The sequence below is a fragment of the Neolamprologus brichardi genome, chromosome 19 (genome assembly GCF_056152115.1).
Source record: "Neolamprologus brichardi isolate AB-2024 chromosome 19, ASM5615211v1, whole genome shotgun sequence".
NCBI classification, from domain to species: Eukaryota; Metazoa; Chordata; class Actinopteri; order Cichliformes; family Cichlidae; genus Neolamprologus; species Neolamprologus brichardi.
Window position 1 is genome coordinate 15243545 of NC_142122.1, and position 126103 is coordinate 15369647.

At 42.0% G+C, this 126103-nt stretch overlaps 4 protein-coding genes across 6 annotated transcripts; all 4 read left to right on the forward strand.

The window, feature by feature from the left end:
- The first annotated feature begins 16241 nt into the window (after positions 1 to 16241).
- msrab (methionine sulfoxide reductase Ab) lies at positions 16242 to 59827 on the forward strand. Its single transcript, XM_006798497.3, has 6 exons — positions 16242 to 16439; positions 24115 to 24183; positions 24340 to 24459; positions 28828 to 28932; positions 47347 to 47453; positions 58888 to 59827. The coding sequence occupies exons 1-6, from the start codon at positions 16247 to 16249 to the stop codon at positions 59059 to 59061; spliced, it is 768 nt and encodes a 255-aa protein (XP_006798560.2). The 5' UTR covers positions 16242 to 16246; the 3' UTR covers positions 59062 to 59827.
- Positions 59828 to 80680: 20853 nt separating this feature from the next.
- On the forward strand, positions 80681 to 82358 carry id3 (inhibitor of DNA binding 3). Its single transcript, XM_006798498.3, has 3 exons — positions 80681 to 81085; positions 81419 to 81492; positions 81885 to 82358. Exons 1-2 carry the CDS (start codon positions 80786 to 80788, stop codon positions 81470 to 81472), a joined length of 354 nt encoding a protein of 117 aa, XP_006798561.1. The 5' UTR covers positions 80681 to 80785; the 3' UTR covers positions 81473 to 81492; positions 81885 to 82358.
- Positions 82359 to 88655: 6297 nt separating this feature from the next.
- Positions 88656 to 100364, forward strand: e2f2 (E2F transcription factor 2). 2 transcript variants are annotated; one of them, XM_006798499.3, is made up of 7 exons: positions 88656 to 89450; positions 94690 to 94789; positions 96192 to 96411; positions 97058 to 97219; positions 97494 to 97608; positions 97728 to 97926; positions 98522 to 100364. In XM_006798499.3, exons 1-7 carry the CDS (start codon positions 89175 to 89177, stop codon positions 98794 to 98796), a joined length of 1347 nt encoding a protein of 448 aa, XP_006798562.1. In that variant the 5' UTR covers positions 88656 to 89174; the 3' UTR covers positions 98797 to 100364. The 2 variants fall into 2 exon arrangements, with proteins under 2 accessions (XP_006798562.1, XP_006798563.1); XM_006798500.3 differs by having other exon boundaries at positions 97731 to 97926.
- Positions 100365 to 104288: 3924 nt separating this feature from the next.
- Positions 104289 to 125632, forward strand: asap3 (ArfGAP with SH3 domain, ankyrin repeat and PH domain 3). 2 transcript variants are annotated; one of them, XM_006798501.3, is made up of 26 exons: positions 104289 to 104695; positions 108219 to 108291; positions 110709 to 110854; positions 112183 to 112257; positions 113108 to 113157; positions 114190 to 114313; positions 115278 to 115363; positions 115617 to 115692; positions 116596 to 116682; positions 116931 to 117040; positions 117710 to 117779; positions 117902 to 117989; positions 118347 to 118395; positions 119165 to 119331; positions 119429 to 119562; positions 119668 to 119759; positions 119894 to 120074; positions 121017 to 121102; positions 121210 to 121325; positions 121407 to 121474; positions 122284 to 122391; positions 122578 to 122785; positions 122903 to 123194; positions 123277 to 123493; positions 123678 to 123809; positions 124116 to 125632. In XM_006798501.3, exons 1-26 carry the CDS (start codon positions 104570 to 104572, stop codon positions 124188 to 124190), a joined length of 3036 nt encoding a protein of 1011 aa, XP_006798564.1. In that variant the 5' UTR covers positions 104289 to 104569; the 3' UTR covers positions 124191 to 125632. The 2 variants fall into 2 exon arrangements, with proteins under 2 accessions (XP_006798564.1, XP_035766897.1); XM_035911004.2 differs by having other exon boundaries at positions 123678 to 123805.
- The last annotated feature ends 471 nt before the right edge of the window (positions 125633 to 126103 follow it).

Sequence of the window (126103 nt, forward strand, 5' to 3'; positions counted from 1 at the left end):
AGCCTGCCCATAGCTAAAAGTAAAAAATAGAAGCAGTCCTGAAAGAATAAGGCACTTAATATAACTAATATGTATATGGACTGATATTTTTCTAATAGAAAAGAATAATACATGCATACACTCTGTTCTTGGACCTCACTGGCTGCAATTTCAGTCACTTTATTATATTTTGCATCTAATTTTCAATGTGGATTTTTTTTAATCGGGAATTTTTCACTATACATACATACACACACACACACACACACATATACATATATATATATATATATATATATATATATATATATATATATATATATATATATATATATATATATATATATAAAGAACAGTCCATGACAATTCATGTTTTTTACCACATGATGGGGGGTTTACACTCGGTCACCTGCTCTCCATTGCCAGGGGTTCCACACCGTTAACATATTGAGTGGTACCCCCTCATTTTGCCCATAGTCTTCCAATCGTATTGAGAGTTTTACGAAAAATGCATAATGTGTAGACAGCCATAGGGGCCTGAAAACAGTTGATGACCTCTGTCTTAACATATGTGGCACACTTGCCCTGTGCACGCTCTAATTGTGTGCAGATGACAGTCAATAATGAATTGTTCTTCACCAGCATGTCAGCATAATGCATTTAGGCCTTCAACAGATGCAGATTATTCTCGGGAAAGAAAACAAAAAAAAGTCTTTTGTGTTTTTAATCTTCAAGTCTCTTCAAAATGTTGTCTTTTGGGGATGTTTTTATCCAGTTTTCCTAAACTGAACACACTGAATCAAATTTTGAATAGAAGCTTTAATAATCTAATAGTATAGATATATAAATAAGTAAAATTAAACAAAATCAATTTATAAAAATATATATATATATAATTTTTTTTGCCTGTTCTGCTTCCATCATCCGAGATGTAGGTCAGCTCACATCTTTATTGCCTACAGCGATGTACAGCTTGAATCATCTGACACATCTCTGTGATTATAGGAGTAAAACTGAAGCTCATCTTTTAAATTACTTTATTCGTTATGTCTTTTTATTTACTTCTTCTGAATTTTTCTTTTTTTTGATTTTTGCTTTGAAAAGAAATACTAGATACTACAAATAGAAATGTTGTCCATGAAACGATGTCTTTATTGAGACTTTTTGCAGAACAAAAACACAAAGGTGTGACACAGAAACTGACGAACAAAACAAGTATCGTTCTAAATGAGCAAAAGTCAAATAAAGTCAAGTGAAATCAAATTTTAAAAAGCCGTATTTTCAGACTATGAATAGCAACAGAAATCGGTTCAGTGGAAAAAGAATAAATCGGCATGCATGAGAATGGTGGAGGTGGTTGTTGCGTTTTATGATAGGCCTAAAAACAATAATTGTGTAGTAGCACATTATCCCCTTGTAGCATTTTCATCCTGTTTTTCATCTTTCTGTCAGATAGGGCAAGTGTACGCTCATGCGGAAATACACAGACCTTTGAAGTGGCTCTCTGTCACCACATGGCAAATCCCCCTAGTGTGATCCCTCTGTCCATTTGGCCAAAGGACCAACACTGGTAGGCTGCCTATGGCTCTGTCTGTCCTGACGTTATGGAAAACCAGTTTATTAGTATAGGCTTAGCCTGGCACCCAGTGATTGTGGTGTCCTTATTTCGCCTATTTTCCCTCAATGTCTAAAGAATATATGTTCTGTGGTTTGCATTAACTCATCTGCACACCTGTCTTAGGCCACTGTTCAGTAGCTCTGCCTAATGCCTACTTTCCTGATTCTCTTCCTAATCCCATAGGATGGTAGCAAACACCCATCTGTGCAGTTACCAGTGCCACTTTCCTGTGTTGGATGGGCTTTACACTGTTTTCTCAGGTGAGCGAAGACTGTGGCTTCTCTCTTGGCATTCACCGCGTGCCTTAATTGTATTGAAATTAAATCAAGGTCCACTGTGAACACAAAGAGCCCAAACCGAAACTTCCAAAATGTTCCCAGCTACTTCGATGCTTCTAATCGCTTCACTTACCATGCTTGCACTACAGCAATTTTTAACATGCGCATTCTTTGCTAAACGCTGTCACTTTCTCAGTCTTCAATGTGCGTTTTGTTTTGGATTTCGCCACTCCATCCCTGTTTGACTTTGTCATTCCTCTCTCCTCACCTGTGATTCCTTGTCCCTGAAGCCTCAGGGGCTGCTATGCGGTCCTTCTACACGACAAAGTACATTGCATGCTAATCCCACACTAACATGCACTCTCCCTTTGCGACGAAAACATATTTTCAATACAAACAATACAGGAAAAAAAAGCATACACAATACAAGCCAGTGACATTGTGATTCTTCTATTGGAACAGCTCACAGTATGTAAATGCATGCATGCGGCTCTAGCTGTGCAAAAGAGAGGGTTTCCAGCAGAAAAAAGATGAACAAAAAATACATTTTGTGATAATCAAAAGAGAATTCACACCATTAAGACATGTGTACACATTTGTATACACATACTACAGCATATCATAAGAAAAGCACCACAGAGAGAGGAAAGCACAGAGAAACAGGGAGGGAGATAGAGCAGGCGAGCAAAGCTACCTTTGTTGCACCATAAAGAGAGCAGCAGCCCAGCTACCTGATTGCTACCATTCCTGCAGACCATCTTCCCCTCAGAGCAAAACAAAGGACGACGACTAGATATTTATGAGAACACGTTACGATGCACAGCTACGCCTTATCCTCGCCATAGCACTGCCTCCACTGTTCCTGGTTAAGAGCTTGGTACGGTTTAACCAGATCAAGCAGTTCTTCATTACAGTTGGTAAAGCTGTGTCGTTATCTCCCCCTTACCCTCCCTCCCTCCCACTCTCCATCTCTTCTCTCTCTCCCTCTCTCTCTCTCTCTCTCTCTGTGCCGCTCTGCGCATGCAACTATAGCTATGTACAGACTGGAAAACAGGATCTAAATAACAACACTCTCCATCCTGTAATTAAAAACTATGTATGTATAAGTAACTAAACAAAAAAAGTGAATATTAATGTTCGGCCCAAAGCAAAAGCACAAGAGGAAATATTAAGCTTGTTTGCCATTACGCAAGGCTCTCCTGAAAAACTGATAGCGTTACAGCTAAAATCGCTCTTTTTACAACTCTTGATCACTGCCCTCAGGTCCTTTCTATTTTTAATACAGTTTTTGTTTTTTTGTTTTTCAGATCAAATATATCCTTCCTCACTAAAGACGTAGCAAAAATCAAAATAAAAATTGCAAAGAAGGTGCAGTGTATTTCCTCCTTCGGGTCCTTGGTCCTGATTCTGTGATTGTTGTCGCTGTAGTTGTAGCTGTGCCTGCGCAGCTCCATCCTGTGAAGGTCCTTGTGGGTTGGGAAGAGCAGGGGAGCAGTCACACAGGGGGATGGTGGGATGGCGGACAAGGGGCTGAAGGGACGGGAGGCAGGCAGGTGTCACGCATGCAGTCAGGGGAAAGAGGAGAGGGTAGCAGGAAAAACAAAAAAAACAAAACTAAATTCTACCCAGTCACCACAAAATAGAAAAATCCATTTGATCTGCTCAAGACAAAACCAAAAAGGAAGACAAAAAAGCCCAAGATGTAAAATATACATATATAAGCCAGGCAGGTATATATGTATAAGGATCCAAGGGAGAAGGAGGAGAAGGAGAGAGATAATGGATGGACGGACGAGGAGGAACAGGCAACTGGCTCACACACAGACACACTGCGCCGAGGCGAAGGCACGGGCTTCAATTTATGCTTTCTGGTCGACACCACCCCCCACCTAACACACACGCACGCAAACACACATGCAGACAGATACACGCGCACACACGCACATAGAGTGTCCCGCCCCTATCTCCCCCTGTCCCTGTCCTGTCCCGTACTGGATGCGTGGCCCAGCTGATCAGTGCAGAGGGATTAGCCAACAGGGCCAGCTGGCAGGGATTACACAGGCAAAGTGGGGGAGGTGTGTGTGTGTGTGTGCGTTAAGGGGGGGTGGGGGGTGATGGGAATGGGAGGGGGCATGAAGGGCGAGGAGGGTATGCCTACTGGGGGAGGGGGGGAGGGGGGATGGGAGGCCTTGTCTTGTCCTGGTAACACACAGGCGTACACACAACCACACACACACACAGATGTGCAGGGAGACACACAAACTTGACCAGATAGTCGGCGCATAGATGTTTCATGCAGATGCGCATCCACGGCATGCACCAGTGCCTGGACACAACATAAAAAGCTTGCAAATATGATTTGAAGGAATGCATGAGCTGCAGTAACTGCAGGGGTAACGCAGCCAGTAAGCCGTGCAGCGCAGCCTCTTTCCCGACAAAACAGGGCAACACACAGTGTTGATAAATGTATGTAAATGTGCAGGAGGCTCCCGGGAACGGATGGCAGAGGGGGGCAGAGAGAGGGAGGGAACCCCACGGGAGAGTGGGGCCAGACTGACAATGCAAGGCTTTGACCCTTGACCCTGCTCCGCTCCATCATCCGTAGCCATCAGCTGATCCAGAGAAACGGACAGCCACAGTAATACCCCCCCTCCCTCCGCTATCGCCCTCGCAAACACATGAACACATGCACACGGGGCGCTCGTCTGCTAACAACACTAAATCCACCCAGACCCATCTCACCTCTCTCTTTTTTTTATTACCACTCCTTTTCCATCTCTCGCTCCCTCCATCCCTCCCTCCATTTCTCTTTGCCGTCTCATGCCTCACTTCACCACTTAGCTCAATCCAATATCCCCGCTCCTAACCTTTCTGATTATTTTGAAATGTGTCGACATCTACAACTTTCACATCTCTGCAGAAAGAGATTCAGCCTGGATGAGAATATTTTTCTCATACGTTCATGTTTTGATTTGTCCCTCTGTGTTATACTTAAAAAAAAATCTTAATTCCACCATTTTTAGACTTATTTTCAGCTATGTCACAACACAGTGACACATACTGTAGTTAAATTAAATTTTATATTTGTAGGATGAAACAATTTTTGCTTTTATAAATCAATCTTTTTTGGAAAGTGTGGTAACTGTTTTACAGTAATAAACACTGAACAGCACGTAGTGTAAATACATGTGCGGCTCATAAGCAGCATCAGACTCTGATCTTTTACCTCCTGTATGTTCAGCTATCTGCAATGATGCAGTTTAAAATAATCCTGGAAGCATGAATCATATGGTTTGGCCACTGCTGTCAGTGTGATTTTTGTCAGGCATTACCAAAATCACGCAGGCTAAACTACCCGCACGTCTGCACAGTAGCAATTTGACACACATTTACTTCACACTCCTTTGATCTTCATTTCTGCAAAAGCGTCAAATATCTGCTTTAAATATCGCACAAAATTACATACCTCGATGGAGTGAAATGGTGTAGAATTTGATATATTATTTTTGCACAGAAAATATGATCTGTCTCGAGCCCGTCACTAAATCTGCCCAAACTGCCACATATACGGGGATAATTCGGGGACATGTTCAGTTAGCGTTAGCTGCGTCGAGTGTTATTTTGTGAAAAGCTAAAAGTCAAAAGTTATTCAGACTGTCAACAGCAGTTTGAGCTACAGTTTGTTAGACAGAGACACACATCAATCCAAACACACTCTTACACAGATGGGTACAAACACTACGCAGAGGTACACACTCACACACACAGTATGATTTATGAAAAATCAAAGAGACATTGTGTGAGGCCTTACAGGCAAAAAAGAAAAGAAAGAACTGTGCCACTGTTTTATAATAAATATATAGAATTAGACTTGGTTGACGTGTGACAGACATGACATTAGTTTACATTTGTTTACCGGGAATACACAATAACACCGCAGCAGAGCTCAATAGCTTGGCCACAAATGGAGGACAGCTTGGCCTTCTGTTTATGAGGCATGGGGAGATGGATTTTATGAGATAGCATAAGTTAAGGTTTACCTCAGAGGCATTAACAAAAAATGTGTTTTATGTTTTTGTGGAATACACTTTTGTCAAAGATATATATACATTTTGTCTGTGAATTGACGAAAGCTTGAAGTTAATATTTATGCTCATCAATTACATGCCATACATTTCATGCATATTGCATATTTTATTTGTTTGTATCAGGTGTGTTGAGGATTGTGCACTTTCGCATGGCATTGGAAAAAAAAAAAAGATTTGCAACTGCATTTTAATGTCCTCACAACCTCGTCCTCCATTTTAAAGGCTTGTACACGTGAGGATGAGAGCGGGCGAACAGGCATGCAACCTTACAAGCACACAGCTCGGAGGATCATAGAGAGGCTAGCAAAGACTTTTTTTTTGTCTTATCATACAGAAAAAATAAAAGGAGAAATAGACGAGCGATTATTCAAAGAGACAAGCTGTCAGAGACAGACAGGCAGGAAGACGGAGAGACAGGCAAATAGACAGTGCTCGTCCCTACTTTGGTAATCTGATGGAGAGATTAGCAAGCAGGCAGCATTTGGGTCGGATTATCGAGTCATTAGAAAAGACTGGTGCTCCAGAGCCTCTCTCATGTGTTAATGTGGCTTTACAGGTCCTCCCGGCAGTCTGTGCAGATTGTCTTGTATTGAGAGTATATACAGTAGATAGTCCTTCAATATGCAAATTCATAAATCTCACGCACCAGTTTCTGTATGTATGTATAATTTACATCCCACCGGGATTATAATAGTCTTTATGAGTGATGTTCTAATTATTCAGAATATTTTAATTATCTATTAAGAATAGTCAGAATTACACACGTTTTCTTTTTATTTGTATCTATTTTGTAAAGGTTGTAAAGGTAGCTCATGCAATGCTTTAAATGTGTTTTAAAGCATGGTTGTGTTGGTACAAGAAAACAATATAAATCAAATTTCAAAATGAGAAATCTTTAGTTTTTTTTATAATCTAATATTTTGAAATGTATCACCTGTAATTAGAATGTATTTATGTTAAAGTAGCACAACATAGTTTCTTTTCTTTTTTTTATTGAAAACGTTATTTTTTAACTACACTGAGGCGTTAGTAAAAAGTCACTGAGAAAATGCATCTTCACTGTCCTTAAGTGTACTGCTAGGTAAGCTGTAGCATTTAGCACCATGTAGGTCAGTGGGGAAAATGGTGCTATATGGCCTTCTTGCACTTGCAAATCATATAGATGTCACGTTCAGTGATGATGGGATTTAAACAGGCTCAGGAAGGAGCCAGAGAGCTTATGAGTGTGTGGGTGTCTTTGCAAGGGAATACATGTATTTACAGTAGGTTGTATGGATTTGGGGTATTTGCTCTCTAAATATCGGCGGTGACACACACAGCTCAGTTGTATGTGTATGTGTTTTGTTGTGTCAGAGGTCGGGGCAGCTGGGCTGTTCATTGACAGCTGATCAATGCTACTGACGCTCTCTGTGTCAGTTGCGCTGATATGGTCGAGTGACTACAATATCAGTTTCAGTTTCACTAGAGTAGGCAATACAGCTGCTGATGAGTGTGTGTGTTTGGGTAATATTAGCTAATCTTTTTAAAAAAAAGAAAAAAGGAAAATTCATCACTGTCCAGACTCCTCGTTTAGCTTGTGACCACTTCGCTACTTCACTTCCAGGTCGATCATACGCACGTTCAGCCACTATCAAACAAACACACACGCATGCACGTGCAAACTCACACTATCTGATCTGCGTGTTCCCAAAAACCTTCCCTTTTGCTGCTGCCTCTGCATACAGCATGCCCCAGTTCCCCACCCCCATCCCTTTTTGTCAAATAAATTGCTATGTGACCTACTTCCCATTTTGCACCATTTCTCTCATGTTGAGATATTATTGTTTGAATGCGAGTGATTTGCTTTGGGGCATACAGTTTCAAAGAAAACGCAGTGTACAGTATATGTTATGGGACAATCCATACTGTAAACTGTAATGAATATATATTTTAAAAAATATGAAAAAGTTAACATCACCATTGATTTTTTTTTTCATGAATTGCAGTTTGGTGTTGTTGCAGTGTTGCACATTCTTTTAATGTATAGGCAAGCTTCTTTTTTTTTTAAGGCTTTTGTTATTAAAATTGCTCTTGTATGATTTGTAATTAAAATACATGGTTCACATATTTCCCGATTAACACATGCAATAATACTCATAGCCCTCATAATAGCAGGATGTCTTTGTGATTGTCATAGACTAAAGAAATAAGGTAAATCAATTTTGCAGCCTAGTCAAGCAGAAAGCACAGTGGCAATTTTCAGTAATAACCATGGCTAATTCATTGGACCTCATTGCATTTATAAACCAGTTATGTCTGCACTAGTTGGCATCCAGTGTTTTCTTTGGAGTTGAGGTGGATTTATCAAATCACTTCACGATAAACGGGCTTTTGTAGCAAAGGGTTGAAAATCCAGAAAATTACAGATAGGCAGGTTAAACAGCATCTGAGCTTTACTGACTTATTGTGTTTCGTTATTTTGCTTTAATTAAATTTTAATATATAATACTTCAAAAATAGCCTTTCATAATTTGTTTCAATTAAATCTTCTTTATAAATTGTACTCATTAACTCATTTATTCATATATCTTATATTTCTTGTTCATCGTTTTGAGTCTTACATTTAAATAGCTGTCTTTGTGAGAGTGTGTGTGTCCATTTTTGTGACTTTCCATGTGTGTATATATGTATATGTGTGCCTTTTCCTTCGTCTCAGTGTATCAGATCAAGGCTCCCTTGTGCCTTTGCCCAGCCATGAAGAGATGGCACCGGAGACCACACTGACCCTGATTTATTGGGATCAGAATCCACATGACAGCAATTAATTTACATCCATTAACCACATCGCTCGCTCTTTCTTTCGTGCTCTCTGTGGACGTTTGGCACTCTTGCACAATCGGTTTGAACATTTTTTCGCTTCTTCCACTTGCTCTAAGACTTTCTCCCTTCTCAGCATGTTCTCTCCGCTTTAATCAGTCACTCTCACGCTACCGGTAGCTCCCACATTTCCCTCTTAGCGTACCGGGATTTCATATTCCTAATCCATTTCGCAGACCTTTAGCATCACTTTTGACCTAGGTCTCTACATAAACGATAATGCCATCAAGTTCATAGTATTTGTCTGTGAGTTTGTGCTAATATAGTGTGTATGAGTGAGATAGGGAGGGAGGGAGTGTGTTACTGCCTCCCGAAGAGCTGAGGAATCTCCTGTTTAATCGTATAAATAACACTGTAAATAATCATTATGTTACATATACTCACTCTTTTTAATAAATGAACACACATTGTGTAATCAGAAGGAATTAAACAGTGCTCAGTAAATTCTGATTATGATTAAACAAGGAATTTAACATTAACATTATAAGCTCAGCACCTTTGTTCATTTGAGTGCATCCTTCATGCTGTTTTATCGTTAAAGCATCCAAGTTATGCAGTTTATATGCTCAAGGGTGTTCCTCTCTTCCCCTTACATTAAGTCTCTTTATTACTGTCCTACATCTGTCGCTGCTACCCTACCTCTTACTCGTCTTTTCTACCAGTATCTGTCTTCCAAATGCTTTTTACTGGCCTTTCAACTCAAGACAGGAGACTTTGCTTGAGGGAGAATTTGCCATTTATTTTTGGAGACAAAAAAAAAAAGGAAAGGGGCTTTAGTGCTTTGTATCTTTTCCCCTTTTTGTCTTTTTCTACGCATCTTTGCTCTCAGCACCATTGTGGTGCCTCTTCATCCAGCTCAGGCCTCCATGCCTTCACTTTGTCCTTGGGGTGAGAGGAACAGAAGAGCGTGGCTGGCTAAATGTGTGCGTGATTGGGACAGTACAGGGGAAGATGAATTCTCTACTATTTTATATTTCCTTACCCTATATTGACAAGCACTCACGTGCAAACACATAGCAAGTCTTTTTAAAATAAGGCTGCTTTCTATGTATAGTCATGTATTACTGCATGCTCATATACACATACCCAAGCAAGCGTTTCGTTTTAGCATAGTGCGTGTGCAAAACTTGACACTTCTTGCCTAATTCAAAATTTATTCTGAAGGGAGAGACAATGAAAAAAAAAATCCTTTGCTTGCATCTCTTAACCAGCATAGCTCGGGGACAGGTTCTACCAGTATCTGTTTAAGGATTGGCTCACGATGTGGTGCGGGAGGAAAAGTTGCAGTTGGCAGCAGGCAGAAAGACACTGCAAAGGGAGCGGGGGTTCACAATAAAGGATTTTAAACCAAAGCCTCTTTGGTAAAGAGGAGGGAGGAAGGGAGGGAGGAAAGAATGGGGCTATGGGGGTGGTGGATAGAGACAGGATGACACCAGGTCCAGATTAACCCTAATCTCAGGCCTGGTGCTTTAGGTGAGGCTGAGCGACTGAAGGAAGCTATCCCATGCCAGGTGGTCATGAGGAGGTTAAAATTGGGAGAGGGTGGGGGGCACTGGGAGCATGAGGATGGGACTGGGTGTTGCTAGGGAAGACAGGGAGAAAAGAGAGTGAGGGGGAAGCGACTGAAATGTAGGTACTTTGATATCTGCTTATCCCGGGCTTTTCTTTTTCTTTTTCTTTTTTAACCGATAAAACTAAAACCAAAACTCCAAAACGACTGACCGTAAACAGAAACTGAGAAGATGTTATGGATTGAAGTGGGGGTTACAGAGCTAACAGAGCAGCAGGGACTGTGGTGGTGGCTGCAGGGTGATTGGGTGGTTGGTGCATGGTGACAGTGGCACATGCCCTAGTGCATGGGATTAGAGGGACAGCCAGTAATCTGCTGTTTAGGCTGTATGTAGGGCAAGAGTAGCTTAGCCCAGCCACTCTTAGCATGGGTGAAGCACCGGTGTGAGAGGGAGAGGAAGTGGGCTGGTGTTACATAGCTACACTCAAATCACCCCTGGCTTTCTCTGTGCTTATCTCCCCCCCATCCCACTTTATCCTTATATTTCTACACAGAGTTGGCTGATCAACTTTTTCATGACATCAATTTAAGGAGAAAATTTTTCTAATTTTTTTTTCAATTTTTTCAATTTTTTTTTTTTTTTTTGGGGGGGGGGGTCATTCACTCATTTGCTTAGACAAGTATGAGTACATCACAACACATTTCCATTTAACCCCTAATTATTAAAAACAAAACAAAGAAACAATGGAATAGTTAAATCTTATAAAATGTTACAATTTCTATTACAATATTGTAATGTTAAATTGTCTATTTGGGAGGAAAATTGCTCTATAAAAATGTTTCTAAAAAGATTCTGCAAAAAAAAGGGACTTAAGTATGAGTATATGTGAGCCCGTGTTGTAGCCCTTCTGCCCCCATCCACAACAGTGGAACAGCCCTTAATAAATACATTACATTTTACTGAGAGGAGAAAAAAAAATAAAGGTATAAATTATAGAAAAGTCTGATGGGTGCAGGTGGGTTTATAAGAAAAAATAAGTGCTCCCACTTACCATCACTTGAGAAGGATCTATTAAATATAAAATCTAGGCCTTAACAACCCCTTTAATACTCCATAACGTATTTAGTTGCAGCAGTGCTCCAGATTTACAACATAAGTATGTCTTAGACTACAAATGTTTTATAATGAAGTAAAAATCAGTGGGCAAAATAAATCTAATTATTTGAACCACTGACAAAACAAATGCAAAACTCTCAATAAAATGATATGCTAGATGACTCTAAAGAGAGAGTACAAATTGGCCGACTATCTCTGCAGAAGCACGGCCACATCCTGACCGAGTTTACAGTATAGTGACTGTCAAATGAGAGGGAGGGAAAAATGCAACAAAAAAACGAGTGCATACAGTTTGTAATCACTGTTGAACAGGGACAGTTTAGACAGAGATGCACTTTCTCCTTCACTGTGGAAAGTTCTCATTGTTCTCGTTGTTTTCTGAGCTGACAGAACACACTCCACAGAAATTCACTTTTATCTGTCAAGACTGAGAACATTTATGAATAAGAAAGCAATATTTTATTATTCATTGGCAATACTTCTTGGCTTCTGCATTTTCTGTTGCTCTGAAACACTGAAATTATTATAAAATCAAAATAAAAGCATTTTTGGTACTTGGATGTTGTGTGAGTGAGTATTTAAGCAAAATTCAGGTAATGGGTGGGGCTGAACTATTCAATCGTTCAAGCTTCAAAGACTATGAATATTTTTCTTTTCTGGTCTTCTGTACACAGAAGCAATCCGAGTATCTTGGAGCTTTTTGTTTGTTTTTGTGTTTTTTGCTTGCACAAAATCAGATACTTGACAGCATCACAGTGATGAACATTTGTCACTTTCTTAAGACATTTTAACAAAATTTGCAATAGTTTAAAAATTAATGAGGAATAAAATTAAGTGATGGTTGCAATTATTACCTGCACAGTCAACATTAATAACAGACTTTTTATAATCCATGCACTTTTTGATGAATGACGAAGCATTCTGCAAACACAACGTCCAGATAAACAGAAACAACTTTTTGAGCTATTTCTATAATTCAGGTTACTGCCTTTGCCCTTGTGTCAGTGAAATTCATTGAAATCAGAGAAAAGAAGAGAGCAATGAGTTTATACAGTCATGATGATCTTAAATAAGTAATCAATGTTGCCCATCAATCTGGGAACGTCATCTCCAAACAATTTAAAGTCCATCATTCCATGTTGAGAAAGATTATTCGCAAGTGGAAAACCTTCAAGACAGCTGCCAAACTTCCCAGCAAATTTAACCCAAGGTCACGCTGTGAAATGCCCAAAAAAAGGAGAACGCCTCCTCTCTCTTTTTCCAACACAGCATATCAGCACAAATGCCTCATCCCATCTGTCAAGCACAGTGGTGGAGGGGTTATCATTTGGGTTTATTTGGTACCCACAGGAGAAGATCACTTTGCAGTCAGTGAGTTTGACGAGTTCATGTGACTCTTGAATACATGAAAAACATGTGAGGCCATCTGTCGAACAGCTAAAGCTTGGCTGAAATCGGGTCATGGAACAAGGCAAGGATCCCAAGCACATGTATAGTCAACTCTACAATGTAATGGCTGAAAATAAGAGAATCAAGGTGTTTCGATAGTGCAGGGAAAGTCCAAACCTCAACTTGTCTCACGTGCTGTGGCAGAACTTAAGTTTCACTGAATTTATAATATTGTAAAGAAAATTATTATTAAGCTGGAAAATCATGGGTGTACTTTTCACATAGTTTCTGCATTTTGGCTTATTTCTGCTAAATAAATAGTGACACCGTGTAATATTTTGTAGTTTAATTGAGATTGTATTTGCCTTATTTTAAGGCCTGTTAAAGACTACATTATTATTAGTAGTAGTAGTAGTAGTATTATATCCTGATGCACAAAACCGTGCTTTCTTTTTACCAAGACTGTACTAATAAATCATATATAACATGAACAAATATTATATTATCATCCATAGTAGCTGTCCATTATAGTGTATATTTACTTTCCTGTTGAAACAACTGAAGAAAGGTGCTGCCATGCCTCAGCCTTTCATGTCATTCAGACAGGCCCCCATCTCTTCTCCCTATTTTCCAATGAGCCAAGTGGTTTATGTCAAGTGAAGTCAAGCATGGGCCAGCATATGAATCAAAATTTGTCAAGTTCGTTTTTTCCCACTCTGCTTTATGAATTGATACAGCCTTACTTTTTAATATGAATCCCCAGAGAGCGCCATGTTGCGTTTAACTGACTGTAGGTTCAGCAGAGCAATCAAACCCTTTGTTTTTTCACACCATCCCACAATCCCACCTGCTTCGACGAGACGATAGAGGGCCCTTTGAAAAGAACGAGGCGGCATGATTTATTATTCTAATTAGGTGAAGTGAGACTTTTGCAAAGCCACAATTACACTAAATCGCCAAAACAGTTTTCTGGTTGGCTGGCTCCTGTTCTGTTTAGATGTTAATCAGAGGCAGCTATTGAGTTGAGGTGCAAACTGCTTGTGAGTCACACTATTGCTTGGTAATATCTTCAACAAACACACAAACAATCAGATGTTTGGAGTCCTTTACTAAATTGCAAATAGGCTTTTTGTCTTATTAAATAAATTTGTGTAAACCAGGTATGCAAGCCTGCTTCCTAACTATGTCGCAATCTAACAGAAGGCTTAACATGCAATGATACCGAGTACTGCAGTGTTTAATTCCAGGTCATTTCATAATTTCTTTGATACTCACTCACATCTGCACATCTCTTTGCTCTCACTCACTGACAATCAAGCAGCTGCAAGCTGGCATGCTCACTAAATCCTCTGCTACTACACACGAGTCACACGCCAGACATATGCAGTCGCTTTCCGCATGCATATATGAGCACAACCTGCACTAGTGCCCATTACAGAGCACGCACACACTCATGCGCACAGGCCCTCATACATGTTTACATGGATGTAAGCACTCAGGCACAAGCAAATCCAAGTGCAGGCACAACTGAGTACTGCACTCATGGAAAAGAAACACTATGCATATTATTAGAAATTAATGTGTTGGCAGAATGAACATATATACTTTTACAGACTCAGACTGACACGCAGGAGGAAATTAACCCACAACACAGAGTCCTTTTAGATCCAGTCCATTCCTGTGGTTCTCATCTTCCACCCCTTCTCCCCTTTCCACTTCCTACATTCCCTACAACACCCTGAAAACACCCCAATCATCCTGCATCAACAGGCATGTGAACCTTGTGCTTGGTTCATCTCCTTCTATCGCTCTCTTTCTCCCTCACTCCCTCTCTCCGCTGCCTCCTCTATTTTCATCCGTGTGCTTCCACTCTCCTAGCTTTCGGGTAATTACCTGGCATTTGCATTGCAAAGTCCCCAATGCCGCCCTCAGCTCCTCCGCAGGTGATTGAGCTTCATTTCCCCGGCAGATAAGAGAGAGAAAGAGGAAGAGGGAGAGGAAAAGAGGATTGCGGCAGGGTGTGATGTTATTCTGGATTGCAGGATATAGGAACAATGCCCCAAATTCTTTGTTATTCTCATTGTCTGGTTCAGAGCGCACACAAAAATGTTTTTTAAGTTTCCGCACATAAATAATCACAGTCATTACTATCGCATCACCTGGTCTGGCTGTATTTGCAGTAAAACTCTGCTTTTTGACTGTTGCAGACTTGTAACTCTGAGTGACTTTTTTTAGACTAATAGTTTAAATAGTTTTGTGCCTTTGCCTTTTTCTGTGGGTTATAGTTGCAAATTACACATCATATTAGTGCCAGTTAAAGACAGTGAAGGACACAATGATTGTTGTCAACTCCTACTTTGGGTGAACTTTCTCCCAAAGTAGGAATTTTATCTGCCCAACAGTCCTAAACTAAAGATTTAGGACTTTTTGTTTAACAGACAAAACCAACAAATTCTAGAGTAGAAATTCTGGCACAATTAATTAGTTGTCCTTGGTTATCCATCAGCTGACCAATACTTTCAACTTTTCTTTACCTCTTAGTCTCTGTCTCTTTTGTCTGTTTCACAAAACTGAAATTATGTTCAGCTTTCAATCCAAGGCATCAGCTTTCATTGCTAATGAGATGTCAGATGATTGATAAGTATGCCTTTCTTGAAGACTTCAGACTGGAATTTGTGCCTTTTTAGTCATCGAATCATCACGAATGATGTCTCCAGACACAATAAACGTGCACTAGTTGGGATTTTACATTCCCTCATCCAAGCATTTGTAAGTACACATTCTTCATTCTACACATTCTTCCATGTGATTTTTCTAAAGAAAAATATAGGTGTCAGGTTTATAAGGCGGAAATAACCAAGAAGACCTGGTGTACGGTCTTAAAGACATTAAAGGGCATGACTTTTTCGATATTTTAGGATCGTTTATGTGGTCAGAGTTGTGTCCATGAAAACGTGGTCCATCTTCTTTTGCATTTCATTTATCCTGCAGGGCTTAGAGCCATTTTGTTAGATATTAACTGCGAGCTCTTAATGCTGTTTCTCATCAACGTTAACCACAAACAAGCATTACTTTATATAAAATACCACAAAGGGAAAATAACCTTCCATACATCTATATTCCAACACGCTCCACCAGTAGCACCTCCTACAGAATGAGCGCTGATTACTGGCGAGTGCTCATTTACATGCTGGACGCCGTGGATATTTATTTAAATTTAATTTCTTTCCCGCACACGGTGCTGTGCAGGCTTTTGTGCCAAAGTCATATTAACCCCTTGACTAGTTAATATGCAGTGCACGGCGTTGCCCACGCGCGATGAATATTCATATTGATGGCGTTTTCAACGACGTCTCTCCATCCCTTTCTCCCTCCCCTTTATCCCGCTATGTAACGGAACGACGTGGCGCTATGGAGGCATGCCGGAAGACTCGGGCAACCTCACAGTTACGCCCTCAAATACAAACACAGATCGTGTGGCTCCTCGTAGTTTACGTGTGCTTCGCTGTCGCTGAAACAATGAGCGATAAAACATTTGATAAAACTCAGATGCCGAGAAGAGAGGCCGCGCTGAAAGGAAGGGAGGAGAAAATGGTCGTGGCAGGTAAATAGCGCACGGTGGTGAGTTTGAACAGTTGGCACGGGGGTGACACCTGGTGCTCCACGTTACCTGTGGCACACGCACACGAGTGACATCAGAACAGATCGTGTGAAAAATAGTGACAGAAAACAGCGTCGTTGTTAAGAAATTTTAAGTTCAGAGCAAGCAAAGTAAGATGTGCAGTTGGTACTGCTTTATAAACTAATTATTAAGTGTATAGATAGTTGAAGTACACAAGTAAGTAGCTGAAGTATACAAGGATTAAGGTGACAGCTTCCAAACAGTCGAAGCCTCTGCTCCATCTGCAGAATACCTACCAGCTGAGAAACTTATTCTGCTGTTATTTTCCACTCTTGGTAGGAGGTGCTGATGCCCTGCATGACCACAGGTTTGAACTCGTTCCATTCTGCAGAAAAATAGGGGCAGCACAAATCAAAACAGTATTTTGCAGATTATAGTTATCAAGGAAAACCCAGTTTCCAAGTGGGTGTTAGGTTTCGTTATTTAATTTTTATTTCTTTTTTCACTTGTAAGTCCTTGACTTCATCTTGGCACAACGTAGGTGTTGGACGTTTTGTTCAGGGATCAATCCAGCCATATTAAAGGTTGAGACATATCACAACAGACACACTGGTTCGTGTTAACCGAAATTATATCCCTGCGCACTGCAGTGTGTGCAACTGATGGTAAGGACTTGTGACTGTTTATGCAGGACATTATGGCTGTCTTATGACAGAAATTGAAAATGTGATCAGATCCAGAATTACGTGAAAGTCTGTCTTGGTGGGTTTTCAACAAGTAAATCTTTCTCCACTTTTGTAACTGACCAGACATGTTGTGTTGTCAAAACTTTGCTGCACAGTGAAACATAGAAAGGCTTTCAAAAGTCAGGCAAAGGGATGGGTGGGTGTTTGGATTGCTCAAATTCATGGCTGTCACCCAGGAAACTAAGGTTCATGTTCTACATGAAACTCCAAGTTGTCGACTTGTTATTTTTCTATTTAACAAAGTAGTTTTAATGATTTTTATTATTATCATTATTATTACTTCGTCACAAACCACCCTACAGGTTCTTAATTAGCCATGTTATTCTTTTTGTCTTCATTATACCATTGTCTATAGAGAGATTCATAAACACCAAAGAAATGAATAATAAATACATATATATATATATATATATATATATATATATATATATATATATATATATATATATATATATACTCTTCTTCTTCTTTGCATGCAACTTATTAATTTTATGAAGCTATTAGTTACTGTTTGATGAACACTTATTTACAGAAATGAATGCCAACACATTCCAATAACCCCAAGGTGACACTGAACATAGTTTAGCAAACTGTGCTGGTAAACAACAATGGTTAATGTAACATACACGCAATGGTCATTTGCTTTAAGATAACCTACTATACACACACACACACACACACACATATATATATATATATATATATATATATATATATATATATATATATATATATATATAAGCTATATATAGATGTTGATAATGGTGGCAGTTTATATAGCAAGAGTTAGGCACCAGACATACATACACTACGATCATTATAGTAAGAGAAGATTATCAGATTTCGGGTTGATTGGTAGTCAAGAAAATTACTTAAGTTCAGGAAAAGCTCGGGGTTTGAATTAAACCACTTTCACAATGTTAACCACGTCTTAAAAAGCCTTTCAGAAACCCCTGAAAGCGTACTTCTCCTGAAACTATATTTTTAGCTCATCCTGCCTGTGAACTTATTCCATGGCGGGGCATTTACAGTTCGTCCGTCCATCTACAATTCCCCAAGAATCGCTACTTCTCCTACAGTATTGGTCAGAATTTAATCAAACTTGCACACGTTTATTACCTAATGGGTCCTCACCCAAATTGTGATCAAGGTGAAGGTCATACTTGTCGTTTTACGGGCAATAACATGAATTGCGATGGATTGTGAGCCGGATGAGTTACAGTGTTCAAGTCTTTTCTCCAGCTGAGCTGTAAAACTCAGCACAGCATCCTGAACAGTCAGTTTTTCAGTGACGGTTTTGGAGCAGCATTAATTACGGTGGAACAAGAACAACACCAACACATTGATTCATTCTCCATTTGAGTTTTTCCCAAGGGAGCTCTAGTATACTACAACCTTTCCATCCAGGCAGACTATGTACCGCCGTATATAGTTTTAGTTTTGTTTTCCAAGCATTGCACAGTAAGTGAAGAGGCCATTTAACGATGACTAGAATGGATGCAGTATTTGTTGCTTAATTTATGTTGAATTAAATGTGTTTGAGCTGCAGGTCAGAATTATTTACTCTCTAATTTACAGTTTTTATTGGGTGGAAATAAAAATGTTAGTATTTGCTGGACTTTTGACATCACACTATGGGTTGCTGATATGGATATGATGACCAAGTAAATTGTATCCACAGAACTCTTGCGTTAGCCTGACATTTTCACAACTGTGGAGATATAAATATGGAGGTTTGGAGCTTTTTTTACCTGCCCTGACATTAACTTTTCAAACCAAGTACCTCAGGATATATTTGCTGTGATGCTATTTAGTAGAGTTGGAAATAAAAGTTATTTAATGTCTTTTTTTTTTCTACAAAATGACAATAATCAAGCATGCCAACACCTGCCTTAAATGTGTCCTGAAGACGGAGCCAGTCTGCAATCAGTCTGCGATTGAATGGGGTTAAGTTAGCATAGGTCATAGAAAATCACATATCTGTTGCTGTCTACATGGACAGAAATTAATATTTAACTATTACATTTGTGCTCAGCAACTTTCCCTTTGTTTGAGCGGTTTGGTCGAGTAACATTATCTCAAGATGGTGGTGCATGAGATCAGCCCTCTCGTTTGTTGTATTTCCATTGATTTAATGAATAAAATGTCGATATTTGGTGTCACTGTACTGTATCTGTATTTTCCCCTCACCCCTCTGTTTAGCCTGTTGAGTGACTGTGTGTGATGTAGTCTGTGGACAGTAATAAAATCTTTCAGTCAACAACAAAATCTGTAGTGGCAGCAAAAGCCTGTTGGGATATGTGGTGGGATTGCGTACAAATAGTTGTTGATTAAGTCAGGATAACACAAATCTGTTTGGATCAAGTCCTCAGCTCTGTTATAGCCATCCTGGCACAGAAAATGTGACATTTAAACAACTGAATGAAATCATTTTACTACTTTTTGCTGAACTGTTCGGAATTTCATTCATTCTGCGAGTCAAACATCCCTGCCTCACCTCAGCTCGTCTTATCGTTTCATTCGCTTTTTTGTCTTATTAATTCGGGACCGCAAGGCCAGTATCAGTGTACCACCAAGGAGAATCGTGGTGTGATATGAACATAGATAGCTCGATCCACAAAGTGCATTGTGGGACCTGGGTGTGAGCGCATAGGATGAAACCGTGCCGCAGCGTCCAGAGGTCCATCTGGGCATTATGCGCATGAAGGCTCCGCCCCGTCGTAAGTTCCTTCTCCGTCTGTTGAAGCAGCTCGGAGACACCGCATGGCAGAAATCTGTTCCTCCCCTTTCACCATGGGGGAGCAGTTTAGATGGGGTTGTTCAAGTGTGTGTATGTGTGTGTTGGAATAGCATGCTTCTGTGTTGGACGGTGTGAGCCATTAAGCATGAGTAATTTAAGGATTGCAAGAACGGTCTCCACATATGCCCTGTGCTGTCCCAGCCTCGTGTGTGTCCGAGCGCACGCACTCGCGTCCTGTCCACAATGAAGATCGCTAATTTTGAAAGTTACTTCTAGCCTTCCATCCTCTTTAAAGAAGCACCCCGTTTCTTGTTCAGACGTCCTGTTGTCCTGTGTTCTCTCCCTTCCTCGCTCCAGTCTGTATAATGTACTCAGTGACCTTGGCGAGAATGATCCAGTGGCAGATTGCTACATGGTAGGGGCACAGTAGCTATTATTTTGAGTCAGTGCGGGATAGACTGCCAATATTTCTTCTAAACAGGATGGGGGAGGTCAGCTGACTAAAATCAATCTCTGCTACATGTTTCACTATAACTCTTAAAAGCAGCTTCATAGAGAAGATATATTTCTGTTGCTTCTCTTCCGTCTCTTGATGCCCTTGGGTTCCTAGTTTTGGAAAGAGCTTGGAGGGGGAGAAAGCATGCATGCGTTGAGTAAACATATAAATTAAGTATCCAAACAGGAGATAAATAAATGAGAGATTTGCTTATGGGCGGTCCTGCAGCTCACTGATTTTTACTAGAATGTCAGCGCAAGAACATAACCTGAAATCTGTCGTTTGATTCTTGTATGGTTTCCATACCACAGTCAGTCGGTGAATTGGAGACCTTCTTTGCACTCTTCATGCATCTTGGTCAGTGCACTCTGGAGTAAACCCCTCTGTGATACTAGCTGTATAGAAAACCATTGGATTTGCTCTCATATATGTGTAGGGGGAGAGTGTGCATTTTTCTTGGGCCACTTGGAGACTGTTGTGTTATTTTCCCATCACACCGGCTTGTGTTAGATTTACGAGCAGGCCCAAACAGGATGCTCCTCCATCTTTGAGGAAGGGGAATAGTGGAGCTGATGCAATAATCACAATCTTTTTCCAACCCGGAATAGTGACTGTGTGAAGTGTATGTATGCATCACAATAACAAGTTGGGTTAGTTGTTTACAGGCCACAGCAGCAAAGTTTTCATTACTTACCTTTTAATGGTATTTTTTTTATCCCCCCCTCCCCAATTTGTTCCACTCTTTCTCGCCCCTACCCACCCTCCCATACAGCAGAGGAGTAGTTGGCAGCGGTATAAAGCATCAGCCTGCTCCGACGACTCGTGCCTGAGTCCCTGCCAACCTGTGTGAAGCTAGGAAGGGGAATAGGAAAGAGGGAGGGAAGGGGACGATAGAGAGGAAAGAGATAGAATGGATTTTTTTTTTGGAAGGAAGTAAACAGAGCAGCCTGGAAATCAACCTTCCAATGCCAGTTTTGGCATCCAGGGATAGAACCTCTCCCGGGTCCCTGTGAGGAGACAGGAGCGCTTGGACTTCAGTTTTACGGGTGAGAAACACGGGATCACGGGTAGAAGCGGAGGTTAACAAAGACTAAATACCCACTAAAACAAGTCAAACTGGGCTTTATTGTCCGCTAAACAACAGACAGATTGTTGTCCCCTTGACTGGTGGTAACCTTGATTCAAGCAGAATGGCAGGGTGTCCGGGTTTGATTTTTCTGGTTCTGGTCCAGCCGCCTACAACCGACATCCTAAAAGCAACAAAAGGTGACCAACGTATTCCGCTTCCGTCCTGCTGCAGTGTATAGAAGGCGCAGTGCTTTTCAGATATCCGAGAAAACAAAGACACGCAAAAAAATTACGCCCATATCTCATCCAAGTTGGGAAAAAAGCCTTTTCATGAATCCGTCCCCCATATTCAGCCTGTTTTCTCCTTTTGTAAGCCCAGTCAGTCACCCTCCCTGCTTGTTTTTTTTTTTGTCGTCCTCTGTTCGTTCTTTTGCTGGCGTAGGGAGGGAGCGTAGTGAGGGTATTCAGTTCTTTCTCAGTGCCTGCGTGTGTTAGATGGGGTAATTCTGGCAGAGTGGGGTGTGGGCGCTGGTCTGGAGGGGGAGGGCGGGGGGTGCTGGACCAGGCACAGTGAAAGGAGCCAGCCTGGCACTGTCTGGACCTCTGCCAGATGCTCCCCGGGAGAAACACCCACTGCAGAGGTTGGTGTGCAGGTGATTGTGTGGCTGGTTGCGTGCATGCAGGCAGCCGCGCACATGTTTAGCAAGAAGGGAGTGAGGGATGATGGGAAGGTGGTGCGAGGAAGAGAGTGTGAAGTGAAGATGGAGAGCAGCTGACAGAGATGAGAGGGCGGGGAGATTTGGCTCTGAGTTTCCTTCTTTGGACAGTGCTGTGTCGGCATATTCTTGGCTAACTTTGTTTTTACCTCTCTCTCTCTCTTTTTTGTTTGTTTATTTGTTTGTGTGTTTGTTTTCTCTGTGTTCTCTTGGATGAAGCGCTTGGTCTTTTTATATAGCGCCCAAAGGCATGGTGGTCCGAAAGCCAAAAAGAATCCTTCACTGCCTCTCTGCTACCCTCATCTGTTGCTTCTCACTGGCTATTTACGCCTTTTATTGTTTTGGCAAGCTTGATCTCTCCTCCTCCCACTTCTCCTCCTTCTCTATCGCACACTCTTCTCCCTCTCACTCTCTCAGTTTCGCGCTCTCTTTCTCTCTCAGTCGTTTGGCAGCTACAGTACTTTTTATCGTCATGGCCAGAAACAAAGGACAAGAGGGTGAGAGTGAGCGGAGGATAGAAACAATGCAAATTCACAGGGGAAAAAAAGGAAGATGTCTAATGTTCTCACACCTCCTCAAGTCACCTCCATCGGATGAGAATATTTTGCCTGTACAGGCACTCATATACTTTGACTGGAGCTAACTGTGCTCGTGAACATGACCTAGCACTGCCAAACAACCTGCTGCTGAAAGACAGCACTGTCGCACAACAGGAGGGCAAGAAGAGACCGCCTTAGGGCACCCAGGCCCCCGTGACATTTTACTTCTTTGTGCTTGTGCAGTGTGCTACTCCACAGTAAAAAACAAACAGTTTTTTGTCAAGTAACAGAAGTGCCTTAGCACGCCAAGAAAGTATTATCAGCTCAAGTGTACTCTTTTATTGTGTAGTCTTCCAAACACTTAATCTTAAGGGCCCAAGCATTCAGAAACTGTTTCTTTTCTGTGCTCTGCTGTCTGGGTTCGGAACGATTTCTGGAAGCCTAAACTGAAGGTAGCTGCTGTTCTTTGGCCTTTTATCGCACAGGGAGATCATCCCATCTAGGAAATGAACTATTATGTCCGTATCAGATTAGAGATTGTTTTTATTCAGGTCAGTGTTGCACATAACATTTCTGAGCAGCCAGAAAGTAATCGCGCATTGAACTCAGCGCAAGCGTCCATTATTGGGATGTGCCTAAGCTCTTAGTGTACCCCGTGGCCTGTTTATCTGTAGACTAATATTAGTGGTTGCAGTACAAACCAGCCTTGCTTAGTGGAGATTTGCACGCTAAGTCACCTCAGTCTTCTTAAACCCTAATCCCCCTCACACATCTGCGAGCTACACACTCACACACACACTTCCTTTTTAGCACTCTAATTCCACTCAGCACAGTTGGCAGTAGAGTGCTACCTCTCAGCACTCCAGTTTGTTTTACTTATTGGGTATTTTTAACATGATGAAGATTAGGGTGGCATTGAGTCTACTTGCAGTGCTCTTCCCCACATGTGAGGTTATACAGGCTCACGCCCTTGAAGTGTAGTCATCTTTTTTGCTTTGTGGACGCCCAGTGGTGCCGAGCTGAACACTAAACGCGCTCTCATTCCACATAAAGTGAAGTAAGAGGGAGAGAGAGATCAGAGAAAACTGCTGCTTTGTGTTTAATTGTGTGTATTGAGGAGAGGACAGCAGGGATAGAATAGCAGTCAAAGCTGTGTAATCCCTTAAATGTCTTTCCTGCACAGAAGCCTCTGGCTTTGATTTGCTGGCCCGGGGCAGCCTGTAACCAAGTAAAGACTTGTGAGGCCAAATCGAGGCGCCTAATAGGCCTTTTTGCTCTCGTATTGTAATTTGTACTGTTGCAACACTGTGTTATGGTCTGAAGCCATATTTGCACACTGTTTCTCTTCACAGACAAGCATGCAGTCAATGGGAATCCAACTGTGGAGCCTTTCCCAGAAGGGATGGAGACCATCATGTTTGGTGAGACTGCACAATCACACTTTTGAAAAATCAGAAATAAACCAATATGGCATCCTCTTTTACCAGTTTGTGGTTAGTAACACATTTTGGCGAGAAGCTGGTTTTACTGTAGCGCTGAAGCAGGGGCGATTCATGCATTTGTTTGTGCGCATCCAGGAATGGGCTGTTTCTGGGGAGCCGAGAAACTTTTCTGGCGACTTCCGGGAGTCTTCTCCACACAAGTGGGCTATGCAAGTGGCTTCACACCAAACCCCACTTACGAAGAGGTCTGCTCAGGTACTGCGCTTTTACGCATTTGTGTAATTATACCTGTACTTTGATTTATAATAACCGATCATGCTACCTTCCCCTGAGCAGGACATTTTACAGTTATATCTATGGCCAAAATAAAACAGTAAACAGCTGGAAAGGTTGCTTTAAGTAAAGCTATCTCTGCCTCTTGCTCCTTCCCTTCATCTGCAGTCAACTACTCAGAATGCACCGCTCCAGATGGGCTGCACCCACCCGTCCCCACCCCCCCATGACCTACTTGTAAGGATTGGGCTCTGTACTGTGCTGTACTGCGGCGTTTTTGCCAACAGAGGTTACTGTGTATGAAGCGCCATAGATTGGGCTTCTTTCCCTGAGAGTATGATTTGGCGAACGTGCCGGAGATGAAGGCATAAATCCTGAGTATTTGCAGTCGGAGGCTTTGAAAATGTTTGGCTACCTGTCTGAATCCCTCTAAATTAGTCTCTCAGTGGTCCTCATCATGACAGTCGAAAAGATTTATGTAGGCAGTTGATGTATATATTCAAGAGAATATGTTAGATTTTACTCTCCTTTTCCCTCCCTTGTGTTTTAGGAGATATGAGTGTTAGTTTGAGGCTTCTCCATCACTCCATACTGGCATAATGTCTAGGTGAATGCACAGCATGGGGACGTGGAAAGGAAGGGAAAGATGCTCTGGGCTTAGTTGGCAGATTTTCTGAGCAGAGCCCTTCATATAATTTCTATGTTTCTATCTGTTCTCCTCCCAGTCCTGCTTTCTGTCAGTTTCCCAGCAACACGATGGTCAGCTATGGAGGAAGATGGAGATGGAGACAGATGACAGAAAAAGAGAGACTGAGTGACGAAGCAAGTGGGGAAATGGGTAAAATAAACTTTTGAGGAAAAAAAAGTGTGAGAAAGAATGGTTACCTGTCCATCGGCTGAGAGAGTGCAGGCGTCGCTCCATTGGCCATGACGGAGCAGAACACTGCGACGGCATGAGACCGAGGAGCTGTCAACACAGCCAAGGCAGGACAGACAGACAGACAGAAAGAAGGGGTTGATGGAACTGTCAGAAGAGCCAGGGAGGGATAGAAGGACAGGCTGGATGCTCTGACAGACAGAAATAGGAGAGGTTGAGGTGCAGTCAGATTCGACAGACAGAGACAGACAGCTGGGAGTGATGAGAAAATGATGTTATTATCAATGAGCATATTTGAACTAATTTGTAAAACAGTCCATTGCACGAGATGTTTGCGATACAGAATCAAAGGCTGATGCTGATACCTTTCAGTTCTACCGTGCTGCATGAAGATGAATCCAGTCCTCCAACCATAACAGTCAGACTGCTGATCATATCAATGGATTTTTAAAAATCACTCATTAGTTTGTTATTTTGTGCCAAACCTTAGTAAACTAACCAGTAGTAAAATTGGTTACAAAAAAAGGTTGGTGATTGTTATTAGAACAAAACGAACTAACTGACTCCAGCACCACTACACGACTTCCATGTTTTCCACTTTAGTTCAGTTTATATCTTACAGATAGAGTTAATGGAGGCCATGTGTAGATCTCTAAGGTATAGGCCGTAAATTCTATTTCAGCGCAGGATCTGAACTATTAATATCACAACCACTATAATAAATAGGAGTGGAAGAAAGGAGAAAGACTGTGACTGTTTATATAGTCTTTCATACACTTTTGATTTGGGTTGGAAGGTCAGTTTTGTCAGTGTTTTGTGATTGAATATAGAACTTTTCTATAAGGAACCACTGTGATTATGTCGTGTCATTCACTGTGACTTGGAGCAGTGAGCAGAAAGTTTGCAGTAAATACGGCTTTGCTATAGGGCCATTACTGCAATAGAGAGTGTGTGTTTTATTGCTTCATGCTGTTTTGGCTCTGGATGATTGCTACTGGCATAAGAAACTTGTAAGAGAAATGTCAGAAGGCAGAGGGTATTTCAGTAGCCCCAATGTGAAGTTATATTTTTCAAGAATGCATTCTTCAGCACAGGCGTAGCTTCTGAGTGCATTCATATAGCCTCTGTGGGTGAAATAACAATAATTATACTTAAGACTCTTGTTTGCTCACTGAAGGTAATTCCAAGTATTTCTGTGGATTTCCAAAGCTTTTTCACTCATTGCTGTTTATAACAGCAGATAACAATTAAACGAAAAAGGCCATGTTGGGCTTTGAGGTATTTTTTCACCCAGAGGGCTGTTCACCTTGCTGAAGGGTCCTTCAGCCAAAAATTGAATCTCTAGCAGCTTTAGTGTTGCTGGCCTTTTCCACTTTCACCCCTTTCATGTGCGACAACCCTGAAGAGTCATACCACAGTCATATTATTTCAGATCTTAACAGCTATTTTTGCTCCAGCTGAATTTCTACCATTTTTGTTGAGTTGCTCACAGCATGACTGCCAGTCTGCAACCACACTCACTGCTCTGTGTTTGCAGAATGTTTGCAATCCCACAGAGTTAGAGGTTTTATACAGGTAATACATATTAAATATGCCAAGTCCAGTATTATGCATAGTCTTGAGCCACCCCTCATTTCTTTATATTTTGTTAATATACTTATTAACTGTGTTACACCTGATAAATGACATGTGAAAGTGATGTCATTAAGAAATAATCCAGACCTGGCCTAACACAGGACCCAAGAGATGCATCTGGCCCTTCAGCTGATCCACCAGCTGTTCACTGAAGTCATAAGAAATGATTTCAGCATAAGAGTGGCTGTTAAGAATTCAGTTCAATTCAATTCAGTTTTATTTATACAGCACCAAACCACAACAACAGTCACCTCAAGGCACTTTATATAGTAAGGTAGACCCTACAATAATACATACAGAGAAAACCCCAACAATGATAAGATCCCCAATGAGCAAGCACTTTGGCGACAGTGGGAAGGAAAAACTCCCTTTTAACAGGAAGAAACCTCCAGCAGAACCAGTGTCAGGGAGGGGAAGCCTGCTGCAACAGAGAGTATTTAAAGCATTTTTTTTTTAAAGGTATTTAAAGGTCTTTTGAGACAATTACTGCAAATTTGCAATTTTTGGTTTAAATTGTCGTGTAACTGAACTGAGATCCAACAGTTAGTGTCTTCAGCCATCTATAAAACGCAGTGGAGGATCTGTCATAGTGGTGTTGAGGATCGTATCATAATTGATGGAATAATGAATGCAGAAAACTGCAATCAGATTTTTATCCACTATGCAGTGCCATCTGGAAAGCATCTGAAAGCAGTGGCTCCATTTTCCAGCATGATAATGATCCCAAACACACTGCCAATGCATTTAAAGCATACCTGGATAGAAAAACACACACAAAGCTTGACTAAGAGAGTTCAGACTGTGTTGAAGAATAAAGGTGGTCATATGAAATACTGTCTTTCAATCCCCTATATACTGTACTTCTATGAGTATTTGCACATTTCATTAAATAGCTCCACCTGTTTCCAATTTTCCTTGCAAAATATAAACACTTGAGGGGTTTTGCTGCACAATATGCTTATATATTACAATCTAAATCTAAAAATATGCTTAAAGTTTCTAGCAACACCTTTTTTTTTCACAAATGAGTTAATACACACTCCTTGACTTTGGTAACAACAGTTTAAATAAGCGAACTCCTCCATTTTCATTTGGCACACCATGTTCCTCTGAGCATCATTTAGAAAAAAGAAAGTTGGTTTCAAACCAGATGCATGAATTTGGCAGACATTCATCTATTATCTGCAATGCACCTGATAAATCTTTCTGTGTGGGCATCTTTTGTGTGTGTGCTGCATACTGTACTTACAGTTTCTTCTGAAGCAGTTCCAAGCTGACACCTCTGTCTTTATGTTTAGAAGAAAAATGTGTTTGCAAAGGGGTGCTTGGCGTTTGAGATTACCTTTTCTGCTCTGAATGTGTTTCCCGTTGCGGATGCACCTACATGTGAGACCTAAAGCAGCTCCTACTTTGTGAATGCCTGCAGGCAGCTTGTTGAAGCTTCGGGGTCCTGGCAGCTGCAGACAGGAGTGAGTGCTTTTGGCAACCTCCACCATAAACCCCAACATTGACTGCTTTCTCTCTTGCTCTCTCTTTCTATCTGAATCTCTCTTTCTGCCACTTTCTCTCTCTCCCCATTGTGCCATGAGCAATGGCTGACTGTCTTCTACCTGTGGCACCAGAACTCACTGCACAAGCATCCCACTCATGAGCTCTCCTTTGCAGTTTCCAGTAGGCAATTGCTTTAAATTTAATCAGCTGTTACAGTATGTCCAGTGTTTGTGGTGAAATGTAGGAGAACAGAGTGAAATAAGGAGAACCTGGATCGAGTGGACATCATTAGAGGGGATGTCGTGTCACTTTACTTAGATTAATGCAAATTTGTGCTTCTCCACTAGGTCTGACAGGTCACACCGAGGTGGTGAGAGTGGTGTTCTCCCCCCAAGACATCAGCCATGAAGAACTGCTTAAACGCTTTTGGGAGAACCACGATCCAACACAAGGTAGCAGCGCACACATACACTCACAGACAAACCCCAAAGTTGCCCTCAAATAAGTCCTCTCCCAAGGGGCACAGGGTGTATTAGAGCAGAAGGATGATGCCCAGACGTGTGCCTGTGTGTGTGTGTGTTGTGGTGGGGGGAGGTCTCATGGGTGTAAGTCAACGCCAGACAGTGTTAATGTGTCTGAGATCCAGCCATCCATGGAGAGACCCACCAGTGTGGTGCATGTTCAAGCTCCCGAAAACCTCACTAAACATGTGCGTCTTTCTTACTTTATTATATGTATACCAGCCTTTTGTCGTTCACTACACATATTGGATTCTGGGTGACGCAATGATGATACTAAATTCGCTCATTTCTAGGTTGAATAACGTCTTTGGATTTTTATGTTATTGTGCTTCATCCGTGGGTTTGTTCCCTTAACGACATATCTGAAGTAGTCAGTGACAGGAGGCTGGTGACTGTTCAGAAACTTTGGAGTGACGTCGTAACAGCTCGCTTAACTAATTCAGATGCTTCACTTGTGATCGCTATTCCATCGCACTTGCACAGCATCGACAAGGACCACATCCCCCAAAAGCCATATCTCTTCTTTTCTTCAAGTCTGTTGCTCTCTTGTTTTCTGTGCTCACTGGAGGAGGTGATGTAAGAACATTAATGCACCGGGAGGATATGTAGAGGGTGTGTGCATCTATGTGTGTGTGAGAGACAGAAAGGACAGGCAAAGAGGTACTGTGCTCACTTATATTGAATGTAGGGAGGGGCATGACAACTTGGGAAGAGATGGATCAAAGATTCATAGGCCCGACCTTCAGGCTTGTGCGCACGCACGCACCGCTCACAGTAACGTTGCCCGTGACGGTTTTGTCATCCCTTTTGCATCTGTCATGATTGCTCTCTCATGATCGCTCCTGGTGTGACCTACATACGCTGGAATGTCAGCCATGTTTGTGCGTCTACCGCAAATACCCAGATAAATACAAGCATAAGCTTTTCACTTCGGCTGTTCTACATGAGGCAGGATTTTGGAAGGATGCAGGGGAAGAAGAAGCTACTGAGCGCTGAAGATCATCCAAGAGCCCCATCCTCCTAATCAGAAGGGATTCTTCTCCTGTTGACCACAGCTGAGAGCAGAGACACGTCTTACTAGGGGCAAAGAGTCGAGCTGACACACCACGGTGAAAAAGCAGTGAGGCCAAAAGACTAGTCATGCATTTCCCTTGACTCGCTGCCTTGTCTCATCTCATGTTTTATTAATAGCGTGCAGCTTATTGTCTATGCACTATGTATTTTTATTTTCATTTTTTTGTCACAGGTAAGACCAGACGACATATTTCAGAATAACCACAAACTCAAATGTACTTTTTTTCTCAGTCTCCTTGAGTGTTGCTCCTTTGCGCGTGACTTAAATGTGAATCCCCGCCGTTTCTCTCTTCTCAGATTCCGGGTTCACGTGTAGCAGAAATTCCTCTGATTTGACAAATGTAGCATGGAGTGGTGGAAAAGGGCCCGCTGGCTGTGCCTTCACGCATGCTTAAGCTCCAATTTATTCTGTCCACCTTAGAGCTGGGCTTAAAAGAGAATGGAGAAATTAAGGAAGTTCACTCTTTTCCCTTTTAACTGCACACATTCACTAGAGATCGTATATGAAGACGAGCCCGGGAGCATTACGAATTCTGTTTTCTCCTGGCACGTATCAAAACAGCAGAGGTTTGATAGATATAGATATATATCTATAAAAACATATGCGTGTGTGTGTGTCGGGGGGGGGCAATGCACAGGTGCATATTCAGTTGCATGTAATGCTTCCCTTTTAATGCGTTCGTGTGGGTGTGTGCATGCACATATGTGTGCGCGCGCGTGTATGTGTTTTGATATCTGTGCCTCTCTGCTTTGCCTCAGTTCAAAAGGGTTTAGTCCCGACAACGTGATGTCGGGCTGCGTCAGCTCCACCAATCCCAGCCTGGATAGCAACATTAGCAGCCAATCAGAAACTCCCAGCAGCCTTTGCTGTGTGCCCCCTTTCCATATTCAGCAACACTAGTCTCAATCTGCTGGCTTCTTTGGGATGTTGCATAAAGCCACCCCCACACCCCCCCATTCCAACATGCTTCCATATTATAAGTTTCTCATGTCTACGTTCAGTCAACTCTTCAGGAGCACCCCTCCACGCCAGTGAATGACAAACTCTCAACAGTCGGGTGACATTGCATGTCAGAGGGCAGCAGCCGTTTTGTTGCATCTTGAAAGCTGAAAACGGGATTTCGTTGAGGATGATCACCGCTGACTTGCGAGCACATCCAGTTTTTCTTTCGCTTTAATGCGGACTCCGGCGCAGTAAAATCCAAGCGTGTTGTTGATTTTACCTTATGCACAAGTGCCCAATATGCCCACTTTAAGCTTTAATTAAGCTTTGCTTCATTTGAACATACACTTAAGAACACACCCATGCATACTGTGCATGCAGAGAGCGTACACAGCAGCATAGGCTGCTTGTCGGTGTATTCACTGGACGAGTCCTTGTTACAGAGGCCTGTAGGCCCTGTTTCACTCTCTGTTTTTGCTATCTCCGCACTCCCTGTGGAAGATAGGAACACCTAATCTGGTCATTCCTTTATCCTGCCAACCTTTCGGCGCAAACCCCACTGTTTCTCTCTGTTACTTAAATATTTGCCTTACCACCCTTTTTTTTTTTTAAATCCTTAACCCTTTTAAACAAGCACCCCCCCCCCCCCCCCCCCTTTCTCTGATTTCTTATTCTGTCTTCTATCTTCTTTCCTCCAATTCTTTCCTCTGTGTTTGCACATTCTGTCCCAGTTTCCCCCTCTCCTCCTGTCTCATCCTATCACCCCCTCCCCCTTCCCACCCCACCCATTTCACCTGCACCCCCTACCCCTGTCCCTTTTGCAGTGAGTGGAGCGGAGGGGCAAGTGAGAGAGCAAACGGCCCGGAGCCCGTCAGTACATCCGCAGAGCAGCACAGTGAGTCGACCGCTCCCTGAGGCCATCCGCTCATCACACAAACACACTCACATTCACTCACTCCTCTTTTATCTCTTAGTCACTCTCTCCTCCCTGCTCCTCATCCCCCCCCCTCCCCCCGCTCTCCTCATCTCTTCCTCCGTTCCTCTTGTCCCCCACCCTCTCCGCCGCCCTTCATCTTAACAAGCGAGGCTTTTCCCCTCCTCATTGTTTCCTCCCCATCTCTTTTTCCCCTTCTTTGCTTCCTCTTCCCTCATTCCCTCCATCCTCTCTATTTTTTGAGGCCATGCAGTATTTATGTTGTGGGCTGCTGATGCTGCGTCAGTGAACAGACATCACAGGCGTACGCCGATAGACACAAAAACACAAGTGTACAACTAAAATGGCCGACGCAGCTGTCTTCATTTGATAGCGTCTGCACGTACATGTACGCTAACCTTTGTGGGTTAGATACTTTAAATAGTTTAGTTAAAAAGAAGAAAAGAAAAAAATTATTGTGAGGGTTTTTTTACATTTGAGCTTGTTTTTTTTTTTGTTCTAAATTCTATATTTTACAATATGAATGTAAGTGGCACAGCGTTGTTGCTGCATTATATTCTATATGACAAGCTGTATTTAAATGGCTTATTGCCTATCACACATAAACATGATCTATTTGAGTCACCCTAGCAGCGGTTACTTTCTGACAATTGCAATGAGCATGAATATTCCTTTATGTAATATCTTCACCCCAGCTGGCGGCGACACACGCCAATTCCCTGTTGGGGTACCCCCGTGTCCCCCCCGTGTCACCACATCCCTCAATTTCAGGGGTGCCCAGGCACATCCAAAGCCAAAATCCCACAGGAGATGACCTTGACATATAACCCATGACCTCTGCAACCCCCCACACTTCTAATCCAACCCTGTTTCTCTCCTGTGGTTGGCTGAGGTTGGCGGGCTCATTACCAGGTGTCGGTTATTACACCCTCACACATGCTGACGGCCTTAATTTATGGAGATTGAGGCACGTGTGTTCACAGCGTGGGGGTTGAGTTCTGCATGTCCATTTGAATATGTTCAAGTTTTCTAACATTTTCATACTTTATTTTTTCTATGTATTTTTTTCAATTTCCAAATTTGCAACCTTTTCTCTGTGGGTTTTTGTGAACGTATTCATATTTCGTGGTAATAAACCAACACAGATGACAACTGGACTGAAAAAATATATTTAAAAAAATAGAGCTCGACATGAGATATGTGGTTTCTTCTTTCAAAATTAAAGTCTAAACTAAAGTGTTTTTCAGAATAAAGAGTGATAGTGTCCTAAACATTTTACGTTTTTTGACGGCCTGTCGTACATTTAATTTGACAGCACACAAAATGAGATCAAATTTATTAAAAGAAAAATAAGATGTGCAGCATTTGAAAAATCAATATTTAAAAAAACATATTCCCTCCAGGGAAGAGAAACTGCATGTACTTAATTCTGGACAGAAACTCGAAGAAGTTAGAGTGTTATTATTGTAACTGTTAATTTGGAGCAGTCAGGTTTTTTTTTTTTTTATATTTCTGTTTACTTCATTTTTACATAATTATATAATATGTAAATTTGATCCCAGTAGGAGGTTTGGGTTTGCTGAAACTGCTGACCTGAACTCTGTCTAAAGTAGAGAGGGATATAACTCGAGGAATCCAACTTGTGCTCTCAGTATGGACTGACTGGAGTACAATGGTAGAGCTCGCTTCACTGTTGGAGCAGCTAAAAATAAACAGCTCAGGGTTAGAGTCACAGTGGTCTGACAACATGCCCAGAACTATGAAGTGATCATGTTAGAGAGCACTGCTCCTGTATAGAGAACTTAAAAACAGTAACATGAGGCAGCTTTTCAAAAGAGGTAACCGCAGCGATCTACCTCATGCGTTGTCACGTAAACAGATGTAGTCGCGGTAACATCCCTGAGAGTCACAGCTCTGATTTAAAACGACCTCCTTTCAGTGTTGTGTCACTACCTCACAGCAAGCTTTGCAATGGCTTATTGTTTTCATTTGAATGGTTATGTTATATATGCATACAGTACATCTGTCCGTATGTGTGCGAATGCGTTTGCACGTGCAGGAGAGAGTGTGTGTCCGCTGGGGATGCTCTCCTCATCCCATCTCCGTACTCTGCCTCTGTCTCCAGCGCATCAGGAGCGTCTTACATAAGAACAGGGCAAAAATAGCATCTGAGAGTGGAGAGGAGGAGAGAGCTCTGCTGGCACGCACAGTCGTAACAGGACCGCGGGGCACGGCACAACCCTGAGTACTATCACACACACACAAATGCACAGGGAAGACTGCAGTTATCAGGCATTATACATCTTTTTGTGTTTCCGTGCGTGCGTGTGTGTACTTTTCTGACAGAATAGTAGAAACGAGGACTCCGCGAACACCGAATAATTCCCGATGATCTTTCAGCATGGGCACAGGGCTGTGTTAAACCTCCTTCGTAACCAGAGTTGTGTATGCGTCGCGGTAAACGGAGGTAGAGAGTAAGGAATCAAGAGTTAAAAAATATATAAAAAGAAAAAAGTACTACATTAGTTCATTAGTTTTCACTGTGCTGCAGTGTAATTGGTATGTGCTGCCAAGTGCAGTAGTTCTGAATTCACTTCACATGTTTTTCCCGCCGTGTTCAGAAGCATGCAGAAAGTCACCAATTATGCAGAAGCGTTTCTTAATTGCAGACACCTACAGAAGCTTGACTGCTGAAATGTTTGTTGTTCTTTCTTCTAATGATTTTTTTTTTGTGGCTCATTTTCTTGTTTTACATCTATTTAAGTGTCAACTGCGCGTTTGAAATACAGGGATGGTAGAGCAGCCGATGAAGACCGAAGGGGAGGTTGGAACGGTACGTGAAGCGGTGGAGTGCTACCAGATGAAGGATCACGGATAAAAAAAAATAAGCCCCCACTTCTGTAGGATGGCGGGAAAGTGGAGCACGTTTAAAGCGTGGCACTCGCTCTTCCCTGGCTTGTAATTTCTACCTCCATCACTTGTTCGTCTCCTCCCTCCCTACCAGTTTGTCACAACACCAGCCTTCATTTTAATCTGATTACTTTCTTACTATTTCATCTCTTTTCTTGGCCTGCAAATAATTTTTTTTAATTCACAAGTCTGGCTACTCACTGGTGCCAGAACACCCCCCCCCCCTCCCCCCCTCCAAATCTCTCTGCAACCTTTCAGCACAAAAAACATATACGCGCATATGGCAAAGAAAGCAAGGAAAGAAATCTGGAAACAAATTAGTAAGGGGGCAATGAGGCAAGAGCTAGAGCAAGAAAGTGAAAAAGCCCAGAGTGCTGAAGGAAGGAGGGAAGGTGAAGTTGGGAGTGGGAGAAATGGCGTGCTTTTATCCCCAACAGCCAGAAGGGACAAGCTGAGTGGAGCCTTTTTGTTTGTGTGTGTGTGTGTGTGTGTGTGTGTGTGTGTGTGTGTGTGTGTGTGTGTGTGTGTGTGTGTGTGCAAGGATAAACATTGGAAGAAATTGTATAGAGTTGCAAGAAATCTCAGCAGGTTTAAACGCAACAAGATCCAGAAGAGTTTGCTTCTGCATACGCTGGTTTGTGCGCGAGCGTCTCTTGAAGAGAGTAGCTACTCCCTGTGAGACTTCCACCCTCCCACTTTTTCTCATTTTGGCTTCCATTTGTGTTAAAAGAGCTACTTTAAAGGTTCTCATTTGGTCAGGGAGGGGGGTTGGAGCAATTAATTAATATTTTTGGCTTTGCAGGCATAGGTCAGTAACCCAGAGAGGCAGTGGGGGGTGCTGGAGCCTATCCCAGCTGTCATAGGGCGAGAGGCAGGGTACACCCTGGACAGGTCACCAGCTAACACATAGACACAGACAACCATTCGCACTCACATTGACACCTATGGGCAATTTAGATTAACTGCAGGTTTTTGGACTGTGGGAGGAGTACCGGGGGAGAACCCACACAAACACAGGGAGAACATGCAAAGTCCACACAGAAAGACCCCTGCCTGATGGTGCCTGATGGTGGAATTGAACTCAGGACCTTCTTGCTGTGCGGCAACAGTGCTAGCTACCGTGCCAACATGCTGCCCATAGATATATATCTATATATATATATGTGGATGAGTGTGTTTGTGTGTGTGTACATGTGTCACCTGTAGCCCCTCCTCTTCTGTCCACCCCCATTACCCTCTGCTTTCAGAGGCAAGGCTCTCATGCATAATGCAGAGTGAACAGGGAGGCTCTCATTAATAATTACTGCCGCCTTTGATGGATGGAGAAAATAACGAAGGGGGCTGTAAAAAATGGAGAGACTGAGAGAGACGATGGAGGCGGGAGGGGAGAATCAAGAGTTTTTGGGGTTTTTTTCCCCCCCTCCTATTTTTTTTTTTTTTTTTTGCCATCATAGTTCTTTGAGGGCTGAATGCTTATGGGGATGGATTTGGAGTTAGTATAATCAAAGGATAGGCTCATATTTTGGATGGTGTTAATATTTTGATTAGGGAGTGACTCCTTCTGATGGTGGATGGATCTCAGAACGTAATTGTGTTGGAAGCTGCTATTACCACTCCAGGGTGTTTGTCTCTTGGCTTTTCTCTGATATTCCATATCGTCTACCACTTCTTTGTGATGAGAAGCCTTTTTCATCTTTACTTTTTTATGTGAGATATTAAGCTTCCACTGTTTCTGTAAGGTGGAAAATTAATTATGTTCAGCTGTATAAGGAAAAAAAAAAAAGCTTTAATCAAATTAAAGCGGAGTAAATTTCGAGATATTTGATGGTGTTCCCTGGCATAATTAATATATGTGTTGCTGCATACACCAGACACCATGCACGTGCATATGCAAGCGGTGCTCTGTGTGTGGTCAGCATGCTCAGGACCACAGGTCAGCAGGATAGGTCAGAGGGAAGCGCCAAGTTGCAAAACCCCTTCGAGTTAACCAATCAGAGGAAAGACTCTGAGTGAGAAGCCAATGGAAGATTGAGTTGGTGGCCTTTGATAGAGGGGCAACCATTTACACTGAACAGCACTGAAATGCAGGTTTTGGAAGATGGAGGTTGAGGGTATAGATGCTAAATTAAAGATATAAAAAGGTAAAATTAGAAAATATTACAAAATTGCAGAATATTTGTATTTGAGTTCCAAGCTGGTGGATCATAGAGAACATACACACACTGATTCCAAGCAACAGGGTGACATTTTGAAACTTAATTACTATTAGTTGGTTTTTACTGAAGGTCAGAGCAGTTATGTGTTCATTTTATTTCACTCACTATCCAAGTTACTCCAAGTATGCACTGTCGTAAAATGTACCTGTATGTCACTTGTACTTAGGATTGCCGATTTCCAATGTATTTATTTGTATTGCATTCATGATATGTATGCCTTCTCTTTGTTTTTAGATCATGTTTTAAGTGTACAAGCATTTGATATTGTTCCAGAAATATTCAGTGAAGCAAATTCCTCAAGGCAGCAACATTAGTAACAGTGAGTTTATTCAACGTGTGTCGGAGAGCAGTCGATGCCTGCTTGTCTGCTCTGATTTGAATGAAGACCAGATGAATACTTATAGCCATTACGCCTGAACAGACTGTGTCACAGATAGGTTGTGACACTCTATGATGTAAGGTAGCATTTAATCTAAAGAGAACACGATATGCAGATCACTGTGTCAGGGAGATATCTTGTCCGTACAGTGAGTGGAAATTGCTATTCTGCCACAGTATAGATTGAACACCCACATCTGAGATGTAACAACAGACATCGCTTACAGTGTGTTGTTTTACCTTACACGTACAACAAACCTTACATTTAGTGACGTAAATATTTGAAGTATGACACGTTTTTTTGTCGTTTTGCCATTTTCATACATAGTCCCACATAATAGGCTGAAAAAGAAATTGGACAGTTGACTTACGAGAAGCTCTGTGACCAGGTGAGACCTGTACCTTTGTTTTTCCATGATAAATTAAGCAGATAATAGATCAGGAGTTGGTTTAAAATGTGGAATTTACATTTTCTATCTGTTTACTGGAGCTGTCAGCTCCAGGTCCAAAGAGCTATTGATGCAAGTGAAGAAGGCCATCATTAGGCTGAAAAGTTAAACCTATCGGGGAGATAGGAAATCTTTAGAAGAGACAAAATTAAAAGTCTGATGCACTTTTAAAAAGAAGCGCTGCACTGACCAGCTCAGCAAACCAATCCCCTCCCAAAAAACACCTAAAGACAACTGAAGCCAACATTATTCAAACTCACAAGGCTGTAACCATTATTTTTACCTTTAACAATTGGTTTGAGGAACACTTGTAATGAGAGCAGTTTCATTCTTAGTGACGAACTAGCCCTTATCATCTCTTTTTTTTTTTTTTTTTTTTTTTTTTTTTCTTTTTTTTTTTGCCTGTCCCGTTTGGCTCTTTTGCTATCAGAATTATTGTCTAAAGGCGAAGAAAGATGCCCAACGGATTTTCTTTACCAAATTGACCATCCCAGCTTTGCCGTAATGGTCCATTTGATTCACCTTTTATTCTTTATTTTATTTTCACTTGCTGAATACGGGACAGACTTGACTGGGGGAAAGAAAAGGGAGAAAGAAAGAGGGAAAGAAAAACAGTTGAGAAGAGGGACGGGGGAGAAGGGCAAAAAACAAAAACCAACAGAATAAGCAAAAAAAAAAAAAAAAAAAAAAATACATATATCGATCACCTGGATCACCTGTTGAGAAAGAAAAAAGAAAACAAGCAGAAGAAAACGAGAGTAATACAATAAACAACATCACAATGATATATGGGAATATGACAGTAAATACTAAATATTAAACATTATTGTGCAGCACGTAAGATCGACAGCACAGTGTGCATTGAGGTAGGAGCCAAAAAGGGTGTAGTTTGTGTGTGTGATCACCCGTGTGTACACCTGTGAGCATGGACGCGCTTGTTTTCTTAAAAGGTTCCTTCATGTAATGATCTGCTAGAGGGTGTGGGGGGCCACTGCCCCGTCCTCCAGGGCATGAAGCAGGTATGGAGGAGATCAAAACTCCAGACATCCAGAGGCCCCCAGAACACAAGAGACCAAGGAAGACCAACAGAGGGGCAGCCGTGCCACTGTCCCAGAAAGAGCCGAGGAGAGTCCCAGATGAGGGGTCACCCAGCAGCCACGGAGCAGAAGCCAGGGGGGGTTGCAGCGACGTGCCCGTGAGCTCCGCCGGCAGCAAGCTGTGCCTGAGTGACCGAGCCCCAGGCCGAGAGGCCGGGGGCACCCCACCTCCGAAGTGGCCCAAGCGAGCCCCAGGCTCCAGGCCCCGATAAGCAGCCGCCAAGGAGTGAGCCGGTGTGTACCCGGACGCCCACCCCCGGACACAAAGAACCACCAACGCACCGATGTCTGAGGGAGTCCGCCCCCGGCAGGGGAAGTGGTGGGGGGAGATAGGCCTCCAAACCTTGGAGGGCCTGAGCTGTCCTCAGAGAGGTGGCGTCTGATACCCAACCTGACATATGGACACAGACATACAGGCACACACAGATACAAACATCCATTCCCACCCTCATGCTCTCATATGCACTTACTCCACACTTAACCAACGTGGAGACAGACATAAAGAGACGCTGTACACACAATCACACTCCCCAAGCGTACTCTACGAACCGGGTCTAGGTACCCTTGCCCCTGGAGGGGGGAACTGCACCCAGACCCAGGTTGTGTTACCCTTTTTCCCTGCGGTGGGGAGAAGCAGACCGCCCCGACTCCGCAGCAGCAGGGAGGCCCCACATTCCGGACCCCAGTCGGACGGCCAACTCCTCCTCCTAGCCCCCCTGCTCCAGCAGACCGCAGAGAACGAGGGTGAGAGAAGACTCCTAACCTCCCTCCACCCGCTCATTGTAGTGTTGATGTATGTGTGTTCTAAGGTGCATTTAAAACCCAGGAGGGCATGGAGCTACCTGCCAGAGAGCAGCAGGTAAGCGCATAGTCCCTCCTGCTAGCCCTCAATGTCTACGTGTATTTAAAATTGAGAGGTGGGCAACGACGCCAGGAGTGAGGTGTACACCCTGATGGTAATTGGGATTCCGTGTAGCGTGCCCACCCCCAAGATCCTATATGTATGTGTAATGAGAGTGTGAGTAATGTGAATGTCTAAGTTGCGGGATAAAATTGAGGCAGAGGCAGCCAGAAGGGGACAGAGGGGGGGGTTACCTCCTCTGCACCCTGGTGACACACCCCTACTCCAAGGCCCTGCATGTGTGGGTGGTTGTGGTGGAGCGGGAAGAGGGAGGCAGCTGGAGATGGGGAGGGAAGGAAGGGAGGGGCAAGTGACCCCTCCCTGGGGCCAGCTCCCCCGCTGACCCCAGTAGGCACCCCCATACTCCGCGACCCGCCAGGGAAGGGGGGCCCAGGCCCATCCGAACCGGGGCCCAGTGCAGCGGCGCCGCCCGGCCCCACAGAGCCCGGGGCAGTCCACCCAACCCCACCACAGAGAAAACTGCACCCACCCCATCATCCACTCATCTTCCAGACTACATAAGACAATAGACGCCCAGGCTGAGATCTTCCTCCACCTCTCCTGTATCTCCCCCCCTTGCAGAGAGAGTTCCTGAGAGAGGAAAGCTCCTGCAAGATGTGACAACCCCCCCCCCCCCCACCAGTTGAAGAGCCCCCCAGCCCCCCCCACCACCGGCGGCACCCCGCGCCAGTGGTGGGCCCCCATATACCCACCGGCCCACAACCCCGGCAACACACCAACCAGGACCCAGGCCCCCGAGGCCCGGCCAGGGCCCCAGGCCAGAGCCGGAGCGCCCCCAGAACCTCACGCCCGTCCCGGACCCACCCAGGCGCAGCCAGGCTACCAGGTCAGTAACCCCCGTCCGTCAGCACAGACCCTCCCCTAGCCCCGCTGCACGTAGCCACGAGGAAACCGTCACCTAAGAGCTAACAGAGCCCCTAATTGGCCATGACAGCTACCCCGGGTTGAGCCCCCCAAGGAAGATGCTCCCGGGGAACCCCCCGACGCCCCAAGCCTGACTCTACCCCCACACCAATCACAACAGTGAAGGCGAGACCAAAATATGACCCCCCACCCCCACTAGGTGATGGAGCTGATCAGAGGAGCCCAGAGCGATTGATCTGATGTAGTGGCAGAGGCTGTATCAAGACTAATGTAATCTAATAGATAATTTCTATATTGGTTAGAATTAAGATTGTTTTTATTTTTCCAGTTCATGAGGACTGTTTTCTTGGCTATGCATAGGGCAGTGAAAACCATATGGGCTATATTCTTTTCTGAAGTGACATTATCTAAGCTGCCCAACAAACACACTAAGGGGGAAGTTGGAATGTTACATTTCAGACACTTTGATAAGTCTTCACATATCTCGCGCCAAAACTTCTGAACTGGTGGACAGAACCAAAGAGCATGGATATAATTGTCCGGTGAATTGGTTTGGCAGTGTGAGCAGTTGTTGGTAGATGCAAAGCCCATCTTGAACATCCGATGACCTGTATAGTGCACTCTATGTAGTATTTTGTATTGAATTAATTGAAGACTGGGATTTTTGATTAGATGAAAGGTTTTTAAGCAAATCTGAGACCAGAAGTTTTGGTCTAAGTTAACTGATAAATCCGCTTCCCATTTTGCAATAGGAAGTGATATTGATTCATCTGTTTTAGAAAGCATTCTGTATATTTTGGATAGTAATTTGGGGGTTTTAAGAGTAAAAAATTGAACCACACTTGGTGGTGTTTGTAGTTCAACTTGACCCGGTTTAAATTTCTTTTTTATTATGGATTTAATTTGTTGATATTCTAAAAATCTTTTCTTGTTGATCCCATATTGTGTAACTAGTCTGTCAAATGAAATAAATTCTGTTCCTTCTAGTACATGTTCTACATATTTGATTCCTTTACCATTCCAATCTGAAAATTTTATCATATTATTGTTTTGTAATATGTCAGGGTTGTTCCAGATAGGTGTACGTTTGCATGGGATTAATGAAGACTCTGTCAACTTCAGAAACTCCCACCATGCTGTCAGAGAAGAGCTGATGTTGATGCTTTTGAAGCATTCATGTCGTTGAATGTTTGAGCTGATAAATGGTAGATCTGAAATCTCTAGATTATTGCAAAGTGCTTGTTCTACATCTAGCCAAGGTTAATCTAAAAGGGTATGTTTTAGCCATCCTGAGATAAACTGAAGCCTGTTGGCTAAGAAGTAGTGCTGAAAGTTAGGTAGTTCTAATCCTCCTTTATCCTTGGTCTTTTGTAGTGTTTTTAAGCTTATACGTGGGGGCTTATTTTTCCAAAGGAATTTGGACATATATGAATCTAGAGATCTGAACCAATCTTGCGGCGGTTTAGTTGGGATCATTGAGAATAAATAATTTATTTTTGGTAGTACCATCATTTTTATAGCAGCAACCCTTCCCATGAGTGATATGGGTAGACATTTCCATCTAGTCAGATCACCTTCTACTTTCTTTAAAAGTGGGGTATGGTTTAATTTAGTTAGATCTGCAAGCTTGGGAGAAATATTAATACCTAAATATTTTATATTTCCCGATTGCAGTGGAGTAGAAGAGGAATTATGGAAGCAGCAATTATTAGGAAGGACTGTAGATTTTGACCAGTTAATTGAGTAATCTGATATTCTTGCAAAAGAGTTTATCAATTCAATCACCCCAGAGATATTGGTTTGTGAATTTTGGAGAAAGAGTAACACATCATCAGCATAAAGGCTGATTTTATGTTCCACGTTCTTGCATTTTATGCCCTTAATTGCTGAATTCTGTCTAATTGCTGCTGCTAGTGGTTCGATAAAAATTGCAAACAGTGAAGGGGAGAGTGGGCATCCCTGCCTGGTGCCCCTCAGGAGACATAAGCTGGAGGATGTCTGGTCATTTGTTCTGACACAAGCTGTTGGGGAATTATATAATATTTTTAACCAGTTGATGAAAGAAGATCCAAAACCAAATTTGTGTAAAGTTGCAAATAGAAATTTCCAGTTAACTCTGTCAAACGCTTTTTCTGCATCTAAGGAAAATATTGTAGTTTCAAGGTTTTTACTGTATGAGTAGTCTATCAAATTAAGTAATCTACGTGTATTTGTTGATGAGTGCCTACCTTTTATGAAACCAGTTTGGTCAGGATGAATTAAGAGGGGGGTTATTTTCTCTAGTCTCTTCGAGAGAGCTTTGCAGATTATTTTGAGGTCTACATTAATAAGGGATATTGGACGATAGCTTGAGGGATATACACGGTCTTTGCCTGGTTTTAGCAGGAGATTAATGTTTGCAGAATTCATATTTGATGGAAGTCTGCCCTTTTCTTTGATTTCTAACAACGTTCTGTAAAAAACTGGTGCTAGAATCGTCCAGAATTCTTTGTAGAATTCTGCCGGAAAGCCGTCTGGACCTGGAGCCTTATTATTGGACATACTTATCAGGGCTTCCTGGAGTTCACCTGATGTCAGTGGCGAATCCAGTGCCATTGCTTGAGCTTCTAATAATTTTGGGAGAGTTATGTTGTCTAAAAATTGATCAATTTCCTTTTTAGATGGGTTTATTTGTGGTGAATACAACGTTTTATAGAAATCCCTGAAAATATTGTTTATTTGTTTCGGTTCATATATTGTGTTCCCAGATGAATCTTGAACAGCACATATAGTTGTTTTTTCTTTATTTATTTTTAGCTGGTTTGCTAGAAATTGACCGGATTTATTACTATGTTCATAATTTTGTAAGCGTAGTCTTTGTACTAAGAATTTTGTTTTTCTATCAATTATCTCATTTAATTCTAGTTTTGTTTTGCGTATTTTGTTCAATGTTTCCTGATCTTGGTGGGACGCGTAGGCTTCTTCTAGTGATTTGATGTTTTTTTCTAATTCCTGAATATTTTTGTTTTCTTTTTTCTTTTTATGTGATGAGAAAGAAATTATTTTACCTCTCATCACAGCTTTCCCTGCTTCCCATAAAACAGAAGCTGATGTTCCGGGAGTGTCATTAAAGTCTAAATATGAAGTCCACTCTTTTTTAAAATATTTAATAAAGTCTTCATCTTTAAGCAGTGATGTATTAAATCTCCAGTTTTTACTTGGCATAGTATTATTCTTGTGCATTAGTGTTAAAGATACAGGAGCATGATCGCTGACAGCTATAGGGTGAATCTCAGTGTCTGAAACGTCACTCAGCAGTGAGCTGCTGACCAAAAAATAATCTAGACGAGAGTAGGAGTGATAAACATGTGAAAAAAAAGTATATTCCTTACTGGTGGGGTGAAGGGAGCACCATGCATCGCAAAGACCAAAGTCGCTCATATACTGTTTGATTATATTTGTGGACTGCCAATTACGCTGAGTTCCTGCTGTATTGAGCCTATCCATTTCTTCATTCAGTCCAAGGTTGAGGTCGCCTCCAAGCACAAGTGTGCCATCTAAGTGTTCAGAGAGTGCACTGAAAAAACCGTGAAAGAATGAGGGATCATCAACATTTGGACCATATACACTTACAATACATAGCTTTTTATCAAGTATAGATAGTTTAATGATTAAGAATCTGCCCTCTGGATCTATAACTGTATCGAGTACTGTGAAATTAATTTTTTTATGGATTAAAATTGCTACTCCCCTTTGTCTAGAATTATAACAAGCTGAGAACACATTAGGAAACTCAGGTGTTTTAAGTTCATTCGAACCTCTAAGAGGTCTGTGGGTCTCTTGTAAAAGGACAACATCTGCCTGTAGTTTTTTGAGTTGGTTAAATATTTTTAACCTCTTTTCTCTGGAGCCAGCTCCATTTACATTCCATGTAACGAATCTTAGTGCACCCATAGATGTCTGTACATAACTAGGGGTGTACTCTGTGTGTGTCGCTTAGACAGGTGGAGAGAATACATCACTTGTTCATAAATAAGGAGAGGGAGAGAGAGAAAAAATGTGTGGCGAGATGCTCCCTGAGTCTGACTATGTGTTTGCATATTTACTAATATGAGTATGCTTGGCTTAAGTGTGTGTATCCTGTAGGTCTGTGTGCGCTGTCTGACTGATGTAAATGTGCTGCCGTTGAGCGCATGACTGTGCGTGATCGTGCAGTGAGTAAGTGTCGAAATAAATGATGTTGTTTGTGGATGAGTGTGGAAGCAGGTGATCGAAGCAGTGAAAGAAATAAAGAAAGAAACCAAGGACGAGGGTGAGCAGCATAAAAACAAGAGGGGGAAAAGAGAGAAGGAAAAAAAAAAAAAAAAAAAAAAAAACGAGAAGAGAGAAAAGAAAACGTAAACATTCCAATTAAATCACTGACGGAGAGTGACGGTGTTAATACTGCTAGGAAATCACACTTAAGATGCGATTTGATACCGGTACCTTATCATCTCTTTACCATCTTTCAGCTCATTGTTTTGGTTTGCACAAACAACACAAATGTACAATATGGGAATTTTGTTATTGTTGATGTCTGTAACGTAACTTCAAAAGCAAGACCATTCTCACCTTTGTTGGTTGCTTTTACAACTTATGATTTTAGGGGTAAATCAGATTTTGAAGGTGGTTTACTTTTTGCGAGAGTGTATCACCATGGTAACTTGTGCTGCAGACCTAACCTCCTCTGGAACAGGTAATGTTCAACATTAGAGATCTGCAGCTATGAAATCACCGCATAAAGATCAAGCAGATCTATGGAAAATAGCTTTACCATTGCATTCATGGATCCAGAGATAGAAGGAGGAGCTGAATTTTTTAAGAGCGTCCAAAGTCTTTGCTTTTCCCTCCTGAGCCTTAGTGATAAATATAGATTCTTAATGCACTTTTATTCCTTGATGCTTTTTCCCTGTTGGCTGTAAATTATTTTACAACAGTTGTTTTGTTCTATAAGCATTAATATACAAATTTAAAACAGGACAGCTATTTGTACTTGTGGATCTTACACTAAATTTTTGAATGTGAAAAAAAATGTCTTACTTACATGAAAAATGTTAAAGGAATTTAACAGAATATTGAAATCGAGTTTTCTCCCACGTCTTCCGTTATAAAACTGTGATATCAATAATTCTCGTACCTCACACAGTCTGTATTTTTTCCGGCTTTTCTTCCCAGCTTCAAATAGGCTAGACTTTATTAATGTGGGAGGTGTTTTCCAGTCTTACTGACAAAAGTGCTTAAAGTGCTCACACATTCATACAGGGCTTTTAATACTAAACTACTGTTCAGCACTTTTCCTCTCACACACACACTCTCATACTAGCACACATTGTCTGTGGCAGTCTGTTTTATATGTGTTTATTCTCTAGATATTTTTCTAATATCATCGTATTATCTTTCTTTGTAAGATCAGTTGCTCTTCTGTCAGTAGACCTGCCCGCATTTGCAATGCCTTTCATGTGAACACACTCGTAGCTAGATTTGGAAGTCCTGGGTTGACTTACTGAGTCGGATTGCCTTGCTTTGGTACAGGGCCCAGCACAGTTTCAAAATACAACACAAATGAGCAAAACTGTTGTTTCAAAATGTTGTGTGACTTTTTACAAGAGTTGCTTCTTGCCAGATGTCTGAAGAGGCAGATGTTTGCCAAAATGTTCACGTCAGTTTGATCCCATGCTGCTGCTTTCTGGCCATGTAGGATATGGTGCCCCAGAAAATTCTGTGTTAAAACAAGAAAAAGAGAAAGGGAAGGAGACACAAAAGCATATACCTCTACATGACAAAGACACAGCAAAATGGTTCTGAATATGGTGACAGAAACATGACAAGCTTTAAAATATAAGAATTAACCATTTGTTTTGCTTGCCAATCGCTGACCAGTAGCCAAAAGTGAAGTGAAATGGGAGTGGCTGGAAGAAGGGGTAATCGTGTTGTCCACATGAACTAATCCACCATTAAAATCAGGCTGAAAGGCATATCTGACAGGCCTCTAAACAAGAACACATGTATCAGTGATTCAAGCCCATAACAAAACGCCAATGACTGAAAAAGACAAGGATTTAGAAAGATAGAAGAAGACAAGAATGACACACTTCAGTAAAGAAAGGAAACAAATGCAGAGTGGGAGATGTGTCCACGGATGTCTGAGCTGCTCAGGAGTTTAGCATTTGAAAAGCATAGAAAGGATGGCAGCTGTTTGGCCCCCTAATCAAGTTACAGTAGACCTGGATATCCTCCCAAACACTCTGATGTAAAGCTGATGAAAATTTTTGACACTGTCACATAGATGACAAAGAAGAGGAAAATGTGTCCACCTTCATTTGCCCATACACCTACACGACTCAGGCCTTCCTAATGAAAGCCTGAATCTGCTATGAACTTTGAATTCATTCGGCCTCAAGACGCAGGATGATGACATAATTATGAAAGCCTTTTACATGCAAATCACATTGTGTCTGCTCTGATTGTGGTGCTTCATGCATTTTTGTGGGGTGTCTTATTTTTCCTTTGTGTGTGTGTGTGTATGTGTGTTTTATGCAGGTATGAAGCAGCACAATGACCAAGGTACTCAGTATCGTTCAGCCATTTACACATCCAACCCCACTCAGCAGGAGATTGCGCTGAAGAGTAAAGTGGCCTTCCAGCAGGTATGATACCCCCTCACACACATCAGGAGGTTTTATTATTATATTTACTCAAGTATGGGATTGCATATAACCAAACTATAAGCCAAGCAAAGCAGTAGCCACGGAGCGACTCGTGAAAAATGTGAAGAAAGTCTCACACACCTTTCCAGTTAAAAGACTAATGTATGTATATAAATATGACTGAGTCATCATATATAGGTTTTATCAGTATATAGGAACCTTTTTGAGTGTTGCAGCAGTCTAAGTGGTAGTTTGGAGCTTTCTTTATTATTTGAATGGCAATTAAAAATCAGTGTCTGGAGTAGCGACCTCTTATGCAGTTTAGTCAAGCAAAACCATCTTTTTAGGTGATATGCATCTAAACCGGCTTTCTTAAAGCGAAAGAGAGGAAGGGGGTCAAAAGGCCATCTTAACTGATTTCTAAAGCTCTCCCTTTCAGTGGCACACGCGTGCTTCTTTTGTTCGTTCTATTGTTCTGCCCATCAGCCTGCCGATCCGTCCGTTGTTCCCTGCATCACCCTCTTCGCTCCTCTAAATGGTATTCATGGATGAGCTGGCAGGGGGCAGAGGGGAGCAAATTATGATCGTTAGGGTTACTTGGGGCTCCCGGGGTCAGCAGCCAGGCGCTGCGGGCCTGCTTTGTTGCCGTGGCAACAACCTCCCAACCTTGGCCTTGGGCTTGGGTCAGAGGTTAGAGAGGAGTGGCAGCTGGGACCAAAAAGGTGGGGGAGGAAGAACATGAAAAGTACGAGAGAGCCAGTTAGATCAGAGAGTCATCGCTGACAGGTTATCAACTGACGATGACCCTGCCCTTTGGCTGTCAACTGACCACGACCTCATCACACCCACACGCACACAAGCACACATACCACCAAGATACACCCTTGAAGTATTTCTTAAAAAGCTAAAGAGCATGGGGCAAATGGATGAGGCCTGTAACAGTCAACAAAGAAACAGGGAGAGAAATGCACAGATGGCACACATGCATTACCATCTGCATAGTAAGAGACAGGAGGAAATTACATGTGTATGTTTTGAGTTTAAAAGTTCATCTTTGAACTTAGAAACGGCATTCGACCAAACAATCGTACCTGTGATCTGTTTGGCAGCTCTTTGGAGTTCACCCAGTTCGCTGTAGGGCCTCAAATACAAGTGAAAGTGAAAACTTTTAGGAGACCCGGAATAATCAGTAGTTGCGAAGTGCTTACATTGAATTTTCTTGTTACCTGGGACCAATAGCAAGTAGTTTCTATGACCCATTTTCACCTGGAATTTGAGCGTGCGGCACCCTCAACCTCTGGATGCTTGTAGTTGCAAGGACTGCACAGTTCACCTGGTGGGAGACAACCTGTCTCATTTCAACCTTAACTGGCAAGAGTCAGTCTCGAACAGATTGGAGAAAGACCTGCAACTAATTGCTATTAAATTTATAAAGGCAGACAGATCAGCATCTGCTCCTTCAAATAATGAAACACACAAACCTGAGTGACTAAGGTTTGTGGCAATTAACTGTAAATTATGCTTTTTACACCAAAAGCATGTCTTATTTTGTGGCTGATATGTGTGTGTGATAATTGCCTATAGAAGTGTTTATTTATTTGGAAAGACGGGGGAGATGTTATCAGAATGAGTGTGTAATTGGCATGACTGGATGGCTCAAAGCTGTGAGCGCAGTGCTAAAACTTTGGCTCTGTCCTGTCGCTCTTTATTCGGTTGCCGCTCTGAGTGTTTAGAGCCGAGCCACATATTCCTGCTCCACAGTAATACTGGGATTTTATTGAAGCAGAGCAGAACTGAACTGAACTTAATGGAGCGATGGAGGGAGGGGAGGAGGAGTATCCTTGTATGCAAGGCACATACAAGGATACATCTTGCTTTCCTTTTTACAGTGAGCAGAGCCGGTTCCAGTGTTTCAGACATTTCTACACAGACGTCAGGACATAATTCAATCATCTCTCCATGGCTTTTTTTTATCCCATTTATCAATGCTCCCTGTCTATCCCAAACTCAAATATATGTCAAAGGTAGCGTCATGATGGTGTAAAATCTTTATAAAATCAAACAAAAACATCAAGAATGAGATTTCCATACCAGATTGGTTGGGGCCCAAGTTAAAAATGACCTCATCCGGTGCTGTTTGCCAACAAGGTGCTGGTGTAAACTGATCTATTGTTGGCTGAAGACAAAGAAAGCAGAGATATGGAAGTTGTGTTCGGACCCTGAGAGAGAAGGATGATCTGTACATGAGAGTAAGAAGTAGGTGAAAGAGAGGTGGAGGCATGCTCTGGAGACAAGAGTGAAAGTCTGTAGAAACAAGGCACAATACATGCGTGTGAATGAGAGGGAGACAGGTGTGACAGTGAAGCTGCAGGTAGTGAAGGTATATTAGTTTGAATACCTGGGATCAACCATCCAGAGCAAAGGAAAGGGCACAAGAGAGGTGAAGAAGAGGATGTAGGCAGCGTGAAGGAGGAGATGAGTGTCAGGGTAACTTGTCACAGAAGGACAGCAGCATGAGTGAAAGGAAAGGATGTATTGTTTGGAGATGGTGGAACTGAGAAAAAGACCAGAGGAGGAGCTGAAGTCAGCAGAGATTTTTTTGGGACTGACCAGACAAGATTAAAAATGAGTCCATCAGAGCTTAGCTGAGGTTGACCAGTTTGGAGAGAAAGTTAGAGAAGCAAGGCTGAGATTGTTTGCACATGTGCAGAGGAGGGATAAGTGGATATGTTGGGCATGTTAAATACAGAAGCTGCCAGAGAGGAGGAAAGGGATAGTGTGAGATGGAGGCAACCGCTAAAGGGAGAACCCGAAAGAAGAAAACCCAGACCGATGCACGCATTTGGTACAGTAACAATATCCTCATTAACACGTGGATCTTATATAGCGCTTGTCTACTGTAAGTACTCACAGCGCTTTAAACAACATGGCTCAATCACCCATTCACGCTCCTTCATACAGGGACTCTTTTCTATACTAAACATCTGATATGGACAGCAACAAACATCCACAGATTTGTGATTTATCACAGTTAATCTCTGTTTTATTGCAAACACATTGCATGTAAGTGCCAACGTGACCCAATTCAAAGGAAAAATCAACAGCACGCCGACTGCCTCTTATTGCCGTTTTGTCCCTGTTTTATCGCCATCTTGACACACCAAAGTTGCTTTGAAGATGGCAACTGACTTAGTCTCAGATCTGGTCCCCGTCTTTGATGTGATCATTTCAAACATTGATGGTACACAGTCATAATAACTTCGGTCACATACGACTAAGACTTTAGATGAACAAAATCAGGCAGATATAAAAGGTTGCTTTGGCGTTTTTTTCTCCTAAAGTTCATTGTTAAACATCTCTTTATCTTTTTTTATTAGCGAGGATAGCAGCCATGCTAAATCTTTGCGTTATTGTCCAGCTGTTGTGTTTCCTTATCATTACTCAACACAAAACATTCGTTTTAAATGGTAACTTGCTACTTAAGAGGACATGTTATGTCTGTATATTTGAAACTTTTCACATGTCATTACATTATTCATTCATTCATTTGTTGCCAACTATGAGCAGGGAAATTATATAATCTTTTTATTGCCCCTCCACTTTGAAATAATTCAGCCATCCTGAATCTCCTGTAGAACTTTCAGTCATTTTAAACATTATTTTGTTCATCGAAAAGGCATAACATTATGATCACGTGCCTAATATTGTGTTGTTGCCTAAACAGCCCTGACCTGTCGAAGCGTGGACTACACTAGACCCTCGAAGGTAGAAGGTGTGCTATTTTATCTTGCAGATCCTTTTAAGTCCTGTAAGATGCGAGATGTTGGGTTTGTTTGTCCAGCACATCCCACAAATGCTTGATCAGTTGAGATCTGGGGAATTTGGAAGTCGAGTCAATGCCTCAAACTTATTGTTGTTCTCCTCAAACCATTGTTCTCCATTAAGGGTGTACATGGTGTACAACAATGCTTAGATAGGTGGTACGTGTCAAAGTTTCCCAGAAGAACATTGCCCAAAGCATCACACTGCCTACACCGGCTTGCCTTCTTCCCCTAGTGCATCCTGGTGTTTCCCAGATGAGTGACGCGCACTTAACTCATCATCTATGTGATACCCCAGACCAGGCTACCTTCTTCCATAGCTTCTATTGATCCATTGGTCTAGCCATCACAGTTTGGCCCCATTTGGCCCTGTTCCAACTCAAATCCTTATTTTTCCTGCTTCTAAAACAACGTTGAGGACAAAATGTTCACTCGCTCCCTAATGTATCCCACACAGTAACAGGCCCCAGGACCACCTGTCAGTGGTCACAATGTTATGCCTGATCGATGTATGATCCTCAGCAGGTCAGCAGATTAGGGTCAGCTTTTCCAGGCAGCTCTAGACTAGAGAAGTTTTGTACTCATTCAAAGAATATCAATATCACCCTTAAATATGTCATTGCATGATTTGAATATAGAGGCACTTGATTAAAGTTACAATATCAAAATGTTATTGTAATATTATTTAATGATTTTCTATTATGAATTTGAGATTTTTTAAGACAAGATGAGATGTTTTTCTTTTTTTTAATAATTAAAATAGCCAGAAAAATTAAATATAATTATTTACAAGTAGATGAATGTTAAACAAACAAACTGAGTTTGTATCACACAGCACAGAAAAGGCTGTTATAGTGAGCATTATACCGTCACCTGCCTGAGAAGGGCTGAGAATAAATAATCCAGTCCATAGAAGACCCTTCGAAACACACACACTCACATTTGCAAACTTCTAGAATAGAAACGGTATTCACTCAATCTCCCCGACTCTCTGGAACGCTGCTGACTCCACCAATCTGTCAGCTACTTCAGTGGCACCCCAGTTCCATCTGAGGGCCACTGGGACCACTGGGATACGTATCTTCCCAAAGCAGCTGACACACTCTGAACCAAAATGGCAGCTTCCTGCCCTGAAATGGTTGCCTCGCCACATTGATGCTGAGTCTCAAGAACGTCTGGCTTGAAAACAGCATCTCTACGGAGGAAGAGCTTGCTGTGTGTGTGTGTGTGCGCTTGTGAGGTTGTATGTGAGTGTGTGTTTTATCCTGAAAGCCCAACGCTGTCTGGGAGAGCATCAGGAGAAGTGAATGCATGTTCAAGAAGAGTGACAAGAGAGAGTGGGTGGAGGCGATCTAAGACAACCAGAGATAAGGCATCACAAAATCCCTATTCCACCCCACTGCCAGCACATGACTCACCCACACTCGCGTGTACGTACAGACGCACACAGACATACATTTGGCACATACAGGCACAGCCCAATGAATAATTAACCCATACGAGGAGTCTCTTCTGCAGGGCTTTCAGTTTCTTAACTTCAGCATTGAGGGGGGGGGGTGCATGGAGGCTTCGGAGAGTGAGGCAGAAAAGCTTGTTTAAGCGCGAGAGCAGAGAGGGAGAGGTGGGTGAGGGAGAGGAGGCGAGGGGAGGAGAAGGGGGTTCTCTATAATGAAATTTGAAATTTGCAGAACATCAAAGGCTTCTGTAGCCAAGCTGCTGTGGCAGCAGAGCAGAGAGGAGGAGTGCATCACTTTCTCTCCCTCTGTCTCCCCCCATCCCTCTTTTTTTTCCCCCATCTCTTTTTCTTTCTATCCCTCCCTCTCTGCTAAAATGTGTCTCCCTTGAGCTGGGGTGAGGGGCGTGGGGGTGAGTGGAGGGTGAGAGAGAAGGGATGGGAAGAGTTGATTAGGAGAGTCGGGGGGTGGGGGTGGCTTAGAGATGGGTTAGGGGAGAGAAAAATGGATGAACGGGGGGTTCTATATATATATACACGTGTGTGTGTGTGTGTGTGTGCATGTATGAACAATAGGTTTTATCAAGCCAGCTTGAATACTGCGTGCGTGTGTATGTGCACATGCATGTGTGCAGGGCCTTGGAGGGGTGAGTGTGCCCTCTGATAAAGCATCCTAACTTAATGAGCTTGAAATGGGTGGGGGGTGGAGGGTGTAGGGATGGTGCGCAGGGGTTCGGATGATGGCTGGAAAAAAAAAAAGGAGGAGATCATTTGAGGCTAGAAGTCTTGAGGAGAAGCCCGAGGGCTGTAAAAACAGGGCACAACATCAGCAGGTTTCAGAATCACGCTTCTCGTCGCACAAGCTCACGTTCCACATTTTGGAAAGTCGTCAGAAAGTGAGATTTACCCTTCCAGTGATTCGCCGGCTCTATCGTTCTAAACCCAGTCTGTGCTGCACTTTTTTAAAAAAAATTTGTTTAAATTTAGCCGCGCGCCAAACTGATCAATATTAAAACAGCATTATCGGCTTAGATGAATTAATAAGTAGAAACATTTTAGTGGAATATTGTTCGCGGGCAACTTCTTTTTTTTTAAGTCGCCGCCTGCGAGTGAGATGTTGCCGATCGCCTTGCAGCTGCGATGTTCAAAGGCGATCGCTTTTCACGGGAACGTCGAGCTGATCTTCTGCATTTGGGGTCTTCTGATAGCGAGCTACTTGTTGTCTGCCCTGGGAAAAAGAAAAAAAAAATGCAGGAGCGTGCACCACCTTGCTCCGAGACTGAAGAGCGTGCATCCTCTCTCTCCCGCTCGAAATGTAGGAGTGCTTTTTTTCTGCTCACAAAATGTAGGAGCCCTCGCTTAAGAAGCCCAGCTAAAATGGATGCCTGACCCATGATGACAGAGGGAAAGAGAGATGAGCAGAGCAGGCAAAAAAAAAAGAAAAAGAAAAATCACAGTTGCACACATACAGATGCAGCAATGTGCATGATGAGTTTTACACTCATTGCATCTCACAAAACCTCACATGAACAATACAATATCCTTTTTTTCTGTTATTGTGTATGACCACACTCTAGTCACTGGTCTTCACTCCATTTCTTCACCGTCTCCAAGTCGCTCTTTTGCACCATTTATTTCTCTTTTTGTATTTCCCTTGGAGTCCTTCCATCACTCCCACTCTGCCTCTCTCCCCGAGGTCACTGAGGGCAAGCATGGTGCCGTGGACTGGAGCATGAATATCACGTCGGGCTTTTTCGTGTATTTGCTGGCAGAGCCGCAGCCCGGCATTTCGCCACAGAGCAGGTTTGCCGTCCGTGGTACTCAGAGTGTATTTACATTTTTAAGATGTTGAAGAGCTTTTTGTGCTCCAGAGTTCAGGTTTGCAGCTGCAGTCAGTGCTGTGCTGGCTTTTAGATCTGAGCGAAAGGAGATGGATAGCGGGTAGGAACGCGCGAATCTTATTTTGTCTTTGCGCATACACGCAAACAACTGCTTTGCTCGAGTATTAACATTTTATGCTTCTTTACATTTCTACTTCTTTTGCCTTTTAGCTGTTACATTCAGTACATTTAAACACGGTAAAACATTAATTCAGTATTATAGAATATATACTACCCAACGCTTCGTAAAAGAGTCAAAACTCACCTAATTACGCAACTTTAAAGTCTGCTTACACAGTAAGTCATCAACACAGACAGGCAAAGCACGATGAATAATTAACCCATACGAAGAGTGTTTTCTGCAGGGCTGCAATTTTGCTTAAGGTCTCAGTACTTTTTCATCCACAGTTAAACTATCAGATTTACATTGTAAATATACTGAAATTTATGGCAACACTGTACTTAATTATGATAATGGAAATAAAGCTAATTGGAATTAGCGACCAAGACGGAGGTGAGAGCTCAAAAGAAAAATGGAGAGACCCAAATAGCAGCAGTGACACACCGGTGAAAGTATAGCGGACTAAGGCATGATTACATAAATCACCGAATTGAGGTCATATCCCTCTTTCAAATGTCTTCACCATGAGTCACTGAGTGTCACAAACTCTATGTCAGTGCCTGTCTCTTCCCCACCACTCTGCAGCCGTAGGCCTTCCGAGGGAAGACGACACAGAGAGACAAGGCAGTGGGGTAAGGAAGAGAGAGAGGGAGAGAGTACATTTTTCCTCCTCCACCTCAACCCTCTCTCGGGGTGTCACGTCCTATTTGTGTCCCGGGGCCGCCTCTCTAGCGATGGCGATGGTGCGAGGGGCTCTCTCGCTTGGATGGCGAACAGGGAGGACTTGGTAGCACGAAGCAAAGTCCTCTGTGCTCACATGGGAGAAAGAGCGAGAGAATCGGCAATGGAGGGAGATGCAGAGAGAGAGAGAGAGAGAGAGAAACAGACATGCACCCATTCAGCCATGTCTTTGACATGGGAGTCTTTCCGACAGGCGTGAAGAAAGGAAGGGCTGACTGGGCTGAGTGAGCTCAGCCCTGGACACACACACAAACATGTTTTTGTCACTTAAGAGGACATTGCATTGACTTGCGTTCATTAGCTTCAGATTTAATCCAGCAAGCCACGACTAGCCGCAATGCTAACTATGATCTTTGCTAAATAAAAACATATTAACCCTAACATATTAAGGATTCGCTTTTTGGGGATCGGGTCCCCATGATGTGGATTTGTGACAAGATATCTAACTCCACAAATTGACTAATAGCACACACACCTTTTGCATCAGCCGTCTCACACTCATATACATATTTGCACATGCAAACACGTTTCTGCCTGTCTCTCGGTAACCATCACTTGAACGTCATCAACTTTTTCTTATCTAGAATTTTCTCCCCCTCATCTTTACATCCTTTCCTACCCTCCATATTCTTCCTTCCGTGCCTTTGCTGCCGCTGCCGCTGCTGCAGTGAGAGAGAGAGAAAGCAAAGCCACATAAGGTTATACACAGTGGCATGACGCCATGCATTTTGATTTATAGATCTAAAATGGCCGCCGTGTTGTGACTGCTGTACAAGGCTGGATGGAGAGCGAGGGAGTGGTGTGGGGGTGTCAGGGTGGAGGTGTATGTATACTCAGAATAGCAGACCTTTCCTTGGACGTGGCGCTCCCTTCACACGGAGCATCCTCTGCCCCGGAGGGTTCTCTGCTACTGTGGTTTGGTGGTGATGGCTGATTAATTAGGCCATGATGTACAAAGCTCTTTGCTTGTGCCGGCTGGCTAACCACAGTGCTGGTGGATACACGCAGGAAAATTGGTTCTTCTTTAGCAGACTGCTCACAGTTTGCCTTTTTAAAAGGTAAATACGTCTGTGCTCGTGAGGCTCGGGCTCTGTGTTAAGGACTGCATTGTGTTGTAGTTTGGATTGTGGACACTGGGTCCTTCCTGCAGGGAGATTAGAGCCCTCACATTGTAGCGGCAACCACTGAGGAGTTAGAGGTCAGCTGCTGCCTCAGCCTCTCTGTGGGGTGCAGAGCTTTGATTTACTGACTCCACTGCATCACCTCCAGCAAACCCGAGCACACACGGTTAGTACCACACTGCCTCCATGTGGGCAACATCACACACTACCCTGCTGCTTTTCACTGACATTAGTCTCAGTTAGAAATGATATTTTTTCTGATATTGTCTCCCTCTCTCATCACACAATTACTGATGACCAAAGGTATGAGGTTAGCTTGTTGAACTCTCACAGCTAAATAGCTCTAGGCAGTGAAAAACAGCATACCGCTGCTTCAGTGTGAGTTTTTATTGTTTCTCTTTTCCAACAGACTCATCAGCTCAGTTATAATTAGTAATTTAATCAAAGAAATTGTAACAGTTTTGATGATGGACTGACTGATTTAACAAGCAAAATCTGGTCATGTGGGTTTTTTACTAAGTATACTCACTGTCTACTTTATTGGATGGAGCTATTCAAGTGTTTGTTAATACAAATATCTAATCAGCCAATCACATGACAGCAACTGTATGTATTTAGGCATATATACATGGTCAAGATGATGTGCTGAAGATAAAACTGAATATCAGAATGGGGAAGAAAGGTGGTTTAAGCTGCACAGCCGTCCCTTGGGTTTAGCAGCAGTTCTCTGAATGACAATGCCTTGTTGATGCCAGAGGTCAAAGGTGAATGGCCAGATTTCTTCGAGCTGACAGGAGGGCAACAGTAACACTATAACAACTTGACACAACCAAGGTATGCAGACCACTTCTGTCAGCTTAGAACAGTAACGTGAGGCTACAATTCACAAAATCTGACAACATAGAAAATTGGAAAATGCTGCCTGGTCTGATGAGTCTCGATTTCTGCTGAGACATCAAAATTTGCCATAAATTCCTGAAAACACAAATCCATACCGCTGGTGGAGGTTTAATGGTGTTTCGTGGCACACTTTAGGTCCCTTAGGACCATTTGTACATGGTTGCTAACCATGTACATCCGTTTATGACTGCAGTCAATATGGAGGGATCCAGTCTAGTGCTGGCAATATGTACCCTATCCCTAACCCTAAAGTGACCGGCGAGTGTATAAAAATGTCAACTTAACAGGCACTAATCAATTTTCAACAAACAAAATATGGATTAATTAACCCCAACCCGGCAGTGCTGGTTAATAAAAATGAAAAGAAAAAGAGAGCAGAAGAGCTCTCATAAAACCAAAGTGATGAGCCAAAACCTGCTCAGAAGGACTGTAAAGTTTAGGGATAGATCTTTGAGGTTTGTACAATCACAACCTTTTACACAACACTCTTATCGGATATGTCTTATAAACAACATACTTAATGACTGTGGTTACATGCAGAAGGTAAGAACATGCTCATCCTTCTTGAGCACATTCAGCTCTTGTTTTGTTGTACTTTCTGAGCCCATCTGACACCCCCACAAAGCAAAGCACCTCAGTGCTGCAAACTGCTCTCTCTGAGGTGTAGCAATCTGTTGTACACACAAGCTACTTGTTGCCCACAGACAGTCCCAGTGCAGCTCAGACTTGTTGTTTGTCAGCTCTCAGGAGCACTGATCTAGAGAGGCCTGAGTGCTTGTATTATTAGATAGAGAAAACCACTCAGCACAGCAGGTAAACCTTTGATATATCTGTCAGAGGTGTTTTTCAAGGCGTTATGAGTGTCTATGTGAACGAGCGTGCTGCTTTAGTGGGTTTGAAGCCTTCTCTCAAGGTGTTTAGAAAAGGCTAAGTGTGAAAATGTCTTAAAGAGGCCTCAAAGAGAGCGGATACTCTTTGATGCTTTGTCCCACAGAGAGAGCCACAGAAGCACGCTGCACTACAAAACAAAAGATGTTCCTTTCTTCTGTCACTCAATCACCCTGCTTTCTAGTTGAGGAGCAGAAACTCTTTACTGTATGAGGGAGATGTATTGGAAGTTCACATGCAATACACTACAGAATTTGAAAAAAAAAAACATTTAAGAGGTGTTTTCATTTGAGGAAGCTAAGGGAGTTGGAGAAAGCAATGCTGAATATATTTCATGAGTGTGGTAATGAAAGCAGCGTGGAGAATACAAACCCACGACGTAATGACAATGACTAACCTCAGTCAATGGCATCACTGTGCTGAGCATCAGCTGAATAACAAACAGTGTACACTATGAACAGGTGCTTCAGTTTTAACTAAAGTGGTGAATGTTTGTGTTTTGTCTCTAGGAGCTGGAGAAAAAAGGATATGGTCCCATTACAACTGAGATTCTGGTTGGGCAGCAGTTTTACTATGCTGAGGACTATCACCAGCAGTACCTGAAGAAGGTACCTAAAGGCTACTGTGGCCTCAAAGGCACCGGGATTTCCTGTCCCATCGGCGCCAGAAAGGATGAACTGTGAGCCACGTGTGGTGAGAGAGGGAAAATACTCAGCTCGCAGAATATGTTTATAGGCACTAATTTCATTGTTCGCAGTCCATGCATCTAATTTATTTTCTTTTTCTTATAAATGGACTGTATCTACAATGCATCTGTCTTTATTTGTAAGATAATAACACATTAGTCAACATCATTACTGAGCCCCATATCTGTTATAAGCTTCAGTAATTCCTGGCTGCCTGCCAGCTCTGGAGAATACATACATGTTTAAAACATTTTTGAGAGATTTTCTAAATAAAACAAAACAAAACAAAAAAACCTCGAAAAATTTGGACAGCAATGACATAAAATAAATGTTTAAAAGCTGCATAAAAATGAATTTGAAACATGATTGAATTTTGTATTGCAGTGCTCTTTTTGACTGCAGTAACTAACAGCTTCCAGAGGGTGGCGAGATTTCACAAAAGAAATCCATACGTTATGTATAATATACATATAATGTGGGATGATATTGCAAAGGAAAGGTGTCTAAACATTGTCTTGGTAAACTGGAAGATGAAACGGTTTTCTAGCCTGATCCGTGTAATCCGTCTCACCTCCAACACTGCCACAGCACTGTGACAAAGCGAAGTTTCTTATACTTCTTAGCAGGCAAAGACACCAATACCAGCTTGATTTTAATGCTGTTTTTCTTTAGTTTTTAACTTTTCTAAACACTGCAATTTATTTTCTTATTGCTTATTGCCTTTCTTATTATTACACTGGAAATAAAAATGTTTCTCCTCCTACCTTATGTTTAGTGTGCAGGTGTTTGTGTATATATGTGTCAGTATGTGTTAATTTATGCATATGTCTGCCCACAAAGCTCTGTATATATATACACACAGATATCTATATTTATAAAATAAAGAAAAACCACTGCATAAAGTATTTTATCCCCTTTTCGGCCCCATTTGAGAAGGGACGTACCACCGGGGGGGACAAATGGGTGACTCACTGTGATAAACAGATGCACATTCAAAGGCCATTCATTCTGAGTCACACAATGACACACTTGAATACCCGTGCATTCAATATGATACACGGTTTGCTTAAACTTTCACTCTACGCTACGTAGCCCATAATTAGGAATGAAAGGCTCATTATTTGACATACTTAAAAGAATTGAATTTCCGATTCCGCCTTGTGTGCAGAATTTCTTGTGTGTTTTTTATAATTAAACACATCAACATGAAAGTCTGTTTAAAAATGAAAATCACACACATGGTTACACTCCAAAATACAGAGATGATATCTAGAAAAAGCTTTCTGGTCGACCGCAGTAGTGTGATTCACCCCGCTCTTGTTCTTCCCCCTCCCTCTCTGCTATCTCTCTCTGTCTGTGTGTATGTGTCACATCCTGACACCTGTGTGTAGGTGTGGACCAGGGCACAGGTGCAGGTGCAACCTCTGTGGGCCTATTTTAGTATTGGGACAGATATTTTTGCATGTGTCTGCATGCAGCAGCTCTGTATGTGTGTGCGTGTGTGTCGAGGCATGTGAAGCTGTGGCTTGCTTGATCGAACCGCGCTGAGCGGTGTGTGGTTGGGCCAGCTTGCTGTTTTCCAGTGCCTGCTTATATTTTTGCATTCTGCTTTGCGTCTCAAGTGTGTGAGAGGAGATAACCTTTTAATGAAGCGATCTTCATTTCACCCGTCTTTGACGAAGAGAGTGGCATTAAAGCCTTAATCGTGCTGTGACATCAGGTTTTCCGCCATCTGTGATGATTTCTGACTGAAACAAGAGATGCCTGAGTGAGCCACAGTATGATTCTCCCACAAAGCAGAGATGCCGTTATCACTAACTCAGGTTATGAGTTGATAATACGTAGGGAGAGATTTTTGTGTGGAAAATTACTGGCTTTAACACAGACATGTAAAAACGAGTGCCATTTAGAGTGTAGCTGCGTGAGTAAATGTGTTTTCTCTGTATTCCTTTGTAATAGATTAAAATGGGGCTTGGAAATGCTTGGTACTCTCATGTACGCATCCATACACAAACACAGTGAGGCAGAACAGGACAGGAACCAGGCTGTGTGCGCCCTTCAGACAGAGCCTATTGTCTGCAGATGGGCCTTTAATGGCCCCACAGCTGGCCACAAAGGGCTCACCGCTCCAGCGTGCTGCTTTGCCTCTCACTGGCCTATACTCCAAGAGAGGGGGCAGCTCACATCCATACCAGCATCACGCATTTGATATATTTTTTTTATACTTTTTTGTGTATTTCCCATCCGTTTTTAAACAACTGTGCTCATGAAAATCGTTGCCAGATGATTTGAAGAAAGCTTTTGCGAAGACCTGTAGCACTGTGGAACAGTGGGCTGAAGCTGGTGCTGGTTGTTTATGAGAGGTACTCTGCACTCTTACCCACACGTGTACACACAACCCTCACAAACACAAGTCCCAACCGCTACCTCGAACTCCGTCCTGTACTGCCGCCTAATGCAAAAGGCAGCGCCCACGCAAAAGAAGCAAACACACCAAAAAGACACCTTGCAGAGACGTGCACCCACACAAATTCTTGCACTCTGATATGCTCTCTAAGGTGTCCTCCTTTCATAGCTTTTCATGTATCTTCCCTTTAAGAGCTTCAATCAAGCTAACTTTATTTATATACCATACCCTATGTGCATACACCATTGGAGAGAGCATTGTTTTATACCATTTCCTGTTTTAGATACCATGTGGTGACATAATCTATTGTTTTAGACACCAACACAGCTTTTCTTGGAGAGCTATATATAAAGAACAATAGCACAGAGCGGTGTATACTGGTGCTGTCCTACCAGCTGGAGGATTGTTGTGCCTTCTTGTCCTGCTCCTCACATAATTATGAGAATTTGGAGCGAGGCAACCATTTGGTTGTGTGGGGGTGCGTATCGTCTTCCGCACGTGTGATAGCGAAGGGACGGGAGCGCTTTGCTTTTCTATAGGGCCTGTACATTACTCCGTGATGATATGAGAAGTTGTGTGCGGGTTTTGCAGATGCCAGATGTGTTTGCATCCCCTCTGTTGCTCTCTCTTCCCCTCCCTCTGGTTCCTGCATGGGCGCAGGGTCTCAATCAGAGCATCAGGGCTCCAGGAACCAGAGCACAGCAGTCTCTCTGTGCTGCCCAGAGAAGTGCAGCCTTGTCTGGGTCGATGCATCTGTGGCCTGGGGGCGAGCTGGGGGAAGAGGGCAAACCCTGGTGCCCCTGCATGCCGGTTTCACTCGAGGTCGGCTCTGTTAGTGCAGCCTGACCCTTTAACTCTGAGGGAGAAACACGAGCATATTACCAAATACGGCAGATCAGCTACAGCATGCCAGTCAGTGACAAAGCAGTGATGTTGTGTTTAAAAAATGTACTCTCAAACAGGTTACTTTGGTGCAGAAGAAACGCAGGCTCACACATGTTCACATACACATGTGTTTTCCCAAAAAAGACAGAATGTTATAACTTTGTTCTTCTTTGCCACTGGGAATAGCACTGGGGGGGTGGAGGCCAGCACGTGCTGCAGGGCCCTGTTGGCTGCTAACTGGCCCACAGGCTTTCTGGCTGACAGCCCACTCCGTGACACTCTGCACCTGGGAGCCTGTGTGTTGTCAGCCATGCTAGCTAGCTCAAGCTACCACCACATGACACACAGGAAACACAGAAATAACTGCTGAGTGTCTTCAGCACAGTTATCACGTACTGGGAGTGTGCTGCTGACAGAAAATGGTTGAGAGGAGCTCTTAAAAGAAAGCAGAAAGATGTAGGAGTAATGGCTGGAATTGGACTGAGTAATAGCAGTATGGAGCAAGAAGAGAGAAAAGTGAAAAGAAAATTGAAACACCAAGATGCTTAGGCTCTTGCACCTGTGCCTCTTTGTGTTAGAAGAAGATTCCACTGGCCTTGATTCAAACACTGCTGAACATTTCTCTGACACATGCAATGCATCCTGTTTATCATGTCATTTTTATAATCAAGCCACTACAGAGATGATTGTGTAACAATCAAAAGATTGACATTTTGCAGCTGGGGCGCCCATATAACAGATAAATTTCCAAACCATCTCTCTTTTATGTAGTGTGTGTGTGTGTGTGTGTGTGTGTGTGTTTATAGCGTTATCTGCTCTGTCCATCAACTGCTTGAGTCATTGCAGCTTCACATCGCGCAGGTGCGCAAGTTAAGTAAACTCTTAAAATTGCTAGCAAGCTCTCAATTAGAGCTCAGTGCAGGAAAGTATTGAGAAACGTTTGGGCTTTCAGGTGGCAATGTGCTGATGTGTAACCATTCTAAGGAAAGAGGGCAGAAACAGGACACACACACACACACACACAGTCTTTGCATTGCAACATGCGCAAACTGTTTTCCGTGTGCTTGCCACAGCCAACTAATTTCTGTCAACGGTGCAGATTGAATCTTGGGTTCAGTTTCCTGATGAGACTCATCATAAAGATGGTGGCATGATGATGTTGCCTATTTGCAACTAAATATATGTTTCTGTCTAGGAAGTGGCGACAACAAAGGAAGATTAGAAATAAATGTGTAGGAAATGAGTAGATGGTGGGAGAGAAAAAGAAAAGGGAGGAGAGATGGTGCTCGCTGCACCAGGAGGAAGCTGGGTCTGATGCCACTCCATGCAGCTGCTCCCAAACACCCACACTCTTCCTGTTGGAGTGTGTGCATATGTGTGTGTGCGTCTATGTTTAGTTTTTTTGTATAGAAATTTACCTCCAACAGGTTCCAACACAGAATTATGTCATTCTGTGAAACATTTCAGTTGATGCACGCAAAAAGAAAATTATAACCTCCAATGGTGTATGAAAGAGAAAGGGTTCAGCAGTGATGCACGAAGACTCTTGGTATCCTACTGAAGACGTAATTTTCTCCTGTGTGGCTGAGGCCCTCTGTGTCTTTTCAAAGAAATACTGGCCTCAAAAAACATCCGCTGGTGGAAACGCTGGCCTGTCAGTCAGTGAATGGAAAGGTTTGAGGTGAGAATGTGGCCACATTGAGGTGTCAGGGTGTGCAATTGTGTATGTGTCAATATATGAGTTTGGCGGTCTCTCTAAGTTTCCAATACAATAAAATGCAAAGGGTTTTCGTTAGCCACATTGCTCTTGTGCTTTTCACTGCACATTTGTCTCTGATCACACTGACCTCTGACATATACATAGTAACATGCACCATGTGCATCATTTCCTATTTATAGACCTCTGTGGGAGAAAAAATATATATCAATACCTCAGAACGTTCAGCATATACATGATAAGTAACTATGACATATTAGACTATTAATGGCTTTGCATTTTCCTCATTTAACTGAATATTAAAAGTAGCAAAGCTGCTTCACCCATAAGAGTTTTTACAAAGACTGATAAAAAAAGCAAAGGCAAAAAAGGTTAAATGTATGCAACTTAATGCGCATTTATCAGTGAGACACCATCAGGGTTGTTACTTTAGATGCAGCCATAATGTCCCATCGTGTCAGCTGATCAAATGTTGTCCTATAATGGGCTATTAAATTGGACTGGGTCAGTGGGATGATTAGAGACTTGTGCTTCTGATTTTTGTTGTTTTTTTATTGCTTTTTTTTTTTCTTTGCAAATCTCCTTGATTGTTCATGATGATCCGAGTACTGTGTAATGGTCTATAGTAGACTATTACACAGTAGTGCAAGTTGGTGTGTGATTCTTATTGAAGATAATCAGATTTTAATCAATTAATAGCATAATATGTATGCCACAATTTAACATACATATGTTTTTTTTTTCGATCCCTAAGACTGACTGTAACCATGCTGCAAAAACATTGTGTAGCAGCCTCAGATACGAGAAGTGGACTTAGCCTAGTACAAGGCTAAAAATGCTTACAGGGGCAACAAAAAATTGTCATTTAGTTTAGACTAGTTTTAACCAATGTCTACGAAATTGGCTATAAGGAAATAAAAACTAAAGCATGAGGACAAAAAGTGTGAGGAAATGAACTGACGCTCACTGTGCATGAATAAAAACATCTCTGCAGAGATGAGATCCAATCAGAACTACTTAATTGCGTAGAAACGTGGGACGAGTTTGGAAGTGTGCAGTAAGATTAGATGCGCACATTTGAGCTACCCCGGAAAAAGGGTAGAGCTTTGTTTATTCTGGTAAAATGCTTTTTAAACTGTGTAAACTGTTACACTTTATATTTTATTCAAATGACTCAACTTTAGATCTAGATTTAGTCTAATATAATCTCACGATATGCAGTCGACTAAAGCAGAGTAAAAAGAATTTAGATGACTAAATTACGGATGAATAAAACTGACGTTTTAAATAAAAAACTATGACTAAACCTGCTTCTTTAGACTGCACGCGATTTAACCATGCATTTTATACGCCTAAAGCACTTTGTCTGCTTACCTCACCTCCGTGGCCAATAGATGTGCATGTGTTCGGACTGTAGGAGGAAGCCCTAACTGGCACAGGAAGAAAGTGCAAGCTCCACGCAGAAAGCCCCCAGCTGGGGTTCAATTCAGGAACCTTCTTGCTGTGAGACGATAGCACTAACCCCTGTATCACCAGGCCACCCGTATATGGTAGCCTAGAAGACGCTTAGGTTTTAGGAAATTATGACTGGTGGGACTATATATGCTTTTTTGCTTAAGAAGTAATCTTCTTCACTGTTGTATGAAACAACATGTATTGGCTCCCTTCCCAAGATCTCATTCTGTGAGACATTTTATGAGAAGTGCAGTACTTTTGAGAAGAAACACACCAGCACCAGTACAAATGGAGGCCATCAAATACGAATTAGGCCAGCGGTGCATACTGATTTTTTGGGTATTTTCTAAAATCTCCTGCAGTGTGCAAACCTTTTGATGACAAATTTATTTTCCTCCACCTCATCAACTCCTTCTTTATCTTATCTGTATTTTCTGATCTGTCTTTCTCTTGTTCACTGGCTTCTCAGTCTGTCACACACTTTTTCCCCTTCTTCTGTTGGGGCCGTGTGAGATGAGTACAAGACAGAGGAGAGTGTGAGCTGTGGTGAGCCACAGACCAAAATAACTGGTACTTTTTTCTTTTTTTTTTTGTTATAAAAACACATGTGCATCCACCCACACGTAAAGTCACACATGCGTGCGCTGTCCCACGCATAAGCACAGTCACAAAGAGGTCCCTTTTACTTTAGGATCCCTGGAGAGGGGTGTCACTGGATGTATGTTTGGCTCTGTCAGTGGAGATGCAAGTATTGGAAATGAACCCCCGTGAGGTGACACTGTTTGGTAGAGCAGCGGAAAGTCTTTTCGGCTGTCTCGACTTAATATTAGAAGGTAACATTTGGAAATAAAGGAATTATTTCATTCTTTCGGTTTCCTCGTTTTGTGCGAGATACTGCTCACTCAGTCGGGCTTGCTTTCTCTCTCGGTCTCCGTTGCCTTCTCTTGTGACAGATCCTGCAGCCTCCCTGTCAAGCTGGCATAGTGGCATCATTCTAAAACTGGTATTAGGCATTTCCTGCTGCGTCCGTTGGCGGGTGTAAGGGTGTGTGTGTGTCAGCGCGCGCGTGTGTGTGTGTCGGGGCGGAACGCACCTGGTCCGCGCAGCTGTGGGGATCCTAGCAGGGGGGAGAGAGAGAAAGAGAGATATAGAGGAAGGAGAGAAAGAGAGATGGATGGGAGGAGACGAAAAGGGGGCCCTGTGTGCTTTATTGGGGACCCAACAAGTTCAAATAGAAAGAAAGAAAGATGCGGGTAGAAAAAGGGGAGATTTTATTTTTTTCAGTCTGTTGCTGTGGCTTGTCGCGCAGGTCTTACGCCGTATTCATTCCACAAGCTTCGAACTTTGTGAAACTGCCCTCTTAGATTGAGATTTTCGGGCTGTTGAAGACAGATTTGTGTGTCAAAGTTTCTCCGTCAGCCAGATGCAACTGCGACGGAAATCTGTACGTTCTGTTTCTTCTCTCCTGGAATGGTTTGACAATCATCCCAAACACCCCACTTTTTCTAATAAATTGTTCCTGTGTGTATTTGAGAGTCATTTAAGTGAGACCCGTCCAAATGGCATTATTCATATCTCCACGAGGAAAGGAAAGGAAAGGAAAGGAAAGGAAAGGAAAGGAAAGGAAAGGAAAAAGCAAATATTAAATACTAGGTAGTGCGTCATCTATTTGGTTAACATGTAAAACTTAATAATATTAGGAAGTAAATGCAGCTCCTCTTTCGTTTGCCTGCTCCCAAATGCCTTACTGTAAGTTGTGTCAGTCTGCGCAAATGCAGTTCCTCTGGTCCTCTGCAGAGGGGGCAAGGAATCTAGGGGGAAAAAACCTATGGAAGAACAACGATAATAGTAAAGATTCTAGCATGCAGATTTAGAGTGAGCAAATAGGCCAATCACAGGAGGAAACCACGTAGGAACCCACACTGTGAGAAAACAAACAGATGTGTTTATGAGGCTTTTTCATTTAAAGAGCACAGAACTTCTTCAGGATGTAACCAAAGCGCAGATGTGCACAGTCTGTTTTACAGCTGGATGACCAAGGACGGGTCAACACTGGAAAGGTCAAGTGACCAGGCCGGAGGTCACGCTACAGAGAACCGCAACTCAGGAAAGATGAGCACAAAGGAATCTAGTGCACAATACACACTCACACCCTCTCGCACACATTCACTCAAGCCATCATTAAAACTGTTGCAACTCTTGACCCTTTGCTCCACATGGGCAGAGAAAGTGGATAGTCTCAGTCTGCAGTCTGACGGCAGACACACACACACAAACACACACACACACACACTCATCACCACCCCCTTCATCAGGTCATTTGATTAGAAGCCACCAGGATAACATGGGTCAACATCAAAGCAGCATCTCAGCAGAACAGATGCAAATAAAGTTAACTTCATTCTCTGGAGATTAGATTGTTACAGTCGAACTCGTGCAATAAAATATGGAACATACGGGGAAATGTTATGCTTTATGAGAAGAAGGTTGCAGATGTCTGGCGAGCTCTTTCTAACTCAAAACTACCAGCTTTTCTTCACTTCCAGACATATTGTCACTTATAACAGCAGCACTTCTCGTGAACTTTACTGGACTTTCATGTGTAGAATCTTGAACTTTAAAATGTACTGATGTTTTGATTGTGTTATGCATATAAAATTTAAACTATAGAGGTTTTTATCTCCAGTTTGATCTTCTCACACATGAGAAAAACAACCAAATGCTACCTTACTCACAACATCTGATCTAACCCATTTTAACATTGCTGCAGAACTTACAGTTGTGCCCCTGGTACACCATGTTTTACCATTTACTCTTTCCTTAATGTCCCTTAATGTTACTTGTAGCTATAGTTACTACTGTTGAGCAGAACCTAAACTGTCTCCTTTTAACTAGTGTGCAAGTGTTTGCAAACTATTAACTGTGGCCTTTTTTTACATTCTCACACAACCTCGAAAAAGCTGCTTTTTAATGATACTCAGGAGATGTCGGGTCACAGCAGGTGAAATGAAATGTCGTAATTACATAGAGGTGACTGGACTAATGCATTACAAATTGTGGTACTACTAAGTGTTCTAATTAGAGCAAAATGGATTTAGCAGCTATTTCAATTTGCCTAATTGCTACCTAATTTGACCTTTCAGTAGTTAGACTTTTGTATGTATGTGTGAGTTACTTTTTGGTGTTTCTTCATGTGGGCAGTTAATGCTGGCCATCTATTTTGAGAAGGATGCAAAATTAAATTAGAGAGCATTTGTGGCCTCTTATATGCGTACAACATCCAAAACATCAGGGGGGAAAATTTCCTGATAGCAGTCTTAAGATGGGAACAAACGCTGGTTGTGATTGTTATTGTCCAGTTACACGTATGAATGTATATACGTTGTGTATTCATGGTTTGTTTAATTGCAAGCTACTTCCAATTTAAAACCTCTTGTTCTATAAACAGCAGTGAAACAATTGTGGTTATTATCACAGCAACGTGTGAAAAATGCCTTTGAAGGTCTGTGAATGTCATTTCCCGTGACACCTTAAACCACTTAACTGTAGTCATTCCTTATTATGGCTACCTTGGGTTCTGTTTGCTGTTTTACTTTAAATGACCTGCAATACACACAACCAGGCGTGCACACACACACATGCACACAATCTTATCAGTAGATATGCTAAGTAACACAGTCAGTGATGCGCGTTAGTGACCCTGAGTTCAATTAGCCTTGGCAAGCAGCCTAATTTCACAGTGTGACCCCTGCCGATGCACAGACACACTCGCTCAGCGAAACCAGTACGACTCTCTTAAACTGTCTACCCACTGATGATCAATGTGCGCTTTGAAGGAAGCACTAGAGCGGGGGAACGAAGGAGGGGTGAGCAGTTGCAGGAACCATGGATGACAGTGTTGAGGAGGAGGAGGAGAGGTGCATTATGGGACAAGGGGTGAGGAAGGTGACATTGGGTCCACTTTGATGAATGGCCATTCGCATGCAGAGATAGTAACTTTAGAGGCTAAGTGTCCTTTGACCCAGCCAGTAAAGTGTTACGTGAAGATAACAGTTTTAGCATTTGTTTTAAAGCTAAGAGAGAGGGAGCGATTGTGTGTCTGAGGTGTGTGTGTGTGTGTGTGTGTGTGTGTGTAAAGGACGCTAGGTTGTAACATTGTCCAATGCACTGAACTTCCATCAGTCTTTTCCTTACAATGCTCTTTTTCTTTTCACATATAATCCTATAAAACTTGCCTTTAATCTTTTATTTCTGCACCTACTGGCCAAAAATGTTGCTTATACTTAATTATTGTAAATACTACATGTAGCAAGCTGTAGTCCTGAACTATAAAGATGTGTCAATGGGCACTGATACTTTATTAGGTTGTACTAAATAAAACCTGTCATGAATAATGTCAGACAATAAATTGTGTACTTTTGTTTGGTTATAAGGTGTATCAGAACTACAGCAAACTGTTATAAACACACTTTGTGAAGTTTTAGTAAAAAAAGATCTAGTTTTTAATCTGTTAAATGTTGTTTTAGCAAATCAATGCAGCAATGAAACGTAAAATAAAAATAAACAAAACTGAAGAAAAAACAGCAAATAAGAACAAAAAAAATTGCTAATGCAAATGTTTTTTTGAAAGACGGAATTTTTTGTTGTTGTAGTGTTTTTATAATGAGAATTAAAACTGTGCAGAAGTCAAATTTCTTCAGGATAATAAAATTGCACGCAAAGGACAAAAGACACACACAAAAGTCCTCCCTAAAAAAAAAGAGCTAACATTTTAAATATCAAATAAGATCTGGCTTATAGTGAGGAGAATGACAGTAGAAGAGGTTATGAGAGCCAGTCTCTCAACATCTGGACTGTTGGTACAGCACAGCTGGAAAAATGGATAAGAGCAGGCGATTTAAGAAAAGAAGAAAAAGAACAGTAAGATATGATGGTGACAAAAGAAATATAATGTAAATTAGAAATATAGACTATAAAAATAAGATGATTAAATTATTTTCCAGAAAAGCCAAAACATCATAGCCATCCCTCCAATACTCATTCACTTTATAACAGAATAAAAGACCAACAGAAAATGAAGAAAGGGATAAAGAAACACAAGTAAGAGATTATTTTAATAATAAAATTGTACATAAAAAATAAATAAAAGGTATATAAGTAAAACTATGCAGCAGTTAATAACTCAAAAATGTAAATGTAACAAACACATTTTTCTTTCTGTTAAAATCATTTTTTGTCTCACGAATTGAGTAACTGAACCAAATTGCATGTTATTTATACCTGCAACTCTTAATATTTTAAGCATTTTTAATAGAGATTAAAAAATGATCATTGCTGGTCAAAATGATGAAGTTAATTTCCATCTTTATTAACAATCAGTTTATGATTAGTGAGCACAACCTCTAAATTGGAAAAGAAGCGAACTGAAGCGATTTAAAAGTCGGCCCATAGATTGTTGACAGTTCAAGATAATCTCATCATCAAGTTTATGTTTATTGCTCTCAGCTACTGAAGAACGTGTCATTTACATGAAAAGTAAAAAGAACAAACCTCAGTACTGAGTCTTCTTGGACACCCTTTGCAGTTTGCACAAATTCAACTGTAAGGGTTCCCATAATCAGACAATGCTGCCTGCCATGAGATCACCTATATCAAATCTGAGAAGATCCCTGACAAGAGGCGCAAAGTGTTTCTTTCTATTCAGAACACGAATGGTGTCAAAGAGCAGCAGTAATGACTAACAGTAACTCAACCGGTGTGTAAAATGTGCTGAGAGGAATAATGATGGAAATTCTATTATATCGCTAAGTGCGATAACTTCCACTGCCCTCATGTAATGAGACATTAGGGCACTTTATCCAGCCTTGGAAACTGATTGGTTAAAAATATATGGTTTGTAGCTGAATGGAGCAGATGACTTTATCAAAGGGTTGCCAAGCTTATCTTCACCAATGGAGTTCTTTAAATCTGCTTTGCTTTTGCATATTATATACACAACATTATATGTATATCTATCCATCTATCTATGCGTGTGTGTGTGTGTGTGTGTGTGTGTGTGTGTGTGTGTGTGTGTGTGTGTGTGTGTGTGTGTGTGTATGAGAGAGAGAGGGAGTGTGAGAAACACAGATGCATAATCAAGCTTAACCATAACTGTGTTTGTGCTCTTGCATCTGTGTTTGTGGCAGGTGTGAGTGTGCGAGTGTGTGTGTGCTGATGATTTTCCAGTGATCATGTTCAATGCACAGCAGAGAGTGCATGAACACTGGTTAGCTTGTGTGGCGAAACACTGAGTGTGGCAGGAAACAGAAGAACCTGTGATCTCTGCAAAAACGCTAATGGAAAACCTCACTCAGAAAACGTCAGCGTGTGTGCATAAAGACTAAGTGTGCGTTCGCGTGTGTGCATTCCACCTCTGAGCAGAGAACATCTTGCAAAGTTTTCTAATTTCACAATTATTCTCAAATCTAGGCAAACCAAAGGTTATGTCAGGCTCTCCAGAAGAAGAAGAAGTGCAGCGTACAGCTGCGCTTGCAGCAATTAACTTGAGAACCACAGACCTTCCTTTACAGATAACAAGTGAGACTTCCCTCACTTTGTACAAACAAAACAGACGCGATCACAAACCCTAACCTTTAAATAACATTTGACGAAAGCTTTTTTTAACAACAAAGATTTCAAAGATACTGACTTGTTTTTGACATTTAAGCTGCAGCTTAGTTTAATAACTAATTTTAGATAAGAGTTTAAAAAAACTCTTATCTGTTGAAAGCGTGCTCTTTTTCATTCTCTGCTCATTAATCTGGCTTATACTGTGATTACTAATGGCATTTAGGTATATTGGTGACAATTTATAGATGATAATTTTATGAAAACACTCGGCCCTGGTTTCTTGTAAACAGGTTGCTAAAGGTATTATCCCTGGGTTGTTTGAATAGAGGCACAGTAATCTGCTAATCTAGATATTCCCCTGGACTAAAGACCTCAGATGGCAGTGCTCAGTGAATGATCTGAGTGTCATGCTTTTGAACTTTAACTACTAACGATGACCTGAAAGTTGCTCTTTGAGTGGCGCTTGCCCTGAGAATTGAAAGTAAGCGTCCCATGGTCGTGTTCCAGCTTTGAATAACTCTCGATTCAGCGTGGAAGTTAAAAAGAGATTTAACTGGGTCACCAGCAGAAAAATCTGCATGCACCCACATTTACAGGTCTACCAATGTGAGAGATGGTGATATGTGCGAATGTGTGTGCGTTGTGTGCAAGGGTGGGAGGTCACAGGGATGTTCTTGACTGTGTCATCTCCAGCAGCTGTTTCCCTCAAACCCTGCCTCGCCCACTCCACCCCCCTCCCACCCCATCTTCTCACAATGAGACCAATACAAAGGAACAGGAAGTGCCTCCCGTTAAATGGGGCCCAATCAAAGCCATCATTATTCCCGTGTCAGAATTTTTACAGGAAATAGCTTCTCAGAAAATATGCCAGCTGTGCAGGGAGTGTGGTATTATTGTCTTATAGGTCTTGTCTGTTTTCGCTTTCTTTTTTCCCCCCTTTTTTTTTCGCTCATCAGTCACTGCTAACAAAAGGGCACATAGACTCATCTCGACCACGTGCGCGGCACACTGTCACTGTTGTGCGTTCACTAGGCAAGCCAGGCACTGTGTTCTCTGGGGCTGGGTGGTTATTGTGCACTCTGTGAAAAGGGCATTCCTGCTGTGCCTGCTCCAGCTTCTTGGATTCCCATCCTGAACTGAGCGATTGTCTTTTAAAACCATGCGAGCAGAGCTGAGCCCAGAGAGTGCGCAGATGTGAGAGTTCATATATGATCACACACTCTCACACACACTCACAGCCAGCTTTGCCTATTGAAGCCACATCTGTAAGAGCGCTGCTCAGATTACAGCATAAACGGTGGGTTCAGGTGAAGCCTAATGTTTGCCAGATGCTGCGATTAAGTCACCAGGAGGTTAGCCTAACACTGGAGTGTTGTTGTTGGTCGGGGAGGGTGGAATCATCAGCCTCCTTAACAAGAGGGGCGCACATCTGGCGTGAAGCAAAGTAATTTATGAGCATTATCTTAAACAAGCGTGAATAACTGCACTGATGCTCTGGCTTATCTTCATTATTTAAACAGCACAATGGATCAGTAATCTCGGGATTGATTTGAAAAGAAAGGTAGCTTCTCCTGTTTATCTAATCCTCGGCTTGTAATCTCTCGGCCTCTGAGGCCTTGCAGACGTCTGGAGGACAATAATTAACTCAGTCCCTCAACACGTTGACACAGGTGAGCACTGCTCGAGTGGTTAAACACTCATTATGAGGTTGTTGTTACGTGAATGAACACATATGCACACTCACACTGATCAGCTAACTTTGTCTTAGCTTGTCTGTCACGTCAGACTTTGGCCTAATCAGCTACAAAATGCCACTGCTGATTGTAGTAACACCGATTAGATAAGCTCCACACCTCCATCCTCTGCTAACCTTTAAAATATAACCCACAGGAAACCGAACATGTTGCATCCCTTGGTTTTTATGAAAACAATGCAGAGCTGCAAAACTTAACGCTAACCTCTTAGAAACTGTTTCTTTCTTGAAACTGAGTTGTTGCTTTGTGTCCTATAAAGTATTTGAAGTGCCGTATTTATGTGAGATCACGTGTTTCAAGTCATGTAATGTAATCTAACAAGTGAAAGATCCCTGGTTCAGTTCAGAGGTTGTGTCACGAAGGGCTTCTGGTATAAAAATATGCCAATTTGGACATAGCAAGCTGCCCAATGTGGTGAAAGTAGCTCATGTGTGTTGAGGTCATCTTTCTTAGGCAGTGGTCTTTATCAATGTAGTTAATATACATTTCTCCACTTCTGTCAAATATTTGACTATCCATGAGGCAAAAAAAGAAAAAGATCTCAAAATCTGAGCAAATAAATCATCACCGATCACAAATGCTGAATCCCATACAGGAGTTGAGTGAAACAATCCTTTTATGTAGCTCATATTATGCCTTGATATTTATTGTATTCAAATTGACACATATATATTACATGTGTCAATTTTATTATGAATTTCACAGTCTTTTTTTAAGTGCTTCAAGTTCATGAGAACTTTCTCGCAAAGGCCATATTCCTCTTTTGGCCATCCTAGGGGTTTGGAGGAAGCAACATTTTTAGAAATCTTCAGTGGCGTTGACCCTCCACTTTTGGCCAGACTCTTAACTTAGTGGTGTGAGGATATTTTCAGTAATTACAGAGTAACCAGGGAATGTTCAGCAGGAAATGTCCATAATACAATACACACAGAGACCAGGCACGGCTAAACAGATATAGCAGTTTCCTGGTAGTGTTTCTCTCCTCTGGAGTGAGTCATGCTTCTATTACTTCACCTTTTATGCTCAGAAGTAATACTTTGTACAGATTTCTAAGCTTTTCTGGGGGGAGGGCTGTGCTGTTTGTAAGCGGTAAAAAAAACAACGGGTCACAGAGCCAGGATGGACTCACGGGGCCTAAAATGATTCACAGACAGAACACAAATAACAAAACACTCTGGACCATTATATGAGCTGAGAGAGGTGACCTTTCAGCGATGGTGCCTGAACATGGCAATGCAATGCTAACCAGCTGGTGCAGTATCCGTTTTCCCCAAGTCTTTATGTCCATCCCGTGGTGGCGTTCACATCACAGCACCCCAATTAAAAACATGTCTTTTTGGATTGATTAGATCTGAGCAGAAAATTCACAAGAACCTATGAAATATTTCTGATCACGGTACACATAAGTGGACAAGTATACGACAGCCAGAAAGTATTAGAAAAAGTCCAGTAGCTTGCCCAGGACGTGTGTCATTTGCTTGCTTGTGGAGATCACTAGTCTGTGTAAGAGCCTTTAATCAGGTCACTGAGAGCCCAGGCCTCTCTGCTCCCACTCTACGCCCTCCGTCTGGAGGGCTCCGCCAGGGGTGACCAAGAGGGGCACCGCTGACCCAGATTAGGAAAGGGTAAGTGTGTGTATGTGTGTGTGTGTGTGTGTGTGTGTGTGTGCGTGCGTGTGTGTGTGTGTGTGTGCGTGTGTGTGTGTGTGTAAGAGTGGGGGAATCAGCTGTGCATCATGTCTCAGTCTGCACCGTTCCAATTCATTAGCAGCACAAGGAGCAGACAAGAGAAATGAGGAGGGGTGGATTGTGTGTGTGTATTTGTATATGCATGCATGTGGAGTGGGTGGGGGGGCAGAGGGAGGAAGAATACGATGTCAGTGACAGAAGGAGAAAGTCACTGCTGCGGTTCATCTTAGATTATCAGGCACCCACTTGACCTAGAAACACATGACACACAGGTGCAGAGATACCCACCAGGGACCTAATGGCCTCTGTATGTGTGTCTCTGTGAAGCCTGACCAGCTGAACCCCTGCAGCATCCGCCACAGTGTCAGACCCCTCTACAGCTTTCTTTCTCTCAATTCCTCTCTTTCTTTCACAGTCTGAGTGTCTCTTTCTCCTTTCTGTCACTCATCCTCAAGTGTGTATCTCAGACATTTTCCACACCAATTTTCTCTGCCCCTCTCAGCTCGCTCCCTTCATTGGACTGCTTTCTCATCACCCAAGCAAATTTCCTGTTTGTATTTCTCTATCATGTTTCCCGGTCCATGTGTTCTTCATACAAAACCACATGTATTAACTTCCGTGGGGTCTGTCAGGAAGTTGGACAGCCATATTTGACCCTGAACGCCTCAGCTAGTAGATGCAAGTAGATGTCAGAATTTTCAACCAAACTCTTTTGTCTTAAAACTTCGTACCAATACCATTACATCATGTAATTGGTCACAAATGTTGGAATTAGTTTATTTCCATTTCGATGGTAGCTTGCAACCGCAACATGCCGGCTAGCACTACAGCAAGATAGATCAGTATAACAGACTTGGACCCCGACTCTTAAACTCTCCTCGTGGTACTACCCACACTGTGTGGGTATGTCACATAAAGCGTGGATCAAGACAATCTTTAAATGCAAGGTCAGAACTCTAGTTCAAGTGAGTTTATAGTGCACCACAAATACCCCCTTTGCAAAAACTGCGAGAGGAACAGCTATTACACGAGAGCATTTGTATCAAAAATAATTATATAGTCATCATCTGGTAGTAATCAGCAAATAGTTGCCTGGATTGATTCTGGTTAAATGTTAAGATTGTAGCTCCACAATGGTGAGACCAAATGAAAACTGTGGATCAGACTCATTCTTTCCTAGCATTGTGGAGACAACTAGCAGACACAGCCAATTTGTGCTGTCTACAGAAGTGCATATTTTGCAACATTGAAAGCAGAGGTTTGGGCCCAAAGAACTTCCATTAATGGCCAACCAGCTGTACAGTAAGCTCAGTGTCTGATGGAAGAGTGACTGTTGATGAATTTCTTGATTAAAGAAAAAGAATAAACCTGCAGAATTCAAGTCCAAGCCCTTTTTTGTTTACAGTTGAAGACCAGTGGAAGGTGTTGTGACTAATCAGACCAAGTCACAGACACCAGGTGGAGTTGGTGTAGATCCTAGCCACAATCACCAAGTCTGGGTTGTGCACGGAAAGCCAGATGTTTATCCTCATTGGATGGCTAGAGAATAAACCAACTGTTCCAGTCTGTTGATGAAAATGACAAAACAGTAGTGTGACCAACACCTGGTCTCCACCCGCCAAGCCGCACTCAACATTATACTCAGCTTGTTTTGGACCAGTGTGGTGATCATGGATTTAAATGGCCTTCTGTGGCTTGTCTCCCACCTGCTATACAGTTCCACTGCCTGGATGGGTTCTTGCATCTAGACAGCATTATTCATACCCAAGGACATCAACAGGGCCACCTGTCAACATAGTTATGACAACTGCCCTCTTCCCACAGCGAGCAGCACAATATTTCCTTACATTACCGACTTCTGGATTTTTTAAACATAAACAGCAGCTCTACATGCTGTACTTCTGATGTCTGGGACACATGCTGCTTAATCATTTGGCGCTCTCAGTGCTGGACAACGGAAATTAATTCCCTATTCAGTAGCAACAAAGACCCAGAACCCCTGTTCACACACTCCATTCGGATATTCAGCAAAACAACAGAAAAAGGCACATAGTGGGCGAGTGTGTGACTCAGTGAATGACGTATGGGTAAGTTTATCTTCTGACATATTATGTACCCTCTCATCTACAAATCCAGCAGGATCATTATGCGCAAGCTTGAACAAGAGACTCTAACATAGATAACAAGTGGCCGATACAAAACAACAATGTGCATAAAATGTCATGTCACTGCCTGGGTCACTAAGGCGAAAAGCTTGGGATCTGTAGGCTGCTCAAAGCTGATGGAGAAGACTGAGGCGTCTTTGATGAAGGACAGAGTGAAAACACACCAACAGTGCATGGCGTGTACCTGCACACAGACACACTTGGGATATAAAGAATTAAGTTTCACTGAGTTTCTTGCCACTTAATTATCCTCTCAAGATGAGTCTGCACTTGCAGATGAAAAAGATACCCTTCTGTATACAGAGCTACCTCTCCACGGGACAGTATAGAGGTTTATCTTTGCTGTCTTGTTCTGTTTCATCTCATTACCCTACACCCTGTTTTCGTGCAAAAGGAGGCACTTTGTTTATGTTAACACAAGGTGCTTTGAGAGATAAAGAAGAGTGGGGGAGTGAGATCCTGCATGTGAAAACTGATTTTTTTTTTTTTTCATAGAAGAACTGATGTTAATATCAGACTGTATTTTTGCTTCCTTGATAGTAATTGAATTTTTTTTTAAAAGTGAATTCAAATGCCATCGGGAGAGAGAAAGAGAGAAGGGAGAAGAAGGGGGTGCTGCTAATTATGCGTGGCGATTGTTGATGGCTTGATTGTCTGCGTCCAGCTGCATGGAGGAGCAGGGAGAGGGAGGGCGGTGAGAGAGGCAGACTCACTGACGCCGGGCTCGGAATTCTCCCATCCATTGAAAGAGAGACCCGATTGTGTCCGGGGCCTTTCCGACAAGCACCTGATCCCTGCCCAGACACACTAGTGCGTGTGTGTGCGTTTTCACAGATTTACGCACTAGGAACTCTGGAATCTACAGGCCCCTGGCAATGAGGACCACAGGAAAATGCTATACTACCATTTTTAACAAGACAGAAATGGCTCCTTGCTCTTTAAAATGACTAAGAAAGTGATTTCTGTCTGATTAACAAACGCCAAATCTTTACCCAGACCCTGTCGCGACAGCTGGCTCGGTCAGCAAACGCAAACAATTATTTTCCCACCAAGCCTGGGAATTTCAAAGCAATATTTGTCCTTCCCTTCAGCAAATTTAAGAAAGATACTTTAGGTCAAAGTCTTGTTTAGATACTCAGCGCTGCTCACACAATATGACTTTAAAATAGTCTGGATCGAAGTCCCGTCTCACGGTTCAATGTGGTTTGCGCTAAAGTGAGGTCTCTGAATGACTCGTAATACAGGGTCAACTGCCGTGAGGAGGGGCGGGGTGCCACAAGGAAAGCAGTGAGTGGAACATCTGTTGAACCGCTGGGCAGATGGGACATCTCTGGGAGCATGTTTGTACACAGATTTATAAGATTTTGAAGTTTTTGTATTACCCGGCTATTTTAATCAGCTACTCCTGTAGCATACGACGCGATGTTTTTTTTTGTTTGTTTTTTTCACATTGTTGCCACCTACGCTACAGTTAAAACGAGCCTATGATAAGTTTTAGTTCTCTGTGGTGGAGACTTTCAGAGTGGTTGCAAAATATCGCATACACGCTACCTTTGTGGCACCCACAGACCACTGGGCAGCATATTGTTCAAATCATTTTTTTCTCTTCACACTGAAATGTTACATTTGGACTTCTTCATTAGGAACAGAAATAGAGAATCTACAGTGCTGTGCTGTAACTTTTCATGATTTATCTCTAGCTACAGTTGCGTATATCCAGCATTGCAAAAGCTGTGGATATTTAGAAATACTTTCCCTTCGACTTCTGTCTTGAGTCCATCTGTAGACCCAAGCAGAGAAGCGTGGAGGCGCAGAGTCCGGTTAATGAGTGATAGAACCGCTCAGCCAATCCGATCTCCGAGCGCCTCTGCTTCCCTCCCTCCCCCATGGTTCACGGGGGAGGGCGGGCCGTCTGCCAAAGAGGGGAGTGCGCGTCGGGGTGAATGGATGACGTCGGGAGGCTGGCGCCAGCATGTCTGGGACTGGCGCGTTAGATCAACACAGCTGGGCCGGGATAGGACACACAGCTGGCTCAGGCCTGCATTCCTCCACAAAACAGGATTGTGAGAAAAGAGGAAAATAAGACCCAAATAGGAGCAGAACGGGGCGTGCTTTGATGTAAACCAAAATGGAGCGACATTCTACATGGTTAAAATATAACTTTTATAAAGAGTCTCGCCCAAAAGAAGCCAGATTTTTACATTAAAGGACATCTTAAGCACACAGGGCTTCAATAATAGGAGTGATTTTTCGTTATTCATGGCACAGTGAGATTAAACAGTAGGCTGTGAACTATCACTGTACCCTAAATGGACAGCCAGGGAATAAGTGGATGAGCCTGTGATTCTTGGAAACTTTAATTTCCTCTGACCTTTTGCCTGTAATCGGTTATAAATTTCCAATATATTTGTATCTTTGTTAGGGAGTGTGTGTCCGAAAATGTGGAAGTTCATAAGATTTAATATAGAGCCTTTTTATAAGCCCGTACTGATGTGCTGAAGCGATTCAGAAGCCTGTGAGAGAGGTGTTTCCAGGGGCTGGACATAGACACATTTCCTGAAAGTCCAGTGATCACCGATAACAAAGTGTGATGAAAGAAGTAAAAGTCCAACTCTAAACCACGTTTCTTGCTATTATTCACAAGGCAGAACCCCATAGGTAATAGAAGCCCTCATTTACACGGTATTCTTCTGCACCTCCAAAGTGACCTACTTTAAAACCTTTCATCTGTTTAAAATAAAGAGCAATATCAGAAAACGATAGCTTAAGAAATCGATTGTCAATTCCCTTCAGGCATCCCTACCTTATTTCCTCATTCCTTCCAAACGCTTCCCCAATTCCGTATCAGCCAATGTGATTAGGTTTATTCTTTACATTGGCCAATCACGAGAAAGGGGGCGTCTGCAAGCGCGTGCCTTATAAAAACCAAAGTGTACGCCGCTGTCACTGCACTGTAGCTGTTCAGGACACTGATCGAAAAGACCTCAGCAGGAAATCTTACAAGCCGAGTGAATCGCTCTAGTTTCACCTGCGTTTTCACCATGAAAGCCATCAGTCCCGTCCGCTCGGTGAGGAGCTGCTACAAGGCCGTGTGCTGCATTTCGGAGCAGAGCCTCGCCATCAGCCGGAATAAACACTCCTGTCTGGATGAGCCGGTGAGCGCCCTGTGCGACATGAACGACTGCTACTCCAAGCTGAAGGAGCTGGTTCCGAGCATCCCGCAGAACAAGTCGGTCAGCCAGGTGGAGATCCTGCAACATGTTATTGACTACATCTTCGACCTGCAGATCGCGCTGGAAGCAGAGGACACGGCCACGCCGGGGATGGTTTTGTCAATAAAGGTGAGGGGAGATGCGGGCTGATGCTGGGTCGCTTTCCGACATCCTCAGTCACTCGTCACGATCACTGGCAGGAATTTGCCTGCTGGTTATTTGCACTGCATGAATCTGGACTGCAGAGTCATTTAAAGTTCAAGGCCGTGCTCTGTGAATTTTCCAAAGTTTGTTCGCATGCGTACGTGCGCGCATCGCGCTGCTGTTCTGCTGTAGACCGCAGTCACACAGCAGCAGATGGTGCTCTGCGATGTCACACCTCTGCTCGGGCATTTATTAGAATATACTTCTGTTATTGCCAGCTGCTGAAACTTGCTTCTCTTCTCTGTCCTCTCCATTCAGACTGCGGACATTAGTCGCAATTTCTCCAAAGAAGAAGGGCGGTTGTGCCATTAAGATGGAGATGGCATGTTATGGTACGTATATATTCCTAATTGATACATATATATATGTAAATATATATATAATAATATAATAAATATATATATATGAGGCAAATGTGCCCTGAAGCAAATCATCATATCTTGAATTACTCCTTTTTACTTAAGTTCAAATAAATCTATAAATGCCAGAGAGAATAATGTAAGTACTGATATGCTTAAAAGTGAAAGTCTTCACTCCTCCACATTCATTATGCTCGCCAATTAGACAGGCCAGTGATTGTGTAGTGGATTCATTGCTATCTGCCTGGGGTTAATGAAAGTTCCATGCTAGGCGCCAGTCTGTCTGCTCCCCTCTGCAGGGAGGGAGAGAGGGAGGGTGAGAGGGAGAGATCTGACTTCACTTTTCTTCCTTTCTCTCCACGCAGGTGCAGGGAAACACATGTCTCCACTTCACTCCGGGCAAGAGGACAAGAGGGGCAGAAAGGGTGGGATAGGTATTTGGGAGAGAAGGAGAAGAAGAAGGAGGAGGAGGAGGGCTTGAAGAAAGAAAGAGAAAAAGTGGACTGTTTCCTAGATGAGTGGGGATCAACAGTATTGCATGAGCAAGAAAACAGAGACTCATTCTTTGGCCCCTGGACAGACAAATCAACACACCAAAGTAGAAGCCAGGATTGGAAAGTGAAAGCTACCAGCTTTGTATGCCTTCCTCTTTAAAAAAAAAACAACAACCTGGGATTCCTTATAGATAGTCGGAGGAATTGTTCTTCTTTTCTTTTCGTTTCTGTTCTGTTCTTTTCTTTTATTATTGCATTCCAAACAAAAGTTTTTGTGGACACACAACCTGAACTTTGTATCCAAGTCTCATATCACCTCACACAATTATCACCCCCTCCCTCCCCCCTCCCCAAAAGCAAAACACATGTTTTCTAATAATCTCGAGGACTAATCAAACTTCTTAAGAAGGTGTACATATCTGCTGGGGTGTGAAATGTGAATCAATATGGATGTTTCTTTTTCTTTTGTTTTTTTGGGGGGGATTGGGAGTTTGCGTGTCTTAGGTATAATCAGAACTCTATACTAGAGTCAATTGTAAATGTTTGTAGGGATTGTGTTATTTCTACAGACAATGTGCTGTGAGTTTCATAAACTCTTTATTATAAAGTTTGCTTTGTATGTACATGTATGTTTTTATGTAATGAAATAAAAAAAAAAAAAGAAGAAGAAGAATGTGAAACCGTTCTCCTGGTGTGGTGTGTTTGGTCTAGAAAAATGAATGAGTTTGAACTAGTCGTATTCTTCTGAAGACGATGGGGATGCTGACGTGACTTTCTGGCTTTGGATGACAGTGAAATGCTGATACAACAGGATGTATTTAGATGAATCTTGAGGTTGAGTGGTTGGAAATCAAACAAAGGGAGTTTCCTCTCAGTGTTTCTATTTTTCCAAAGAAACCCGTTCATAGCGATTGAATTTCCTAAATGGTGTAAGAGAGGATGTTATGTGATTGTAAAACTGTGCATCTGATCATTCATAAATCCTGTTAAAATGTCACCTTCATGACACCAGTGTATAGAGGTATGCTGCCTACCTAGAAAGCTAAAAAGCACCACTCTTGAGGTAGCACTATACAATTTTAAAAAAAAGAAGATAGGAAGATGTTTCCATGGTTTTTACAGAGAAGCTTTCCTTATGGAATCATATTAATTAGAGAGTGAAACAATGCATGGGCAGTATGTGAAGTATGACTGTAGACAATTTCCAAAAGCTGAACAAACGCTTGGATCTGTGTGGAATTTCAGGAATTAGATGTTGACACACACTACCGGTATCTCTCTAGAACAATAGTTACACTGAACGGAAGTTTTGCACTTTTCTTTCTTTCTTTGTTTTTATTTATTTATTTATCTGAAAATAGAAGAAAGCTAACAACAACAAAACAACAAGGGAGAAGAGTTAAACATGATGACCCAATTCTAACCTTCCTCGTACAGCTAATAATGTAATAGCATTGCCATCTAGTGGTGCAAATGCGTTATTGGCTTTTCTCGTCGTAGGAAGTTATCACGGTGGAGAATATTTTGTGATACAATATATATATATTACTACCTATATGGACTTCATATTTAATATTATATATGTTATATACTTTTAAAATGCTCGTGTACGTTATTATTAATAGTAACAGCACCACAGCCTGAAGTTCAGGACAACAAGGTTACACGACAGCTTAACTGCTATCAGACTAATAAGTGGACAGTATGTATATATAGCTCAGCTGTAGATTCTATTTTGTATATATTACTTTTCTTCATTTTGTTGTCTTTTTTTATTGTGACGTTCTTGTTTTTCCCTGTGCATATAATTTTGTTCAGCAATATATCAGTGATGTAGTGCTGAACGATAATAAAGGAATTAATTTTAAAATAACAGTGTTAGGATGGCTCATAGCAGGTGGCTTAAAATAGGAGGCTTGTGGTAGAGATGAGGTGCAGACCACCCACGTGTTTGTTCACCAACGTTAAAAAATAAAAAATAAAAAATAAAAGCCAAAACATAGCAAAAAAATAAAACCATGTAGCCAGTGGTGGGACCTGGTTCCAGCAGGATGTTAACTGGCAGCAGTTAACCCAATTAACTGCTGCTAATTGGGTCTCAAGCCATATGAGACATACATGCTAACGTAAAATAATAAACTGCACACAAATCTTTTCTAATAATGTTTCTTAACATCAAATCAATACTGTAAAAATAATTACAACTATTATTATGAAATATTTTCCCACTCGGCCTACCACCTAAAATCTACAATAAAACTATTATGGCTATTCATTCCCCTCTTCGATCACTAGGTGCTGCCTGGAACCTTTAAAAAGCACTTAGGAAGTCTTGGGACTCTTTTGACTGGCAAAAACACTGGGAGAAAACACAAGTAGGACACAATCTTGTCATCAAAATAATCACTTGGGATATAAATTGGCTCTCCTACCCATTAGAATACACACCAGGTAAATATCAAACCAGTATTTTCCACCAGTTTAACCAAATTTACGCACATATTAACCAGTGCCAGCTGAAAGGTTGCCAACAAGAAAAACCTGCAGACAAATAACCAATAAAAAACATGTCAAACATTTTTGTATTTATTCTTTAACACCAATGTTAAACATTAATCATGTATGTTAATCTGGTTAAGTAATGAAGAAGACTATTGCAAGCAGCAAACAACATGAAGATCAGCTGCCAGTCCACACTAGATGGGGCTGTTGGATGAGGATGGAGCCTCCTGACATCAAGAACTGTTGCTCTCAGTGTCAAAATGAAGCAGCCAACCTCAAAATGTAGGATTGCACAATAATTTGAAAATGATTTTTCTTCTTTACAGCAGCACAGTGGACAAATGACTGACAAGCTGTCTCGTGGCCAAGTAAGCCCAGTTCTCTTCTTATTATGTGACAAATTCAGAAGGTGAAAAATCTGGAGTGGATTACAATTGTTGAACTCGGTGGTGAAAGGTGCAAATCAGTAGTCTAGTATATTCTTAAAAATAATGAATACCCTGACCAGCTCAATAACATAGAAATGCCCAAAAGACTGAACTAGTGCATGATTATAGGATAACCTTCTTTGTTCAGAAAACACTGAAGACATCGTTGAAAACATTCTCAAACAGGTGGGTGTATCACTCTCAAGGTCTGTTATTAAATACAGAGGGTTTATAACTAAGTGCAAACTACTGGTGTCCCTCCAGAACAATGAGGAGAGATTAGTCTTTGCCAGGAAACAGCTCAAAGAATTTGCACAGTTCTGGGGGGAAAAATGTTGGACAGATGAAACCAAGATTAACTTGTACCAGAATGATGGGAAGAGAAAAGCATGGAGAAAGAAAGGAATGGCTCATGATGGTGATAAATAAACTGGTATTATATCATGCTTTTCTACTTGGAGCACTCAAAGCACTTTTTACTACTCTCATTCACCCAATCCAACACATTATTACAAGGGCTTTTTTTTCTATATACCTAAGTACCACAAATATTTGCTCTAACGTTGATTGACGCAGCGGGGGTTCTCGCCCGAGGATACTTCAATACAGAGTGGAGTAGTCTGGGATCGAAGCACTGACTTTGCGAGTAGGCAATCTGCTCAACCTCAGCTGCAGCCACCCATGACCAGAAGCATACCACATTGCCAAACATGGTAGAGGGGATGTTATGGGATGAGCATGTACAACAATTAGGCATAACATTACGACTGCCTGCCTGCCTGATATGCCGTTGACCATCCTTTTTACTGCCAAAATAGCCCTGATCCATGGAGGCATGGACTCCACTAGACCCCTAAAGATGTGCTGTGATAACTGGCACTAAGATGTTAGCAACAGATCCTTTAAGCCCTGTAAGTTGTGAGGTGGGGCCTCCGTGGATTGGACTTGTTTGCTCAGCACATCACAGATGCTTGATTGGATTGAGATCTGGGGAACCATTTTTGCTTTGTGGCAGGGCGCATTATCCTGCTGAAAGAGGCCACAGCCATCAGAGAATATAATATATAATATATATCAAAGGGTGTAAATGTCTGTAACAATGCTTAGGTATTTGGTACGTGTCAAAATGACATCCACATGATGGCAGAACCCATGTTTTCCCAGCAGAATGTTCCCCAAAACCTCACACTACCTCCACTGGCTTGGCTTCTTCCTGTGGTGGATCCTGGTGCTCGCTGTTGTGCCAGGTGAGTGACACCACGTACCAGGCTATCCATGTGATGTAAAAGAAAACATGCTTCATCAGATGAGGCTTTTCTCCTCCAGTTCTGATGCGCACTTGACCATTGTTGACGCTTTCGGTAGTGGGCACAGGTCAGCAAGAGCCCCCTGACTGACACCTTTTTATCAGAACCAGCATCAACTTTTTCAACAGTTTGAGCTACAGTAGCTCGTCTGTTGGATTGGATCACACAGGTCTTCAGTCCCCACGTGCTTCGGTGAGCCTTAGCTGCCCATGACCCTGTCACTGATTTGCCACTGTTCCTTCCTTGGACCACTTTTAAAAGATACTGATCATTGCAGAACAGGAACACCCCACAAGAGCTGCAATTTTGGAGTTCTAGCCTTCACAATTTAGCCCTCGTCAAGCTTGCTTTAATCTTTGCCCATATTTCCTGTTTTTGTCAGCTTTGCGGACAAAAATGTTCACTTGCTTCTTAATATATCCCACTCAAAAACAGGTGTAATGATGAGGAGATAACCAGTGTTATTGACTTCACCTGTCAGTTGTCATATTGTTATGCCTGCTTGGTGTATGGCTCTAAGTGGAATTAGATCACTAGTGTTTATCGATTATATGAATGCCGATATAAGCAGCATGAATTCTGAAATGTGCATTACTATACTCTCTGCTCAGATTCAGTCAGATGCTGCAAAACAGATGAATGATGACCCAAAAGCATACAGCAAAAGGTACCCAAGATTTTCTCAAGACAATGAGATATCAAGGGCTAAGTCGGTCACCTGACTGGCAACCCCATCTAGCATGCATTTAGTTCACTAAGTACAAAAACAACTGCTGAAAGACCCATAAACAAGCAGCAGCTGACATTTCTGCAGTAAAGGCCTAGCAGAGTGCCTCAAGGGAGGAAAAACAGCATTTAGTGATGTTTCCTGGTTCTACTTCAGTCATCATTTGCGCCGTTACTGAAAATAGAGGACTCTGTATACAAATGGCTATAAATAGCACAGCCATTTGGTGGTGTAGGAAGCAAAGCTACAATAAATGTGTACCTGTCCCAACACTCATTTAACTCCACGTAAGTTTCATAAAACAAATTCACAGTTTGATACACTGAACACATTTTGAAACATCACAAATTATGATGTGACAGAGAGAAACATCACTAGTGATTTAAAAAAAGAAAAGAAACAAACAACAAAGTTTAAAGTACAAAATGTACATCACTAGAATGCTGTGAGATGTTGCATGTCATGCAGTTGGAATGAAACATGAATCTGAATTTCCAGTATTGCTAGTTATGCAAGAACACCTACAAATTGTGCAGGATTGTGTGTGAAAGAGGAAGAAACATGAGGGTGGGGATAATATACGTTGCACTCTGTGGGCATCCAGTGCAGTAACAAAGCAAATTTCTTTCATCTGACAATTAAGAATTATCTCCTGATCTCTAATCCAGTGTAATAAGAAGGCAACTGTGTCAGCTTTTTTCTTCACCCTCGGTTTTTTAAAGGCACAGATGCACAACAAACATCATTTTTTGTGTGCATTCAAACCACTTTCAACTTTGATTATTTCATTCAAAATGCAGTTCAGATTGACGCCGGACAATGGGGCTGCTTTGGTGGAGAGTCTACTTTGTCTTGGCCAAGGGGGTCAAGTCATATGGCTTGGGTTTGGTTGCTGCTAATGGGGGAGGGGGTGTTTTCTTTCAATACCTCCTCTGAGCCAATAAGCAGGAGTGGTACTGAGTGAATCCAATTATCATCTATAAACTACCCCAGTAACACCTTGTAACAGAGAACAATACACTTTGATCACATGGAATACAATAAAGCAAAATTGTCTTAATTGTTTACAAAAAACATACAATGTATATTTAATTATATTAAAAAAAATAAAACTTATGAAAAAACTTTCCAATCCTTTCTTGCCCTCTGATTTCTAATATACATATTTTATTATGTCCTGATTACCCAGAGAGCAATTCGGCACTATTTGAACATACTGTACATGATTGCGCCGTTTGCAGAATCAGACTTCATTTTTAAACACTGCAAATTTCATATAAACATATGAAGTTAATGTTTAACCGTTTTTGTAATCTTTGACTGTCAAGGAACTGAACTGGGATGCTGTAAAATGCAAGTAAGTGGTTACAAGTGGAGTTAAAAAGGCAATAAAAAAGTGCTTCAACAACAATAATGCGCCTCTAACGTGTGATTATAAAGTCTGGGCTGGTCATTGTCTCCATATCCAGCCTGGCAATGAAAGAACACCATGTCTCGGTTTGTGCTCCTGTCCCTTTAAGCAGATCACTCCCATCCCCGTACAACTGTTTTATGCAAATTAGACAAGCTGAACGTGCCATAAGCCAATCAGAAGCGGCTTTCAGCCGCGGGAGATCCGAATTTCGCGGGATGAAGTTTGGCGGTAAAAAGACTGCTCTGCCCCAGCTCTTGCCCCCTTGTATGGAGAGAGGAGCTCTGAGGTGGACGGACAGGAGTGGCATACTGGGTCGGATTCAGCACCAGAGGGAGTCACAATCATTTATTAATCTCTAGCTGGAACCGGATCTCAGTGAGACCTGGAAGCCTTGAAGAGTTAAGCTTTAAAGTTCTGGACGTTTGAAATAGTTTATTTATTCAGGAAGCTATTCTTTATAACTGGTAAGGCAAGTTTCCTCTACACTGTTACAGGACAAAGGATAACAACACCGACCAGCCTGTTAAATGTACTAAGGATAAACGTCACATTATAACATATAAGCGTGTACTGCATGTGTAATTTATGCGGCTTGCAGCTAATTCGGCAGTTTACGCTGTGAAAGTTGCTTTTGTTTTGTTTGTGTGTTACAGTATTGGCAGTTAATATATTCATAGAGGTCCCGCAGTAAGTGAAGCTTGCTGAGAGATTCAGTGTGCTCAAGTACAGGCACACTTCTGCCTTCGCCTCACCGGTCCGGTTAAATTTAGTCTACTCAGGAAAATGATGCGGATGCCTAAAGGCGTCTCGCCGGCATCGGGTCGGCAGGCAGTGGGGCTGCCTTGCTCTCAGCAGAAGATGAAGCTTTTGTCCACCGGGGGAGTGAAGACCGACTTCTTCCTCACCGGACTGTCCAGTCCGCAGATGAACACGGTACCGGCCGGATATTTCACCCAGATCTGCAACACCAGCGTGGCCGAACAAAGAGCCAACAGCCTGTATTCAACCCCCCATGGACCCGAGGTTAAACCCATCCGATCATCCTCCGGGCGACTGCCGGTAAATAATCATACAAATACAAGCCTGGGGTCGTGTTTCCTTACTGTTTAATATCCAGCGAATGATATGCATATGTCCGGGGGAGGAATATTTAACTTTTTTCATTGCTATGCATGTTTGAGAAGGGTGCATTCAGATATGTTTTGACGTGATAAGCCACAGAGAGGCCACTGTGGCTGCTTCTGCTGATGTGCATGACTGGTGTCTTCTCTCTTTCTATTTTTTTTCCTTATCCATGCCAGGCTGCGTGACATCTTCTCCCGCAGTCCAGCTGTAGCTAAGACAAGGCCAGACGCCTTGTTCTGTGTTTGATGGTTTTGATGAGCAGTGGGGGTGCTTAGAGAGAGGCCCCACTCTCTTGTGCCCAAATAGCGAGTGTCCCCCCTCCTTGGTGCAGCAGAGCTAGTTTTTTTTTTTAAATACAAGCAAACAATGCAGGGGCTCGACCACGCTGGAGGAAAGACACTTAAGGCAAATTCATAGCTTCCCAACACTTGTAATGGGAGATAACACACACAACAGATGCTCCACCCTCACTTCCCATTATGTCAAAACAGGGTCTGTGTTGGACTGTGGGAAGGAAGCATAGGTCAGAGGTCATAACCACAGAACAGGTGTAGTGTGGAGTCTGGAGTGTGACAGTATTACGATCGGAAGCCCTAAGCATCACCAATAAGTAAAGGATTAACCTGTTTTGTAAAACACATACACAGTTGGCTTTAATGATGTTAAGTAATGTCGTTCATTTTAAACTCGAATGCTGAAGATTATTTGAAAATCCTGATCTGAGAAGATTGGATGACACTCAGCAGCTTTTTAGTGCTCCACACCTGTTGTTGTTTGTTGTATTTGGTGTCTTTATTCCAGCTGACTCGTCAGCCCTGGAGTCTTTTTTTAGATTTAATGAATTGCAGTAACGCTAAAGGGGTTAGAGTGCATACAGGGTTTTCAAATCTCGTGTCAAATCCCCAGCTGTAATAGGCCCTTCAAGAGGATTGGATGGATACAAGTAAAGTGAGAAATCGGGTACCACCTGGCATATCATGTGCCAATGTGAACCTAACTGCTGTCAAAGTGTGTATGCATTGTTGGTTTCTAGAGATATTACGTGCATGCTTGATAACCTGGTCTTCCCCTTGAAATCCAACCTTAAAGTTTGGCCATGTAAGCGGTCCATACTGGATTTGATGTGGTTCAGTAGACTTTATGACACGACCCCCGTGTACGCAGTCATGTCGCCTGTGTTTTTGTGCATGCACACTGTGACCACGGTAACTTCTGTTTTCAAGGGATTTGAATATTTTCAGTTGTTGCACATTGTCACAGGTGCACGTTTCAATTTACCAGAAAAACAGGAGCCTAGTTCGGGTTGACAGAAGCGACGGCACGGTTGAAAATACGGATGAGGTTTCAAAAAGCTCTCTGATTAAGAAACTTCCTCTGGATCACTTCAGTAATTTGGGTAAACTTAATCAAAGGGAGTGAACCCACCTTAAAGTTTCTGTTTTTAAACGAATTTCATGTGATTTGATTCCCATGTCTAGAAATAAGTGGTACAGTGGGCTTTAATGATGTTTGAGCGTATTCTATTATACGTTAGTTTTGTTGCACTAATATGATTTTGACACAAGGATGTCATTATCATTATGATTGGGTTTGAATGACTAAACGTCACGACATTTGAGTTGCGATGGCTGATGGGAGCTATCTTGCAGGATACATTTGATGTGATGATATTATGAAGTTTTATTGACGACAGTAAAGAAGCTGAAGATAATAATGTGCTGCTGACACAGCTGTTTCAGTGCATGTTCAGTCATGACTCCTCTGTTTACAGGAAGTGTGGCCTTTTCATGTACTTACAGCTCACTTCCTTTAACCTATACAACATTATAACCACAGCTTTTTTCTTTAAGCTTTCCTTTTTTAAAACTTTGACTGGGAAACCAGATTCTAAAGCTTAGCATTTATTTCTTTTAAGTACAAACAATCAAAACACTCTCTGAACACATTACACAAAGTCCCACACTTTTGTAGGCACCTACCTACAAAAATTAAAAAAAAGGTTAATATTTGACTGATTTTAGTAAACTTCAGCTGCAGAGATCCAGTCTTTACTTATTAATCTCACCAACTCTAGAAAAAGGCAACGTATCAGCTATTGGCATGTGAATTTTAACCAGGGTGTGTAAACTGTTGATAAACTGTTGTCTCTGCTTCCTTTCAGCTCGATAGAGATGTAAATGTGTTACAGTATTCAGACCTCCAGCCAAAGTCCAGGGAAGCCCTTTTCTCTTATTGGACTGCGGATGAATGAATTTGTCAGTTTAGGCAAAGTTCAGTACAGTCAAACAGCGGTATGGCAACAGGATGCATCTCCATAATATTCACCAGGAACAATGTCCCATTTATTCCCCGCTTATGTGACGTGTACTCGGAGTTTCATGGAATGCGCACAATCCACCACAACTGAGGGATTACGGATGTCAGCCAATGCCTTAGTCTTTCTCCCTTGGTAATTTTTAGGAACACACACGTCTCCTGCAACCGACCTTCAGCTCTGGTTTGACCTTTTTTGAGCCCCTAGGGTTAACAACCCATTCAGGCTAATGCTTTGGTGTGATATTGGACACAGTACCAACTGTATGCATTCTCTCTATTATCTGTTTTGTTGGTGTGTTTTCCATTTAACCCCAGCTTCAGGCAAATACCAGTCCTACAGCGCAATGCTCTCTATAGGGGAAGTTTTGCATTTCAAAGCAGCTTACCCTCATCAGGCAGGCAAGCCACAGTGGGGACGGATCCACACCTCTGTTTAGCCGCTTAAGAGGCTGTTGTAGTGCAACTTTTGTTTTTCCTTTATGTCCAAGGGTGTGGTAGTGAAGGGGCTCAGTACAGAGCGGTAGGTACTTGTAGACATACTGAAACTTGCCCTTTGCCTGGATGGAATCTAGTCTGGTGCAGCCTGACTAGCAAGATCTGTTTGTTTGAGGAGAGGCCCGACTGCAGAAGCCCTTCACGTGATTATGATTACATGCGTGGAGTTCACAGCACAGCGGCAGAGACGGCGGGAACCGGCCAAAGAATATACAGCAAACAGAAGGGGACACGTGCAGTAGATGGGCGTAACTGGGCAATCAGGCAGGGTGAGGTTATAGCGAACGTGAGTGGCGTGATACTGCCAGTCTTTGAGATAAAGTGCTAATAAGGAGGGCAGCTGACTCGGGCCTCTCCCATCGTCTCTTATAGCTGCACCATACGTATGTGAGAGCTAGTTTTAGGGTGTGAACGCTTTTGGATTCAGATTTTCACAATGTTGTGTTATAACACCTTAAAAGTGATGTGTGCTAGGCGGCATACCTGTGCACTTTCTGTAAAATGTAACCATTTCTCAATAGCTGCACTTCTTCTTTCAGTGGTCTGTTAGTCTGTTGAGTGAGGAATTTTAAAAAAAAGGTCTTTCCTCTAAATGACTTTGGGTTTGTGTAATATGGTTGAATCACCAGAGAAAGCACTCATGCAAATGAAGGAGCACCCAAGCCCTCACTCTGATGTACAGCTGCAGGGGGAAAGCGCTGGTTCCATTCTTACAAGTCATCATGCATCAGGCTATGACTCAAATTGTACACGTGCATTAAAAAGTTTGACTTGACACATGTTGACCTGCTCGTTTTAAGTCATAGAAATGACAAATCTTCAGCCTTATTTGGTGAATAAATGCGACGTTTTTTTCTTTGTGCTGGGACACTGAGTCAATGGAAAGCTGTGGCAGTTTTTCTCTGGTTAAACCACAGCTGTCACGGCTGTAGGCAGTCCAACTGGTATCATCTGCTTCCTTTCTGCGACTCCAAGTGTTTGATAGCGACTTTCACGACCATCGGCCAATGAAAACTCAAAGTTTGAATCGTGCAAAAGGTCGTTTTAGAGGCAACAGTGAGCATTTTGTTCTTCGGTAGCTGGTCACCGTCCTGTTGCGGGTGTCTCTGTATGCCTGACTGTGTGTTTTAGGGATTAAAATCCAGCCTGCCAGCAGCACGGGGCTGCTCCAGATGTCACGAGTCAACAGGTGGACGTGTTAGGGAGAACACTGGGGGACAATGGCAGCCTTCATTATCCCTTTACTCGCACATGCGTAGGCACATCCACACGCGGTAACGTGAACTCCCTGCTTTTCCCATCTCTGAAAAAGCAATTACCCTAAACCTGTTAACTAAAACAGTTCACTGGCCGCATGTACGCTGTCGTGGCAAAAGGGATTATTTGTGAGGAGACACGGTGAAAGGAGTTTGTGAGATCTAGCCATGCACTACAAATTACCCAGCAGCCAGAGTGTGCTGAGGTGAAATGCCATTGCCTCACTAGCTCAGTCATTGTGTTTTTGTGTGGGCAGTTGTTGGATTTCCAACTGACAGCAAACGTTCTCGTCCACCGTGAACTTTTGATGATGACAGCATATCTGCACGTGGGGTGTGGTGGTAATTCCCTAATCCTTAAGAGAGTAGCGCTTTCACTTCAGCTAAGTAGGCCAGTGGATGGCGGGAAAAAAAAGCAATGGTCATTTGAAGATTTTATATTGGGTTACAAAGGTTGTTTATGTGCTTTTGATTGTATGATGCATCCCTGTTATGGTCAGATAATGTTCTGCTTGTGTGCGCGCGTGTGTCTCTGTGAGGAACCTGTGTGCTAAGCACAGAAGGAAGAGGGTTGGGGGGGGGGAGGAGAGGTCACTGAGTGATTCCAGGGACTTCCTGACGTATGGCAGGCAACGAGTCGGGCCTATAGACCTCCCGCTTCTGTTGACTGCAGACAAACAAAATCAGCCCCTGTTGAAGTGCTTGGGAAAGTGTGCGTGTGGGGGGTGCTTTGTTCCTGCACTTGAGGGTTGTTGGCACATTTACGACATGGTACTTTTAAACAAGCCCCTATTTAGCCGTCTAGCATTCATGCTACTGTTCTACAAAAGGTCTGGACTTGCCCTACAAACTATTTGATTCTTTCAGCTTTTTAACTAGCCATTATTTAAAGTCAGTAGGATAAGTTAAACACCTTCCATAATGTGCTTTTTTTCAGCCTACACTGGGATTGGAAGGATTTCAGTCTTATACGCCGTTTGCATGTTCTTATGTTCTTATGTAGTGAAACAGCAGTTAATACAGAGGAAGTAGTAGAGCTGTAAGTCACACCTGCTTTGTAACATTTGCATCTTTTTGTTAATCTTTGATAAACATCTTCCCTCTAGGCCAAGAGGAAGCTGGATTTAGAAGACCCTCTGTATCTGCCAGAGTTTCGTACGCCAAAAGGAAAATGCAGCATTGCAGCACGGATACCAAGCCCAAGGAGTGAGTAGACTGTACATCTTTTGTTGTTTTTGTGTACAGCCCGTCATGTCTGCTGTGACGGCGTTGAAAGTGCTCTATAAATAAAGTTGGTGTGGTGTGGTACACATCAGTGGGTGGAAAATATTTTTTTGTACTGTGCAAAGGGAAGAAGCAGTTCGACATTAAAAGAAAAGAATAAAAGCAAACAATGAAAAGAAGTTGATTGTACGGTACTCTTTAGCATTAATCTGAACCCAGGCAGGGTGGGTAATGCCAGGTTCGCATGACACGACCTCAGCCTGATTGCGTCCTGACCCTTTGGGTTGTGAACAAACACGAACAGACCTGTTTGCTATGGGTCAGACTGACATGGCAGGAAGACTACTGCTGAAGTATTCCGCAATAGTTTCCTCACTTTCTGCGAAGTTCACCCATATGAGCACAGAGTGCAGTACCAGCAGCTCAGTTGCATACAGCTTTACACATAACAGATAAAAAAAAAAGCAATGGTGTAGCCAGGAGTAGAGAGCCAGTATCATAAACTAGCTTGTTGACATTCTTTTCCTAGAATACACAAGCTAGCGCCTCCTTCCCAACGACATCTCAAATCTCACAGCTCAGCGGGAATGACAGATCAGGGAGGAATATGCGGTCTGCCGTGTCTCTCAGTTATGAAATTGCAATGTCTTATGATTGTTTGATGGACAATTCTCTGGAATTAAGGAGCCCTGAGAATATGTTATTACTAACATTATCAGACCTGTTGATGAGTCAAACTTCTATCACCAGTGTGGTTATATGTCATTGAGTCACGGGGAGAGCACAGTAAGATGCCAGGACCTCTTTCACAGTATTCCGGGAGAATACTTTAGTGTTCCCAAGACAACAGAGGGCCATAATCTCCGATGTGCCCCGAGTCTTACACAAAGATTCCCACCAGCTGGAGCTGCCTAAACCCCCTAAACTAGCTCTTTGATGCAGAGGAGCAGAGACGTCCAACTAATCAAGACTGATTATTAAACCTGTAGCAGATTAAAGCAATATGAAGACACAGTCATCGGAGACAGATGCTGTTTCTGGTTTACAATACTGTACCCATAGCTCTTATTTTCATATTTTCCGTGCGAGGAAGAAATATTGCTGTTTGGAGGATTATTTGTAATATCGAACATGATATCGAACATAGAAAGTAAAACATAAAGGCAGAAATAAATCTAGTTGACACATTCCAATAACTGTTTGTTTTCATGTTTCACTGTTGTCAACAGCTTGTATGACTAATACAGTAAATATTTGAATCAGTGATCTCTCCGCCAGCTCATCAGCCAAATAAAACACTTGAATGAATTAGTAAAAATCTGAGTTGTATAACTCAAGCACATTTCTAGTCTTATGCGCTACTTTTCTGTGTGTTTCCTCGCAGCTCCAAAATCTCCGGGGGAGCGGACGCGGTACGACACGTCATTGGGCCTGCTGACCAAGAAATTTGTGGGTCTCATTGCTGAGTCTCCTGATGGAGTCCTTGATCTGAACTGGGCCACTGAGGTCCTGGAGGTCCAGAAAAGACGCATTTATGACATCACCAATGTTCTAGAGGGAGTCCAGCTTATCAGGAAGAAGTCAAAAAACAACATCCAGTGGCTGTAAGTAGAAATGCAGAAGAAGGTTAAGTAGCAGGAATAGTGGGAGGTTTATCAACTGCGTGTAGCTCACAGAAGCAAACCAGGGACTGCGTAACTGTTAAGTGAAGCCTTGGCATTTAGGGTTCCTTACAGACTTTCACAATAATGTTGGGCAAAGCAGGACTGTTGACAGCAGCAATTTGGCCTTATTAACAAAGCTGTGTAACATAGTGCAATGCAGAGACAAACAGCTGAGACAAGATATTAATATCATATAGAAGTTTGCTTTTATAAGACATTTACTCTAGATTTTTATAATGATTTTACAAAGTAGTGTTTTTATGCTGCACACTTTGTGGACTAATTAGTAAAAAAGAGAGATGTATAGACATTTGCAAAAAAGAAAAACCTACCAATTGTTCTTGAGTCTATTTATACTGGGCTTTGATTGCATTCTAAAAATGTCTCCGTTGCTTTTATTCTTCATGAAGTATTAAAAGGAAGAAAAACTTCATACTGGTACTCGCTTGTCTGCCCCCTAGTGGCAGTCAGCAGACATTGCAGTGCCAGTTGTAGACACTACCTTAACGTGTGGAGTTGTTTTGACTGTTACAGACTTTTATTATTCATAGACGTGTTTATTGTGTGTATGTGTGTGTTTCTCCAGGGTTGGGGACGTGTTTGAAGGTGGAGCGGGTGGAGGGGAGAAGGCCCGTGCCCTGAGGAAAGAGCTTGGAGACCTAGAGAGAGCAGAGAGATCTCTGGATGAACAGATTCAGTCCAGCACCACACAGCTCAAACAACTCACTGAATATAAAGAGAGTCAGAGATATCCTTTACATAGAGCACCGTGGTTATCCACATCATTCTTTCATGATCTCCGTTTCCACTTGTTGTTGGCATGTTCCACTGTAGCTTGCTTGGTGCTAAAAGGCAGCAGGGACGTTCGTCTTTCCCTACTTTACTCTCAGATTCCTACTAATATGAATCTGAGAGTAAAGTAGCCAGATATAGCCAAAAAATAATAAAAGAGAAAAAAAAGACAAGCACACACGCACGTGTATTTAAATTCCACTGTTGTTACCCTTAACCCCATGATCCACATTGGGCTATGTGACATATCAAGACATCCGCTCCATCGGCAGCCTTCAAGACCAGACAGTCATTGCTGTTAAAGCCCCTGCAGAGACCAAGCTTGAGGTGCCAGACACAGCAGGGGTGAGATTTGGTTTATGTTTCAGTTTGTCCCCTTAACCCCTCCTTTCTTTAAATTGTGCATTTGTCCTGATGTCAGATTGTTTTGATAAATAATTGCTTCTTCTCTTGTTTCCTTGCAGCAGGGGTCTTTGCAGATCTATTTAAAGAGTAGAAATGGTCCCATAGAAGTCTACCTATGTCCTGATGAGGGTCTTGAAGAAGCTAGTCCTGTTAAGAGCGTTATCACTCCCAAAAAGGAATTCCCTCAAACGCAAGACCCTCCCGCTGCAACCCCAATAGGACCACCGAGTTACAGCGTCAAAGAGGAACCTGTTGACTGTAAGCTTTGAGTTTTGAACAGAATACCACCTTTATTTGAGCTACCCTTACTTTGATCGTACCCCAGTCTTAGACTGCATCTAGTTTTGCAACTAGCATTAATTTAGTTTTACAAGTTTTACAAAGTGATTTTATCCCAAGGCTTCCAGAATATTAAAAATGAATTGCGCCTCTTCAGCTGGAGCCAGTCCAAAGATCAAATAGCACCATTAAAGCAGAAAGGTCACACTTCTTGTTGGCGGTTTCATGCGATGCCATGATAAATCAGTGACAAATGAAACAAATGGCATGTTATTTAATCTGCTTGTTTGGTTGTTGTATTTTGTTTTGCATTCTGCAAAAAAATGTTGAACTGTTCCTTTAACTTTTTCATTATTTAACCCCTCAGCTGAAAGCATAAAAAACAACAGAAAACTCAGGGAGTATGTGCACAAGAGGAGAATAAAAATAGAACTTGTATGAGGATAAAAGATGTAAAAACTATTCAAATTTAGGAAGCTAAAAAGAAAAGTGTAGCAGTACACCACCTCTCTAAATGTTTTTTAATGCAGTGCCCTTAGCACAAAATTAATTTCCAACGCTTTCTTCAACACAGCCAACATTTCTGCAGCAGCTCCAGCCGCCTCCTCAGCTGTGACCTCCACGTCCTCTCTGCTTGACGTAGAGGGTCTGCTGGGTTTGCCGCCCAGCCTGCTTCAGATAACCGAGGACCAGCTTCCTGGCACCTCCTTCACTTCAGACCCCAACACCCCCTTTGTCAGCTTTTCTCCACCTTTGGACCACGATGACTACCTCTGGAGCCTGGAGGACAGCGAGGGAGTGTCAGACTTCTTCGACACTTACGATCTCGGAGATTTGTTGAAAAGCTGAGGCTTAGATGAAGGGATGGGGCAGAGAAAATTCAGGGAGAAGAAGGGTAATATTTAATCGAATGCCTTCTTGGGACAAACTATTACACTATGAAGCCATCTGTTTTAATGTCCGATGGAGGAATCAACTTCTTTGTTTAAATTATAAAGTGAAAATATTTGTGTATATATAGTAAATTTGGGCAGTAAGTCGAGTAAATCTCATAGAAAGCAGGAGTTATTGTTTATGTCGTATTGTCAGCGAAAGAACTGATGATGCATTTGTTTATCAGTCATTGTTTAGCGTGACCAACTCAGGAACTTTTTTTTTTACCCCTCGTTTCCAAAGTCTAAATAATTGTTTGTACCACTCTTTGGCCCATAGGGGGCAGCATTGTATAATGTCAGCTTTAACTGCCATGCAGCTTTACAGGATTCAATCACTGGATCGAAGTAAGCTAAAGCCACGAAGAGCCATACACACAGGGTCTGTTTGCAGTGTTTTCACCACTGATCAAATTAAGCTGTGAATGAACTTCAGTGTCGACATGCATCTACAGCTCGAGAATACACATCAGGTGAGATCTCAGCATAGATTTTAGACATTAAAACTGGTTTTCAAATGGTGCTCATGTTGCTCCTTTCATGCCTTAAGCTTTGTGTCAAGCCTTGTGTGCCTGAATGTGCAGGCTGTGACCCAGAGTCGAGTCAGAGGTAATGACAAATGGTGGCTATTTTTTTTTTTTATCTCTTTGAATATGTACAATCTTTGAGCGACCCCTTGTAGGTTTGGCAGCTTTGTTTCAGTTGTTGCTCTGTTGAGTTTAATAGTTGTCTTTAACTGAGTGGTTTTAATTTATTAGTGTAAAACTACTATTGTATTTCTTAGGAAATAACCCAAAACAAATTAAATGCAGCATCTGTGTTGCAAGGGGGGGTGAAGAGGGGTGGGTGATGGGGGAGAGGAGGGGGTTAATTGATGTAAATGAGGTGTAATTAGAGGAGCAATTTCTTTTTCCGCTAGTTTTAAAATGAATGAACTCTGTTACTTCAGCAGAAACAGAAACAATGAGAAATTTGTCTTTGCTGTTCAGGTTTTAGGCCCACAAATACTTTCCCTGCCTGCTGCGGCGTAACACTTTTACACGTCAGAGATGTGCTCCTGAGGATGGAGTAGCTCTGACTTTAATCTGTTTGTTTGTTTTTAAAAAGTGTTTTTGAAGTGTTCTGGAAATATAAAATTTGGTATATTTTTGGCTTTCCCTCTACACTGCAGAGATAAGCTAACTGTCCTGTCCTATCAAAACTTGAAATTGAGTGTTGTGGTGCGTATTTGACAGCTTGGGAAATGGTTGTTGTGCGTTTGTGCGTGCAGGTTTTTTACAATGTAGATTAGAGAATTGTGAATTCAGATTTTGTAGTGTGGGTGTGTTTTTTTTCAATGAGCATTATTGTTTTTGGTATTTGTACATAACTTATTTTGTATTTATACCTATTTTTTTCTAAAATTTTTTGGACTGTTGTAAGTCATTCAGCACTTAATGATTTGTAATATTGTGAAGTTATTAAATAAAATATACTGCAGCCATTGTTTACACATGAATTTGAGTTCCTCCTTTTTAATCATGTCAGAAATACCGGAATGCGTATTAATTGTTTTGTATGACGTGGTTTGATATTCTGACGTATCGCTAATTCTTCGACATCTGTGGAAGCCATACGAAAGTTTAAACAGTGCAGGCACTGATCTAATATCAAGTGACATTTCCTAAAGAGTGACAATAAGTCTGCATCAATAGTTACAACGAAACTGAAACAGCTATAAACACATTCAGACAGGTGCACAAAGGCACCCATCATTCTTCACAAGCTTGTTGCTTTGGAAACCGCTCACAAAAGGGAGCAAGCAATCAGCAGGTCAAAGTTCAGTGGGTCACGCTGGAATGGTGTGTTGGGGGTGAAAAATCTGCAAGGAAAAACTATGTCATTAATTTTAGTCAAAGGGGTTTGCACATCGCTGCAAAGTTAGAAATGCAACTACAAGTTTCTTCAGAGATCGGTACAGCGTTTATGAACAGTTCTTTAGGAATAACTAAGCTTGCATGGAACTCCAAGGAGCATCCACGTGACTTATGATCAACACGAAGTTTATAAAGCTTTATACTCCTTACAATGTAGAGAGAGGGTGTGAGTAACAACAGTTTGTGCTGGTTCTCTGCAAACTGTCTGTTAACGGAAACTACAGAACAGCTCGTGTTCTGAACAAGAGATCTTAAACAAGCATGTCACGCATCACATGACAGCCCTGGCTGCAGGGTTTGCATGCTATCTAAAGAGCAAGCTACCTTGTTTCTGTTACTGCTACAGCAGCAATCAGCTGCAGTAAATCTTGTCAGCTGGATCATTTAATTGCAGAAACTATAAATACCTCTTTCTGACTAATGTTCACCAGTTTGCAGCACATACCCACACAGTCCTTTAAAACACTACATGTTGTTATTTACGGCTCCAGGATGAGGAGCGGTTCTGCTTGGTTGGGAAACTTTGGGTGGACTTATAACCTATTAGTTACATGGATAGTATCACTCGTACGACTCAGATGACACTATGGCGCGCAATTAACATCAATATGAATCACAAACAAGTCTGTCTACCTTTTCCCACGCTGCAAAACCTTTTGTTACCATACCAACTGTAATAACAGGTACACTGGCATTGGTGTCTGTTTGAGGGTGGAGTAAATATTGTTGCCCATCCAGAAGCCAGACCACGGAGAACCTGCATGGAATGGCCCTGGACTGACAGTGCTCAGTCAGTAAGTCACAGATGATGTATTTTTCCAAAACAGCAGCTGTCACTTAACGTCAGAGCTATATATATATTTTTTTTTACATCAAAGCTGCTCTTCAATGCAGGTTCTTGAGGCAAATTAGTTTCAATGGGGCTCCAGTCCTATTCAATACACCTCATATGCCTATTTCAGTGGGAAACTAAAGCCCTGTGTTTTGCAATAAATCAACTTTACTTTGTCTTCCCAGTCCCCCAATTTTCAGTCATCCATGTCAACCAGAAGAGGGGGTATTTTACGGTAAGCCAGGGCCCCCGTGTCCTGACAGGGGTAGTAAATTGATAGCAGTGCTAGTGGAGCTGAGTCAACAAGCAGCAAGATGAGGGAGATATTTTTTAGGGGGGGAGGGTGGCTGGAGGCCGGGTTCATTGAAGAACCTTATCCTGCTCCTCTGGGCTGCTGGGAAGCAAGAAGGGAAATCCGGGCAACTCTAATCTTTACTGGAAGATGTTGCTGTAACCTCCAACGCCGTGTGTGCGTCACAGAGAAAGAGAAGCTGTATTCGATGTACATCACTTCCTCACTGCCAAAGTTTCCCTGCTCGCAGTCTCTGAGGGGAGTTTGCTCTAACACAAGAAATGATGTGGCATGAAAGGGAAGCAACCAGTTAAATTACCCTTAAGAGGGGAAGAAGAGAGTTTCTTAATATTTAAAAAGAAAAGGGCGGTAAAGGGTGGAGACAAGGAGGGAAAACATTAAGTGAGTCACATTTCCAATAAAGCTTTGATCTTTTTCTGCATTCCTGTGTTATTCCACCTTTGTCGACCTTCCTGCACACAAATTCTCACTGCTAAACTCCAAACATCACTGAACAAAAAGGAAAACAATTTTCCCCTGTCAATTTTTCATCTCTTCTCTCCCGCCTACCCTGGCCTTGGACTTGGGTTCTTCACTACATGTTAGTTCATTGCCTGAGCAGACCGGTTTGCTCAGTTTTACAATAGGACCCGGGCTCAAAGGCTGGCTGGCATACAAAGGCTCTGCTTCTTTACTGAGTGCTGCAAAGAAACTGAAGGAGGGTATTGTTTGAACACTGCAAGCCCCTGCATTACATCAGCTAGAAGTGCATTAAAAAAAAATGAGTGCATGCACAGTGAGCATGAAATCACACATGCTGCACATATGTCACAATAATAGATGCCAGCAAGTATCCATGCAAGTTGCAAATATACAATATCTGTTTTCTGTCTTTCCCTGCTTAGCTTCCTCACACTTGGAGCCATGCAACAAACAATGACTGAATGAGGCCCTGCTAAAGTGGGTCGCCAACCCTATTTATGTGATGTGTGCCCTCACTTCCTTTCAAGAGTGCACATTTTTTCACAGTGATTGAAAGGTTAAAGAGTGGGGTTTTACAGCTTTTCCTCTGGAGACTTTGGTCCACATTTTAAATTGTGTTGTGCCTTATCTCATAAGGAAAAACCAGAGATATGTTTGTTTGGACTCCAGAGGAACTTTTTTTTCCCATAGCCCCCCCTTTGAGCTTTCAGTTTAAGCTCTGTGTGTGAGTGAGCGTGTGTGCCTGTGGGTGGGTGTGTGTGCAATACAACAATGATATCTTGTACTGCTATGCATGTGCATTTTGGCCTGTCTGTGCTATTGGCTTAATAACACGACATGCAATTCAAAAGGAGCTTGTCTATCTTTGTGACTGCGCACACACAGTACCACTGTGAGCGCCCACATTTAAGACACTGCATCCATTCTGCGCTTGTTCACTGAGCGGCAGTAATAAGCGGGAAAAGAGAACAGATAAAATCCTTTAAACAAAAAGTAATCCTATTTTTGCTGATTGAATATGATAGAGATTATCAGTTACCTGTTGAATTGGCTGCAATTCAGTTTTTCCCTTCATGTATCTAATGTAGGCAAATATGTGGTTTTGTGGTAACGCTAAAGGGAGCCACTAAAATCAGCCATCTGCACTTCATAGTGTATTTTATCGCTGCTCAGCCTGTGGCAATGTTCACTGATACAACTCCTTTTTTCAAGTTGACAGGCTTAACAATAGCAGGCATGCAGGACTTATGTTAGACACACAACCCTTGCCTTTCCCCCCACCTCTCTGATGCACTAGGTCTTCTTTTCTTTTCCCTTTTTTCCCTTTCTTTTCTCCCCAAACGACTACAGGAAATGTCAGTGAGGAGGGATATCAGAAATCCTCCCCCTTTGAGAAATATCTTTTCATTAGATGAAAAGGAAGAAGAAGGAGGATTTGGAGCCTCAGCCAAGAGGATCAAGGTGCAAAGACGCAATGAGCCATATAATTAAAGAGCAGCGCACATAAAAACCAGAATCCTTTTCTCGGGTTTAAAGAAACACCTTTTCTTCCTTCCAGTGTTTTGGTAAAACTGCAAAGTGCAGTTTTGAAAGACAGCATTCAGTGACAGTCGATAAACTGAGTCCTATCATACCATCCCATCCATTGAAATTCTTCTCCTTAAGTTAAGTCTGTGAATGAGGAATTCTGCATCCATGGCGACCGGACTATAGTTTGCATAGAAATGAGAAGTATTAATGAAAGAGGTGGTGACAAGAACGCACACACACACACACACACACACGCTTTTCTCTCTGTTTCTGGTTTGCCAGAAATCACAAACATTCCCACGTGACGGTGGAGTTTGCTCCCTCCCTCATTGAATGCGCTCACAGTAGCGCGCTGGTGCACCTTCACGCGCACACGTTCTCGGAGTCGCTCGGGACTCGCAAAGTCTAGTTTGACTCAACTTTCCACCTTAAAGACTTTGTTCAAAGGAACTCAAACTCAGAGGAATACGGTGTTTTTTTTATTATATATTTTTTTCAGTTTCCGTAAAGGAAGGAGGGAGTGACCGTACTGTTTCCCTTCTTCTTCTTCTTCCACTTCAAATGGGAATTACATACGCGCGTGTAACTTTGCCTCACTTTTCTCTTCACTGACTGTCGGACCCGCTTCGCCCGAAACATGCCGGAGCGAATAAGCGTTTCGGACTTTGTGGTCCTGACAAACGAGGATTTGTCTTCTCCGGGGACTTCAACGTTTCAGTCTAAAATGAGCGACTGTCGGAGCACAGTTTCAGCCGTGGAGGAGGTGAGAGTTGTGGAAGGGGGAGGTGTGTGCAGAAGACATACACCTTTGTTGTTTACCTGACGTTTTACCCCTACCTGTAGCTTTTTTTTTTTTTTTTTAAACTCAAGCTTTCATTTTTTTTGTAACACAGTTTGCACGTGAGCACAGGTTTCAGCAGTAAACTGTCTTTCACGGACCGGTAATTTAATTCCAAAAGCTATAGAACCTACAAATGCAAAGTGCTGTGGCTTTCTGTCGGAAAAAGCGGGACTGTCAGTGTATTCAGTTGGGAATTTCATGGTTCCCAGTTTAGGACATGGGAGTAGGTTATGTTTTCTGAAATGTGCAAATTGATGGGTGCTGCACTTGTACAGGACAGACTTAGTGCGTATATGATCTGTTCAGTATAAAACCCAGTGTCTGATTCAGCAAATGAGTGAAGGTTACATGAGGTTACAGTGTTTATGTCGTCGGTCTAGTGGGAGTCAGAGTGGTGGGACACTAACAGAACACACACGACACAGAAACATGCCTGAGTCACACAGAGTGATGGATTGTGTTTGTAAGGGTAAGCATGCACACATGCCCATAGCTGCAAGCAAGTCTGTCTGCATGCCCCTCTTCATAACTAGTACTTTGAAGACTTGTTTAAGGCTTCTCTGTGTGCACATTGGTGTTTTGTTTGAAATCTCTTCTCTCAAAGCTCCTCGCGGAAACGAGGAAGCAGAGGGAGCCCACTATGAACTTGGCCATAAAACAAATATTCCAAATGTGCATGTCAATACTTCCTTGTCTGTATTCTCTGTGACTAAACCTTATGGATCAGGGTTCTGCTGCGGTCCATATGGATTTGTGTTTTTGGTTAGAGTCACATCAGTCTGAGTCACTGCTCCTAGCCTGAATATCTTGATGCCCACCTCTAATAAGAGGAAACCTCACCATAGCCTGAGAGAGATGAAGGATGTTCTTTAGGAGTTCCCTGGCTTGAAAGTGAGACTAAGTGGAGACTCTAGAATAAAGAAGAGCATTTTAAACAGCTGTGTGATGCATTTAACTTGGGCTCATGTCCTTATTTATCAGCATGACACGCTGGAAAATACATGGCTGGAATTGCTGTTTAGGGAGGGTCATGCTGGAATCCTACACATGTGAACACAACCAGATGTAAGGGCTGTTATTTCTTTTCATAGATGCTCAGATTATAGTTATCATGTCCATTCAGCTCATCCAGGACTAGGTTGATTAGTGGCAGGAGTAAACCACAAGACGAAAAGCAGAAGTAAACAGTTTCACTTTCTTTAGCAATAGGCAACAGTAGGTCATGTCATTCCCAGACATGCTTTTAAGAACCAATCTAATCTTGATCAGTTGGTTGATGTGTTGAAATGTTAACACTGTGTAACTTTTCCCATGATAAGTGTAATCATCATGCCAAACTGAATGTGGTGATTACAGATCATATATCAGTCAAGTCATCCAATGTTAAAGTCTACTCACACACCCGTACAGTGGGAGTACACAGCCATAGATAATGAAGCAAAGTAACTGTAAGTGACACTGCATTATATCAACATGAGTACACATGCATTGTTGGTCTATTTCAGCTGAACGGTGGGTTGTCTCTAAAGTTTTTGCGCGCTCTTTTTCGCATTTATCACATTTAGTTCATCAAAAGCAACCTGTTTCACTGACCTGCCTCAGCTTGTTTCCACTGTTTATTGCCATCTGCCAACCAACTCACCAGAGGAAACTCCAGCAACTCCCATCTCCAGTCTCCTCTAAATCACTTTCCCACTTCTTGACTATGGTGTCACATAACAGAACACACCCGCACCGCCTTTTAATTAATGAACTAACATTTAGGGAGTGGACCCGACCCTAAAGGCCTGTGGTTTGTAAACAACACCGTCCGATGAGGCAGAGTGTCTGTTAAGTCTAGATTGCTGGCTCATTAAAGCTATTTCTGGTGACGTGTAGGTGGAGTGTCGTAAGTGTAGTTCATTTAAACCAGGGCCTGCGAGAGGAGCATAAACAATATGTAGCTTCAAATAGTTTGGGCTTTGAAGAGTTATTGTTCAAATACAATGAAGGCATTTTAATGTCTGTGTCATGTCTTTGTTATGCAATGTTTTTTTTTTTAGTCTCACAGTGAAAACTTGTTGTTTCAACGCAGACAGTGACAGGTGAAATGCATATTGTGACATCATTTGGGACTGTACACGACAGTGAAACGCAGACTATCATATGCTGGGTGAAGGCTTACTCATCTGTTTGGCTTTGTCACACACCGTGAGAAAATTAAATCAACGCAGTTTCTCAATGTAATTTCTGAAAAGTGTACCAATACACTTGCTGGCACTTTATTAGGTACACCTTTCTAGTATTAGATTGAATCCCATTCAGAAGTGCCTTAATTCATTGTGGCATCGATTCTACAAGTTACCGGAAACATTCCTCAGAGATTTTGTCTATATTACCACGATAACATCGTAGTTGTTTTTACAGATTTGTTGGCTGCATGTCCACGGTGTTAATCTCTGTTTTACCACGCCTTGAAGTTGCTCTGTGGGATTAAGATCTGGTGACTGTGGAGGCCCTTTAAGCGTCACAATCAAAAAAGCAGTTTGATATGATTTGAGTATTGTGAGGTGGCACGCTATCCTGCTGGAAGCAGGCATCAGAAGATGGATACACTGTGGTGATAAAGGAATGGGCATGGTCAGCATTGCTGAGCATTGTTTAAATGCCAAAGGATACTTTGGCATTTAAACAATGCTCAGTTGGTAGTAAGGGGGAGAATATATGTCAAAAAATATCCACCACACCGTTACACTGCCAAAGACTTGAAGTGTTGATACAAGACAGGATGGATCCATGCTTGCATGTTCAGACCCTACTATTCACATTTCATAGCCAAAATCAAGACTCATCAGACCAGGAAATTATTTTTCCAGTCTTGTGTTGTCCGGTTTTGATGAAACCGTGCGAAATTGTAACCTCAGTTTGCTGTTCTTAGCTGACAGGAGTGGCACCCGGTGTGGTCTTCTGCTGTTGTAGCCCATCTGTTTCAAGATTCAACATGCTGGGCATTCTTGGATGCTCTTCTGCTTACTTGGCTAAAAGGAATGGTTATTTGAACTAAATTTGCCTTCCTATCTCATTGAAGCAGTCAGTCTGACATGAACGAGGCATTTTCACCCAGAGAACAGCTGCTCATTGGATGTTGGTTGGTGATGATTGTCGTATGGGTGGGAAAATCACAGTAGATCAACAGTTTTGAATTAGCCAGACCAGGCACCAGCAATTAAGCAAAGTTCACATGAACTTAAATCAGTTTTCTTCCTCATTCTGGTGCTCAGTTTGAACTTAAGCAGGTCATGTTAATGATGTCTACATCCCTAAATGGACTAGGTTGCTGCCATGTAATGGTCGGTTTTAGATATGTGTATAAACAAGCAGACGAACTGGCGTAGCAAACAAACTGATGTAACAGAGAATTCAGTAAGCATACCTTATCTCATTCCTGATTTCTCTTTCTTTGCAGTCTCTGGAGACAGACCACATAGCCCTGCAGAGGATGAAGAAAACAATCAAAGCTATACACACTTCTGGAATCTGTAAGTGCCAGCGTGTCACATGCAATTCTCATTCACTCAGTAGATTATGAGTTAAAGAAAACAATTCTACCTGCACTTATTACTTAGAAAAGTCCCCTTAGTTCTCTTTTTTTTTTTGTACATGAAAAAGGTGATACCGGAGAAAATGCAACAGAAGCACAATAAATTAGCTTACACAAGCTGTAGTTGCACATAAGTTTGTATTTAAAGTGCTACAGTGCAAAAGGGAGCAACAGAAAGGGGAAGAAAGTAGGGTAATTTAAAAACAAAATCCCCAGATAATAATTTCCATCTATACAGAAAGTAAAATAACTCATCTCTCGCTAGCCAGCTGTCAAGTAAAGGTCAACCTCTATTTTGACTGTATGATCTGCTTAGTGCATAGGGGAGCCTTCAGTTCAATTCAGTTTTATTTATGGAGCGCCACGACAACAGTCACAACAACATTTCCTTAGGTTGTAAGGTAAAAACCCTACAATATTAGAAAGAAACCCCAACAAACACGTGATCCCTTAAAGGTGAGCACCTGGCGACAGTGGGAAGGAAAAACTCCCCTTTAACAGGAAGAAAACTTCCAATAGAGCAAGGCTCAGTGAGGGGCAGGTATCTAACACAAGCAGCTGGGGGGCGAAGGGGAAAAAGAAAAGAGCAGTGACACACTATGAGAGAAAGAACCAGAGTTTAATAATTACTAATGACCCTTAACATAATTTCTGCTATGGATGATGTCATCAGACTTGTGTTTAAGAGTGAGGCCCCCTATTCTGGCACCCAGGGATGATGTTTATTTAAACAACACACTCTATTGTTATGAGCTGTGTATGCGTTGGATTCTGTGTTTAAAGTAAATGGCTTTGGTGGTTTCGGCAACTACAAGGCGCCCTCTTCATTGACCTCAGTATCCACAAGGTCACCAAGTGAGTGCTTTCTGAGTTTGTGTGTGTGTGTGTGTTGTGTAGATTTTTGTCACTGTAGCTTGCCGCAGAGCTGTCAGATGTGGGCATGAATAACACATTAATGCTCACCTCAAAAATGTGTTGGAGAAACAGAGAAAATGCTTAACATATCCCGAGTTTGTTTTTCTAAAGTTGCTTGCAAGCCTTGCTTCCCATTTTAAGGCATCGGCTTATACTTTTCAGTAAAATGAGTCAGCAGACTAGCTGCACAGAGTTAGGCAACCAGATGTATTCAGCTGTGCTATAGCATCTATAAAGAAATATTTCATTATTGTTTGCTTTGTCTAGTTTTTGTCTCTCTAAGTGGAATCATGACGGTTAGTTCCAGTAATCCGAGGCTGGGAGGCCCTTCCCTTTCACTCATTATGCTATTGAACCTATTTAACAGTCCTGATGTTAGTTGTGGACCAACAGTGTGACTCACAATGATAAAAAGCCTGACTCCCACACCTCCCCCGTGCTGGTTTGATGCTCTGTTACTGTGTCACACGTATTTGCAAATTAAGAGATTCTTTTATTTCTTTCTCTATTCCCATAAGTACTCAGTACTTGTTTATGCCAAGATGCTGTGGCCTGTGAGTCTGTGTGTGTTCTAGTAGAGCAGTGAAAAAGCAGAGTTGCCCCGGTGGTATCTGGCAGTTAAAGGTCAGCTGTAACATCATCCTTTGAGCTACGCAGCGACTCAGATGTTTGTTATTTAATAGTTGCACGTATGTTTATTGTAAGAATTTTTCTTTTCAGCGGCCACGCAGCCACAACCTCTGCAGTTTTCATGCAAACCCCTAGATCTCATCTCCTCCATCCCGCAGTTTGTCTGCATTCCTTCCTTAATTCACAATTTTTCTGTCAGACAAAATGTTCCATTTCTGCTTTTCAGCCAGTGTTAGCCTGTCTCCCATCTGCAGTCAGTTTACCATTTTATATTTGTCTTGAAGTGGAAGTGGAGCAGAAACTTGCTGTGCTTCCTCCCCATGTCTACTTCTGTCTGTTTAGTCAGCTCTGGGTGCCTCTACAGATGTCAGGTCCACGTTATAAGGAGTCCATATTTGTTGATTTACATCCAAGATTTCCTAGCTTGCATTATAACGTGTGTTTGTTCGTCCTCTTTTTAAAAAACCTGTTGAATGAAACCTTGTTTTATACTACGTAAACAAAAGTCGTGCCCAGATTCTTCTCCATCAGCACTTGTTCATAAATATTCAACAGACCGAGAGCTTACAAAAGTCATGGCCTTTAAGAAAGGGACCTATAAGCCTCTTGGACAAACATGAATTTCTATGTGTTCTACTCCTCCTCCTCCACTGGGTGTAAACCAGTGCTAATTTGTCCCACATGCTCACCTTGTTAAACTATTCCCAAGGCAACAAGTCAGTCTGCCTTTGTCAGATTTTCTGTGCCTGTAAATTACTCTGAGTCACTCCTTACGGTCTGTATCAATACTTACTGTGTGTTGTTTTTCAGCACATGTGGACAGCAAGGAGCAGTATATTGAGCTGCTGGAGAACTTGGGAAATAGCCACCTGACTCAGGACAACAATGAAGTCTCCACAGGGTTCCTCAACTTGGCTGTGTTCACCAGAGAGGTCACATCCCTCTTCAAAAATCTGGTGGGTTAAAAAGGACAAAATATGGGAATACAAGGGAAAAGAGACATTTGCTTAAATTCTGCTGCTTTTACTAGAGTTGAAATCATTTACACTAGGTGCATAGAACTAGGACTAAGGAAGACATGGCTCTAATATACACAAATATTTATATAATCAGAGATTTTTCAAAGGAAATGTGCCAAATTTACTTTGTTGTTCCCCATAAGCACATATGTGTGCTCACATACTTACATGTTGCATGACCGAAGGTGGTTTTTAACAGCTGAATACTTGGGCCTTTTGTTTGAGGCAGTCCAGAACCCTCCCTCTGATAGTTTCTTTGGTGATGATAATTCATCCCAGAACTCTTCGTGTGAGTCAGCACACACACACACTTAACATGTGTCTGTCAGGGCCTCACAGGGGCGACTACAGCTTACAGATGTTAAAGGAAGTGGGCCCAAAGCCTAAAAGGAGGGTGATTTAAGGAGTCGTACTGCAAAAAACTGCTTGAGCATGTCCCTTAATGCCCCGTTTAAGTGTTAGTGTACGTGCCCCACTGTCTCAGTGTGCATATAAACATGAATCCATTGATCCATGTCATCTGTCCATGTGTTGACATTGGACATTGGAAGCCGGAATTTCCCTGTGTAAGAACTCTATGTGTTATCTATCGGTTACCTCAGTGTTTGGCTGCCAATCAAAACAAACTTGCCACTCTTTAGGCTGCTGTGTCAATATATCAAGGTTAGCTCTACAGTCGGCTCAAGGATGTGGTTGGACATTAGTTATGTTAAGAGTTCAGCTTGGTTGTAATTCACCAGAAGCCATAAAAATGAAATCTAGATGATAGTTATTTGGGGATGTGTATCAGTGAGTCATGATGAATGTATGTTGCCATGCATGCCAAAATACTCATATGATGTACTTAGATGGAGGAACTGGTTGTATTACAGTAAAAAGTGACTTGTTGGGGTTATACTGGTTGTTTTGTGATTCATTCTTCCCAAATCCACAAAGGCGTTAATCTAAACCTCATCCAAATCTTAAATGAATCTCACTTTACTTTATACAAACACTTCATCTAGAGTCATTGCATCATCCTCCAACTTGGATTCGAGCATTGTAGCGGTGCAGTCTTTTGTTTTTGATGACTCGTTAGTTCAGAATAACAATATCACCGTGCCTGTGAGTTATCAATTTCTCATTCCCAGAAATGCTCGTACAGACAGTCAGAGTGCGTAAAACTCAATGTGGGTGCATCTGTTTCTGCTTATACTACAGCAGCTAAAGGTCATCTGTGGCATTTTACGAAATATTTTTTCTTTTTGTTCTCTTACATGCTTCAGGTACAAAACCTTAACAACATCATGGCGTTTCCTCTGGAAAATGTGCTGAAGTCTGAGCTTCGGGACAGCAGATTGGTGAGTCTGGATTTTATTACTAATAAATGAAATGCTCATTTAATTACTGCAAGCTAAACTGGTTCACGTGTGATAAAGTTTTATCGTTATTGTTTATCTAGCAACAGATATGTGGATTGTAATCCCTTTTTTGAAAAAAAGAAATGCACATTTTTGTCAAATATGTGAGGATAGCTCAATATTATAAAATAGAAAAAGATGTTTAGATGTTACAGTTCACACAGAAATCTTCCTATGAGCCAACCGGAAGCCTCGTGATGACTTTATATAGTTAAGATGCAGTGCTTTGTATGTGAGGAGGTTCTGTTTGTGTATGTGATATCACTGTCTGGAAGAATGATTGAACTATTGCAGTGTAAACTTTATTTTAGGGCAGATTTCCTCTGGCAGAAGTTGTATTCACTTAAATGTTGACCCCACTAAAGTATTCTTTAATATAAGATTATTTATCCAAATTAAATAGTAAGAGTTTGCTACGTTCCAGCACAGAACTTACCCGTCTTGCCAAGTATTTAACTTTTTGATTTGCCATGCTAACAGACTAGTGAGTAATAACCAGCCAGTTCTTCTGCAGTCTCCCATCTCTGCCCTGTCTTTTAAACAGCTGACTCTGCAACTGAATATTGCTTCATTATAACTGTGAAAGAAGGTACAATGCCACTGAAATCCTGTTCATCCAGATAGCAGACTAGCCAGGACAATTGCACGACTAATTGCATAGCAGTGTGTTACCTGTCTCGCTCCACCCGCTTGAGCAATAACCAGGAAGAGCTGTAAAGTGCAGTTATTACTGTGTGTAATGCAATGGGGATATATTATTAATCGTTTTCTCTCCTCTCCCCTCAAACAGGAGCTCAAGAAACAAATGGAGAAGAGCTGGAAGGATTATGATGTAAAAATGTAATTATCCATACTCTATCCATACTGTTACTTCACATTCATCTGCAAGAGTCAGACTGCTGTAGAGTTCTTCATCATTGGCTCATTGTTTTCCTGAGAGTAAACAACCTTTTAAAAGCTGCACTGTAGATATGATGTAGTAATGCCATAACCTCTTGTGACATTTTGATTTGTGCGATGATAACGGCACCGTGAAATTAAAATGTTTGTATGTCGGAGGCTGTAATTGTATCTGGCTTGCTCGTAATGCCAATGCAAGCCAGTAATCTTGGAGTGCAGCCTCATGCCTTTTTAATAGGATGGCTAATCCACGTATAGCCCTCTGTGTCCTTGTCCTCTGCATTGCAGCAACTTCAGCAAAAGTAACTTTTGTTTCACATTTATTAACTCCAGCTCTATTGCCTCTTCATATGCAGTTTTAGTTGCCATTGTCTGATGTTAGCAGATAAACACGATATATATACACCCATTTCCAGCAAGTGTTTTTCTAGTGAATTTGCAAAATAATGCAGGCACGCGGGTTCACAAAGTGTAAATGCTCATAAATTCATAGCCACTTGCACAGGCTTCACATTGATGCATGACAGAAATATAGATGAAGATAGTGACGAATGTGTTTGTTTCAAAAGCATCATGTATTATATTTCCTTCTCATGTGGGGTTTAGGAATTTGTGTGGCAGCACAAGTTAATAAGATAATGATTCATATCCCAAGGTCATTTCCAGTTACTTTAAAAAGAAATCAAGCCGAAGCATTTGCACTTTACAGCCGTTATTTGATTTCAATCCAGCTCTGGTTCAAAGTGTTTTATAATGCTGTAAGGAGATTACATTTCATCCAACTTCCTCGCTCGACATGAGAAAGGGAAGCATGATGGTGGAGTTTGTGATGGAGTAAAAGCTGCACATGTTCGTACAGATGGAGCTGATCAGATTTAGCTTTTGTGACAAACATCGTGTGTGCAAGTAAAGACGGAAAACCTTCTTTATGTCTTCCATTCATTCTTTCTTCCATTCCCTTCCCCCCTCCAGAGTGAAGCTAGAGAAGGAGAGGAGGGAAAAGAACAGGCAGCTGGGACTGATCAGGACAGAGGGATCAGATGGAGCAGAGGACATGGAGAGAGAGAGACGGATCTTCCAGCTGCAAATGTGTGAGGTGGGGAATTGGTGCCAGTCAAAATACCATACTCCAGACTCCGTTGGCATACCTGAGCTGGACTTCATTTATTTTACCAGGGTGGTCTGCTTATTTAGATTACATATTCTATTCATGGTGGACTGGTGGTCACTCCTTTTTGTGTCTCTTCAATCCAATTCCTTTGATGGAAAAATATATTTCATTAGGCTTAAACATGAGCGTAGTTATTGAGTCTCAAAACTGAATTTCAGAATAGGTGGTGTCCTATAGATTAACATACAAAGAAAATTCAGAAGCAGGTAATTGTCCATCAACATGCATAATCAATCACCAGATTGGGGGAAATGGGTGAAAAATGCACTTGTGGTGTAGTCCTAACTGAGTTTGGTGGTGCAAATGCAGCTGGAGAAAAGCCTGAGGAAAAGAAATAGTCTTATCTTGACTGAGACCAGCTGTGGAGACAAAGAGGAGAGGCAGGAGAAGATGAAATTTTCACTTGTTGCAGCTCACCCCAAACCCTCTGTCTATTAATCTTTCTTTCCACCTACATATATGTAAACTCAGTAAACCACACAAAATGTCACGTGAATGAGCAGCACAGAGCTGTTTCAGGTAGACTGTGATGGATCCAGATGAAGGTTTTATGGGGCAAAGACTCGAGTACAATGTAGTCATTCAATCCACACAGAGCTAAAACCCCATCGCTTGCACTCAAAGTCTCTCTCTCTCTCTTTTTTTTTTACATTTCATCATTACATACTGTGAATTTGTGTGTTTTTTGTTTATCAATAAAGACTCTTTACACTTGAGTTGTACAGTTAAAACATGCAGTAAACACATTAAAGGTGTGCACTCAAGGGTGGAATTTAAGCTACTGAAAAACGGTAGCGTCATGCTTCGCTGCATATTTACAGACCCATCGGTCCTTTCTATGGAGAGTGGTTTCAGAGGTGTTTTTAACTGTCTGCGTTTATTCTTTTAGTACCTTTTGAAGATCCAGGAGCTGAAGGTGCGTCAGGGTCCTGATCTTCTCCAGAGCCTCATCAAATACTTCCAGGCTCAGCTGAGGTCAGTATCTCAGCTGGCATTTACTTTCACAGATATGTTGAGTTTTAAGGGATTCTGCACAGCAGTCGGTCTTTTGCAAAGCCTGTTGCGGTTCTTGTTAACCATTTACACTTTTTATTCCGACCTAGGCTTTTTTTTAATGTGGGAGTGAAACTGTTGTCACAGTTACAGCATGTGGTGTTTTAGTTGGTGTGAAATCAGATGTTTAAACTAAAGGAGATTGACTCAGCATTTGTTCTTTTTCTGATCTCAGTTTCTTTCAGGATGGGCTGAAGGCTGCAGAGAATCTCTCTCCCTTTATCGAGAAGCTTGCTTCATCTATTCACACGGTACACACGAAAGCTGCTCTGTGTTTTTCACTCCTCCTGGATTAGATGCATGTTTTTTCTTACCCAGTGTTGCTGTAATTTTAAAAGAATATTTGATTGTGACTAAGAGGTCAAAATATGCACATACCCCACATTGATGCTATCATTCTAACAGACTACTTTTCTTCATTCATTTATGTTTGGGAGGAAAATACTGTGCACATATAGAATTTTACAGTAAAACCCTGTGTTATGTTTCAGCATCTACTTTTTCAATGTTGGTCTTTCGCAACAGCCAACCCCCTTTTCACTGAATCCACAAGCAGCGACTGTTTAAAGGAGTCTCTTCCCAGAAATGCTTGCCCTGGTTTCCAATAGATGGAAATGAATGTATCATTCATTTTCATACTTTCCTTAGTACACATGTATTTCTCCAACCGCTTTAACTGGGTTTCTGCCTGCGCACTATTTGCCGTGCTCCGCTTTTCTGGTTGGAGCTGCTGGAAACAGACTGTTAACTGTGATACTGGAAACGTTAGAGGTTTTTCTGGTTCTTCATGGGCAGAACACAGAGCCGTTCAGACATGCCAGACCTCAGTCTCGGGAAGGAAATTCAGATAGAATCTGTGTCATGGTTCTCCAGGAAAACAAAATACTTCTACTTCCCAGTTAAACTGGCCTGTGTTGCTTGTGAGTGTGGTCATTCTGCTTCTTAATTCAAAATGAAAAACCTCAGAAGACTACACACCCAAATACTGAACTCTGTTCTAGATCATTTAGATCGTTACACAAAGCTGTGTGTTGTCTTTCCACACCCAGAACAAATGAAAAAAAAACATGTATGTGATCAAGTGAACATATTCTCTTCTTCCAACATTTTTTCTTCTTTTTGTAGTAAAAATATTTTCATGGTGTGTTTTGTAGGTACGCCTAGACCAAGATGAAGAGGTAAAACAACTCACACAGTTGAGGGATTCTCTTAGATCACTTCTACAAGTGGAGGGCAAAGAGGTATGTTTATTTATGTTAGACTCTTTATTTATGTCTGGTAAGTTAGCTTACTGTAGACCTTTTAATTTGTCTGTGTAAAACCAATATCAGCGCTATAAAAAGCCCAGGTGCACTGGCTTTAAGTTTCCTGCTAATTACAACAGTCCTGTTTTGCCACTGTTGTTATTGTATTGCTTTGAATTGTTATAATCTGGACAACTGGTTTGAAGCTTTAAAGTTAAATCCTTAAATCACTGTTTATATTCCAGGAGTACCTCAACAGGAAAAACTCTGGCAATGGGTATAGCATTCACCAACCGCAGGGAAACAAGAAGTACGGAACGGAGAAATCCGGTTTCCTGCTTAAGAAGAGTGACGGGTGTGTAAAGGCATTAGCTGGTGTCACGTATGAAGTTGGAACACAAGCATTTTGCAGGAATTGCAAGTACATACAGAATAAGAAGAATGCGGTAAACGATGCTCAGTAACATTGTAAAAGACAGAAATGATCTCAGTTGGGTGAAAATTAAGTAAGTATGGCACAGAGAGAGAAAGGCTAATGCAAACTTTGTCTGCCCCAGCTGGTCTTCATTATTGTGAGATGAACATTCAAGCAGGGGCCCCTCCTGTGGAACTTATTGGCAGACTGGCTAGCTAGCTGATCCAACTTTTGCGTCATGCGCATGCACGAACACACACAGACACACACACACAGTCCTAGATTAGTGTGTGATAAAGAGAGGGGATGTGGTTCAGTAGGGCAAATAGGAGGCTTTGGGGGAGTAAACTTTTCTCAGGCCACTGACAAAAAACAGAACATGTGCTTAGCAGTTTTACCTGATTTGATCAAGATGACGAAAACAGGAGTACTGTGAATAGGAATAATCTGGGCCAGCAGAGTGTATCTAATGGTATCTGTTAACACGGCTTTCACTTAATGCACTGCACACATCATACAGAGAGTTAATAAATATATTCTTCATGTATTTGATTGTTTTTTTTAATAATAATTGGCCTTTTTCTTCTTCATTTGCGTTTCATTTGAAAGGATAAGGAAGGTTTGGCAGAAGAGAAAGTGTGGAGTCAAATTCGGCTGCCTGACTATTTCCCACAGTACGGTGAGGACTCATGATTGATACTGTGCTTTTAGACAATAAATGCCACATAAGGTAAACTGTCAGCAGGGAATACAGCAAATATGTGAGCAAATACATACTGATACAAATGTGTTTGTCTTCAGATCAATCGACCCCCAGCCAAGCTGAACCTGCTGACCTGCCAGGTGCGACCGAACCCCGAGGACAGGAGGACCTTTGACCTTGTTACTCGTAGGTTTATTTTTAACTTTTGACCTTCAAGCTTTCCCCTCAACATATGATCATTACAGACTGTAAACAGTCATCTGCAGCACAGATGACTTGGAAACTTGCCTCTTTGGTCCTCACATTTGAAATCAGGATCTGAGACATTTCATTTTGGCGTAAATGGCAGACATTCCCAGTGATTAATATGAACTGCTGTGCGGTAAAACAGAGGTGGTTGTGTGCTTCACGCTTGTTTTATGCCATGTCTAGTTGCGCAAGCTTTATATTTACTGTTATCTTTCAAGCCTCCCTGCTCCAGTTTCTACTGTGTAATTTAGTTTTCAAGATAATGTTTAACTTTTGTTTTTTCCCTCTCGATAGATAACCGGACATATCATTTCCAGGCAGAAGACGAGCAGGAATGTTTGATGTAAGCTTTGAAAGTCCTGTAGGCTGCATGCTGGTATTTTTGTGTGTTTTCTCATTTAAAAACAAGTTGTTGCATGTCATACCCTTTTTATGTCAGTGGAGTTATGTATAAGAAAGAATCTTTGCAATGTACACATGAACAGCCAGGACTGCAGTCAGAGACAATAAATCGTTACTGTATGGAAAGCGTTAAACATGTTTTCATGAAACAAGAAACGCTATAATTTGATGGCTTATGCAGTAAAGAACAAGCTAAGCCGACAATTTACAAAAAGTAAGACAAACTAAATGATGCAGAAAGACTGTTTGAGTCTGACAGAAACCTAGTCTGTTCTGGGTGGGAATTTTCTTGGTAGCCACAGGCAGCAAGCAGGGGAACTTTGTGTGTTCTGATGTGGTTTTGGATGGGATTGCAAGTGGGGTTCTTCGTCCGCTGTCCTTCCCTTCTGTGTGGGCCTCCAGGCAGTTTCTTTGATGTGATGAGCTATGTAAGTTTAGGGGTGCAATAACAAATGGTTTAAATGGAAAAGTACCCGAGCTTCAGAAATGATAGATGTGAGAATCACTAACACATATTTCTATATTACTCATAATTCAACAACAAAAAACATGCATAAAAAAATTGTTTAGCATTTTTTGATGTTTTAGTGAAAGAGTCTTCTCGTTTCCCATGGTGTCGCTGACTCTCTGTGGTTTAAACTTCAAAATGAATTGTTACAATATATGAAATTTAATAACAATGTTCTAAATGTATATCGTCTGCACTTTAGTTGGGTGTCCGTGCTGCAGAACAGTAAGGAGGAGGCCCTGAACACAGCGCTGGGTGGGGATCAGCTTCACCTCCAGGACAGTGGGCTTCAGGAACTTTCCAAAGCCATTATTGCTGAGCTTCGACACATGCCTGGCAATGAGGCCTGCGCAGACTGTGGAGCTCCAGGTTGGCCAGTCATTCTTATATATGGTTACAGAAGTACAAGTATGTAATTACATTTGTTTTACGAGCATAATGAATAATCACCAGCTGTGTATCGCAGATCCAACATGGCTGTCGACCAATCTGGGCATCCTGACGTGTATTGAGTGCTCCGGCATCCACAGAGAGCTAGGGGTCCACTACTCCAGGATCCAGTCCCTCACTCTGGACCTACTGAGCACCTCCGAACTACTGGTACTAAATAGACACATGGGAACAGAAAGACATTATGCAACAATGTGCTATTCTTTGAAATGTCTTCATGTCACATATTTGTGGATGTATTGTGTTTCACTCCAGCTGGCCGTCAGTATTGGCAACACTCGATTCAATGACATCATGGAGGCAGGGCTTCCAAATGACTCTGTCAAACCATTTCCACAAAGTAACATGTGAGTCTCTGATTTATAATTTAAGTGATCATGAAAATGAGTTATAAATACACACTGCCTTTGACATTAAGAATGGCTTCAACAATGCCAGCTTATTAGTTTATATTATTGAATTGCATTTGCTTAACAACCAGGAATGCCAGGAAGGAATACATTGTGGCAAAGTACGCTGAGCGTCGGTACGTCCTACGCAGAGAAGAAGCAAATCCTAGCCTGCTTTATGAAGCCGTGAGGAGCCGTGACCTCGCTTTGCTTCTGCAGCTCTATGCTGAGAGAGCAGATCTGGCCAAACCACTCACACTCCCCGAAGGACAGGTAAAGATAACTTAAAGCCACAAGTGGATTTCCACGCATTCATTTCCTCCAGAAAACTGCCCTGTTAGGGTGGGGAAAGCTTGTAATAAACCCTTATTACGCAGTGACAACACTAACAGAAAAGACAACTTTTGACATTCCTGCAAATGATGTGCGTTTAGTTTGAATGACAGCTACATCCTGACCGGGTCGCCCATCCAGTTTGTTTACAGGTTTAAAGGGAGAGGTTTTAAAATGTTGCTTTGTTGTTTTCACTCTAGAAAAGTTGACAGAAATAAAGACAGAAATCCACCTAATGTTTAAAAAAACATATCTATATGACACAGTGTTCATATAATGCGAGTAAACAGTTGCAGTATTTGAAATATATTTAAGGTGGGCGGGTTGGGTGAGTCATGAGAGGCTCTCCCATCTCTTTTGACCTTTAATTTAGTCTTTATCCTCCTCTGTTGTCTCTCTCCAACGCCTCGCCTTCAAGTCTTTAATCATATTCTGCCCTCCTGTTATGGACTTCCTAGTCAGCGCATGTGCGCGCGTGCATGTGTGTGTGCTTGTTTGTGTTGGTTGGCTTTCATTTATTATTTCAGCTCTTAGGTCAGAGCTCATGTCTCTGGAGAACAAATAAGCCAGGCTCATTGAATTATGCAGGCTCTTCTGTCTTTCTTCTGCCCCTCCTGTTTGCCCTTCATATAAACAGATAAGGCCTGAAGCTTTTAGCAGTTTTTAACACACCAACATGAAACAGTTGTTGCATGGTCAACCTCTGACTTAAACTTTAGTGTTATCATATTTGTAAGACTGATTTTTAACATAATGTGCAGCCACTTCAGGTGATTGACTGAAGTAGCTATGCAAAAAAATATGAAAACAATATGTAGTACAGATGGAAGATCTCTTTAAATCTCACCAATTTGACTTTGTTTTTCTTTGCTTTCCATTAAGGGACTCAAGGAGACAGCACTCCATCTTGCTGTGCGTCTGGAGGAAAAAAGCTCTCTGGCACTTGTGGATTTCCTTTGTCAGAACAGGTCAGACATTGATATGTAGCATGTTTTACTTACTTTGCACGGACAGTTTGTTTTTTGCTTTAGCACAGATTTATGCCATCTATCAAATCTATACATTCATCTTACAGTAACTGTCTGGAGAAGAGAACTGCAGAGGGGAACACGGCCCTTCACTACAGCGTCTTGTATCATAAGCCTGAATCTCTTAAGTTACTCCTCAAAGCGAAGGCAGCGCTTCAAACAGGTACATTTTACTCTGTTAATTGTATTTCTCTTTTGCATAGTGTCACAAGTAGAAAGCCGCTATTCTTTCTTTCTCCTGTAGTGAACTCGGCAGGAGAGACGGCCTTGGATACTGCCAGGAGATTGCAGCATAAACAGTGTGTCGAGCTGGTGAGATCTCACTTCCCCTTTAGCTTTTAAAGTTTTTAATTCATAATACTCAGAACACACACTGACAGGAAGTAAGTTCAGCTGAGGAATCAAGTTGCAACATTATAATACCTACCAGAAATCCAACTCCTGAAGCAAAATGACCCAATTTCCACAGCTGGAAACACTACCTTGAAATAACTCCCTGTGCAGCAGAGCTCAGCTAGGGAACCCTATCCACATTGGATCCCAGTGTGTATCATTCATAAACTGGTTTTATTTTCTTACCGGCCATCTGCCCTGCTGAATCAGACCTGCCTTGAGTAACATCCTGTTTGATTGTGAGAAATCTTAAAAAGAATCCTTTGTGGAACAAAAAAAAAAAAAAAAAAAGTTAGACGAGTAAACTACAAAATTCTTGCGTTGCATAATCGGCTGTACAACTTTTAGCTTGCAATGACACACGACTGTTTATGTGTAAGGATGTAGACAGACTCTTTGGACTTTTGGTTTCACTTTGGTGAAAAATGTTGACCCAAGAGTCAAACTTCCCCTTCATGCCTTTTTTCCTGCTAGCTGTATTTTTTGTCTTTAATATAACAGCTAACAGAAAAGATTGCAATGTTTACTATTATTAGTAGTAAAAACAAACAAACAAAACTACATTACAGGAAAACATTAACAAGCAAAATAAAGAGAAGACTGCAATCAAGTCAGCATAGGAGTGAAATAAATTAGGTTTGATATAACAAAGTTAACTGGTCAAATAAAGTCGTGTGTACTAATGTAGATAGTTAAATATTCTTTTTGTGCTCTTTTGTGTTTTTTAGTTGGAGCTGGCGCAGAGTGGGAAGTTTAACTCTCAGATACACGTAGAGTTCATGTGGGAGACGCAGTCTCAGGAATTCTATGACAGTGAAGATGACCTGGATGAGAGGGTAAATGACACACACACTAACCACAGTCATTACTGACCTTTAAGTCAAAATAGACTGTGAAAAGCTTGGCCTTTTTCCTTTCATTTTACATTATCCATTTTGGAAAGTTTATAAATAAAATTAAACGAAGAAAGATGAGGCGGCGCTATAGAAATTAATGTTTTGTTTATTATCTCCTAACTCCAGGTGAGCCCATTACCCAAAAGCCGGTCTCCTCTGTCATCAAATGGAGGTGGTGGACACTGGAGTGTCAGTTCTTCCGCTGCTAGTACAAGTAGCAGACCTTGTCAGGCTTACGAGAACATAGAATTTCTATATAAAAATCCACCAGTCAATAGCGCCCCCTCTGGAGCTTCAATGCCTCCGCCACTGCCAGCTAAATCCATCCAAAGAGGTAAACTACGTTATACAGATTCTCTAGATTAAAAATAAATGAATGAGTTATTTAAGCCAATGCTAGTTTCATCAATTTACATTGTTGCTCTTGTTCTTCTTCTTTTGCCCTCCACAGGCCGCTCAGACCCACAGATCTCAGCCACAGCGGATGAAGGAAACCAAATTCCACGACGCTGCTCGAACCCGTCCTATCACTCATCCAGTCCCCAGATGCAGGCACGACAGAGTCCTCCTTCAGGAAATACAGAAAACCAAGGCCAAGGTGGGAGACCCCCTAGGTCTCCAAATGGACAAGCAAGCCTGCTCAAGGCGCATAGGCAGACATGGGATGGTCATCTTGGTTTGAGTTCTGGATCTCAAAGTGGTGCCACATCAGGTTTTCCTCAGAATCACATAGGGCCTGTCAGGTGAGGAAGAAGAATGTGACTCTAGCTCCTGTTGTTTTAATACTACACAGTTTAGTATAATTTGATCTTGTTATTTTTCCAGTTCGGAGAAGACCACGTCATACCGCCGCACGAGCAGCGGAGGAGGCAGCCAGGGAAAGTGTAGCGTTTTGTCTCCGGCCTGTGTGGGCAGCCAGGAAGATCTGTACTCCACCCCAGGAGGGAATAGTAAAGCCCTTACCCCAGCTACTGCTCCAGTCCCCGCCCCTTCGTCCTCACCTGATTTGACCTGTATTCCACGACCTCGCAGGAATGCTATGGTACAAACGACAAAGACACCTTTTTGTATTATTTTTAAATACGTTCAAGTTCTCTATGTCACACACTTCCATTTCAGGAGTTTTTCACTGGGGAAAAAACACTTAAGAGATTTCACAGTCAGTGTATGAATTTGCTGGTGGCACACTGAGAAGCATAGCTTACAGAAGCATATGTCTTTTCCAGGTTTCTAACAGCAGGCCACATCAGAAGCGCGTCAAGGCTTTGGTGGACTGCCGAGCCGTCAGTTCTGAGCAGCTCGCCTTTTTCAAAGATGAAATTATTGTGGTGACAGCCACTAATGACCCCCACTGGTGGGTAAGTGTAACTACAGATTCATTACCACCTATTTCCCACTCAGTAGCAGCTTTTTGCATGAAGGCCCAGCCATCAGTCTAAGATAACCTTGTTCATTCACCCACTACATACTTTGTTTCTTTCAGTAGTTTACTCAGGAGTCAATCCAACAGTTATTACTATCTGGCATTTTTGTGGATTTGTATATTTATAAACTCAGAGTAAAGTACAGTAAAATAAATTACCAAAGTTATAAAAGTTAAAATAAATTGACTGGAAATAGTACATAGAGGGATTTGATTGACAGACATATATTTTTCCTAACAGACTGGTCACATAGAGGGGGATCCATCCAGGAGTGGGGCCTTTCCTGTAAACTATGTACACAAACTAACAGACTGAAGAGGGAACACAGTATTCTTCAAAATGGCAAAACTCAACCATTTGATCCTTGGAAGTCGATCATCACAAGTTGGAATTTATCCAGGAGTGGACTGTATTATTTTTCTTGGATACAACTGGAACTGACAACATTCCCACATAACGATTTCTTGGCAAAGGGATATGTGAACATTGCGACTTTAGGATTTTAAACATTTAGTCATCCCTAGAAGGCAATAACAAGAACTGAAAGCTTTCATGCCACCCTTTCTAAAACCCTACACAGCTATTAAAAGGAACAAGTTGTGCATTTATTGTCCAATGTTCATTTGACCATTAATTGTATATTTGTATAGCAAATGCTGAAGTTGCTTATGCTGATCTAGGACTTGTACATAGAGGCAATAATTACTTGTAGGGCAGAAACCCTGTAAGGCACTTTAAACTCTGAAGGAATCTTCAGAAAAGCTGGCACAGCTGTAAGTGTGTACATAGCCAGCTACTGAATTGGGATGTAGCTTTTTTCCCCCCTTTTCCTTTGTTCTTAATAGAAACCGTTGAACTGTTTGGAATCGCAGTATACTGTGACTTTGATATAAGGTTCAAACCTGCTCAGTGTCTCAGTGCCGCCTTCCCGGGAACCTGCCAGCCAGTCTGCCTCCTGCAGGCGTCTGGACACCCCAAGGAGAGATCAGAAACTTTAGCCCAGTCGTGTTGACTCTCTGCATAGCTCTCTGGCGGCATGGAGAGCAGAGGATCCGGTTTCTTTTGGCTGTAGGCACTATTCTCTGGAGAACATGGAATAACGATGGTGTTAAGAAAAAAAAAAAGACTCTTCTGTACTACCAGAAAATGGCACTTTAAGAGGGCTTGTTAAGAATAGCACCCTACTGCAGTAATTTGTTCAGTGAACACATCTTTTCATACACACACAGTGGCCTTCAGGATCCTTTAGGAATGAAAGGATTGGAAAGCAGAGAATGGGAGAGCTTTCACTGCCAGACGTAAATCTTCAAATCTAACACATTTCACAGAATTTAACCCACAACTTCTTGTACATACGTGTCTGAAATGTCTATATATGTGCGCTCATCCAGAGTATATAACACCATTTTTTCATTTTTACATTTTATGTATCATAAAGGATTATATCATTACAGATAATCTTACTTCATGTCACGAATTTGATGTCCTCTCATTTGACATCTTTTGCCTTCTGGTGTTTTGTTAGTTGTTAAATGACTGTGGATGGGAGCGGATGGACACAGATGCATAATGTATTCATAAAGCATTCTTTCTCATTAAACTAAAAACTTGTCGCAGTTTCTTCTGGCAAATAAATCATGAGAGAAGCAGGTTATCAAAGATGACAACAGTTTACTGCATCTGTAAGTAGGAACTAGCAGATTAGCTAATTTCATTGGGTGTATTTGACACATACACATTAAACTTCTTTAACTCCTGTGATGTCTTTTATACTTTTACATAAGGTCAGATGTTTTGGTACCAAGGATGTCATCTACTAATCAGAAGGTTGGTGGTTTGATCCCTGGCTGATTGAGTTATTGTGCCAAACTGTTACTGGGCGAGATTCTGAAGCCCGATTCGCTCTGGATGTGTTAATCAGTGTGCGAGTGATATAAGACATGAGTTGCATAAAGTACTTTGAGTGCTTAAGTGTAGTAGGGAAGTGCTATATACAAACCAGTCCATTTATTTCAGCACATTATTAAAAGTAAAGTTGGTGGAATGGTAACTCGAGACAGCAATCAGGGAGATTAAAATGCACTTTACTGTCTTGTCTCCAGCTGCCTGTGGCTGCGACACAGTATAATCTAGGCTCGACACTGCCAGATTATGAAATGTGTGACTTATAATACTTAAGAATACACTAATCCCTAATAGTCCATATTCTGAAAACCTGAACTCATTTA

Bases quoted from the DNA above. Each gene is read 5' to 3' on its own strand.
- msrab (XM_006798497.3), top strand. From the start codon at position 16,247: ATGGAGGCATGCCGGAAGACTCGGGCAACCTCACAGTTACGCCCTCAA. The intron at 16,440-24,114 runs GTAAATAGCGCA...TTCTCTTCACAG, and splicing joins GGAGAAAATGGTCGTGGCAG to ACAAGCATGCAGTCAATGGG. The intron at 24,460-28,827 runs GTACTGCGCTTT...CTTCTCCACTAG, and splicing joins TTACGAAGAGGTCTGCTCAG to GTCTGACAGGTCACACCGAG.
- id3 (XM_006798498.3), top strand. From the start codon at position 80,786: ATGAAAGCCATCAGTCCCGTCCGCTCGGTGAGGAGCTGCTACAAGGCC. The intron at 81,086-81,418 runs GTGAGGGGAGAT...CTCTCCATTCAG, and splicing joins GGATGGTTTTGTCAATAAAG to ACTGCGGACATTAGTCGCAA.
- e2f2 (XM_006798499.3), top strand. From the start codon at position 89,175: ATGATGCGGATGCCTAAAGGCGTCTCGCCGGCATCGGGTCGGCAGGCA. The intron at 89,451-94,689 runs GTAAATAATCAT...TCTTCCCTCTAG, and splicing joins CATCCTCCGGGCGACTGCCG to GCCAAGAGGAAGCTGGATTT. The intron at 96,412-97,057 runs GTAAGTAGAAAT...GTGTTTCTCCAG, and splicing joins AAAAACAACATCCAGTGGCT to GGTTGGGGACGTGTTTGAAG.
- asap3 (XM_006798501.3), top strand. From the start codon at position 104,570: ATGCCGGAGCGAATAAGCGTTTCGGACTTTGTGGTCCTGACAAACGAG. The intron at 117,990-118,346 runs GTAGGTTTATTT...CCCTCTCGATAG, and splicing joins GACCTTTGACCTTGTTACTC to ATAACCGGACATATCATTTC. The intron at 122,786-122,902 runs GTAAACTACGTT...TGCCCTCCACAG, and splicing joins AGCTAAATCCATCCAAAGAG to GCCGCTCAGACCCACAGATC.